We start from the raw sequence: 144,179 nt of genomic DNA, 5'->3' as shown, positions 1-144,179 counted from the left end.
TTGGCTTTGCTTTAATGTGATTCTGGGTGGGCAGACTACACTGAGATGGCTCAGTCATTTAACTCGTTAAATCTAGTTTTCTTATAATGGAGAACAACCTTAAATAAAGTGCCAGATTTAGTAGCACCAGAGATCAGCTATTGGATGTCAATCTCCTGGAATCTGAATTAAAACAAACCAAATTGAAAGCAGCCACAGTAAGACATGGAGGGAAGGCAAATTAACCCAGATAACTAAAATGACATTATGTTAATGGCTGCACTTCCGTTTTTAGTAATTCATTTGATTCTTCCAATGTCCCTTTGCATATGCACACTGTCCCTCCTTCTCTAATTTGTTTGGAAGCATCTGCTGCTGCAGTTAACAACATCACCCTTCTCCATCCTCTGGTGCAGCTGGTGGAGCTATCACACCACAGTGCCAGAGACTCAGATTCGATCCTGACCTTTGGCGCTCTCTGCATGGAGTTTGCATGTTCTTCCTGCAGCCACCCAGGCTTCCTTTGGATGCTCCAATTTACTCTATCTCAAAGATGTGCAGATTGGCAGGTTAATTGGCTCTGTAAAATTTCACTGGTGTGTCGTTGAGTGGTAGAATCTGGAGGGAAATTGTTGGGAATGCAGGGAGAATTTAAAAAGTTGTGTCAATGTAGAATTAGTGAAAATGTGTGGTTGGTGTGGCTTCGGTAGGCTTCTTCTTATCGAGTCCACATCACAAGATTAGAAATTGTTCAGCCAGAGCTGAACACACGTCTCGGCATCTGCATACAATGGCGTTTTGTGCTTCTTGTGCTTCTTGTGCTTCTTGTGCTTCTTGCGCTTCTTGCGCTTCTTGTGCGTGGTGGTGGAAAGATTGGTGGACTACAGGGCCGCGACGTGAACGCTCTTTCCTTGACCCTTTCGGTAGGCTGAAGGACCTGTTTCCATGCTGAATGACACGATGTTCTGTGAAGCTCAGTGCCTCTCTAAGGCAGTCTTTCTTTCTTTTGAAGAAACAGTGACAGTTTTCTCTGTAACTTTAACACTTCCTGTTAATGGATGAAAGATCCAATCTTAATAAATATAATTTTAAGTGGGGGAATGAAAGCATTTAAACTTTCCAGCATTTGTCTTTGGCTATTGAACCAAGCCGGTTAGATTCCAAGTGTAAACAAACAACTTATACAACTTATTGATCTGTTTTACCACAGTAAATGAGGGCAGGTTAGTTGAAAGATCAAGCACGCAAGTGGTGTTGACTTCTTGCTATCGCACAGCTGCTCCGTTTATCACAGAATGTAGCCTGCATTCAAAGTCTCAGCCTGTTTGATTCTCTCAAGGCATAATGGGAAGCTGCACTTTATGGTCAATTTCTGGACTGAGGGCACAAACTCGCTTCTACTACCAAGTGCCTGCACAGCCTTCCAGCCCAGTTAATGTACGTACAGGCAACCACTCTTCCAGCTGGGGTGGCATGGTGGCGCTGCGGTAGAGTTGCTGCCTTATGGCGCCAGAAAACTGGGTTCGATCCTGACTACCTGGTGGGCCGAAGGGCCTGTTTCCGCACTGCATCTCTAAATTAAACTAAACTATTACCACAAGTATCAAGTGCTCTCAAAGCTTTCATATTTAGCTACCTTGCTAAACACTTGTCTTTGCTCTTCAAACTAAAATACATACATTAAAAAATTTGTTCGTAGCTTGTAAGATCAAAATATAATCACTACAAAGACAATATTTCTGCAGTGAGACCCATGAATAGTTTATCTAATAAGTAAATTCAGTGGACTGGTTTCTGAGTGTTATAACTGCCAGATGATGAGTGTTAACATCTGTAATAATTACAATGGGAAAAGGGATCAATAAGGTGCCAAATTCCCCATAGAGCCCTTGGACTTCAGTGCAGGCAGTTCTGCTATAATATGATAGTTGTGTCTGTGAGAAAATCATATTGTAGAGTATCACCTTATAGAAGCAATTGTGTCAAAGGGGAAATGAGGTTTTGTGGCTAAAGAGTTTCAGACTTGCAATAACAAAGTTATTTTTCCCAAAGAGTTGTCAAAAATAATGGTATTTTTAATAAGATTGAGTTTATTTTTGTTAGGGCAAGCAAAAGATACGGAAGGCTGTCTGTGTATTGTTTCTGCAAACTAAAAATGCTAAAGACTGAATGTTACATTGTTTAATAGAGTATCATTGCACAAGTGTCAATGGAAGCAATTGCTTGTCAGTTTCAATAACCACCCACAGTGAGACTAGCTGTGTTCTTAAGGGAGAATGGTTACTGCGAGGAAGTTATGTGGAAACACCCTGGACTTGTTTTTCCAAAACAGCTGTTTTTTCTGTTTGTCAGCTTCCTAAGTGATTTTTGATTAGTTTCCTAGCTTTGATCAGTATCGCATTATAACTAATTCAACCCCCACAATGCAAATAATGTTCCCTAATCCATCATGTGCATTATATCCAATTCTGGTTGTAGAAACATGTGTTATAGCAGAATTACATGTACTTTATTCCTGCTGAAAATAAATTAAATAATTTGTGCAAAACTAGTTTTTGTGGCATTGGGTGAACTGAATGTCGAGATTTACTATCTACACTCTGGGGAATTATACAATCATGCATCCACGTAATTGCATGCATAAAAAGTACGGCAATGTAAAAGCACATAATGCACAATTGTTCTGCCTTCATACCTGTCTCTGCCCTGAATGACAGCCTGATACCCCACTTTTGCAACATCCCCTTCCCCCACTATCCATGCAGACTCACCTCCCTCATATCAGGCCCAACCCCACCATCTTCCCCAGGCGCTAATGTTCAGCAACCCTCCAGATGATGTCAGATCCATTGCTTGTTCCCCATCCACTACCACCCATGCCAGGGTCAGTGCTTGTCCTATCCCTCACCAACCTTCCTGGCAACCTCCACCCCCACCCCCAACCAGGCAACATGCCATGCCTGCTGCATGTTAATTCCAACACGTTCTCCTCATCACAGTCAGTCTCAGATCTTTCCCATCTTTCCCACTGTCACAATGGCAAAGGGTGTTTGCATTCACATGGTTAGCCCTGCTGAATTCCAGGATTTTTGCTTTGGTCTCTGAGTGTTGTTTTTATTCAAAGAAAGAAAGAGAGCCAGTGAGGATGGAGATGTTTGCAACAAAGTCGAGGCATGGTTCGGAAGGGATGGTGGATGAAAGAGGGAGAGAGTGGGTCATTTGAAGGATGATTTATGATAAGAATGGTGGGGGGAAGGTTAAGTGAGGGAGAGGGTGTAGGCACAAAATGCTGGAGTAACTCAGCGGGACTGGCAGCATCTCTGGATAGAAGGAATGGGAGATGGAACATCAGGAAGGAAGAAAGAGAAGGAGACCGGAGAACACAGCATAACAAATAGAAGGAATGGATCATTTGTCCCCACTGACCATTCAGTAAGAGTATTGCTGAACTTGCACCTCAGTGCCGTTTTCTTTTGCCTAATATCAAAATATGTATCCATACATGTCTTGAATATATTCAGTGACTGAGCGCCCACAGCCCTCTTGGGAAGCTCACTGTAGAAGTGGTTACTCCAGAGCTTAGAGAGGAAATGGGTTAAAACTACGCAGACAAAGGAAAGCAGACAGGCAACCCTGGAAGCTTCTTTGAGCATCTCATAGAAACATAGAAACATAGAAAATAGGTGCAGGAGTAGGCCATTCGGCCCTTCGAGCCTGCACCGCCATTCAATATGATCATGGCTGATCATCCAGCTCAGTAACCTGTACCTGCCTTCTCTCCATACCCCCCTGATCCCTTTAGCAAAAAGGGCCACATCTAACTCCCTCTTAAATATAGCCAATGAACTGGCCTCAACTACCTTCTGTGGCAGAGAATTCCACAGACTCACCACTCTCTGTGTGAAGAAATGTTTTCTCATCTTGGTCCTAAAAGACTTCCCCCTTATCCTTAAGCTGTGACCCCTGGTTCTGGACTCCCCCAACATCGGGAACAATCTTCCCGCATCTAGCCTCTCCAACCCCTTAAGAATTTTATATGTTTCTATAAGATCCCCCCTCAGTCTTCTAAATTCCAGCGGGTACAAGCCCAGTCTATCCAGTCTTTCCTCATATGAAAGTCCCACCATCCCAGGGATCAATCTGGTGAACCTTCTCTGTACTCCCTCTAAGGCAAGAACGTCTTTCCTCAGGTTAGGAGACCAAAACTGCACACAATACTCCAGGTGCGGTCTCACCAAGGCCCTGTACAACTGCAGCAGAACCTCCCTGCTCCTAAACTCAAATCCTCTTGCTATGAATGCCAACATACCATTCGCTTTCTTCACTGCCTGCTGCACCTGCACGCTTGCTTTCTCACGCAACAACTGTTTTCCGATGGTGCTGAATGTTCTCGTGGGGAGTGCTGCCAATGGCAAGTTCACAGCATGGCTGTGGCTCAGCTACACATGGATAGAGGAGTAAACGTCTGAAGTCAATAAGTGAGACAATACTGAGGAGAATAGACAGGAGCATCTGTGGCTGTTGATATAAATCCACAATAGTCTGAAGTCGTGGTGGTGTCAGGGTTAATCGCAGGACATTTTTTTAGACGTTTCTAAAGAGAGAAGTTAACAGTCAGAGGTCATTTTTCTCTTTGGTACCAATAACATTGGTAATGTCATCAGGGATGAGGTCCTGCAGTTTAAATTAAAGGAGCAAGGTAGCAGATTAAAAAGCAGGATGTGGAAGGTTGTTGGATTATTTCGAGTGTCACATGCTGGAAAGTATAGGAAGGGCAGGACAGGTCAGATAAAGGGGTGGCCAAAGAAATGGTTCTGGAGGGAGGGATTTCAGCTTTTTGGAGCACTGGGTGTCATGAAGTCACACAGCATAGAAAAAGACCATTTGGCCCACCTCGTCCATTCCATCCATGCTGCCCCATCTAAGACACTCCCAATTACCCACGCTTGGCCCAAATCCCTTTCAACCTTTCCTATCCATGTACCTCTTCAAATATCTTTAAAATGTTGTTATAATGCCTGCCTCAAATGCTTCACCTGGCAGCTCGTTCCATATACCCACCACCTTCTATATGGAAAAAGTTGCCCTTCAGGTTCCTATTAAATCTTTCCCTTCTTCCCCTCTCTGGTTCTTGATTCCCCTACTCTGGGTAAAAGAAAAACAGTGCATTCCCCAATCTATTCCCCTCTTGATTTTATACATCTCTATAACATCGCCTCTCATCCTCCTGCACTCCAATGAATAAAGTCCTAGTCTGCTCAATCTCTCCCTATAGCTCATGCCCTCTGGCTCAGACTCTTCTTCTTAGGCCCCCTCGGTCATGGCTGACCATGGGCGATGCATCCTAGTTGTCTGCTTCCTCCACACCTCGGCTAGAGCAGCGTCGCTTGTGGCTGAAGAGACCAATGCGGGAGTGACCGTCTCTGATGCAAAGGTCACATTTGTGTGTGGTCTCTGGTTTGTTGAAGTTGCTGCGCTCCTTTCTCCATGCCCGCTTGTCTGCCGCTGCGTTCATCATTTTCTCTTCCCCCGTTTTGAGATGTTGGTTCAGGTTACCTCTCCACCTCGTACGGTCAGCTGCAAGGCACTCCCAGGACTCCACATCGATGTTGAGCACCTTCAAACTTTTTTGCAGACATCCTTGTAACGTAGCTGGGGGCAGCCGATGGTTCTCCTCCCTTATGTCAGCTCTCCATAGAGGATGTCTTTTGGAATACGGCCATCCTCCATGCGGTGGACATGGCCCAGCCACCGCAGCCTGCACTGCCTGAGTAGAGTGTACATACTCGGAATGTCAGCGCGAGACAGAATCTCGGCGTTGGACACTCTGTCTTGCCAGGATGTACCCAGGATACGGCGGATGCTTCTAAGGTGGAAGGTGTTGAGCCTTCTCTCCAGTCTGGCATATGTAGTCCATATCTCACTGCTGAAGAAGCAGCATGCTGTTGACACAGGCATTGTAGACTGCTATCTTTGTCTTCACTGTCAGCTTTGGATTGGTCCACACTCGAGTTGTGAGGCGCGTGAGAGTTGTAGCTGCCTTCCCGATCCTCTTGTCAATCTCTGAGTCCAAGGAGAGGTTGTCGGTGATGGTGGAGCCGAGATACGTGAACTGATGGATGGCATTGAGTTCGTAATCGTTGATGGTGATGACAGGTGGTGCCTCTGTATCCTGTCCCAGGACGTTCGTCTTCTTCAGGCTGATGGTCAGCCCGAAGTCCTTGCAAGCCCGATAGAAGCGGTCCATCAATGACTGTAGTTCCTGCTGGGTGTGGGACACAACTGCTGCGTCATGGGTGAGCAACATGTCTCTGATGAGATCTTCACGTACTTTGGTCTTGGCTCTGAGGCAGGTGAGGTTGAAGAGCCTGCCGTCTGATCTAGTACACAGGTAGATCCCCTCTGTGCTGAAGGCATATTTCAGGAGCAGAGCGAAGAAAATCCCAAAGAGTGTGGGAGCGAGGACGCAACCTTGTTTGACGCCACTGCGGATGTTGAAGGGCTCCGAGAAACTGCCATTGAACTGCACTGTCCCCTTCGTGTTGATGTGGAAGGATTCTATCATGCTCTGCAGTTTTGGTGGGCAGCCGATCTTTGGGAGAGCCTTGAATAGGCCATCTCTGCTGACGAAGTCGAACGCCTTGGAGAGGTCAATGAAAGCAATTTACAGGGGCATCCGCTGTTCTCTGCACCTCTCCTGGAGCTGGCGAAGGGAGAAGACCATGTCTATTGTTGATCTTCCAGCTCAGAAACCGCACGGTGACTCTGGGTAGACACGTTCTGCCAGCTTCTGCAGGCGGATCAAGATGACCCGAGCAAAGACCTTGCATACGATGTTGAGGAGGGAGATGCCTCTGTAGTTGTTGCAGTTGCTTCTCTCGCCCTTGTTCTTGTAGAGGGTAATGATCGTGGCATCCCTCATGTCCTGCAGTACAGCTCCTTCTTGCCAACACTGGCAGACGACTTCATACAGAGGAAGCAGTAAGGTGCTTAATCAGGTCAGGGGGAATCCCGTTACTGCCTGGGGCCTTGCCTGAGGCCAGGCTGTCAATCCAGCCTGAGGTCAGGCCAGGCTGGGTCTTTGCCTGAGGCCACACTACATCATTGAAAATCTTCTCTGCACCCTTTCCAGCTAAATGGCAACTTCCCTACACCAGGCTAACTGTACATAATATTTCAAGAGCAGCCTCACTAACATCTTGTACAACTGTAACAAAACAATCCAACTTTTAAACTCAATTCCCTGACTGCTGACGGCGAGCATGCAAAAAACCTTCTTCGCCACCCTATCCACCAGTGATGTAACTTTCAGAGAACCATGTACTGGTAATCCAAGATCCTGCTTTCCTATAACACTCCAGAAGCCCCTGTCATTCACAGTGAAGCCCTGGTTCTACTTACCCAAATGCAACACCTCACACTTATCTGAATTAAATTCCATTGGCTCTGGCTGAAGAGGAAAGACCCCATTTGGTCTCCCAAATAAGCCAGCTAGGCAGATGCAGAGGGGGGTGGTTCTGGGACGCTAGAATGTACCGCTGAGCCTACTGGAGACGTCGTGGGCCCAATCAGCGAAACGTCGATGAAAGTAGGTGCCCACTTGATAACCCCAATGACGTGTCTGCCTAGCCTTTCTCAACATCGGAGGAGCATAGGTGAGTGCATACGCCTCCCATCACCACCGGGAGCAAGTTGACATTTGGCACTGTGGATTTTTAACATCACGTCCTGTGTATTTGGAAACATTTGCTATTCCTCGACCCACTTGCTCAGTTGATCTAGTTCACATTGTAATTCTTGATAATCATTTTCACTCTCTACTATACTATCTATTTTGCTGTCATATGCAAACTTATTCATCATGCTTTGGACATTCTCAATTTTATGGGAAGATGGGACAAGCTGATGGTTTGCAACTTAACTGGAGCAGGACCAACATTGTAGGAGGGGAGGTTTACAAGAGCTTTTCTGGGGAAGGGGGGCTTAATCTAATTTGCCTGGGGAATGAGACACGGAATAGTGCAATAGAGGACGATGAACAAATCTAGAAGGAAGTCTAAGTCTCCAGGCACATGGGAAAATGTAAGATTCGATGCATATATTTTAACGCAGCCTAACAAATAATGTTGTTGAACTGAGGGCAGTGATTAACACATATTATCGACAGCACAGGGGGACGATTGAAAGATAAGCATTGTTGGGAACTCAGTTTTACAGTACAGTTTTACAGATCGAAGGGAGTGGAGTGGCAATATTTAAAGAGGAAGGAGCATTGCAACATTAATCAAGTAGTCCGCTACTGCAGTAAGGATGATGGACACAACAGACCTCCAAATAATTAATGGGAGATAGAAAGAACATCTTAAATTCCCCTCATCTCAGTTTAAAAAAGCTTGGAGAATTCAACATTTTTAATGTGCTTCCCAGAGACTTTATAAGCAACTATGTAGGTAGTCCAATGAGAGAAAGGATCTAATCTTTGGAGATGTAGCACAGAGATCTTTGGATCTAATCTTTGGAGATGTAGCACGGCAACTAAATGGAATATCAGTGGATGAACATTTCAGAAATAAAGACCGTAACTCTGCAAGTGTTAATATTGTTAAAGGGAAGGACAATGGAAGATGAGAAAATAAAGCCGGCAATTGGGAAAGGTTGTTTTCAGTTTGATAATTCAGGATATGGAAAGTGGACTGAGGCAACTATTTGCAGATAATTTGAAAGGTAACCAGTGGGAGTCATTCAAAATGAAATAGTGAGAATTTAGTGCCAACATGTTCCCATAAAGGTGTAGGGTAAAGCCAACAAAGTCCAAGGAACCCTGGAAGCTAATGATTATAGAGGGATGGATAAATGAAAAAATGATAGTTTAAGGAGGTTCAGAGATCTAAAAACAGTTGAGAGATTACACGAGGATAGGAAGCACAAGAGGTTCTTAAACAAGTGTTTAGAATGTTGAAGAAGGGATATGAAATGGCACTGGTGGGCAAGATTAAGGAAAATCTCACAGAGCTGCATGCATATTAAGTATACCAAGGACAAGAGTGTACCTAGGAAAACAGTAGGACCCAATAGAGACCAATGGGGTATTCTGTGTATTGAGGTGCAGGACATGGGCAAGATCTTAAATTAATACTTCTCATCTGTATTCACTAAAGATATTGGATCTTAAAAAAAAGGATATCGTACTTCAAAATATAGGGGTCAGTGGAATGACAGAATTAATTACCATAAAAATAGTGGTATTAAATGAGATTTAAAGGGGAATAAATCCTCAGGATCCGAGGATCCTCAGGCCTGAAGATAGGAAACCCAGGCTACATTGGAAGACAAGGGAAGAGGTTGCTGGAGTCCTTAGATATATTCAACCCTTTCCTGACCACAGAAGAAGTACCAGGTGGCTGGAGGACAGAAAATATGGTACCTTTATTCAAGAAAGATGGCCAGGTAATTGCATATCAGTGAGTTTAACATTAGTGATGGGATAATTATTGGAAAAGATTCGATGCGACAGTACTCATCTGTACTTGGAGAAACAGGGAATAATCAGCAATAGACAGTTTGTCTTTGTTAAGGGAAGCTCCTGTCTATGTGAATGTTTTTTGATGAGGTGATTGTGTCAATGAGGGTGGTATAGTTGGTACAGTCTACATGGTCTTCAGTAATGCATTTGATAAGGTTCCAAATGGGAGACTGTTCTAAAAGCTAAGACCCCTTTGGATCCATGGTAATTTGTTAAAGAAGTTGGTGATAGAAAGCAGGGGGCCGGGGTGAGGGTTATTTAAGTAATGGGAAGCTTGTGACCAGTCTTCGAGAATTCCCTGGATACTTGACTAAACATTATGGCAAATAATGTCACCATTTGTTTATGGATGGATGGCGGCTCGCTAGCAGTCTGTTCGTCTTTTTTCCTTTTTGTTTGTTGTGTGTCGGTGTTGGGATGGTTTTTGTTTTTTGTTTTTTGTTTTTGTTTTTTTTGGTTGTGTTTGTGTGGGGGGTGGTGGTGTGGGTGGTGTGGGTGGTGTGGGTGGTGTGGGTGGGGGAAACCTTTCTCTTTTAGGTCTCTTCCTCATGGCGCGGGGTGCGGCTCGGCCGCGGGGCCTAACATCGCCCGGTGCGGCTCGGCCGCTGGACTTAACAGTGCCCGGTGCGGCTCGGCCGCGGGACTTTACATCGCTGGTGCGGCTCGGCCGCTGGACTTAACAGTGCCCGGTGCGGCTCGGCCGCTGGACTTAACATCGCCCGGTGCGGCTCGGCCGCGGGACTTTCCATCACTGGTGCGGCTCGGCCGCGGGGCTTAACATCGCCCGGTGCGGCTCGGCCGCTGGACTTAACAGTGCCCGGTGCGGCTCGGCCGCGGGACTTTACATAGCTGGTGCGGCTCGGCCGCTGGACTTAACAGTGCCCGGTGCGGCTCGGCCGCTGGACTTAACATCGCCCGGTGCGGCTCGGCCGCGGGACTTTCCATCACTGGTGCGGCTCGGCCGCGGGGCTTAACATCGCCCGGTGCGACTCGGCCGCGGGGCTTTACGTCGCTGGTGCGGCTCGGCCGTGGGACTTAACATCGCCCGGTGCGGCTCGGCCGCGGGGCTTTACATCGCTGGTGCGGCTCGGCCGCGGGACTTTTCATCGCTGGTGCGGCTCGGCCACGGGACTTAACATCGCCCGGTGCGGCTCGGCCGCGGGACTTAGCTGCGCAAGGCTCGGTCGCGGGGCCTTCCATCGCCCGGCTCGGCCGCGAGACGTTTCAGCGCCCGGTGCGGCTCGGCCGCGGGGACTTCCATCCCCTTGCGGGGACTGTGCGGGTCGGTCGGGGACGAGCTGTCTGTCCGTGGGCGTGGGGAAGAGAGTGGAAGTTTTGTTGCCTCCATCACAGTGAGGGGGTGTTTGGAGTCACTGTGATGGACGTTTGTGTTGGGGTCATGTGTCTTGTGTTCTTTTTTTTTTTTTTGTATGACTGCTATGTAGTTTCGTTCGGTACCTTGGTACCGAATGACAAATAAAGCTCTGTTGAACTGTTGTTGAACTGTTGGTAGAGGTGCATATTTTACCAAGGTTGAATGCGTCAAATTTTATTTCAGCAAGTATGGGAACATGGCATCAATAAACTGTAGTTAGAGTCACACAGAGAGCATGGGAATAGGCCCTTGCTGACCATCACCACCCTTTTACACTAATCCGACATAAGTCCCACATTTTATTCTCTCCACATTCTCATCAATTCATCCCTAGATTCTACCACACACTATGCACTAGGGACAATTTACACTTACTAAATAGTCTACCAACCTGTACACCTCTGGGATGTGGGAAAAAATTGGTGTGTCCAGAGGAAACTCATGCGGTGAATATACAAACTCCAAATGGACAGGCCCCGAGGTCAGGCTTGAACCGGGTACCTGGCACTATGAGGTATGTCGGTGCCAAATTTCTGGATGTATAGCTTTCAAAATAGAGTAGGCAATGACCATACCAAGCTTTGAAATTATCAAACCATTTTGAGAAACAAGAAAACTATTGAAAAGAAAACAAGAAAACTATCCAAAGATATGAATCTAAATTTATTTGTCCATAACAGTTCTTGGATGATATTGGCAAAAAAGGCAAAGATCTAGCAACAAAGAAAACATTAATTGATTCCAAAGATAGGTTGTTACAATTTTTTCACTTATTTTCCAAGGACGGAGTTTAAAATAAAAATTCTCCGAAGAGAACAACAACTTCTTACAAAACAAGGGAATTTATAATGACAAGGTTGTTACAAAGCTGCAAAATAACACTCCAGTAGGCACAATATTATTTGACTTCCTTCTGCTTCCTTCTCCTTCTGGATGAACCCGTGAGTTAATAGATGCAGACGATAAAAATAAATAGAATTTGAGTTTTCAAAACTGTGGATGGTCATAAGGGTGCTGTAAAGTTAATTCTGATTGTTCAGGGGGATGATTTTTATTTCCAAAGAGTAAATGTCTTTTTCTGAGGGACAGCATGCCGTGGCTGGGATTGATGTCAGCAACTCACTCCTTAGCTGCAGCTGCAGAAATATTTTGTGGACTACCACCGCGGAAATTACAGCAACTAGGTGCTGTGGAGTAAAGCTTGCTGGATCCTGCTCATTCGAATAATGGCTCCTCACTCTAATCCATGTCTCGCCATCACTTCTGGTCTGGAGTCATAGTCACACAGCTGAGGGTCCAGAGCAGGTTTAACAAGAATGATTTCAGGAATGAGTGGGTTAGCATATGATGAGCGTTTGACAGCACTGGGCCTCTACTCGCTGGAGTTTAGAAAGTTGAGGGGGACCTCACTGAAACTTACAGAATAATGAAAGCATAGATAGAGTGGATGTGGAAAAGATGTTTCCACTGGTGGGAGAGGCTAGGACCAGAGGTCATAGCCTCAGAATTAAAGGGCGCTTTTTTAGAACGGAGGTGAGAAGGATTAACTACCCTCTTTAGTCAGAGGGTGGTTAATCTGTGGACATTGCCACAGAGGGCTGTAGAGGCTAAGTCAGTGGATATTTGTAAGGCAGAGATAGATAAATTCTTCATTAGAATGGGTTTCAAGGGTTACGGGGAGAAGGCAGGAAAATGGGATTAGGAGGCAGCCATAATTGAATGGTGGAGTATACTCGATGGGCCAAATGGCCTAATGCTACTATAACTTATGAACTTATGTCATTCAGCTCTCTCTCTCTCTCTCTCTCCCTCTCCCTCTCCCTCTCCCTCTCCCTCTCCCTCTCCCTCACCCTCACCCTCTCCCTCTCCCTCTCCCTCTCCCTCTCCCTCTCCCTCTCCCTCTCCCTCTCCCTCTCCCTCTCCCTCTCCCTCACCATCTCCCTCTCAAATGTGGAGGTAAGCTTTGTGTGTATATTTCAACTTACAGACATTGAAACGTAGCCTGCCAATTTTTCCCAATACCTCAAGGCCTCAAGTCCTGGTAACATTCTTGTAAATATGACAGGCAGCAGGGCACCCAGCACCAATCCCACCAATGCACCACTTATTTCAAGCCCCCAATCTGAAAATCAATTTCCACCATTACCACTCTCTCATTCCTTCCACCAAGCCAATTTTGTTTCCAATTGGCCACCTCATCCTGTAACCCATGTGATCTAACCTTCCTACAAAGTGGGACAGTGTCAAAAACATGACTGAAGTCCATGTAGAAAACGTCTACTGCCCTCCCCTCCTCAATCCTCTCAGTCACCTCTTCAAAAAACTCTATCATATTTGTGAGAAATGATTTCCAATGCACAAAGCCACATCCCTCATCAGTCTTTAATGGTTGGAGTACTGAAGAACTGTGTTCCAAAATATCTGTGCATTGAGCTAAGGTGTTCCCTGGACAGTCACAACATTAGCATTTGCCTGACGATGTGGTAAATTGGCCAGATATTTTATGTTCATGAAAAAAACCCATATTCAAATCCCGATAACTGCCACCCACTCACCCACCTCTCAGAGCTCAGGAAAAAAAGGAAAGCCATTATTGAGGCTCCAATCTAGTGGCAATTACTCACCAATAATCTAATCATCAATCCACAGTCTGGGGTTCACTGGGACCACTCAGCCTTCACACCTCATCACATGAATCCTGAAGCTGACTTCCAGAGGAGAGGCTCTTGATATCAAGGCTGTATTTGGACACATGTGAAAATAAGTCATCTGGTAAAACAGAGGTCAATGCACATCAGAGTGAAAACACACTAATGAGTGCAGTCGCACCTTATATAAAGGAAAATGCTTTGGCTGTTGGAGATCTGCAGATTGTTTTAATTTTCGTCAGCAAATAGGATGATCTAAATAGAAGTTCTGGAGATATTTAAACCCAAGAGTCTTGCAAAACCTCAGTAACTGATGACCAGGCCTGATAAGATATACCCAAGGACACTGCGGAAAGCTAAAGAGGAAATAGCAGGAGCCCTCGCGGAGATTTATGATTAAATACAGGCAAGGTGCCAGAAGACTGGAGGGGGGCAAATGGTGTTCCTCTATTCAAGAAGGGCTTCAGGGAAAAGGCACTTAGATGGACAAGGACTGATTAGGGATAGTCAACATGGTTTTGTACGTGGGAGGTCGTGTCTCAGGAATCTGATTGAGTTTTTTGAGGATGTGATCAAAAAGGTCGATGAAGGCAGAGTTGTAGACATTGTGTACATGGAAATTAGTAAGGTATTTTACAAGGTTCCCCATGGTAGGCTGCTCTGGAAGGTTTGATCCCATGAAATTCAATGAAAATAGCTGAATGGATAGAAAATTGCTTTCATTGAAGGTACCGGAGGGTGATGGTGGAAGGTTGCTTTTCGGACTGGAAACCTGTGATTAGTGGTGTGCCTCAGGGTTCAGTGGTGGGTTCATTGCTGTTTGTCATCTATATCAATGATTTGGATGAGAAAGTACATGGCATGATTAGCAAGTTTGCAGATGACAAAAAAAGTGAATGGTATAGTAGATAGTGAAGATTGTCAAAAATTGCAGCAGGATCTTGATCAGTTGGGCAGGTGGGCTGAGGAGTGGTTAATGGAATTCAATACAGAGAAATGAGTGGTGTTGCATTTTGGGAGCACCAACATGAGCAGAACCCACAGAATGAACAGTAGGGCTCTGCAGAGTGTTATAGAGAAGAGGAATCCAGGAGTACAGGTAAGTAGTTCATTAGACAATAGACAATAGACAATGAGTGCAGGAGGAGGCCATTCGGCCCTTCGAGCCAGCATCGCCATTCAATGTGGTCATGGCTGATCATTCTCAATCAGTACCCCGTTCCTGCCTTCTCCCCATACCCCCTGACTCCGCTATCTTTAAGAGCTCTATCTAGCTCTCTCTTGAATGCATTCAGAGAATTGGTGTCCACTGCCTTCTGAGGCAGAGAATTCCACAGATTCACAACTCTCTGACTGAAAAAGTTTTTCCTCATCTCAGTTCTAAATGGCCTACCCCTTATTCTTAAACTGTGGCCCCTTGTTCTGGACTCCCCCAACATTGGGAACATGTTTCCTGCCTCTAACGTGTCCAACCCCTTAATAATCTTATACGTTTCGATAAGATCTCCTCTCATTCTTCTAAATTCCAGTGTATACAAGCCTAGTCGATCCAGTCTTTCAACATATGACAGTCCCGCCATTCCGGGAATTAACCTAGTAAACCTACGCTGCACGCCCTCAATAGCAAGAATATCCTTCCTCAAATTTGGAGACCAAAACTGCACATGGTACTCCAGGTGCGGTCTCGCTAGGGCCCTGTACAACTGTAGAAGGACCTCTTTGCTCCTATACTCAACTCCTCTTGTTATGAAGGCCAACATTCCATTGGCTTTCTTCACTGCCTGCTGTACCTGCATGCTTCCTTTCAGTGACTGATGCACTAGGACACCCAGATCTCGTTGTACGTCCCCTGTTCCTAACTTGACACCATTCAGATAATACTCTGTCTTCCTATTCTTACCACCAAAGTGGATAACCTCACACTTATCCACATTAAACTGCATCTGCCATGCATCCGCCCACTCACACAACCTGTCCAAGTCACCCTGCAACCTCATAGCATCTTCCTCACAGTTCACACTACCACCCAGCTTGGGCATCACAAGTAGATAGCGTTGTTAGAAAGGCTTTTGGCACATTGGCCTTCATTAGTCAGAACAGTGGATATAGAAGTTGGGAGGTCATATTGCAGTTGTATAAGATGTTGGTGAGGTCGCATTTAGAGTATTGAGGCTACAAAAGGTACAATCTAAATTCTGGTTCATTCTTTCTGAAGAATCTCAATGGTGGCTGCAGTTTTGGAACAATATGTTAGAGTTTGCCGAAACTGCATGATTTTCCAATGATCAGAAAACAATGTATCAAAAGTTTAAAATCTGATTTTAATCTATTCATCAAACACATTTTTATTTATAAATTTAAAATTATCGTAATAAACCTCCTGAGCATTGAAAAAATAAAACTAATGTAAATTAACACTTCTAAGTAAACATATCCAAACATTTAATGATGAATGCCTACACTGAGAAGACTTACAAGAAAAATAGAAGCAGAGTGAAAGTGTCTGAGGGTCAAAAGGTTGTATTATTGTACATTGGAGGACATACAGCATTTTAATTTGGATTAAATACTGTGGGAAGCATATTTATTTAGACTTATTTAGAAATCCAATATACTTTTAAAATAATTCCACACAACTGAAATGTGAAAGGTAAAGTTTAAACTTTAATGTGTGTGGAAATATTTTTCAAAGTAATCTTGCCAGTTCACTCGCACCAATCGCATTTAATACCAGGTTGGCGGACAAAGGCTGTGCTGAACACTAATGGAACAGCAGCATCTACAGGTGTTCTTTGGCATTACAAGTTCACAAGTTATAGGAGTAGAATTAGGCCATTCAGCCCATCGAATCTACTCCACCATTCAATCGGCTGATCTCTGCCTCCAAATCCCATTCTCCTACCTTCTCCTCATAACCCTTGACACCCGTTCTAATCAAGAATTTGTCTATCTCTGCCTTAAAAATATCCACTGACTTACACCCCGATCAATCAGGCTTTATAGCCAAACGATATTCATTTTTCAACTTGAGACGCTTGTTCAATATAATTTATTCAAATAGATTATTAAATGAAGATTTAGCAATCATCTCGCTAGATGCTGAAAAAGCATTTGATCAAGTAGAATGGCCCTATCTTTTTTCAGTGATGGAAAAATTTCAACTAGGTGAAAATTTTTGTTCATGGGTGAAACTTTTATATACATCCCCAACAGCTAGAATACTAACTAATCAAATGCTGTCATCTAAATTTCATTTATCTAGGGGTTGTAGACAAGGATGCCCACTATCACCGCTTCTATTTGCCCTTATTATAGAACCACTTGCTGAGAGTATTAGATCAAATTCAGATATTCATGGCTATAACACTAAACATACAACCAATAAAATTTCTTTATATGCGGATGATGTATTAATATATATCACAAAGCCAGAAATTAGCATTCCGAATTTATTAAATCTCATAACTCAATTTGGTTCATTTTCAGGATATAGAATTAACTGGTATAAAAGTGAAATTATGCCAATAATGGAGCATAATCCGGCCATACTTCAACAATTTCCTTTTAAAATTGCCTATGAAAAGTTTAAATATCTTGGAATTTACGTGACTAGAAAATATACTTCTTTATTTAAATTAAATTTTCCTCCTTTACTCACTAAATTACACAGAAATATCCAATTTTGGAAAACACTCCCTATATCATTAGTTGGTCGTAGTAGATCTTAAAGATGATCTTTCTTCCACAACTACTATACTTATTTCAAGCAATTCCGATCTATCTTCCAAAAAAGTTTTTTTTTTAAATTGATTCAATTGTTACTAATTTTATTTGGGACTACAAGACTCATAGAATAAATAAAAGACATTTATGTAAGTGTAAAATTAATGGAGGAATTGCTTTACCTAACTTTTTATTTTATTATTGGGCGGTTAATATTAAAAATATAACCTGCTGGTTGGATGATTCTGATCAACAACCGGATTGGTTAAAGATGGAGAAAGAGGATTGTTTACCATTCGATATTGGTGCGATCCTCTTAGCTCCAATAAATTTAAATAAAAAAACATATGGAGGTAATCCCATTATACACAGTGTTATCCGTACCTGGAAACAATTAAAGCTTACGTTAAAATTGAGTAAATTATCTGTTTTCCTTCCTATTGCGAATAATCCTTCTTTTAAACCGTCTGTCTTAGATAGAGGCTTTGCTCAATGGAAAAGTTATGGAATTAAAAGGGTGGGAGATCTTTATCATAAGGGAACTTTTCTTTCTTTTCAGGATTTACAGCAGAAGTACGGATTACATGTTAATAATTATTTTAGATATTTACAACTTAGAGATTATGTAAAATCACACATGCAAGAATATAAGTTTAGAGGTCCAGAAACACTTGATGTATGCCTGAATCGACATTATAATTCAAATAAATTAATATCCTTTATTTACAATACTCTCCTTGACACTGACATTCCGTCATCAGAATCTTATAGACGAGCATGGGAGGACGAATTGAATCAACTTATAATGCAAGATATATGGGATGAAAGTTTACAACATATACATCAATGTTCATTGAATACTAGACACTCCTTAATACAATTTAAAATAATACATAGATTACATTATTCGAAGACGAAATTAAATAGGATTTTTCCTAGTATCTCTCCTATTTGTGATAAATGTCAATTTCAAGAAGCTAATTTAACTCATATTTTCGTAACTTGTATAAAAATGCAAAACTTCTGGTTGGAGATTTTTAAAATAGTTTCTAAAGTTATTAATAAAAAGTTAGATATGGACCCAAAATTAATTATATTAGGATTATCAGAACATACTACAAATTTTACAGTAAGTCAGGTACATTTTCTTGATTACAGTCTAATAACTGCGAAAAAATTAATACTTAAATTTTGGAAAAAACCAATAACCCCCACAATTAAAATGTGGACTACGGAAATGACAGAGACCCTGCATTTGGAAAAAATAAGGTTTGCCTTAATCGACAAACCTGAGCTATTTTTAAAAATATGGTCTCCATTTATTGAATTTTTAGAAAAGTAAATGTGTTTGGCACAGGACTAAAATAAAAAATTAAAATTAAAAGTTGAAACTTGAGTTAGGGGTTGGATGTACAACTGTGGTTATTGTCTCCCGGATCTACTCCCTTTAATTTTTATTGTTAGATCCGTTTTTTTTAACCCTTTTACTCTCTCTCCCCAAGTTTATAGTTTTTTTTATTTTATTTTTACTTTCTCTCTCCAAAAATTTAAAAATTGAAGCTATGTAAGAACTTTGTAACAAATGTGTTTTTTTATTTCTATTTGTACATATGCTTTTCAAAAATAAAAATAAATAAAAATATCCACTGACTTGGCCTCCACATCCCTCTCTGGCAATGAGTTCCACAGATTAACTACCCTCTGAATAAAGAAGTTCCTCCTCATCTCCTTTCTAAAAGAGCTCCCTTTAATTCTGAGGTTATGACCTCTGGTCCTAGACTCTCCCACTAGTGGAAACATCCTTTCCACATTCACTCTATCTATGCCTTTCATTATTCGGGTAGTTTCAATGAGGTCCCCCCTCAACCTTCTAAACTCCAGCGAGTGCAGGCCCAGTTCGGTCAAATGTTCATGTGCTAACCCATTCATTCCCTGGAATCAGTTACAGTAAAAACAATTACAGTTAAAATAATGTCTAACCAAAGATTCAGACCTTGCTGTACCAAGTATGCAAAGAAACATGCAGCCCTATGGTAGATTTAGTGTACACCAGATAGTGCCTGTCCATTTGGTCTTAATTCCAGCTTGTTATTTTTGGGTTGAAGGCAGGAGTATGAAGTTAGGAGGGAGAGATTGATCAGCCATAATTGAATGGCGGAGTAGACTTGATGGGCCAATTGGCCTAATTCTACTCCTATCTCTTATGATCTTATGACCTTAGTTAAAGTTTATAATGTAGCCTGTTAACACTGTTATTCTCATGGCTTTGAAGACATTGAGAGAATGAACAAATTCAAAAGTGTGCTCTAAATAACTATGGAGCAATGTTTTGAACTCTTGCTGATTCAGTGGCACTCAAAGCCCAAGTTGGCAAAACAAAGTTCAGGGCAGTGTGGTGGGGGCATGTGTAGAATCAAGGGTCAAGGCAAAGATTGGACAGAGCCAAGTGACTGGAAGGGAGAAAAGGCCAAAACAATTAAGGCCAGCAACAGATGACATCAGGAAGGGTGCTGCTCACAATGGCCCATTGTTGGCTGAGGAAGGTGTGCTAACAAGAGGGATACAAGGATGTGAACAGTGGAACTAGTAGGATGGCTGGGATGGGGGAGGAGCGAGAAGGTAGAGGCGGTGGGAATACAAGAGTTACCTGAAATTATAGAAATCAGGTTGCACTGCAGGGATCAGCGATTTTCATACATGTGGTACTACCTAAGGCAATGACATGTGGCTGAATTAATAAACATTAATTTTTAATTCATTATCCATGGTTTACTATAGAAAGCTCATAACGTGTTCAAACTAATGAAGATATAAATGCCAGTAATGCTCCATGCAAGGGTAATTTCTAATCAATTTGTCTTATTTTGCTGAGCTACTTCATCCCACTGAAATAGAAAATTAGTTCAGAGTAATACTTTACAGTCCACGACATGAGTTAGAAAAATATAAGCCCAGGAGACTGGTGCGTTGATAGATCTATTCTCAGAAGAATTGCAATTGAAATTCATCCTATGCTTTAAGGGTCATCATCTCATCGTTCATTACATCCTTTGCTGCCCCCTGGCTTTGACATTATTTTGAACACATTCACACCATGGCCATGTTCAGAACAGTAAATACTGGTAAAGCAAGGTGGACACCCTGGATCTGCTGGGAATGGCAAAGGTATGGGTCAATATTTACAAGGATGGGGAGGAGGCAGATGGTCACTAACTCAAGAGTCCATATAATTGTCCTTCTGCAATAGTCCTGGGTTATGGGGGAAAAAAATCCCTGCTGCCTCCTCTCTCTCTGTTATTCTCTTGGAAACACCTTGCATTTTTCTAATTGTAAAAATGTAGCAGAGCGCATTTTTATCACTTAGCTTTTTAAAAACTGTATAAGTGTAAGAGAGCCACGGGTGGAATGAAGAGTCGCATAAGTAGTGGCCACTCCATATTAATCTCCATAAATATCATGGAATAGAGTTGACACAGCCAGAAATAAATTTCACTCATAAGTGAACTCCTTATCTAAATTTGCTTTTCTGCCTCAAATTTCAGACTTATTTATTTATGCACCGAAGTCACCCATGAAGCATTAGAAACACACAGAATTGTTAACAATTGTTTTAAAAGTATTCCTTGATATATTTGAGGGCAATAATGTGGATTTCTGAAAATAAATGAAAATGATTATCACATCAATAAACATCTTTGCTCAGTTTACCTTACGACGTCCTTTTAGGTCCCTGAAAATCACATAATTATGTATGGGCAGCATGATGGCGCAGCGTTAGAATTGCTGCCTTACAGCGAATGCAGCGTCGGAAACCCGGGTTAGATCCTGACTATGGGTGCTGTCTGTACAGAGTTTGTACGTTCTCCCCGTAACCTGCATGAGATTTCTCTGAGTTCTTCGGTTTCCTCCCACACTCCAAATACGTACAGGTTTGTAGGTTAATTGGCTTGGTAAATGTAAAAATTGTCCTTAATGTGTGTAGGTGTTGTGTTCGATAAATCACTGGATTCAGATACCAGAGTTTGATTCACTCAGCAATTTATTACACTACTAAATAAGGCACATACACGCACGTACCCTCGAATATCCCCGAACGCACTCGCAAACCCTGAGTACACAGCAGAGTACGCAGCAGGGTGTTTCTACATACACTCACGTAAACCTGTACGCACTTGCAAACTCATCAGAGCACGCCGCAGGATGTTTCGTTCTTGATCACCTGGCACCGTTCGCGAAACGGTCGAAGTCTGAGGTTCTCACCAAAAGGGCGCCCAACTCCAATCTTTATGGCATTTCTTATCAGAGCAGTTCGCGCCATTGCCCCGTCCCCGAGCCAATCATAAGCTTCCCTTGTCTGCAATGATTCTGTGCTACTAGTGGCAGGGGGCGTGGGTGGTCTACCCAACTATTGCTGTTGTGTTTTGTTCGCCAACCCAGCCTTTCCCATAGAATGCCTGGGAACGCCCCTTTTCCCATGCCAATGATCACAGGTGCGAGGAGATAACGCGTCTGGAAACTTGTTTTCGAGACGCTATGGAATGTAGGGCTGCTAACTAAACTGATCTCCATTTCACATTTTAGCTGAAATTGTCAGTTTAACCCTTACACTACAGTAGAATAGCGTTAATGTGCGGGGATTGCTGGTTGGCACGGACCCGGTGGGCCGAAGGGCCTGTTTCCACGCTGTATCTCTAAACTAAACTAAACTATGCAGAACTATAGTTCAGTTCAGTTTATACCGAGGTACAGTGAAAAGCTTTTTGTTGCATGTTAATCAGTCAGCAGAAAGACAATACATGATTACAATCAATGAATTAACAGTGTATTGATACATGATAATAGAATAACGTTTAGTGCAGAGTAAAGCCAGTAGGTCCAATCAAGGATAGTCCGAGGGCCATCAAAGAGGTAGATTGTAGCGAGTCTGATAGCGGATGGGTGTTGCAGACGAAGTTTATTGCATGATCCAGAAACTCCGTGACAATCGCAACACTCAAACTGTAGACAACTACCTAACGTCTTACCTAACTGGAGTTCAACGCTAGACTGCTTATCTCATCCCGCACTGGCACACCTGGTAACCTCGCTAGCCAATCCGAGGGTTCGCACTCTCCCAGCCAATCCCTATGTCCCTACATGACCCCCCCCCAGAACCCTCGGTACCGTACCTCACGGGTGCCTGGACCGCCCGACCTGAACGCGTACGGAGAGGGGAGGCCGCTACCGCCAGCGATGAAGGAGGCAGGGAAGGCCCCGCCGGTGGAGACGATGGGGGCGCCGCTGGAGGGGGAGGGAGGGGGGACCCTGCAGGTGTAGGCAATGGGGGCGCGGCTGGGGTGGGCAGAGTAAACACAGCCGTGGGCAGCGGAGGCCCGAGCGGTGGGAGAAGAGACGCAGCAGGGGAACCAGGTGGGCCGGCCAGAGGTCGGCCCCGGCGAGGAGGTTGACCCACCAGCACGGGACGGTCCTGGTCCAAGTGGGCCGGTTTCAGCCGGGAGACAGAGACGAGCTCCTGTCGGGTGCCCACTTGTAAAGTGAAGGTGACCGTCCCCCTTTTCAGCACCTGGAACGGGCCCTGGTAGACCGGCTGCAGAGGGGGGCGGTGGGAATCCCGCCGGAGGAAAACGAACTCGCAGCCCTGCAAGTCCGCCGGTACGTGCACTGCGGTACTCCCGTGACTGGAGGCCGGGACTGGGGCCAGGGAACCCACCCGAGCCCGGAGAGAAGCCAAAAGTGACGGGACGGACGACGGCAGGGGGGAGGATAAGGGAAGGATGTCACCCGGCACCCGCAGGGGCGAGCCGTAGACGAGATCAGACTTAGGGGCCGTGCGAATGCCGAGGAGGACCCAAGGCAGCTGGTCGGCCCAGTCAGGGCCGGTCAGGCGGGCACAGAGGGACGCCTTCAGCTGTCGGTGGAAGCGCTCTACCATCCCGTTAGCTTGGGGATGATAGGCGGTGGTCTGCTGCAAGCGGGACCCATACAGCTGCGCAAGCGTGGCCCAGAGGGACGAGGTGAACTGGGCGCCCCGGTCGGTAGTGATGATGGCCGGGACGCCAAAACGGGCAACCCAATGTAACGCCAGGGCCCGTGCACAGGAGGCCGCCGAGGTGTCCGACAACAGAAAAGCCTCCGGCCAACGAGTAAAACGGTCTACCACTGTCAGGAGATGAGTGTAGCCCCTAGAGTAAGGCAATGGACCAACCAAATCCACGTGAATGTGGAAAAAACGGACGGGCGGAACCACGAAATTCTGGTACGTGGGCTGGACATGGCGGTGGACCTTGGAGGTCTGGCACGGGATGCAGGCGCGGGCCCGGGCGGCCACCTGCTTCCGCAGGCCGTGCCAGACAAATCGGGCGGCCACAATGGCCGAGGTCGCCCGAATGGACGGGTGTGCCAGGCCATGAATGGCCTCAAAAACGTTACGCCGCAGGGCGGTCGGCACAACCGGGCGAGGGCGGGGCAGGGAAACGTTGCACCAAAGTGTGGTACCTGTGGGGCCGCACGCTACCTGGGCCAACTGCAACCCTGAGGCGGTGGAGGCGTAAGCTGAGGCAATTTCATTCCAGGCGCTGAGCCTCCGCTAGCTCCTGGAAATCCACCTCGCCACCCCACCGCAGCAACAGAGGAATTGGCCGGCCGGGACAGGGCGTCAGCAACGGCGTTGAGCCTACCCGCGATGTGGCGAACATCTGTGGTGAACTCCGAAATGAGGGTGAGGTGCCGTTGCTGGCGGGCCGACCACGGATCAGAAACCTTAGAAAAAACAAACGTGAAGGGTTTGTGATCCGTGTAGGCAACAAAAGAGCAGCCCTCCAAAAAATACCGGAAATGGCGAACAGCTAAATAGAGGGCCAGAAGCTCCCTGTCGAAGGCACTGTATTTCAGCTCAGGTCGAGTGAGCTGCCGGCTGAAAAATGCCAGAGGCTGCCAGTGACCATTGACCTGTTGCTCTAAGACCCCACCCACCGCCACGTCTGAGGCATCCACCGTCAGGGCCGTGGGGGCAGAGGAGCGGGGGTGCACGAGCATGGTGGCATTGGCGAGGACCAACTTAACCGCGTCAAAGGCCGCCTCGGCAGCTGTGGACCAGACCAACTCAACGGGGTTACCCGCGAGGCATTGAAAAAGGGGGCGCATGATCCGAGCTGCCGCAGGCATGAACCGGTGATAAAAATTCACCATGCCCACGAATTCCTGCAAGCCCTTGATGGTGGTAGGGCGGGGAAAAGAGCGGACGGCGTCCACCTTAGCGGGCAAAGGAGTGGCACCGGCCGGTGTGACCCGGTGACCCAGGAAATCCACCGCGGACAGGCCGAACTGGCATTTGGATGGGTGGAGGATCAGGTCGTGGTCTTGCAGCCTCTGGAACACAGTGCGAAGGTGGACCAGGTGCTCTGGGACCGAACGACTAGCAACCAGAATGTCATCGAGATAAATAAACACAAAAGACAATCAGCGACCCACATGATCCATGAGACGCTGGAATGCCTGAGACGCGTTTTTGAGACCGAACGGCATGCGCAACCACTCAAATAACCCGAACGGAGTAATCGTAGCCGTCTTGGGAATGTCCGGTGGGTGGACAGGGATCTGGTGATATCCTCGCACTAAATCGATCTTAGAGAAAACGGTAGCGCCCTCGAGGCTGGGTGAGAAGTCCTGTATGTGAGGGATCGGATAGCGGTCAGGCCGGGTGGCAGCGTTAAGACACCGGTAATTTAGAGACCATATGCAAGGGGGAGGCCCACGGACTGTCTGAAGGCCGAACAATGCCCAGTCGTTCCAAATTCAGGAACTCCTCCCGAGCCATGGCCAGCTTGTCGGGAGGTAGGCGCCGCGCCCGGGCGAATACAGGCGGCCCCTTGGTAGGGATGAAGTGGACGACACCGTGCTTAGCGGAACGGGCATCGAACCGCTGTACGAGGAGCTGCGGGAAGTCGTACAGCACTGCTCTCTGGTTGTGGTAGGAATGATTCAGTTGCCGGATAACAGCTGGGAAGAAACTGTCCCCAAATCTGGAGGTGTGCTTTTTCATACTTCTATCCCTTTTACCTGATGGGAGAGAGGAGAAGAGGGAGTGGCTGGGGTGCGACTTGTCCTTGATTATGCTGCTGGCCTTGCCGAGGCAGCGTGAGGTATAAATGGAGTCAATAGAAGGGAGGTTGGTTTGTGTGATGGTCTGGGCTCTGTCCACAATTCGTTGCAATTTCTTGCGTTCTTGGATGGAGCTGTTCCCAAACCAAGCTGTGATGCATCCTGATAAAATGCTTTCTATGGTGCATCTGTAAAAGTTGGTGAGAGTTGCAGTGGACATGCCAAACTTCCTAAGCCTTCTAAGGAAGTAGAAGCATTGGTGTGCTTTCTTGGTTGTTGCTTCAATATGGGTGGTCCAGGAGAAGTTGTTGGTGATATTAACTCCTATGAATTTGAAGTTGCCAACCATCTCTTCTTCAGCACCATCAATGCAAACTGGGGTATGTGTACCGCTTTGCTTCCTGAAGTCGATCATTATCTCCGTTGTCTTGCTGACATTGAGAGAAAGGTTGTTGTCTTGACACCAGGACATGATGTTCCCAATCTCCTTCCTGTACTCCGTCTCATCGTTATTTGATATCCGGCCCACAATGGTGGTGTTGTCTGCGAATTTGAACATTGAATTAGATTTGTACATTGCTGCACATTCATGGGTGCACAAGGAGTAAAGGAGGGGACTGAGAACGCATCCTTGTTGAGGATTACTGTGGGGATAATTTGTCCCCTAAACTCACTGATTGAGGGTCTATTGGTCAGGAAATCGAGGACCTATTTACATAGTGTGTTGCAATGCAGTTATTTAGAAAAAGAATAATTGCAAAGCTTTCAAAAAGAGATCGATTTTCAATGCCTTGTCAGAGATCAGCAAACAGGATCATTCAACAGTCCCATCAAAGATGAGGTCAATGTCCAGTGGGCCCTTTAAAAAAAATTAACACAAAAAATCAATACAAATCTAGTTATATGAATATAATTAGTCCGCAAACATTTGTGATGGTTTACTTGCTTAGGAATAGAGAAGTTGAAAATAGTGTTCACTGATAGGTTGCCATGTAAATGAGTTATACGTAGACACAAGGAACTGCAGATGCTAGTTTACAAATAAAAACAACACATAATGTTGGAGTAACTGAGTGCAGACCTACTGAGTGCTGACCCACTGAGTTACTCCAGCACTTTATGTCTTTAAATGAGTTACATGTTCATGGATGGCAACTTTATTGACAATTGCTGTCACTGTCCCTTACCAGGCAAGTGGTGAGCATTGCACTTCTGACTTGAACTTTGCGGATGCAATCTCATAATAACTAATTATCAGAGAAGACCAGGCGGTTCTTCTGCTGTTGCGGTCATATGATTGATAAGGTTGATTCTGTTAAGCTTACAGAGGAAAATACTTTGATTTGAGAAAATCTGCTACAATTTTCCTAAAATCAAGATACAGTAAGGATATGCATTCAAAATTGTATATTTTCTTGGCAATTCAACATAATTGAGTACTTTAAACCATTTTTAGTAAAGGTAGTAGCCAAACTTTGTGCTTGATTGACCCAGTTTAGGATAGAGGTTAATTTACTAGTATAATGAAAAACCTATTCATTTGTACTTTTCCCCTGAATTATACTTAGTTCAAGGTTCCTCAATATAGATTAAGTGAGTATGTAAAAGAAAGTAAGTGAAAATCAGCAATATCTGGGACCAGGGCACATTTCAGAAAGCTAGATCCTGTCTCATTGCCACAGAAAAGATACTTGAGGATCTAAAATGCCACTATCAATCTCTAATGTCAGTGTATTTTAAACCGCAGAATGTAATTGGTTTAGTATTAATTTTTTATTGAATTGTCAAAATACTAACTCAAGTCTTTGTTTTCATTTTTCTAAGTAAATAAATTCACAATAATAGAAAGGAAAACATGAATATCGAAGGTAGAAACAAAGATAAAAACCCAGATTGTGTTGAAATGAATAGTGTTGTTGAAAATATATATATATTGTGATTCTTTTTGTAAAGCATTGTAAATCAGGCAGCAGCTTAATATCTGTACTCCTAAAATGAGTAAATATAAATATGCAGGGTGTCAACCCAAAATTCTGACAATTTCTCCCCCCCCCCCCCCCCCCCCACAGATGGTACTTCTTATGATGAATTCCTCCAAATGTTTTTTTTTTGTTTTTGTTTCCAGCAATTGCTGTCCCGTGAGTCTCCAAGATAAGGATACAGTTCAATTCATCATTCATAAATCAAGTCAAATCGAGATTATTGTCAAATGCACAAGTATAAGAAGTTGTGCATAAAAGCCCAGTTGAAGGGTGAACATAAAGAGAAGATCAGAAAGATACTTGGACTGGGCCACGTTGTTGATTGTACAAGGAATTCTTCTTGAGGTCAGTCCTAACCAAACTGGCACATTTGCATTGAATGCAGTGAGCCCACATAAACAGCCCACAGCTTTCATGTATCAGACCTCAGCGCACAAAAGGTTCAGCACTGTTACCAAGTTGAAATGTCTTTGCCACATTTCTGAGGTAATTGTATAAATGTAACCCAAAAGCAACACAGGAGTCAATGCACAATCATAACTTCATGTCGCTTGTAATGTTTCAATAACTGTAATATTTAACATTGTCAGGAAGGTCCTTATAATGTGGAGATTGGAGGCATAGTCCATCAAAAGACAACTTCCAACGTGGTTTAGAGGCTGCAGTTGTTTTCATGTATGAGATTCTAAAGGTGCCTCACAGGAGAATTGACACAGTTCTGCACAAGATGATTTTAGGCCGAGGAACCAAATTTTAGATGTTAGGGAGTATCATAAAAGCAGAAAGGTAGACCTTATGGCTTAATGAGGTAGATGAACAGGAAGATAGAGGTGGGATCGTAGAATGAATTCCCGATCCTCTGTAAAAAGTCATATTTTTTCTCCTAATCAGATCGACTTCCCAGCTCCTCAATCTATCTAGGGTGCAGATCTTACCAGGTGCGGCTGGTTCTTGAAGTGTTGATTTTCTGAACTAAGGTTAAAAAAATGTGTCTCTCTCAAAAGTGCACTTGACAGGAATTCAGTCGCACACGTGTCAGTAACCAGAATCAGTGGCAAACACTGAGCAGTGCCTGCCGGGCTCTCCCTGCCGGGCTCTCCCTGCACACTCCCAAGAGCTGCATTTTTGCTGTTGTTCTTCGCGTCCTTGAACAGTTGACAAAGTACGTGTGAGATCCAGTCTTAAAATCTTTACAAAACAACTGAACATAACATCTTACGTCAATGCATCTGTTCAATTCCTGGATGGCAAACCCGTGCGACATGTTTAATTCCATCTACTTCCAGCCCGGATTTAGAAACCTACAACACAAGCTGGCCAGAGGACAACAACACCGGATTTAGGAAACTGACCCGGTGAAAAACATGTGGGCATCCGACTGATAAAAAGCCCAGTGCCTGTCACGCCGCACTTCAGGGTCACACTCGGTCCAGGTGTAAGGTGGCGACACAGTGCAACCATGTCCAGTGCTAGTGAGCGTTTGCTGCTGCTGGTCTTCATTGGCACCGTGGAAGGGTTCACGCTGAAATATGCAGTCGACTGTTCCTACTCTTGTGATCGGACCACCGCTTGTCCCCATACCGCGGGCTGCAAGAGGACAGTGCTGGATGACTGCGGCTGCTGCCATGTGTGTGCGGCCGGCAGGGGCGAGGTGTGTTACCGCACCGTGGCCGGGATGGACGGGGTTAAATGCGGGCCCGGACTAACGTGCGTCTTCAACAGCGAGGAGGACGACTTTGGAGACGAGTATGGCATGTGCAAAGGTAAGTACAACGAGAGAAATACGAGTTAAATTACATGAGCAAAAGCACATAGTGCTGGAGTAACTCCGCGGGCCGGGCAGCATCTGGCTGGAGAATAGAAGGGTCTCCACCCGAAACGTCGCCCATTCCTTCTCTCCAGAGATGCTGCCTGTCCCGCTGAGTTACTCCAACATTTTGTGTCTGTCAGTGGGGGAAATGGATCTGCAGAGTTCCTCCAGCACTTTGTGCATTGTTGTTAAAATAAAGGACGGGATCACGGGTATTTTTGTTACAAATCCCGCTTTAATCTGGAGCGGACCAGGTAAATGTCCAATAACGATGTATTTGTGAAACAGGTTGACTTGACTGTCCCACCTGCCAACATCAGCGCTATGTTGGACGCTCGCTCTCCCAGTCGCACATCGCTGGCGAACTCAGTTGCAGCGATCTCAGTACAGCACTCTATTGTAATCTTGAAAGAGTTTTGCAAAACAACAAGAAAACGAATCTTTATAATCTACTGCAAAGTGCAAGCATCAAGTGTATCGCTCTCGCACACTCAAACGACACGTATCCTTCACCTCGACCCCAAACATCACCTATCCATGTTCTCCAGAGATGCTCCCTGGTCCGCTGAGTTACTCCAGCACTCTGTGACCGTTCCTACAATTGTCAAGGAAAAGGCATCAGATTGGTATAGTGGTTCTGGCTTTATCATCCAACTCACCCGCTTCACATCAGAGTTTAAATTCCAAAGCAGATTCTAAACCATCGGCAGATACAGTATTTCCAAAACCGAATCGGCTCCACAGTGTGGGGACATCTTCACGCACTAATTCAAGGGAAGCAATGCTCGAAATTGTGCATGATTAAAAAATAATTTAGAAAAGTGATATAATTCAATACGAAGTTCGAATGTATACATACCATCCATCGCCCTTGATATTTAATCGCCTCCGTTAACGTTATTCTTATTGTATGATTGTCGTTGTGCCCTGTACAATGACAATAAAGATATATTGTATTGTATATGTTTCTGATTCGGATGTTGCTCTTTCAGATTGTCCCTTTGGAACCTACGGGTTGGAATGCAGGAAAGTCTGCAAGTGTCCGTCCGGTATCTGCAACAGAGTGAACGGCCAATGCACGAAGTTTCTGTTTCCTCAAGTCCCTGAGGCAAAACCAGGAATCCGGAGGAAATCTGCGTCTCCCTCAGGTAATGTGCGGCACAATGCAGCGGCGTTTAGTTTGACTTTTGGCCATTCAGAGTTGTTTCAGCATCTACTGAATGGTAAAATAGCACAAGGAAAGGCACTTTAATATAACTAATGACACTGAAACGTCGCTTTGTTCAGCTCTGCAAGAATACTTGTATTCGAGGCTGCGATTTAAAAATAACATTGAATGCATTAAGAGGCAGAGACTTCATTCGATGCAGATTTCTAGTTCATTAAAAAAATCCGAGTAAATGTACTAATCCTTTAAAACAGGAAACGAGCAAGGATCGGGCTTTAGCAGCGATGACTTGAAGTCGAATGTGCTCAGAGATAAAACGAACAGTTCGATTGGAGAGAAACGGCAGCCCCCTCGCTGATGTTCGCCTGGATCTCTCTCTGTTCGGCACGATTGTGACTCACCATTCAAACTTGTGGCGGCAACTTCCTTCGTCGAACAACCAATCTGTGTCGTATTTAAGTATGTCTTTGTGGACATTGAAAGTGTTTGTATAGAAGTCATATTTTTTTGTATAATTGACATTCTTGACTTATTACATTTTGTAAAAAAAAAAGTGCCTTATCAAAAATGTGAAAGTCTTCAAATTCAATGGTAGCTTTTGGAAACCCCAGGCGAACACGATGTTCTAACAATAGGAGAGATGTGGTGGTGAATGAACTTCAGATGCTGTTGAGGACACCATGCTACATACCAATGACATCTGAAATAGACCAATAATTATTTTGTAGATATTTGCCCATTTGCCCTATTCCAAACAAAAATATTTCCTATTTCCTTCACTTCTACTCTGGTGCCAAAAACTCTTCTCTTCAACGAACCTTAAAGAATCAATGAAGCCCAGGTCATAGAGTCATAGAGTCCTACAGCACAGAAAGAGGCCCTTCGGCCCATCGTGTCCGCGCCGCCCGTTACCAAACTTGAGTATTTACTCATATTGTTGCAGGGCTTCTCTAGCAAACTCCTAATTCTTGAAAAGATGGAGGAATAACTAAGCATTTGACAGATCTTCTATCACTTTGAACTTATCTTTCCAACTCTTATAACTTGTTATTTCATACAAATAATAATGTTCAGTACTGCTTTGAACTTTACTTTCTTAAAAAAAACCAAAAAGGAGTTTATGGGTCAAATGAACCTTGAACATCATTCAGTGAAGTCACAACTGATCTGATTTTGCTTTCAACACTGTCCTTTTTTCCCATTTTGAGTTATCTTTCATTTAGGTTTTGAATGATTTAAAGATACAGCATGAAAACAGGCCTTTAGGCCCACTGACCACGCTGTCCATTTATCATCCATTCTCACTAGTTCTATGTTATCCTACTTTCTCATCCGCTCCCTACATACAAGGGGCAATTTACAGTGGCTGTCTTTGGGATATGGGAGGAAACCGGAGCACCTGGAGGAAACATATGGTCACAGAGAGAATGTACAACACAGACAGCATCCCAGATCAGGAGCGAACCCAGGTCTCTGGCATTGTTTTAAACCCATGCCTTTTCCCTCTTTCCAATATTTCAATCAAATTGAAATAAAAATGTACTTATATGTTTCCAATCCTTTCTCTAATATGCTTTATCTTGACCTCACACAATATTTCTCTTAGTTTTTTTAATTTCCTATCCAATTAAGTTTTACATAAGAACACAAGTAATAGAGTGCAAGAAGTAACCACATATGGACCCTCAACTCCAGTCCTCCATTCAATAGGATTCTGAAATTGTAAGTTTACTTCCTACACACCACTCATTTTTCTTGAAAAAATGAGTGAGGAATCAAAGCTCCATTGTGAAAAGATGTAGTTTCTATCCCAATCAACTAGCCCTTTTGCTGTGGCAATGTCCATTATTTCAAATTCTCCCAGCCTACAGAAACAATCTTGTAGTGTTAATCCTTTTCAGAATTTCATATTTTCCATTGAGAGGACCCCACATTTGTTTGAACTTCAGCTGGCATGGGTTGCATTTCTTCAATCTCCTTTTAGTTCTCTCAACCAGAGAAGCTGTCTACAATTATTGCATAGATTCCAAGGCAAATATTTTCTTCTCTGAAAATCAAAACTGCACATTCAATTCCAGGTTCCTCTTTTTAATAATGAAATTTCAATTAAGCCTAATATAATTTTTACCACATTAATTGCTTACTGTAAAAATATTTTATCTTTTTGCACTTCAAGAACACTGAAAGTCAATGTTTACCAGTTTTTCTCCATCTAACAATAATCTATTCTTCATTCTAAAGTGTAGCAAATCACATTTTCCTATACTATAATCTTTTATTCACTGTGTTATTTTTTTAATGCATGCAACTACAACATGAAACTGATGCAAATATTTTAGTGTTGCATGACTTTTAGAACTGAAAGATGAGTATAAATTCAGATCTATTCTGTGGAGGTATGTAATTTTGAAATAAACTATTAAAATTATTTAAGATGTATTTTTCTCATGATTCTGCAATCCTTTTGGATATGATATTTGCTTCTCAGAAAATATAAGACTTTTGAAGGTTGTGTGCCAGACTAGCTTAACCATATTTTTACAAATTTTACATTAGTTCCCAATGTGTTTCAAGTAATAAAGAGAACAAAATTACCAACTAAATAGAGATAAAATGCTGGAGTAACTCAGCAGGTCAGGCAGCATCTTTGGAGAAAAGGAATGGTTGATGTTTAGGGTCGAGACCCTTCTTCAGACTGAGAGTCAGGGGAGAGGGAAACTTTCTCTGGGTGCTCCACTTTCCTCCCACATTCCAAAACCCTGCAGGTATGTAGGTTAATTGGCTTCGGTAAATTATCCCGAATGTGTAGAGTAGAACTCTAGTGCACGATCGATGGTCAGCATGGGTATGATGGGCCGAGGGGGCTGTTTCCATGCTGTGTTTCTAAACTAAAACTCTAGGATAACCTAACTCTAACCCTATAGCACAGCATTATCCTTTTTACAGTCTCTCATAAAATAATTAAGCTGATATGCGTTTATGTGAATTTAATCTTTTACTAAGTAATTTCACTCTGAAACTATTACTCTTAATTACATTAAGTTAAAGTAAAATGCAATAGTATATTAAGCTACATTTAGTACTTGCAAACTATTTTTCCTCAAAATCAAACTTTTCTTGGTACAATTGTCTTATGAAATCATGGATTTTAAGTATTTTTATTTTTTATCGTAGCTTCTATTTTAATCTTGTATGTATTCCATAAACAGAACAAACCAGCCTCTAATTAAAAGATATATTAAAAGATACAAATAAATTGCTGAGAAATTAATGCAGCAATTTAGTTAGTCACAGAAAGGTTGTCTCGAGCTGTGTAAATCACACTGGGAATTAAAGCAAAGGTTTAAAAACTGCTGATCAATCCCAGTGTGGCCCGGGTCCACCTGCTAGGATGCTGCCAGGTTTGCCAGTGGTCTGGGACAATCAACTAGGGCAATGAACTTGAGGAAATGCTCAGCGTTGCTGTGGAGATCCTCGCTGGATTGAGGGGAAGCTAATCTGAAGCTGCAGTTAAGAAAAGCCTGTACGTGTCAACAATACCAGTTGTGCCAGCATAATTCTGGAAGGTCTTGCCCGTGTGTGATCTTGAGTTAAGACCTGCCCCAGGGCAGACCATCCCGATAGATTCATTGATTGATTGTAAGATGGAGCATGGAAACAGAACCTACGTCCCACTAATTCCATGCTGCACATTCACACTAATTTTGTTATTATAATTTCATATTCACTCCCTCCACACTAGAGGCAATTTACAGAGGCCAATTAACCTACAAACCTGCATGTCTTCTGAATGTGGGAAGAAACCGGATCATCCGAAGGAAACCCACACGGTCACAGAACAAACATGCAAATTCCACGCAGACAGCACCTGAGGTCAGGATAGGAGATCAAAGTCTGGGCCTCTAGTGCTGTGAGGCAGCAGCTTTACCAGATAGGACATGAGATGAAATCTCTTCACACTAATTCTTTAAACAATTCAATAATCTTGATTCCTAAAATATTGTTAATTCAATTTTTAAAGTGTGTTTGAAATTGCAGAACCAAGCACAAGAAAAGCCTTACTTTCAAATCAAAACCTGAAGATACAAGCAAATGCAATGGAGAAAAATGGGGTGTATATGATGGTTCTGGCTAACTCCAAAGAAAGTACCTGACATGCATGGTACTTTGTGATCAGTTATTTCACTAAGTCACAGGGCCAAAAGACATAGTGACATCTAGATGTACACTATTTATACACTATTACAGTGTTTCTTCAGCTTCACAGCTTTGTTGGAACTTCCTGGGCTCTGCAATAATTATTAATTGCTGAAATTACTAGGAACCCAGCAATATCCAAAGGTAATTTAGCTTTTAATAATTATTACAGAGCCCTCAAACTCTACAATCCACCCTAGAATACTGAACAGCATTACGATTTGTCAGAATTAGTGATGTTTTAATAATATGGAGAGTTAGAGTTGTACGGTACAGAAATGGGCCCTTCGGCCAGTCCATCATATCCATGCTGACTATTTTCACATCTACACTAATCCTATGTACCTGCATTAAGACCATATCTTTCTATGCCTTGCTTATTTAAGTGTCTTTCTAAATGCCTCTGAAACGCAGTAATTATATGAGATTCCGTCACTCCTAAGGCAGCCCATTCCAGTTATGGCTATACACTCTGTGTAAAAAAATTATTCCTCGGATTCCCTTTAAAACTTCTTTCTCTTACCTTAAACCTATGTTCTCTTGTATTTCGTACACCTCCCAATGGATTTTGATTATCTACCCATTCTATGTCTCTCATAATATGTATATCTATAAGGTCTTCCCTCAGCCTCCTTTGTTCCAGGGAAAGCAAGCCCTCCCTATCCAATCTCTCCCCATAACAAAAGTCCTCCAATCCAGGAAACATCCTGGTGTATTTCCTCTGCACTCTGTCCAAAGTAATCACATCCTTCCTATAGTGTGGCAACTGGAACTGCACACAATACCTCAAGTGCACATAAGCCACGCTTGAGAAAAATTGCAACATAATATCTCAACTCATATATTCTATGGGCTGAGTTATGAAGACGGGAATGCCATATGCCTTTTCCACCACACCAAATGCCTTTTTCACCATACCATATGCCTTTTCCACGCCAAATCTAGAGATTCTCTAAACTGTCTGTGTACTACAGTGCAGTACTACTATACACTGACAACATCTACCTACTCTCCAAGACTGACAACATCTACCTACTCTCTGGCATTGCACCTCCTGGAATCAGAAGAGCTGTAGCCAGTCAAAAAGAACGCCTCAGCCAATGAGGATGAAAGACATGATCACCCTTTGCTACCTCAGCGTTTGAAATCACGCAGAAGTTTCCTTTCTTCTGTCCATCCCCTGGACTGCAGTGCATTGTCCAGAATGCTCAAACTCTGGGAAGAGAGACTAGAGAAATCTCCGGAAGACACTCACATGACAATTGATCCCTCTGAGAAACTCCCACCAGGTTCCGACCAACCGTGGATAACCTGGTGCAGTCTCAACAGACTGCGGACAGGCATGGCGAGGAGGAAATCGAACATGCTGAAGTGGGGATATACTGAAGATGTGGCAGACTGCGAGTGCGGACGTGACCCCCAGACTATGGAACATCTCCTGAGCTGTGACATGCTGCAAGACACATGCACTGTAAAGGATCTTGCAGAGGCCAACGACGTGGCACTAAAATTTGCTCGCTATTGGCAAACAGCTGTGTGATGACACGAATAAATAAATAAACTATACACTCGTACTGTATCTGACATGCTTATCTAAGTGCTTGTATGTGGGGATAATTTTACTGAAATGCATACAAAAATTAATTTCCCTGCACCTGTGACAATACATGTACATGTGACAATATCGTACCATTGATTGAACCATTGTTTTGACACTTTCTGGGAACTGTCGACATGGACTCCAGGGTCATTAATACTGCTTACTGTCTTTCGATTTACTGTAAATATATTCTACCCCTATTTGACTTCCAAAATGCATAATCTTGCACATGTCTGGATTAACTTCTGTCTGCCAATGCCCCATCTGATATACTGTATATCCTTTTGAAGCCATAGACAAGTGTAAGATATTACGGCTTCAGCATGTAGATAGAACCAAGCACAGGTTTTCAGTACACGCTGTTGCCAGTGTGGGTCTTCTTTATTTCACAAAGGTACATTGTGCATACTCGCACATATTCACGAGACTGATAAAATATTGAATATATCACATGACACAGAACATACCATTCTTGTACTCAGTTCTTAAAGTCACAGTTACCATTATATACACTACACTAAACTTCCTTACAATCTCCATACCACTGTTTTAGATGTCATCCACCTACTTATATATCATACCTTTTACATTAACATGTTATCACAGACATTAAAGGCCTCAGCATCGATTCCAGTCACGACTTCCAATCAAATAAAAATCCTTTCTTCACCACCTTTTACCTCCTATCATCAAGCCAAGTTTGAATCCAATTAAGCTGCTCACCTTGCATCCCATATACCTTATCTCAAGTGCCAACCTACCATACAAGACCTTGTCAAATGTCTTACTAAAGTTCATGTAGACACCAGAAGACTGGACAGTGGCTAATTTTGTGCTCTAAGAACAGCTGCAAAGAAAAACTAGTGGTAGGCAAGTTACTGGAGGGGATTCTGAGGAATAAAATATATATGCATTGGATGGACAATGGTTGATTAGGGATAGCCAGCATAGTTCTGTATGTGGGAGAACATGTTTCACAAATTTGATTAAGTATTTTGAAAAGGTAACCAAGAAGGTTCTCCAGGGCAGGGACATAGATATAGTCCATATGGGCTTCACCAAGACCTTTGATAAAGTTCCATCTGGTATTCTACTCGAAAAGGTTGTCTATGACTCTACACATATTCTATTAGAAATTATAGGTAATTCAGAATTAAATGTTTGGTCATGAATTACATAAGCACGGAAACGAGTTTGACACCAACAAGGATTTAAGTTCACAGCCAGTTGATGAGATTGTAACTAGTTGTCAGTTACAGTGAGTGTGGATTCATTGAAGTCATTAGCATCAGTTAGCTCTGTTTCTGCAGTGTGACAAACGTTCAGATAAAATGTAAACATTGGGGGATGTACATTCTATTAACCATGCTCTCTTGGAATTATTTGATTGACTTCAGGTATCAGAGAGGAATTTTACATTACCCTATAATATTTTGGTTCTCTATCAGTCATATGCATTAGTGATTGTCTGGGATAGAAAAACATGGTATACAAAAATAAGGGAGACTTAATACTTTCCAATGGCATAAATGTCTTTGGAATATGCTAAATAGAGGATACATTTTAAATTGAGCAGTTAATAAAATTGTTCTAAATGCAAATTCACATATTGTCTTATAAAAAAGATAATCCTATTTTAGAATGACTTTTCATCCTTGCAATTACAAATTCATAAGTATTAGGAGCAGAATTAGGCCATTCGGCCCATCAAGTCTACACGGGATGGCGCCAGCAATGGCTGCCTCGCCAACAGTCTGTCTGTCCTTTTGTGTTTAAATAGTATGCGTTAAAGTGTGCAGTTTTGGTCTCCTAATTTGAGGAAGGACATCCTTGCTATTGAGGCAGTGCAGCGTAGGTTCACGAGGTTAATCCCCGGGATGGAGGGACAGTCATATGAGGAAGGAAAGACTGGACTTGTATTCACTGGAATTTAGAAGGATGCGAGGGGATCTTATAGAAAAGTATAGAAATTATAAAAGGACTGGACAAGCTAGATGCAGGAAAAATATTCCCAATGTTGGGGGAAGTCCAGAACCAGGGGCCACAGTCAAAGAATAAAGGGGAGGCCATTTAAAACGTGTTGACTCAGAAAGTTGTGAATTTGTGGAATTCTCTGCCACAGAAGGCAGTAGAGGCCAATTCACTGGATGAATTTAAAAGAGAGTTAGATAGAGCTCTAGGGGCTAGCGGAATCAAGGGAATGGGGAGAAGGCAGGCACAGGTTACTGATTGTGGATGATCCGCGCCTGCTTGAAGGGCCAAATGGTCTCTTCCTGCATCTATTTTCCATGTTTCTATGTTTCTAAATGTATCTTTTTAGTGTTCTTTAGCTTGTTTTTTTGTGGGGGGTGGGGTGGGGGGGGGGGGGGAGTTGGGGGAAACTTTTTCTAATCTCTTACCTCGACGGAGATGCCATTTTTTTCTGTGTCGTATCTCTGTCCGCACTGCGCCTAACATCAAGGAGTTGGCGGCCTTTGCAGGAGATTGACCGGGAGCTCCATCGCGGGAGCCTGTGGAATTACCATCACAGAGCACGTGATCTCTTTGCCAGGGATCGACCTCGGAGCTCCAACTGTGGGGTGCCTGTGAACTTTAACATCGCGGAGCTCTGGTTAGAGACCGATTTCGGGGAACTCCAAGCCGCAGGAGCTTCGACCACCCCGATGCGGGGGCTTTGATCGCCCTGACGCAGGGGCTGCGACCGCCGGCTGTAGGAGCTTCGATCACCCCGAAGGATGGTTCAACTGCCCCGACCACGGGAGAATAAAGAGGAAGCAGATGGGACTTTTTTGCCTTCCATCACAGTGAGGAATGTGGGGAATCCGCTGTGGTGGATGTTTATGTCAATTTTTATGCCGTTGTGTGTCCTGTTGCTTTTTCTTTGGTATGGCTGTATAGTAATTTGCATATCACTGTACCTTAATTGGTACACGTGACAATAAAAGACAATAAAAGACAATAAAAGGTATGTAGGTTAATTGACTGGGTAAATGTAAAAAATTGTCCCTAGTGTGTGTAGGATAGTGTTAATGTGCGGGGATCGCTGGGCGGCGCGGACTTGGTGGGCCGAAAAAGGCCTGTTTCCGTGCTGTATCTGAAATATGAAAAAATAATATGAAAAATTGAAACCTTTGAAACCTTTGAAACCTTTGAAACCTTTGAAAAAGATATTCCTATTTTAGCATGACTTTTCATTCTTGCAATTATAAATTCATGTCATTGGAGCAGAATTAGGCCATTCGGCCCACCAAGGCTACTTCGCCATTCAATCATGCCTGATCTATTTTTCCCTCTCAACACTGTTCTTCTCCCCATAACCCCTGACAGCTAATTATGTAATAAACTAGTAAAAAAGCTGAGTAACATAACTGGAAAATCTATTTTTCATTTTAGAAACATTTTCTCATTGGGAACTGTTAATTATTAATAAATAATTATTAATTCTGCAACAATAATATCAACAAAGTAATCCAATTAATTGCTTATAAAATAAAATATCGGATATTTAAATTCACTAATGGGCCTTTGGTTGAAGTTTTTTGTCCTAAGCACATGTAGATCTTCGCTGATACAGCAGAGATAGGAAATCTCAAGTAATTTCACAGAAGGCAGGAAGGAAGAGAAATTAGGCAGCAGGGAAAAAATAGTTACTCATACAGTTTGCAGGTGCATGTATACATTTTGAATAAATATTGTTTCAAATTCCAGTCCTAACATTAGTAATTTAAATGCACAATTTCTCATTTAAACATTGTCCACTGCTGTTATTCAGGAAATGTATGTTGCTCACTGTTCTCTTCAAAGTGAAATGGTAGCTTAGTTTCTACTTTGTTTGTCATTGTCGATTGGCCTTATCAGTGACAACATTCTCACCTCAAGAAGCTTAAGGGCCTGTCCCACTTAGGCGAATTTAAGGCGACTGCCGGCGACTAGGCTGTCGCCGACAATTCGCCGGGGTGTAGCGGGCATGATCGTGAGGAGTCTTCAAAGAATCGTAGTGGATCTCAGTGCGTCGCTAACAAATCATCCGGTATGAAATTTCTCGGCGACAGCTGGCTCGTCGGCAGGGATCATTGCTTATTGCGGGCGCTGTCGAGTGCTGTCCCCAGGTTTGCAAGGTTGTCGCCTGTATCATGACATCTCATTCAAAGAGTTTTTGAATAAAGTTGATTTTGGTGATTTAAAAAAAAATAGTTGTCGGAATTTATTGAATTTCTAAGAACTTTACCATGACATCTCATTCAAAGATTCTAGTCGCATTTATTTTTACCATTAAAATCAAATGCTGACATAAGTGCTGCGCTATGAGAACATTCATTTATTTAGATCAATGAGGCAAGCACATACACAGGCATTTCACTACATTCATTAAAGGCCAAAGCTCACACATAGACAGACACTACTAACACAAAGATAAACTGAGTTTTACTGCTATGCTGTTTGTAGGGGGTATGCACACCTGACCATAAAGGACAGTGACGTGTGAAATGGTCTGGCCGGAACTTGCTGTCCTTATGGACAGGTGTGCATACCCCCTACAAACAGCATAGCAGTAAAACTCAGTTTATCTTTGTGTTAGTAGTAATAATAATAATAATAATCCATTTATTTTATATAGCGCCTTATCACATGCTCAAAGCGCTTTACAAAAACAATTAACATAGAAACAAACAGACAAACTATCCTGACGGTAAAGCGGCGAATACTCAACGCCAGCGTCCTCTCACGTCAGGGTCCGGCAGTAGACATTAAAAAGCACAAGACACACAGATATAATTTTTTACACAAAACAGCCATCACAGTGATTGCTCTAGGCATACCCTCACTGTGATGGAAGGCAAAGTCTTATCTCCTCCTCATTCTTCTCCCGTGGTGCCACGAGGTGATCGAGGCTCCCAACTTTTTGAAGCCCCCACCGGGCGATGGAAAGTCCCAGGGCCGAGCCGAGCAGGCCGATGAAAGTCCTGAGCCCCCACTGGGCGATGGAAAGTCCCAGGGCCGAGCCGAGCAGGCCGATGAAGGTCCTGAGCCCCCACCGGGCGATGGAAAGTGCTGCGGCCGAGCCACGCAGGGCGATGAAGGGCCTGCGGGCGGGTTGAGCGTACCTCGCGCTCCTGGGCGGTCGAAGCTGCTACGGCTGGAGCTCCCGAAAGCCGGTCGCCAGCCAGGGACCTGCGAACTCCCGATGTTGCGGTCTACAGGGCCCATGGCCGAAGCCTCCGAGATGGTAAGTCCAGGCCCTGTGACCGGAGTCTTCAAGGTCGATCCCAGCTGGAGGCCGCCGACTCCACGATGTTAGGCCGTAGCGCGAACGGAGATACGACACGGTAAAGGTCGCATCTCCGTTGAGGAGGAGATTTGAAAAAAAGGTTTCCCCCAACCCCCCCACCACCCCCCTACATACACAGAATTAAAAATAAAACAAAACGTACATTTAACAACGACAATGACAAAAAAACAACAACAAAAAACGGAGAGACTGCCGGTGAGCCGCAGCTGCAGAACACAGCCACGCACAAACAAGTAGTGTCTGTCTATATGTGAGCTTTGGCCTTTAATAAACATAGTGAAATGCCTGTGGATGTGCTTGCCTCATTGATCTAAAGGTGTTCTCATAGTGCAGCGCGTGTGTCAGCGTTTGATTTTAATGGTCAGAATTAATACGACTAGAATCTTTGAATGAGATGTCATGATAAAGTACTTTATTCAAAAACAATATATTCCTATGAAAGATGGATAACTGCATGCCAACTTTTTTTTTTTTAAACAGACACTTCACACGCATGCAAAATATGTCTAGAAATTTCACTGGACGGACCTTGCTGTCGGTTTGTTCATGTGTGAGTTGTGCTTGTGACACCTCCACATAAGTGCAGGTTTTCGTTGGTTGTCTTGCTTGCCATGGTCCCTGTCGTAGTGGACGTCCTAGGTAGCGAAGATTGAATCGTCGGTTGTCGTCAGCTTACCGTCGCCCTTGTGGTAGGTTGTCTTAGCTTGTCGCGGGCATTGTCGTGGACATTGTCGTGGTCATTGTCATGGACATTGTCGTAGGGGTTTTTTTTTTGCCGATCTGCTACGACTTTGACAGTCGCCGGCAGTCGCTTAAAAAAAACGCCTAAGTGGGACAGGCCCTTTAGTTAGAGACAGAGCAAGTGTAAGACCAGTGAAGACAGTGGCAACACGAGAGGAGGAAGGTTGAATACTGGGATTCAAGCTTCTTTCTGAGGAACTGTGTCCAGGAATTACTCTGTGTCCAGCACAATGGCAACATTAAATCTACATTGCAGTATTTCTTCAAAGAAATTAATCTGCAGGTGAATTCTTTATTTAGTTTCAAAATATAATCTTACTTCACGTTAATCTCCTCAATCACTTGGGCTATTTCTATATAATTAGAGGCAAAAAATCCAGGTGGCTTATTAATGGCCAAAATGTTATATACGAATAAACAGTAACCCTGAAGAGTCATGACCCAATGTCATGTGATCAAGGGTAGAAGGTTCAAGACAAGCCAGAGGTCAGATGTAGTGGTGCCGCTGCTCTGTCCCAGTAGTTGAGCAGTGACATGCTCAGAGAGGCTTTGAACTCACTTCACGATTATCCTGCAACTTCATCCTGACTTTCAATCAGCAACCCTGTTTCTTTGAATGGTGTTTCTGACCTTCTGAAAAATGTAAGTCCTGGTAAATGCTTGACTTATTTTAATTAGTTTTAATGTTTCTAATTAATTATTTGTAATTTAAGGTGTTTTAATTAAATTTCTCTTTTGTATTTTTTTATTTAAAGCTTTTTTTGTTCAAAGCTATTTGGATAATTTTAAAATATAAATGCCCAGCACATGATAATTATGAATTAGACATTGCCTCTACCTTCTTGGAAGCTTAAAAAGATTTGGCATCTGAGTGCATACTCAGTGAGTAGATTAGATGGAAATGAATGGGGGAAGCAGAATGATGGAAATCCTCAGAGAATCAGCATAGACTCATTTGGCCTTCTCCTGTGTCATGGGCAAGGTATGAAAATATGCTTAAAAACTTCTTCACTGTCTTAAATATATTTAATGTCTAATAGCTCATCCCTGAATTTTTTTAAATGTGACCCAAGTTCTCAAATGTTCAAATTTCAACTTTTCCTAGTCTGACAAAAAATTGTTCACCTGTCACAATAGTTCCTTTTTCTTTAGTTTTTTAGTTATTAGTTTTAGTTTTAGAGATACAGTGTGGAAACAAGCCATTTGGCCCACCGAATCTGCAATCCCCACACGGTCCCCACACGGTCAGCAATCCCCACACATCCTTGTAATTGAGGCAGTGCAGCGTAGGTTCACAAGATTGATCCCTGGGATGGCGGGACTGTCATATGAGGATAGTTTGAAAAGACTAGGCTTGTATTCACTGGAGTTTAGAAGGATGAGAGGGGATCTTATAGAGACATATAAAATTATAAAAGGACTGGACAAGCTAGATGCAGGAAAAATGTTCCCAATGTCGGGGGAGTCCAGAACCAGGGGCCACAGTCTTAGAATAAATGGGGGGCCATTTAAAACTGAGGTGAGAAGGCACTTTTTCACCCAGAGAGTTGTGAATTTGTGGAATTCTCTGCCACAGAGGGCTGAGGAGGCCAAATCACTGGATGAATTTAAGAGAGTTAGATAGAGCTCTGGGGGCTAGTGGAATCAAGGGATATGGGGAGAAGTTGGGCACAGGTTACTGATTGTGGATGATCAGCCACGATCACAATGAATGGCGGTGCTGGCTCGAAGGGCCGAATGGCCTCCTCCTGCACCCATTTTCTATGTTTCTATGTTTCTATTAACACTACCCTACACACACTATGGACAATTTCACATTCATACCAAGCCAATTAACCTACAAACCTATACATCTTTGGAGGGTGGGAGGAAACCGAAGATCGCAGAGAAAACCTGTGCAGTTCACGGGGAGAACGTACAAACTCCGTACAGACAAGATCTCAGGATCAAACCAGGTCTCTGGTGCTGTAAGGCAGTAGCTCTACTGCTATGCCACTGTGCCGCCCTCTATTTCTATTTCTATTTTTATTTCTATAGATGCTGCCTGACTTGCTGTTTATTTTGAGCATTTTCAGTTTTTTATTCCACCAAAAGAATTGTTTACACATGAAGTAAAACTTTGATTTATTTCTGCAAATGCCATGAAATTTGGGAATGTTTGCTTAACCTCCATCACAGTCTGCATTTCTTCAGGTGAAATGTCACCAGACCTTAAAGTTATATTTGATAAGATTGTCATTGCCTGAAAAATTACAAGAAAAAGAACGAAAAAAGAATGAACAATATCGACAGTCTGAATTAGTTATTTGACTTAAGATAATGTATTTCATATTTTTTATCATATTTTCATACCTTGCCCATGACATAGGTGGAGACTATTCAGCCCATTGCTTCTATGTTGATTCTCAAAGCAAGAAGACCACTATCATCCTGGTGCCAAAGAAATGCAAGATCTCATGCCTTAATGACTACTGTCTCGTGACCTTGACATCCACCCTCATGAAGTGCTTCGAGAGGCTGGTTGTGGCACACATTAAATCCAGCCTACCACGCAATCTTGATCCATTGCAGTTTGCCTACCACCATAACAAGTCCATGGCTGGTGCTATCTCCCTGGCCCTACACTCATCCCTAGGACACCTGGATAAAAAGGACACGTACATCAGCTTTCTATTCACAGACTCCAGCTCTGCTTTCATTACCATTATCCCAACCAAGCTCATCTCCAAAACTCATAGAACTTGGGAGTCAGCACTCTTGCAACTGGATCCTCAACTCCCTGACCAACAGACCCAAATAAGTGAGATAAGGTGACAAATCATCCTCTTCGATAATCCTCAACACGTGCCCTGCAAGGATATGTTTTAATCCCCCTACTATACTCCTTATGTTCTCAACCCCCTACTATACTCTTTATACAGTCATAATTGTGCAGCCAAATATCAATCCAGTTAAATTTAAAGGGAAGATAGATACAAAAAGCTGGAGTAACTCAGCGGGTCAGGCAGCATCTCTGGAGAAAAGGAATGGGTGACATTTCGGATCGAGCCCCTTTTTCAGACCCCTACTCAATTTAAAAGTTCACAGATGACACAACCGTGCTGGGCCGGATCTCAAATAATGACAAGACAGAGTACAGGAAGGAGATCAAGAACCTTGTAGCTTGTTGCCAAGATAGCAATGTCTCCCTCAATGTCAACAAGACAAAGAAGATTGTCATTGACCTTAGGAAGCGATGCAGTATACATACCTTTGTATACTTCGATGATGATGCTGAAATAGAGATGGTCAAACACTTCACGTTGTTGGGAATAAATATCACCACCAATTTGTCCAAAACCAACCACATCGAAGCAATAGCCAAGAAAGCACAGCAACACCTCTACTTCGTTAAAAGGCTTAGGACGTTTGACATGTCTTCAACAACCCTCACCAACTTCTACAGATGCACTGTAGAAATCTTTTTATCGGGATGTGCACAGTATGGTTTTGGAACAGCTCTATCAAAGACCGCAAAATATTGCAGAAAGTTGGGGACATAGTCCCAACCATCACGCAAACCAACTTCCCTTCCATGGACCCCATCTACACTTCATGCTGCCTCGAGAAGGCCACCAGCATAATTAAGGACCAGCCTCATCCCAGTCACTCCTTCTTCTGCCCTCTCCCATCAGGCAAGAAATACAGAAATGCATACCTCCAGATTCAGGGACAGTTTCTTCCCAACTATTATCAGGCAACTGAATCATCCTCTCTCCAACTAGAGTATGGTCCTGATCTCCAATCTACCTCATTTGAACTTTCTTTAATCAGACTTTATCTTGCACTAAATGTTATACTTTTCATCCTGTATCTGTACACTTTGGACGGCTTGATTGTAATCATGACACTCAGCTTTACCTCCCCCTGAAACCCAACAACCAGTCAAATTTAAACAGCCTCTTACACTGCCTTGAGGACATAAAATGTTGGATGGCACAGAACTTCCTCCAATTAAATGAGAGCAAGTCTGAGGTCATCCTATTCGGCCCCCCCGACTCCATCAAATTGATAACAGGCAGTCTTGGAAGCCTATCCTGCCTAGTCAAACCGCATGTCAAAAACCTCGGCATGATATTTGACTCTGCATTAAAATTTGATAAGCAAGTCAACGCTGTGGTAAAAGCCAGCTTCTTCCAACTTCGAACCATAGCTAAAATCAAACCTTTCCTCAAATTCGACGACACAGAAAAAAATCATTCACGCTTTCATTTCCTCCCGCCTAGACTACTGCAACTCCCTATACACTGGGATCAGCCAATCTTCCCTGTCCCGCCTGCAACTGGTCCAAAACGCCGCAGCGAGACTCCTGACGGGTACCCGTAAAAGGGACCACATCACCCCGATTCTGGCCTCTCTCCACTGGCTCCCTGTACGGTACAGAATCAACTTCAAGCTCCTCCTATTCACGTATAAAGCCCTAAATGGACACTCCCCCCCCTACATCAAAAATCTTCTAACCCCCCTCTCTAACTCCAGGTCCCTCAGATCGGCCGACTTGGGGCTATTCACTATCCCGCGGTCTAGGCTTAAACTCAGGGGTGACCCCGCTTTTGCGGTTGCAGCTCCTAGACTGTGGAACAGCATCCCTCTCCCGATCAGAACTGCCCCCTCCATCGACTCCTTTAAGTCCAGGCTCAAAACATATTTCTACTCCCTAGCGTTTGAGGCTCATTGAGGAGGCGCTGTGAACTGTTTGCGTGCTACTGTATGTTTTCATTTTTTTTCTATTGGAACCTAATCAAATGTACAGCACTTTGGTCAACGTGGGTTGTTTTTAAATGTGCTATACAAATAAAATTGACTTGACTTGACTTGACATGTATAGTATTTTTGTTGATTTGATAGCATGCAACAAAAAGCTTTTCATTGTAGCTCTGTAAATGTGATAATAATAAATAATAAATTGATAAAATAAACATTTATATCAGCCCTTACAGCTTTTCAAGGCAAAAAAGTAAAGCTCTTGTTGCAATGAATGAAAGGAAAGCCAAATTCAACTAAGTGTTCAAACATTTTAACTTAGCCTTTTTTTTAAAATGAGAGATGATTCAATGGGATCAACCATTTCAAAAGTAAATTCTTGCTTATTAGCTCTAACAAAAGAACAGGACTAAACTTAGCTGCTCCATCTGTACCCGATTTTCTTTCCTGTTTCGTATTTTTAACTTCCTATTCTGAGCTTCCTATTTTGGAATTTGCTGGGCTTCCTTTTAGTTTCCCTGTCAGCTTTTCACCTCCGTGTAAAATATTTATTATCTCCAAAGTGATAAATGTCCGTCAGAAGTAGAAAAATGCTGGATTCCATTCAGTAAGCTCACGCAAGCAATCAACTCTGGTAAAACAGTTTTCAAATCTGAATTGTAAATATCCTCTTCACAGTTAAATAATCAGAAGTACAATCGATGCTTTTCAGTAATAATCTCAACACATTTACAAAAAAAATCCATTAGCCTCCTTTTAGATTCCTTTTATTTCAGCTATGACAGAAAACAAAAAAAATTACCAAAAATTCCAAATAGAGTAATTGGGTTGGATAGAAAAATATTTGCCTACACATAATGAAATTGTTTCTTTATCTAATAAAAACAGACATTGACGGAAAAGGTATTTGGCCTGACATTTCAAAATCCCAACCCCATTCATGAAGTGCCGGAGATTTCTGTTCATTATTGTGCATTGGAATTGAGCACATCCTGACATGTAAAGGTGGGTTAATTTAAAATGTTAGGGTAGTTATACACGTAGAGGGGCAATAAATCAATGCTCCCTCAAGAAGGGCTGCAAAACTAGACAAACATCATGACTTTCAATAAAAGCAGGCAAAGTAACATGATGGCCATTAAGAGAACTAAAAATAATTGTTTCTTCCGCTAAGGGGAATAAAACATTGTTATTTTTAACCAATAGATTCCATTTATTATCTTTCCTCTTTAAGGTATTCAGGATCTACATAAATTCTGTCAGGAATGTAATGTGAGGAAATTCTGGGCCGGACCCAACCACTCCCTCCAGTAATTCTGCCATAACTTTAAATTACTTTTGGACAAGTACATGCATAGGAAAGATTTAGAGGGATACGGGCTAAACACGGGCAGGTGGAACTAGTGTAAATGGGGCAACATGGTTGGATTGCGCTTTGGGCTGAAGGGCCCTATTCTGTGCAGTATGACTCTATAACGAACTGATTGGAGGCACAATGGTTTGAGGCAGAACACTGTCAGTCTCGCTTAGCTGAGAATTCTACAGTCCTGGAGTTAGAGTCATACAACACAGAAACTGGCCTTACAACCCAACACGTGCATGCCAACCAAGATGCCCCGTGTAAGCTAGTCCTATTTACCCACAAATGGTCTATATTCTTTGAAACCTTTCCTATCCATATACCTGCCCAGGTGTCTTTTAAATGTTATTATATTACCTGCCTCAACTACCTCTTTTGGCAGCTTGTTCCATATATCCACTACCCTAATTCTATGTGCAGACACCCAATGATTGTGATTCCATCCCAACTATTTGCCCTTGGGTTGTCAGGACAGAAGGTGGGTGCAATGGCTAATGATCAGCTTAAATTTCACCAACTGCTGCTCCAGGCATTTTGGTTCCAATTGGTTCCTTTAATGGAAAAAGCAGCATGTTATTCCAGGAGCTATCTCCATTATTGCATCTTCGGTGTCTTAAGAAAGTTGCTGATCACCTTTTAATGAATCATAGTTTCATTAGTTATGAACATAATACAAATGGTCACTATTTTGTATATTCTCCATAATTTTCATAAAGCACCAAAAGTATTTTTTAATAAAAATGAACTGCAGATGCTGATTTATACCAAACGATAGACACAAAGTGCTGGGGTAACTCAGCGGGTCAGGGAGCATCTTTGAAGAAAATGGATAGGTGATATTTTGGGTCAGGACCCATATTTTGTTTAGTTTCTTTTTACTTAAAACCATTTTAAGGATCGTCATAAGGGGTAGGAGTAGAATTGGGCCATTCGGCCCATCAAGTCTACTCCGCCATCCAATCATGGCTGATCTGTCTCCCTCCTAACCCCATTTTCCTGCCTCTGACACCTGTGCTAATCAAGAATTTATCTATCTCTGCCTTAAAAATATCCATTGACTTGGCCTCCACAGCCTTCTGTGGCAAAGAATTCCACAGATACACTATCCTCTGACTAAAGAAATTTCTCCTCATCTCTTTCCTAAAAGAACGCACTTTAATTCTGAGCAATCCCATTAGTGGAAACATCCTCTCCACATCCACTCTATCCAAGCCTTTCACTATTCTGTATGTTTCAATGTGGTCCCCCCTGATCGTGAGAATCAAAATGGGATAAACCAAGTTTGTTAATGGCAAATATTTATGATACCGTGTTGTAATTTTGCTATAATTCTATGCATTAAGTGTAGCACAAGAGTCAACGTGATAAGACTTTCTCATAATACGGTACTATAACACTGAGATGTGTTTGGTAATCTGGCACTAGATTGGTGCCATTATTCACATGCAATTGAAATCTGCTCTGCCTGAAAAATATAAAAAGATTGAAACATAAAAAAATGAAAACATTTATTTTCACAATCTATACTGCCAAGTCTTGGGACCCTTTACTTTCTTTGTGAACTCTTTGACAGAATAGAGAGGAAAGAAGTATTTTATTTCTAATAAGTTGATAAATCGAGAGAATATGAAATTAATTCTCTCCCTGGTGTCAAATCTAACCATAACATTGATATGTTTAAGATATCAGGAATATCTTTATCAAGGATGGTCTTATTTGTTAAAAAGGTTTTTAAACTGTTTCTCTTTCCATAAATGCTGCTTGACCTCTTGTGTTTTTGAGCATTTTCTGTTTTCATTTCAGATTCCCTGCATCTGCACTCTTTTATTTTCATCATTTAATAAAATTAAAATTCTGCTTGCCTATGACTTCCTCTGGGCTTACTCTCAATTTTCTTCTTGAAGAAGTGTCCCAACCTGAAATGTCATCTTTCCATTCCTTCCACTGATGCTCCCTGACCCAATGAGTTCCGACAGCACTTTTGTCCAAAATAAGTTTACTTCTAAATTATTGATTTCACTCAAACATCTCTTTCCCTTTCAGTAGTTGGTACCCCCAGGTCTTGGAGGCTTTACTTCCTTTGCAAATTCTTAGGCAGGATAGAGGGGAAAGAAGTATTTTATTCCCTTGCCATCTCTCATATATATTCTTGTCTTTCTCCTAAATCACCTGCTAAAATTGAAAGGAGGTATCTTACATATTCGAGTTATATGGACATACACCTTGAAAACAGGACCTTTGGCCCATTATCTTCCTGCAAACCATCATCACCATTGTCCTCGGAGACTGAGATGTGGGAACACCAGGGTAATTAATTGGGATTTCATAGGAGAACGTGCAATCTTGTTTAGAAATGTCTCTCAACCCTTCCTAGCCATAGACCCGCCTCATGTGTTTTAAACATTGCCCATGTATTTCCTCCTCTGGCAGATTGTTCTATATATGCACCATCCTCCATGCAGGTGTCTTTAGAATATTTTCCTTCGTGGTTTAAACCTATGTCCTCTGGTTCTGGACTGCTCTATCCTGGAAGAAAAATTGTGACCATTCACCTTGACTATGCCTCTCATGATTTTATACATCTCTGTAAGGTCGCCCCTCAGCCTCCTGTGCTCCTGGGGGGAAAAGTCCCAGCCTATCCAGCTCTCCTTGTACCTCAAGACCTCAAAGCTTGGTAACATCCTGGTGAACCTTTTCTGCACCCTTTTTAGCTTAACGACATCCTTCCTATAGCAGGGTGACCAGAACTGCACGCAATACTCCAAAGATTGTCTCACGTACATCTTGTACAGCTGTAGCATGATGTCCCAACTTCTGAATGCAATTCCCTTACTGATGAAGGTAAGCATACCAAATGCCTTTTTCACCACTCTAATTACCTGTGTTGCCATTTTTAAGGAACAGTGCACTTCTAACCCCAGTTCCCTCTGCACCATGTAATTTTTAAAAAGATCTTCTTACTTATAGTACTACTTTTGAAGTCTCTGGAACATGAAAGCAGAAATATTAACTTCAAACATAAGGCTGAAAATGCAGACAGAGATGATACTACCAGGGAGCATCTGACTTTCATGATCCAATTTTGGTAGTTTGGAATGAAGGTTATTTAAGATGCTTTCCATGGATTGGTGCAGTTTTTAAGTAGCAAGATGCAATAAGAACTACTTCCAATTTATACCAAAGTTAGATCACTGGAGTAGGCAATTCCGAAGAAGGTTTTCTTTCCAAATCATACATTATTGTTTCAGATTTATAGATTGACTAAATAAATATTAATTTATTTCACCAGAAGAATGGTCTCAACCTGAAACGTCACCTATTCCTTTTCTCCAGAGATGCTGCCTGACCCGCTGAGTCACTCCAGCTTTTTGTGTCTATCTTCTGTTTAAACCAGCATCTGCAGTTCTTTCCTACACAATTTATTCTACCAAATGTGTAACTATATTTGCTGGAATTTAGATTAAAAGTTTAACATTTTGAAATGGAATTTTGTATTGGAGAAATAAGTCACTTCTCCCTCATTATATGAAATAAAAAGGTTTAATAAACCAAGTTTCACAACCCAAATATTACAAAAATGCAGTCTTTCAAATGGAATTAAGACTAACATCACAGATTTCAATGTTGTTAGGATTTGAGAAATTGTTCTTAAGTAAATTATGGAAGTTTATGCTCATTCAGAAGTTTACGTTGTAGGCTTAATTGGCTAGATTATGTAAAAGATATCCTACATGTGTGAGCTATATTACTTTGTTGTTGACATTTCTCTGGAGAACCTAGATGTCAGGAGTTTATATCTAAACAATAGCAAATCAAAAACAGGAAAGAGTTGGTGAGAAATGCCCTTTATCTTCCTGCAAACCCGCGTCATCATTGTCCTCGGAGACTGAGATGTGGGAACACCAGGGTAAATAATCAGCATTTCATAGGAGAACGTGCAATATTGTTTACAGCAACACAAGAAAACAGAATTGTTCACTTCACACATCCACATAACAGGAAATTAGATTATGTCTGGCTCTTTCGCAGAAAACAAGTGTTTAGCTCTAAACAAAGTCATTCTTGTAAGCAACTATTTACAGTTCACAAAGGGATGTCATGGAAAAAAGAGCAATTGTTTTGTCAACTTCTGAAGAATAAACCAGTTTTGAGTTAAATGCCTTTACGCATACAAAATAAAAATCTAAAAATAATTAATTGCATTTCACAACATTCTCGTCAGATCAAACCTATGGTATCCTAATGTGTTGGCCTGGCTGGGTACATCAGTGTGGCACCATTGACTATTACATTGGTGTCGATATTGATTCATTACTGTCACATCTACCAAGATGCCTGTTTCTATGCTATTCAGTCAAATCATACTACACACAAATACAATTAAGCCATGCACAAGTCCAACAGATAGTGCAAAGTGAAAAATTACCAGAGTGCAGAATATAATGTTACAGCATTATAGCATTACTATTAGAGAGAAAATGCAAAGAATAGAAAAGTATAAGGTCTACAATGAGGTAGATTGGAAGATCTGGACTACAACCTAGCTTATGGGAGAAGCGATCTGTGGTATGATAACAGTGAGGAAGAAGCTGTTCCTCAGTCTGGTGGTGTCTGCTTTTAGGTTTTTGTCTATTCTGCCTGACGGAAATGTCCAGGATGAAAATGGACCTTGATTATGTTGTCTGCTTTCTTCAAACAGCATGATGTGTTAAAAGGAGGGCCGGGGGGGGGGGGGGGATTGGCTGGATTGTGAGATGGGCTGGGTGACATCCAAAACTCTGTAATTTATTGCAGTGCTGGCCAGAGCAGTTGCAAAAACAACCTGTAATTTTTAGTCAGAGGATGGGGAATCTGTGGAATTCATTGCCACAGACGGCTGTGGAGGCCGTCAATTGTTGATATTTTTAAGGCGGAGATTGACAGATTCTTGATTAGTACGGGTGTCAGGGGTTATGGGGTGAAAGCAGGAGAATGGGGTTGAGAGGGAAAGATAGATCAACCATGAATGAATGTTGGGTTTGATGGGCCAAATGGCCTAATTCTGATCCTAGATCTTCTGAATTTATGAATGCAACCCAATAAGATGCTTTCTATGGTGCATCTTCGGTATGTGATGAGAATAAAGAAATATGGGATTAAAGTGGGATTAGTTTAAATAAGTGGTTGATGGTTGGTGCGGAGTCAGTGATTCCATACTATATCTTTCCATGACTATGACCACTTGTATCATTCAGTTCTTATTAGTCCCTACACTTTTGCTGATATCCCCTTTATTGTTTCTACTCACCCGATTTCTCTGCAACTTAAAACATTTAAGTGTTAATTGCACAATGACACAGCAGTAGAGTTGCTGCCTTACAGTGCCAGAGACCAGGTTCGATCCTGATTACAGGTTCTGTCTGTATGGACTCTGTACGTTCTCGCTGTGACCACATGGGTTTTCTCCGGGTGTTCTGGTTTCCTCCCACACTCCAAAGATGTAGAGGTTTTAAGTTAAGTGGTTTAGGTAAAATTGTAAATTGTCCCTCGTGTGTAGGACAGTGCTAGTGTATGGGGTGATTGCTGGTCAATATTCAAGAGTCAAAGAGTCAAAGGTGTTTTATTGTCATATGACTCAGATACAATAATTAGATTCTTACTTGCAGGAGCACTACAGAATATGTAAACATAGTACATGAAAAGCAATATGGTAAACGAGAACCACCATCGTCCCATCGGTATAGACAGAGGTATGTGGGTTCTCGTTCCTCATTTTTCAAAGTCCACAATCACTTCCTTGGTCTTACTGACATTGAAATCCAGGTTGTTGTGCTGGCATCACTTTGTCAGTCGATCGATCTCACTTCTGTACTCTGACTCGTCACCATCTGTAATTCACCCAACAAAGGTGATGTCGTCGAACTTGAGGATAGAGTTCGCACTTAGTCCAGCTACACAGTCATGAGTATAGAATGAGTAGAGCAGGTGGCTGAGCACACAGCCTTGAGATGCTCTCGGACTGATTGTTATTGAGGAAGAGTGCTTTTGCTAATTCGGACAGACTGTGGTCTGTTGATGAGGAAGTCGAGGATCCAGTTGCAGATTCGTGCAGAAACTCAATTCCGTGAGCTTGGTAACCAGCTTGATGGGGATGATGGTATTGAACGCCGAGATGTAGTCTATAAACAACAGCCTGACACATGCGTTTATATTGTCCAAGTGGTTCAGTGCAGAGTGGAGAGCCAGTGAGCTCGCATCCTCCGTTGACCTGTTGTGGCGGTAGGCAAACTGTAATGGGTCGAGGTTCTTGTTGAGGTAGGAGTTGATATGCGCCATAACTAGCCTCTCAAAGCACTTCATCACCATGGACTTTAGTGCCACCAGTTGATAGTCGTTGAGGCACGTCACTTTAATCTTCTTGGGCACTGGTATTATTGATGCCCTCTTAAAGCAGGTGGGAACCTCAGACCTTGGTAATGAGAGGTTAAAAATGTCCGCAAAAATGTCAGTGCAGACTGAGTGGGCCGAAGGGCCTGTTTTTGCTCTGTATCTCTAAAGTCTAAAGTATAAGTTTGCTCAGTTCCTCTGAAAGATTCTCAGGCTGAAACATTAACTCAGTCCCTCTGTCAAGGTCAATTGCCTAATTATTGCCTGAATATTCCCAGGATTTTCAGTTTTATTACACAGTACACATGGTGAGATGTCAACAATATGCTATAATGTTACATTTAATCTCTTATTTCAAAACTTATTTATAAAAAAAAGACTTGCCATACAATTTTGTCATGTGGTTGCTTGGTATGCTTTCTTGTGAACAATTTGTGTGTACAAAGATACTAAGTGAATTTCTGAATAATAACGTTTTCCAGGGTCATAGCCACTAAACAATTTTCTATTTTCTCCACAAGATGCAAATAGACACAATTCTCTACATTATGTTCCATTTGTCATATTTTTGTCCATTCACTTAATTAAATCAGATTACAGCCTCTGCCTGGTTTACTTTCCAACATAGGCTTGTATCATTATCAAATATGGACACATGACACTTAGTCCTTTAATCGTTTTCACCCAGATGAACTAGAAATGGAAAGAAATAGCATGGAAATAGGCCCTTTGGTCCACTGGGTCTACGCTGCCCATCCACCATACATTCACACCAACTTTACATTAATCCCCATATACTCATCAATTCCCCCAGATTCTACTACACACCTACTCACCAGGAGCAATTTACAATGGGCAATTGACTTACTATTCCACACGCCGTTGGGATGTGGGATAAAAGTGGAGCATCTGAGCGAAACCCATGTAGTCGCAGGAAGAACTTGCAAACTCCACATAAGGGCGGCACGGTAGCGCAGCGGTAGAGTTGCTGCTTTACAGCGAATGCAGCGCCGGAGACTCAGGTTCGATCCTGACTATGGGGGCTGTACTGTAAGGAGTTTGTACATTCTCCCCGTGACCTGCGTGGGTTTTCTCCGAGATCTTCGGTTTCCTCCCACACTCCAAAGACGTACAGGTATGTAGGTTAATTGACTGGGTAAATGTAAAAATTGTCCCTAGTGTGTGTAGGATAGTGTTAATAGTGTTAGTGTGCGGGGATCGCTGGGCGGCGCGGACTTGGTGGGCCGAAAAGGCCTGTTTCCGCGCTGTATATATATGATATGATATGATATAGACAACACACGAGATCAGAATCAAACCCGAATCTCTGGAACTGTGAGGCAGTGGCTTTACTAGCAATCTGTCTCTTACATAGCTGAGGGGCCAGCACTATTTTTCATGGGACCCTATGAACAACAGATAGCAACCTGAAAATTCTGCCCAGAAAGAGTTTCAAATGGATGCCAGTATATTAAACCATGAGCTCTAATTTTGTAAAATGTCATTTTGTATGGCATATACTATAATCACTGGTTTCTAGCTACAATCGTGCTAGTTACAAGCTACAAAGAAAAATAACTCTTTCAGAAATGTCAACACACAATCTCTCTTTCAGAGTTCCATGCTGACTCTATTCACTATATTATTCCATTCAATCTTTTTAGTGAAAACCATCTTTATTTCAGAAATCAGCTCAGCGAACCATGCTTAATTCCATGTTACTGCATTTTAATAGTAACACTCACATTTCTTCTAGCACAGTTGTTTTTAATTGACCTAAGGCTTTGTGCTTTCTGTCCCTCTCCTCTCTTCATCAGCATTTTCATGTGAATGGCTTCTAACCATCTATTCAAGACTTTATTTTTGGTACAAAGAATTGAGAATTTATTTTCTTGCTGTCAACCAACTGTTGTTTTGAAGAGTTTATAGGATGTCACAGTTATTGAACAAACTACTATCTTTTCACGTTAATACATGCACTAAAATGTTTTAAATCGCCATACATTCCATCTGTTCAGATGAAAATGGGAAAAGATAATTCCTCCTGAAAGAAGTGTTTGAGTTGATTGCACATATTATGTTTCCCTCTACTGGTGAGTATTCAGTACAATGCTGTTGCTTCAATACTTTCTACAAAGAGGACAGAGCATATAAAGCTACAACCAGTTCACTAAAAGCTTTGTGGCACTATCAGAAGAATGAAATTTTTCAAATGCAGAAATGAGGCACACTTATGCATCAAAAATGGGATGGGTAATATTATTTACAAGTGCTGAATGAGTTTATCATTGTGGATAAGACACATCATTTACAGATACAAATCAAATACATTAAAAATATATGTAAAAGGGGAAATTATAAACATTTAAAGAAAGAAAGTTCTGACATTACTAAATAGACCTTATATTTTTTTTATAATTGAAAAATTACAAGATATCAATGATGATATTTGTGTGTCCTGTGTATCTTGCTCGAGATTTACTTTTTTTAATGGATTCTCTCGATCTCAATCTCTGAAATATCCCTATCTATAAAACGCTATACTGCAAGTTGTTCTTAATATCTCCAATGTCTCTGTGCTCCTATAATGGATACAGATTATTTTAATCTGCGACTTCATGAAGTTTTCACCACTTTGTTTATGACTCTGAATATTCTTTGTCTGGTCTGAAGAGTTATCATGTCATTGTATTTAATTGTCTCCAGTAGAGGGAAGCATAATATAATCCAACTCTGTTCAGAAAATCTTCACAAGATTCATGAGGTTGTTGGAGCTGCATTCATCCAGACGAATAAAATGTAAGCCATCACTTCAGTGGTTGGTAAGATTTTAGAGTCCATTATAAAGGATGAGGTTACGGAGTACTTAGAAGTTCATGATAAAAGAGGCCAAGGTTAGTATGGTTTTGTGATGGGGAGATCTTGCATGACAAATCTGCTGGAATTCTTTGAAGAAGTAAATAGTAGGACAGACTATTGTCAGTGGACGTTGTTTACCTAGATCTTCAGAAAGCCTTTGATAAGGTGCTTTGATAAGGCTGCTAAGGAAGATGAGAGCCCATGTTATCAAAGGGCAGATACTAGCATGAACAGCTGGTTAGCGGGATGGCAGAAGGCAAAGAATGGCAATAAAAAGGGGGCTTTTTCATGCCACTACACCACGTTGTATATTAATGATTTGGATGAGGGAATTGAAGGCTTTGTGGCTTTGAGTTTGCGGATGATACAAAAATAGGTGGAGGGGCAGGTAGTGCTGAGAAAGCAGGGACTTTGCAGAAGGACTTGGACAGCTTGGGAGAGTGGGCAGAGAAGTGGCAGATGGAATATGGTGTAGCAAAGTATGGAGTAGAAATAAAGGCTTTTGGTAGTAGAAATAAAGGCGTAGACTATTTTCCAAATGAGGAATGAATCCAGAAATCGGAGGTGCAAAGGAACTTGGGAGTGCTGGTGCAAGATTCCCAAAAAGTAAATTTGCAAGTGGAATCGGTAATAAAGAAAGCAAACGCAATGCTAGCATTTATTTCAAGAGGGCTAGAATACAAAAAGAGGGATGTAATGCTGAGGCTCTATGAGGCACATTTGGAGTGCTATGAGCAATTTTAGGCACCATATCTGAGAAAGGATAGAAACATAGAAACATAGAAAATAGGTGCAGGAGTAGGCAATTCGGCCCTTCGAGCCTGCACCGCCATTCAATATGATCATGGCTGATCATCCAACTCAGTATCCCGTACCTGCCTTCTTTCCATACCCCCTGATCCCTTTAGCCACAAGGGCCACATCTAACTCCCTCTTAAATATAGCCAATGAACTGGCCTCAACTACCTTCTGTGGCAGAGAATTCCACAGATTCACCACTCTGTGTGAAAAAAAACTTTCTCATCTCGGTCCTAAAAGACTTCCCCCTTATCCTTAAACTGTGACCCCTTGTTCTGGTCTTCCCCAACATCGGGAACAATCTTCCTGCATCTAGCCTGTCCAACCCCTTAAGAATTTTGTAAGTTTCTATAAGATCCCCCCTCAATCTTCTAAATTCCAGCGAGTACAAGCCGAGTCTATCCAGTCTTTCTTCATATGAAAGTCCTGCCATCCCAGGAATCAATCTGGTGAACCTTCTCTGTACTCCCTCTATGGTATGTTAGCATTCATAGCAAGAGTGGTATGTTAGCATTCATAGCATTCATAGCAAGAGGATTTGAGTATAGGAGCAGGGAGGTTCTGCTGCAGTTGTACAGGGCCTTGGTGAGACCGCACCTGGAGTATTGTGTACAGTTTTGGTCTCCTAATCTGAGGAAAGACATTCTAGCCTTAGAGGGAGTACAGAGAAGGTTCACCAGATTGATCCCTGGAATGGCAGGTCTTTCATATGAAGAAAGACTGGATAGACTAGGCTTATACTCGCTGGAATTTAGAAGACTGAGGGGGGATCTTATTGAAACATATAAAATTCTTAAGGGGTTGGAGAGGCTAGATGCGGGAAGATTGTTCCTGATGTTGGGGAAGTCCAGAACCAGGGGTCACAGCTTAAGGATAAGGGGGAAGTCTTTTAGGACCGAGATGAGAAAACATTTCTTCACACAGAGAGTGGTGAGTCTGTGGAATTCTCTGCCACAGAAGGTAGTCGAGGCCAGTTCATTGGCTATATTTAAGAGGGAGTTAGATGTGGCCCTTGTGGTTAAAGGGATCAGGGGGCATGGAGAGAAGGCAGGTACAGGTTACTGAGCTGGATGATCAGCCATGATCATATTGAATGGCGGTGCAGGCTCGAAGGGCCGAATGGCCTACTCCTGCACCTATTTTCTATGTTTCTATGTTTCTATGGCAAGAATGTCTTTCCTCAGATTAGGAGACTAAAACTGTACGCAATACTCCAGGAATGGTCTCACCAATGCCCTGTACAACTGCAGCAGAACCTCCCTGCTCCTATACTCAAATCCCCTCGCTATGAATGCCAACATACCATTCGCTTTCTTCACTGCCTGCTGCACCTGCATGTCTACTTTCAATGACTGGTGTACCACGACACCCAGGTCTCGTTGCATCTCCCCTTCTCCTAATTGGCCACCATTCAGATGTGCTGGCCCTGGAGAGGGTCTAGAGGAGGTTTACAAGAATGATCCCAGGAATGAGTGGGTTAACTTATGATGAGCGTTTGATGGCACTGGGCCTGTACTTGCTGGAGTTTAGAAGAATGAGGGGGGACCTCATTGAAACATACCGAATAGTGAAAGGCTTGGATAGAGTGGATGTGGAGAGGATGTTTCCACTAGAGGGAGAGTTTAGGACTAGAGGTCATATCCTCAGAATTAAAGGACATTCCTTTAGGAAGATGAGAAGAAAATTATTTGGTCAGAGGGTGGTGAATCTGTGGAATTCTTTCCCACAGAAGGGCGGGGAAGGCGAAGTCAATGGATATTTCTAAAGCAGAGATAGATAGATTCTAGATTAGTACGGGTTTCAGGGGTTATGGGGAGAAGGCAGGAGAATGGGGTTAGGAGGGAGAGATAGATTAGCCATAATTGAATGGCGGAGTAGACTTGATGGGCCAAATGGCCTAATACAGCTCGATCACTTATGACCTTATGACCTTAATTTGTTTTCTGCAGCCAGTAGCATCAAAGACTCACACCAACTGGCCATGCTCTCATTTCACCCCTACCATCCATATAGGAGTCTGAAAACCATGACCACCAGATTCAAGTATAGCTTCTTCCCAACAACCATCAGGTTCTTGAACACTAACACTAACTTCAGCTATGAACTATGCACTGTCTTTGCTTACACTAAGGACTTCTGGTTTCTTTTTGCTCTAGTACTGGTGCTATTATCATATCATATCATCATATCATATATATACAGCCGGAAACAGGCCTTTTCGGCCCTCCAAGTCCGTGCTAATTTATTGTTTTTAAAAATGTATTATATGTTATCTCTTGTGTATTATGTTTACAGGCCTGATAAACTGCTGCAACTAAGACTTTCATTGTGCTGTTGCCGGTACTTATGACTGTTAAACACTCTTTACTCACTTCGTTCAGTTTGCCATGAGAAATCTAATTAAATCAAAGTTAATGGGCAGATTGTAATTATGAGCTGCGAGAATGTTGAGAATTCCTGCAGCATCTGCACAGTTCTAATACTAGAAATCTAATACTACAAGGTACAGCTTTAAGATCAGAGAGGCAAAGTTCAAAGAAGATGTGCGGGGCAAGTTTTGGTTTACAAAGAGGATGGCGAGTGTCTGGTGGGGTGCTGCTGGGGATGGTGGGCAGATACAATATTGCCATTTGAGAGACTCATGGATGGAAACATAGAAACATAGAAAATAGGTGCAGGAGGAGGCCATTCAGCCCTTCGAGCCAGCACCGCCATTCATGGCTGATCGTCCCCAATCAATAACCCATGCCTGCCTTCTCCCCATATCCCTTGATTCCACTAGCCCTTAGAGCTCTATCTAACTCTCTCTTAAATCCATCCAGTGATTTGGCTTCCACTGCCCTCTGTGGCAGAGAATTCCACAAATTCACAACTCTCTGGGGAAAAAGTTTTTTCTCACCTCAGTTTTAAATGGCCTCCCCTTTATTCTAAGACTGTGGCTCATTCTCACTTTGACCTATACTCTGCTCCAATAAGCATTATCCAGAGCTTCTCATTCTTTAGCCAGGCATTTTATACATTTTGATTACAGTGTAAATTCAACAAATAGCAGTCCTGTCTTCATTGTCGAGAGAACAGTTGATAATGATTCTGTTTTCATTTAATTCTTGCTAGATTCTTACTTGTGCTATTCCTGCCTGCATTGCACCATCATCCCTTTTCTCTTTTCATATCCTTTCTTTTTTCCTTATTAAACTCCTTTTTATTCTTTAATCACCTTTCCCATTTCCTTACCTCTGAACAATTTAAAGCCTGTTACATTTTTTTGTTACTACAGTTTTGATGAAAGGTCATCATCCTGAAATGTTAACTGTTTCTTTCTTACTAGTTACTATCTCTGCTGCTGAGTACTTCCAGAGCTTTCTGTTTTAATTTCAGACTTCCTTTATGCAAAGTATTTGGTGCTTTGGTGCTCTAAAGATTTGTGTATTATTTTATGGTTAAATCTTAGTGTTTAGTTAATATTGATGAACAGCTATTCACCTTTGCATAATGTATAACTGCATACTTTGTCTGAGTGTTCAATCCTTTACTAGATTACATGCACTTCCTCTGACAATAGTTCTTGGATTTTGTTCTGTTCTAAGAATGAAAATATTATCAATACCTTGAATACTATGGATATCAATATGTGACAAGAGTGTTCCATAAGTACACATAGTCATTGTTTACTCAGTTTATTTAAAGATATTTTCTCAAGCCATTCTAACTGTTTGATTTGCATAATACAAGAATATCTTTAATGTAGCCCTCGTCATCTCTGGGACTATTACTATTAAAAGCATTTTCATATTTCACACAGAAAAGTTAAGGATGAGCACTTTACTTATTAAACATTTCCTTTACTTACAATATTTCTTTAGTATAGGTATTAACATATGCATTACATAGCTTACAGGGATCAAAGTACTTTTGGCAGATGGACAGCTGGAGTTTTAAATTTTGGATATGTATCAAATACGCTGCAGCTGGATGGAGCAAAAAATATCAAAGGGAATAATAACATGTTTCTCTTTACATAATTGCTGTGGAGTGAAATGATTCCTCACACAAGTCTGCTCTCAGATAAAATAGAAGTGTATTTATTACTTAAGGGCGGCAGGTGGTGCAGCGGTAGAGTTGCTGCCTGACAGTGCCAGAGACCAGGGTTCGATCCTGACTTTGGGTGTTGTCTATACGGAGATTGTACGTTCTCCCCGTGACCACTTGGGTTTTCCTCAGGTGCTCTTGTTTCCTCCCGCATTCCAAAGACGTACAGATTTGCCGGTTATAAAGATTGTAAAGATTGTAGATTTGGTAAAGATTGTAAATTGTCCCTCGTGTGTAGGATAATGCTAGTGCACGGGGATCGCTGGTCAGCACAGAATTGGTTAGCCGAAGGGCCTGTTTCTGCATTGTATCTCTAAACCAAACTGAACTACTAATGTCTTTTTTTGGGGGAAGAAATGGATAATGAATCAATTGATAGGTATGTTCCACATTCTCTGTCCAATGTATTCCAATGGTATTCTTATCACATAGTGGAGATAAGTACAAAATGGAACTATTGGATGTAAAATCGTACATCATCTGTTAGCCAACCTAAAACAAGAAGGGCATGATCAGCAGCTTTTGTCATCATTTTTCATGCATGACCATCATGTTCCTTGGAGTTCTCTGCTTCTGGTCATTATCCAAATAATCTTACAACAAGACATTCCTTTACAAAAGTGCTGGGCAATAACCACCGCCAATATGAGAGGGAGAGTTTAACAGTTTACACCTGAGATTCAATTGTGCTACTGTCAAATAGTCCCTTATGACAAACATCCTAGGATTCAGTAATGACTTAAATACTATGGCTACAAGAGCAAATCAGAGGTTTGGCATCTTATGCCATGTGACTCACCAACTGGATATCTGACACTGCGAGCAACATGTGCAAGGCACAAGTCGGGAGTGAATAGAATACTGTCCATGTGCTCAGATGATCACAGAGGAGGTAATGGCAGTTTTAAAGTGAATTAAAGTGGTTAAATCCCCAGGGCCTGACTAACTAGATCCCCAGATCTTGTGGGAAGGTAGGGAGTGGATCATGGAGGCCCTTGGCGAGATATTTGTACAAGCATTAGCCTCAGGTGAAGTTTCAGAAGACTAGTGTTCCAGAAGGCTAATATTGTACCATTATTTTGGAAGGGCTGTAATAAAAAGCCAGAGAAGTACAGGCTGATGAGCCTGACAGTGGTGGGTAAATTGATGGAGGGGTTCTTCTTGACAAAATCTACTGGCTAGGGATAGTCAGCAAGGCTTGTACTCATGATTGTACTCATGTCTGGTATGATGGAATGGATAGCACACAAACAAAGTTTTTCACAGTATTTTGCAACACATGACTGTAAGAAACCAATACAAGTGGGGAAAACAAATATGCAAAGGGCACAAAGAATCAGACCATTTGATGGATTACAATATGAGAGAGGTCATTAATGTAGTGAGAGCTGAGGTAATTAGAAGTTTGAAACATAGAATATTTTTCGAAGGGTGGTGTAAGAGCTATTGTAAGTGAGGCCTGAGGGTAGGGATGGAATAATAGAAGTGTGGATTAATAGAAGTTTATAGAGAGTGCATTAAAAGAGGCAGGCCAAGAAAGCAGTGCTGTAGTTGGATTGGGAAGTGATTAAAACATGGATCAGAATTTCAGTGGCAAAGTCACAGGGCAAATGAGGGCAGTCTCTATGAAAAGGAGATTTGGGAATCAGAAGCTTAAAATGTACTTGCATGCAACAACAATACAAAGATTTATTCACAAAATGCTGGAGTAACTCAGCAGGTCAGGCAGCATCTCGGGAGAGAAGGAATGGGTGACGTTTCGGGTCGAGACCCTTCTTCAGACTTGTACCAGCATCTGCAGTTATTTTCTTATACTAACAATACAAAGAGATTGGTTAGCCTGAGATAACAGCCAGGAATGTAGGGTGATTAAGTTTTGATCCATAAGTGGGGTAAATTGCTTTATAGGCCTAATTTCACTCAGTTTAGTTTAATTTAGTTTAGTTTAGTTTAGAGATACAGTGCAGCAAAAGGCCCTTCGGACCAGCAATCCAGACCCATTAACACTACCCTACACACACTAGGGACAATTTACATTTATACAAACTACAATCCTGTACGTCTTTAAGGTGACGGAGGAAACTGAAGATCTCGGAGAAAACCCACGCAGGTCACGGGGAGAACGTACAAACTCCATACAGACAAGCACCAATAGTCAGTGTAGGAGCCATTTGTGTTTATTAGCTGTCTTAGCATATTATATCATTTTGTATCTTGCTTTATTATTTTGGACACTTGGGAGATGAAAACATACACCGATCAGCCAAAATGTTATGACCACTGACAGGTGAAGTGAATAACATTGGTTATCTTGTTACAACGGCACCTGTCAAGGGTGGGATATATTAGGCAGCAAGTGAACAGTCAGTTCTTGAAGTTCATGTGTTGGATGCAGGAGAAATGGGCAGGAGTCAAGACCTGAGCGACTTTGACAAGGGCCAAATTGTTATGGCCAGATGACTGGGTCAGGACATCTCTGAAACGGCAAGGCTCGTGGGGTGCTCCCAGTCAGCAGTGGTGAGTACCTACCGACAGTGGTCCGAGGAGGGACAAACTACAAACCGGCGACAGGGTGTTGGGTGCCCAAGGCTCATCGATGCACGAGGGCAACAAAGGCTATCCTGTCTGGTCCGAACCGACTGTGGGAAGACGACAAGCCAGTGGAGGGAGTGTGATGCTCTGGTCAATGTTCTGCTGGGAAACCCTGGGTCCAGCCATTCATGTGGACGTCAATTTGACACGTGTCACCTACCTAAACATCGTAGCAGACCAGGTACACCCCTTCATGGTAATGGTATTCCCTGATGGCAGTGACCTCTTTCAGCAGGATAATGCGCCCTGCCACACTGCACACATTGTTCGGGAATGGTTTGAGGAACATGATGAAGTGTTCACGGTGTTGCCCTGGCCTCCAAAAAGAGAGTGACAACTCTAAAAAGTGTAATAATTCTACCAGCCTGTATGGATTGTCAGCTGAAGACAGCTCAAAATGGCGCCTCTTGCATATAGAATCAGTTGGCTGTTCTGTACATTCTGTATTAACTGGGAGATTCTGCTTATGTATGGTATTAGTCTTGCAGATCTGTATGCAAAAAAAGTATTTCACTGAACCTTGGCATGCGTGATAAGAAATAAACCATTGAACCATTGAAAATTAAGAAGATAGTGAATGGTGAAGCATTGAGAACCTCGTTCATCAGCAGCACCCAGAAGCAAAACTACTTTCTATGTAAAATTACCCTTCCCGTTCTCCCAAACTATCCATCCACCTCGCCTATTCAGCATCTCCTGCCCCACCTATGGCGAAGTCGACATCTCATCAGCCACCTCAGAAACACCAAACTGGTGTTGGAAGTCATCTTAAACCCTAAGGGACCACCTAAGTAGAAATATGTTTCATATTCTTCAAGACTCTTGAGTACCACCCTCTTGTTTTATGGATTTTCAGGTAAGAGTTCCAAGCTGTTTCCTGTGCTATTTTAGCATCAGATCTGCTAAGTACACAGGGAAGTTGATACCAACCCACTCATTTGCCACCTTGATTTATGTACAGTGTTTGCTAAAGACTCCTCGTCCTCACTCCTCCCAAGTGTCTTTGGTAGATTAAAGAGACTACGTTTTAAAAGACACTAAAACAGACAGCAGACAATTTAAGTCATGACATTCCCCGCCCCCTCAGTTTTGGCTGGGCTCCACGGTGGTGCCAGCTGACCAGAGGCACAGATTATAGACACAAAATGCTGAGTAACTCAGCGAGACAGACAGCATCTCTGGGAGAAGGAATGGGTGACGTTTCGGATCGAGACCCTTATTCAGGGGAGAGGGAGACATAGAGATAAGGTGTGAAAACTATCAAACAGCATAGAAAATGCAACAACACGGGTTCTGAAACTGGCAAATACATTCTGTTACATCGCAAATGGGCAATAATTGAAGAGAGTAATTGGGCAATAATTGAATGGCCAATAATTGAAGTGGTCTCTCAGTCTGAAGAAGGGTCTCGACCCAAAAAGTCACCCATTCCTTCTATCCAGAGATGCTGCCTATCCCGCTGTTACTCCAGCATTTTGTGAGGGGGTGCATTTATAGAGGGGGTGGTCAAACAGATCAACGAGTCAAGGGTGTTTTATTGTCATATGTCCCACCTCCTACTTGCATGATCTTTCTTACATGATCAAGGAAAATGTTGAATGGTTCATTGTTAGCTGAGGGGAAAGTGACAGCGAGGCTTACAATCAGCAAAATGAAGCAGGAGGACAGGGAAACGAGTCGGAGAACTAGGATGGGGGAGGGAGAGGGAGAGGGGAAAGAAAGCAAGCAAGGGTTGCTTGCAGTTGGAGACTGACGGGCGCAGATGAGGCGGGTGGGAGCTGCGGTAACAGATGCGTGAGACGTGGTTTGACGCCGCCGCGCCGCCGCCTGTGCGTTGGCGGTGCAGGTACGGCGCGAACACAGTGCCTGGGGTTTGATTTACCACCGACTGCCACCCAACATGTAACAAAGCAAGTGTGGAGGTAGTTTGCAACCAAGTATGGACTTTTCGGGAAAGTTAAGAAACTCCCTCTTCCTCTTGGGGACGTTTCTATCTACGGCTCTCGGGGGTAAGTTTTGTAACTCTAAAAGTTGTAGAACTACTTTCCCCGGGGGAATAATGCAGGCTTGTTCCCATCAACCTTTGGCCGACCAACCCCTCTCTCTCCCCTTAATCTTTTCTCATTTGCGATGTGTTTTTGTTTCCCTCATAGAATGTGTTTGGCAGTTTTAGAACCCGCGTTGTTGCATTTTCTATAACTGTTTGCAAATTCCTTACAATAAGAGTTAAAAGTGGGCTTACTGTCAATTGTTTAAGTTGTCCATAGATTCAAAAGGGCATGAACGACACGGGGTTAAAACGTCGAGGTTTTTAACCGTTTAAAAACGTCAGAAATCATTGAAATACTTATTACCATACCTTGTCATTTGCACTATTTTATGCAAATATGAATACAGTAAGAGCATGTACAGTATAATATAAATACAGTAAAAAAAGAGATATTGTTTTTGTATTGTTTAATGAAGCATGTACAAATGTGCATTCAAACGGGTAAGTGATTGGGAATGCTTGTGTCTTCCACTCCAATAAATTAGCCACACAAATCCCCTTCAAGACAGCACCTGCCCTGCAGTTAACTGTAATGTCATTAGTTTTAAGTTCTATGTATGCAGGAATTTGGTTGTTACTAGAGTTACTTTTTTTTTGTTTTTTTCATCATATTTGAAATTTTGTGTAGTGGTGAAGGAAAACCATTTCAAATTAATTTCTTCTGAATGTTTTAGTTTATTTATTGGGCATGCCCTGTACGTCTACCAGTAGGACCTGGATTATTCGTGTGGAGGTTGATATTTGGAGCAATTTGCTTGCCATTTCAATTTTTTCACAGCAAACTGGAGGTCAATTTCTGAAAGGTACATTTTATAATGGAGCATGCCTTCACAGATGATGAGTAAAATCAGGATTCTTGACAAGTGGAGATAAGCATTTGGAGTAATTTGCTGTCACTCCAGTGTTTCACAGCTGACTGCGGGATTGGATTGCCACTGATTCTGCCAATCTTTTGGTTCAATGGTTCACTGGTGTGAGGTGCAAATACACAGGGAAATTCTTCTCTTACAAACAGTCCATAGAGTATAGCCATACCTAAGTACATGTCCGATTAACAAATTGTACATAAATAGTCTACTGATCCCGCATGCAAGAGGCGCCATGTTTTTGAGCCATTGTCAAAGTCCAGTCAACGCTCTAGGTATTATGAGGTGCCCGTTCCAGGCAAGCCCCAGGCTGGTGCGGACCTCCAGCACTGGCTTCCTTGGACGTACGGGTCGAACTGCAAACCGATATCTCTCTCCTCGCCTGTCCAACTTTTTATCACATGTCATACACTGGCATTTAGAAGGATGAGAGGAGATCTTATCGAAACGTATAAGATTATTAAGGGGTTGGACACGTTAGAGGCAGGAAACATGTTCCCAATGTTGGGGGAGTCCAGAACAAGGGGCCACAGTTTAAGAATAAGGGGTAGGCCATTTAGAACGGAGATGAGGAAAAACTTTTTCAGTCAGGGAGTTGTGAATCTGTGGAATTCTCTGCCAGAAGGCAGTGGAGGCCAATTCTCTGAATGCATTCAAGAGAAAGCTAGATAGAGCTCTTAAGGATAGCGGAGTCAGGGGATATGGGGAGAAGGCAGGAACGGGGTACTGATTGAGAATGATCAGCCATGATCACATTGAATGGTGATGCTGGCTCAAAGGGCCGAATGGCCTCCTCCTGCATCTATTGTCTATTGTCTATTGACTATAACCTTTTTGCAAGATGCTGTTTTAAAAAAAATCATTTTACTTGGGTCATTGACCAGGACAGATTTTGAAGAATCACCAAGCAATTTTGCAAATAGTTTAGTTTAGAGACACAGCACCCGGGCTGACCAACGCTCCCTGCATATTAACACTATCCTACACGTACTAGGGCCAATTGTTACATTTACCAAACCAATTTACCTACATACCTGTACGTCGTTCGAGTGTGGGAAGAAACCGAAGATCTCAGAAAACCCAAGCAGATTACGTGGAGAACATACAAACTCCAATGTCATATCTTAATTTTAATTTACATATTCTATTCAATACCGTCCTCTCACCACAAATTTATACTGATGTAGAAATTGGTCATTTAACAATTGTATATTAACTTCCTGCTGTCTTTCAAGATACCAGACACACTTTAAAAACAGAAGGAACTAGAAAGGCTCAGCAGATTAGGCATCATGTGTGGAAAGTGAAATTCACCTTTCTAGTTGGAGACCCACTGTCAGAACCGTGAGAGAGGGGAAAAAGGTAATTTTAAATTGTTGAAAAGGTGGCGGGAGGGGTAGATAGGTCAAAGGAAATATCCATAATTGGATGAGACCAGGCCATATGGGTTAATATGGTGATTATTCATTCATTGTTATGTGTTGTGTGTTATCAGGATTGTGGATCAGGCTGCACTAGGGAAGAAAGAAAAACTGAGCCAAATCATAGACAAATGTCTTGTAGCAATAACGGCCAAGTCTGATACAGGCAGAAAAGGGAGTTATCTAAAGTTATTCAATATTGTGTCCCACGGGCTCCAATCTCCCCAGAGGGAAGGTGAGGTGCTGTTCCTTGAACTGTTCCTCAAACTGTTTAGGAGGCCACAGGGAAAGAGGACGGTGGGAATTGGATGGAGAGATTTACATTGGCAGATGGAGTACAATGCTTCGTAAAGTGATTCCCATGCAATTTCCTTCAACAACAAGATTCCATGTTAATGGCCTAGTATGGCATTTTCAACTTGCAGGAACAGGAGGCTGCAGAGAGTGGTGGGCCAGCCCAATCCATCATGGGCACAGCCTTCTGCTCCATCAAAAGCGTCTACATACGGTGCTATGGAAATAAATATGCTGATCTACTGTTTAAATCACTGCATTAATGTGAAGGGTCCATAAGTTCTCGGAGCAGAATTAGGCACCTTGGCCCATCAATTCTACTCTGCCATGCAATCTTGGCTGATTTTTATTTCCCACTCAACATCATTCTCCTGGAAAAGTTGGGTAGTAAGTTTTAACTTTTTTTGTGAAATATGTTTTTGGAAATGGATTTCTCAGTTAAGGACTTCTGATATTTTCACATGATTCAGGGGACAAATAGAGATTAAAAAACACAATATTGGCACATTTAGGAACAAAAGGCAATGGGAAAGAAACTGATTAATGCACTGTTGAGTGAGGCTTTAAAATTGATTGCATGGAGTCTAATCAATAATCAGTCCTACAGCCTTTCCAACTAATTAAATACACATTATATAGAAAGGTCTCCAGTCTGGGCACTTACCAGGGGTCATTTAGTAGGAGGCAACATCTCAGAAAATTTAAGAAAAACATTGGCACAAATCAGTCAGATAGGCTTAAACACTAAAAGCTGAAAGTAAGTTAGGGGAACGACCTTGGACACAATGCTACTAGAGATGCAGTGCGAGAATAGGCCCTTTCGGCCCACCGGGTCCGTGCCGACTAGCGATCCCCGCACATTAACACTATCCTATACCCACTAGGGACAATTTATTTTTACATTTACCATGCCAATTAACCTACATTCCTGTACGTCTTTGGCGTGTGGGAAGAAACCGAAGAATTTGGTGTCATCCAGCTTTTGTCTGATACTATCTTGCCAAATGCTTTCTCAGTCTTCCTATGAAAAGGCAGTGATTACACAAGTATGCAAAATATACAAAGTATTTAGTGTACATGATTGTTACGGACTTGTTTTATGCCAGTATGAACTTAGATGATTGGGTATGAGTAATATCACTGCACATGTGTGTCTGACTGGCAAAACCCAAGACTGCACCAATAGGCAGTAATCAGTCACAAAAGTAGATGCAATTCCACTTGCCCAGTTTCACTTAAGAAATCCAATTCTTTCGTTCTCTTTCATTCTTTCATAATTAAAAAAAATCTAATAGTAAATTTATACAGTCAATTGTTTACATTTCTATTAGTCCGATGATAATCAGCATGTTATCGAGAACAGTGAAGAATGTTGGGATTAAGAGTAAAATAGAAATGTGAGATGATTTTTTTAAAGGATTTTTTTTGTTGTTAAATCCAGCAATAAATAAAATATGAATCACATGTGTGAATATGGAAAAATCACACATCCAGCGAGAGCTAGATGACTTCATGGAATTGGCTTAATAGAAGGAGGCAGAGGGCGATAGTGGAAGGTTGTTTATCGGACCGGAGGCCTGACTTGTGGTGTGTCTCAGAGATTAGTGCTGAGGTCATTGTTGTTTGTGGTTTATAGCAATGTTTAGTTTAGAGATACAGCACGGAAACAGGACCCTCAGCCCACAGATTCCACACCGACCAGTGATCCCCGCACACTAACACAATCTTACACTCGGGACAATTTACAATGATACCAAGCCAATTAACCTACAAACCTGTATGCATTTGGAGTGTGGGAGGAAACCAGAGATCCCGGAGAATACCCACGCAGGTCACGAAGAGAACTTTGTACAGAGAGCACCCATAGTCAGGATCGAACCTGGGTCTCTGGCGCTGTAAGGCAGCAACTCTACCGCTACGCCACCACGATTTGGATGAAAATGTAGAAGGCATGTTTAATGAGTTTGCAGATGACACAAAAGTGGGTGGCATTGTAGAAAGCGAAGATGGATATCAAAAATTGCAGCAGTATCTGGATCAGTTGGAAAGTTGGTTGAGGAATAGTTAATTGAGTTTAATACACAAGTGTGAGGTGTTGCATTTTGAGAAGTTAAACCAGGGCAGGACCTTAAGAGTCTGGGGAGTGTTGTAGAACAGAGGGATTTAGGAGTGCAAGTACAGAGTTCCTTGAAAGTGGGGTCATGGGTAGAGAGGGTGGTCAAGATAGCCACAAAAAGTTGGAGTAACTCAGCGGGTCAGACAGCATCTCTGGAGAAAAGGAGTAGGTAATGTTTTGGGTTGAGAGTCGGGGGGGAAAGGGAAATTAGCTATTATGTTCAGTTTTGGTCATCCTGTAAGAGGAAAGATGTTATTAAACTCGAAAGGGTGTAGAGAAGATTTACAAATATATTTGCAGGACTCAAGGGCCTGAGCTATAGGGAGAGGTTGAGCAGGCTAGGACTTTCTTCCTTGGAACGCAGAAGAATGAGGGGTGATCTTATAGAGGTGTATAATATTGCGGGGAGAATAGATAGGGGAAATGCACAAGAGTTTAACCCAGAGCAGAGGAATCAAGAATCAGAGGATATAGGTATAAGGTGAGAGGGAAAAGATTTTATAAGAACCTGAAGGACAACTTTTTCACACAAATAGTGGTGGGTATTTGGAATGAGCTACCAGCAGAGGTAGTTAAGGCAGGTACTAAAAAACATTAAAAAGATATTTGGACAGGTACATGGATAGGTAAGGTTTAGAAGGGTATGCGTCAAACACAGGCAGGTGTAAATGAGGCACATCTTGATCAATGTGGGCTGAAGGATCTGTTTCCATGCTCTATGATGCTATATAGAAGTACAGTGCCCTCCATAATGTTTGGGACAAAGACCCGTCATTTATTTATTTGCTTCTGTACGCCACAATTTGAGATTTGTAATAGAAAAATCACATTGACAGATTTTATTAAAGGCCATTTTTATACATTTTGGTTTCACCATGTAGAAAAATACAGCTGTGGTTCTACTTAGTCCTCCCATTTCAGGGCACCATAATGTTTGGGACACATGGCTTCACAGGCATTTATAATTACTCAGGTGTGTTTAATTGCCTCCTTAATGAAGGTATAAGAGAGCTCTCAGCACCTAGTCTTTCCTCCAATCTTTCCATCATCTTTGAAAACTTTTATTGCTGTTTATCAACATGAGGACCAAAGTTGTGCCAATGAAAATCAAATAGACAATAGACTATAGGTGCAGGAGTAGGCCATTCGGCCCTTCGAGCCAGCACCACCATTCAATGTGATCATGGCTGATCATTCTCAATCAGTACCCCGTTCCTGCTTTCTCCCCATTGCCCCCTGACTCCGCTATCCTTAAGAGCTCTATCTAGCTCTCTCTTGAATGCATTCAGAGAATTGGCCTCCACTGCCTTCTGAGGCAGAGAATTCCACAGATTTACAACTCCCTGACTGATAAAGTTTTTCCTCATCTCCGTTCTAAATGGCCTACCCCTTATTCTTAAACTGTGGCCCCTGGTTCTGGACTCCCCCAACATTGGGAACATGTTTCCTGCCTCTAACGTGTCCAACCCCTTAATAATCTTATATGTTTCGATAAGATCCCTCTCATCCTTCTAAATTCCAGTGTATACAAGCCTAGTCGCTCCAGTCTTTCAACATATGATAGTCCCGCCATTCCGGGAATTAACCTAGTAAACCTACGCAGCACGCCCTCAATAGCAAGAATATCCTTCCTCAAATTTGGAGACCAAAACTGCACACAGTCAAATAAGTCATTATGAGACTGAGAAACAAGAATAAAACTGTTAGAGGCCTCAGCCAAACCTCAGGCTTACCAAAATCAACTGTTTGGAACATCATTAAGAAGAAAGAGAGCACTGGTGAGCTTACTAATCGCATAGGGACTGGCCAAGGAAGACCTCCATAGCTAATGACAGAAGAATTCTCTCTATAATAAATAAAGAAAAATCCCTAAACAACTTTCCGACAGATCAGAGACACTCTTCAGGAGTCAGGTGTTCATTTGTCAATGACCCCTGTCTGCAGAAGACTTCATGAACAGAAATACAAAGGCTACACTGCAAGATACAAACCACTGTTTAGCCGCAAAAATAGGATGGCCAGGTTACAGTTTGCCAAGAAGTACTGAAAAAAAGCAACCACAGTTCTGGAAAAAGGTCTTGTGGACAGATGAGATGAAGATTAACATATCAGAGTGATGGCAAGAGCAAAGTATGGAGGAGAGAAGGAACTGCCCAAGATCCAAAGCATACAACCTCATCTGGGAAACACGGTGGTGGTGGTGTTATGGCCTGGGCATGTATGGCTGCTGAAGGTACTGGCTCACTTCATTGATGATACAACTGCTGATGGTAGTAGCATAATGAATTCTGAAGTGTATAGACACATCCTATCTGCTCAAGTTCAAACAAATGCCTCAAAACTCAATGGCTGGCGGTTCATTCTACAGCAAGACAACGATCCCAAACATACTGCTAAAGCAACAAAGGAGTTTTTCAAAGCTAAACAATAGTCAATTCTTGAGTGGCCAAGTCAATCACCCGATCTGAACCTAATTGAGCATGCCTTTTATATGCTGAAGAGAAAACTGAAGGGGACTAGCCCCCAAAACAAGCATAAGCTAAAGATGGCTGCAATGCAGGCCTGGCAGAGCACCACCAGAGAAGACGCCCAGCAACTGGTGATGTCCATGAATCACAGACTTCAAGCAGTCATTGCATGCAAAGGGTATGCAATATAATACTAAACATGACTACTGTACTTTCATTTACGTGACATTGCTGTGTCCCAAACATTATGGTGCCTGAAATGGGGGGGACTATGTATAAACACTGCTGTAATTTCTATGTGGTGAAACCAAAATGTATCAAAATGGCCTTTATTAAAATCTTACAATGTGCACTTTAGCCACATATGATTTTTTTTTTCTATTACAAATCTCAAATTGTGGAGTACAGAGGCAAATAAATAAATGACGGGTCTTTGTCCCAAATATAATGGAGGGCAGTGTAGATTTTGTGTGCCATAGGTTGCCTGGCAGTAAGATTGATCACATTGCATTCAGGTGTAAGTTAATTATTAACATGCACCGATCTTATTTTATCATCTGTTAAATGTGCTTCTTCAAGCCTTTCATCTTTTTTAAATTATTAATTTTGAAACTCTGTTTAGACTGCAAACTTGTGGCTAGTTCCCCAGTTAGGCTTCTGATGGAGCAGAGGAACTTGGACAGCAGCCTCGTGATCTATGCAATTGTTCGTGTGCAGACACTAGAACTTATTAATCAGTTTTAAAAACCTATAGCCTCTTAATTATTCCTGCCACGATATGAACCATTATATTGCCATCACTTTATAATATTCATTCTCTGTTTTAATGAAATTGCTTGTGTATATTTATTAATCATATTGCCAGGCTTTAGTGGAAAGAAAATCTGGGTTCATTTTACACTTTTATTTAGACCAGTTTTATACTGATTCAGTCTGAAGAAGGGTCTCGACCCGAAACGTCACCCATTCCTTCCCTCCTGAGATGCTGCCTGACCTGCTGAGTTACTCCAGCATTTTGTGAATAAATACCTTCGATTTGTACCAGCATCTGCAGTTATTTTCTTACATTATTTTAGAGGGTGCTCATTTACCAGATTACTGTGCAGTTAGCTTGTAATTTTTAGGGATTTGGGGATACAAATAGCTACACTGGTTCTTTTTGGCAATGTGTTAAAGGAAAAGTCTTTATCTCCTAAAGAATTCAAATATTGATAACATATTTTCCATGGAGCCAGTCTGGAGTGGGTTCAAACTTCAGACAAACATAGAACAAAAGTACATACAGACTTTGTGTAAGAACACTTCAGCACTGAGGAGCAGCAGCATTCTTGTAGTGCCATTCCTTGAGTGAGCTATGAAACGAAGGGTCTCATAAGTTTGTAACCATATAAGATTATTTGAAAAGCACAGTAAGAATCCTGGTTATCTAGGGCAATCTCCTTTGCTCTTAAAATATCACTACAGAGTAGTTGGTTATTCATTTCATTGATTGTCAATGGGACCCTATTTGCAAATTGCTTTTTTATATTTGCTGACATAAATGTTGCACTTTATTAGTTATGAGATTGATGAAACTGTTCAAATAAGATTTTTGGCACGCAACTTAGAATTCATATAGTAGAAATGTAAATATAGTGCCAGCAGCTGCGGCTTATATTGTGTGCAAAGTGAACTTTATAGTTGTCATTCTATAGTCCTTGCACATGGAGGATAACAATTGTATTTGTGTCTTTCTAATAAAGCGCAAGATTTCAAAGACAATCGATAGGCTATGAGGTACTGACAGAAAAGCCACATTTCTCTGTTGCTGCCGTGAGATGAATGAGAGAAGAATGCACTTTTAATGTTATCATCCTCAGCTGTCAGTGCTAACATTTATGTTAATAAGAAGCAACATTTCAATGAACATTATTCACCCCAGTCAAATGCATTCCACAGAATTTATGGTCAGTATCCCAACATCCAAACATGTGTTGTTCTATTGAGTATTTCATTATTCATGGTATAATATTTGGTAACATCATCTGCAGTTTTCAGTGCACCTTGGTTAAAGGAAGTAGTACGATAGTTATGGATGAAGAGTGTTGTGGCGGCTATGGACAGTGTGTAAAAAATGGCTCACCAGGATATTGCCTGGATTAGAGAATATTAGCTATGAAGAGAGTGTGGACAAATTTAGATTGTTTTCTTTGGAAGGAGAGGGGCGACCAGATAGAAGCATATAAAATTATGAGAGGCATAGATAGGTGATCTTTTTCCCAAGGTGGAGTTGTCAAATACTAGTAGACATAGATTTAAGGTGAGATTCAGAAAGTTTACAAGAGATTTGCAGGGCATGTTTCTTTTGCATCGAGAGTGGTAGGTGCTTGGAATGCCATGTTGCGAAAGATGGCGGAAGCAGATATGATAGTAACATTTAAGAGGCATTTAGACAGATACCTGAACACGTAGGGGATGAGCTGGATATAGCCAATGCGCAGGCCGATGGAATTCGTTTATAGAAAAAAGTTCTGATCGTAGAAAACAATGGATTGTGAATGAAGTGGAAATGCTTATCAATTTGTATTTATGCATGTTATTTTACTTTGGTTTGATTGAGTCATTGTATAGAAAATTTGCATTTAACAGAAATATGGGCATTTAAAGAACTGCCGTTGCTGCAATTTAATTTTAAGGCTGAAATAAAAATTGTTTTACAGCGTATTACTTCATGGTAAGTATACTCTTTGCCTGAACATGTTGTGAATTCTTTACATTCCAAGAGGAAAATATATATTTTAGTCTGTAGATTTATCTTTAACTTTTAGAGTCAAGTACATCATTTCATTGTAATTTAGAATATTATGTCTAGAGCTTGTACAGACCTGTTGAGAAAAAATGGCCATATATGGGCATTGTCTACACAGTAGAAATAGTTTGCTTTAATTATATGGATGCCTGATGAGATTGCATCTAGAATATTGTGAACAGGCTGGCATCTAAACCAAAGGAAGAATATACTTGTGCAAGAGAGAGAGAGTGCAGTGGTCTACCTAAAATGGCAAGTCTCTCATGTAAAAGAGGTTGTCGCAGGTTTAACAGTCTCAAGTGGACTGGAGTCCAAGTTACTGAGTATATTCAAGACAGATTAATAGGTTTTTAGATTGAACAAAAAACAAGGGATATCAGATTAGTACTGGAAAATTATGTAAAAAATAACATTACCTCATTGAAAGGCAGAACAAGCATGGGGATTAAAGTACACAAGTTCGAGGAGCAGAATTAGACCATTCGGCCCATCAAGTCTACTCCACCATTCAATCATGGCTGATCTATCTTTCCCTCTCAACCCCATTCTCCTGCCTTCTCCCCATAACCCCTAACACCTGCAGGGCCAACTCTTGCTTATATTTCTAATGATCAAGAGTCAATAGTGTTTTATTATCATATGTCCCGAAACAGAAGGATGAGGAGGGACCTAATTGAAACTTATTGAACAGTGAAAGGCCTGTATAGAGTGGATGCAGACAGGATGTTTCCACTAGTGGGAGAGTCTAGGACCAGAGGTCATAGCTCAGAATAAAATGCTATGACCCTTTAGGAAGGTGATGAGGAGAATTTCTATATTTAGATAGTGGTGAATCTGTGGAATTAGTTACCATTGAAGGCTGTGGAGGCTGTCAATTGATTTTTTAAAGGCAGAGATAGATCGACTCCTGTAGTACGGGTGTCAGGGGTTATGGGGAGATGGCAGGAGGATGAGATTGAGGGGGAGAGTTAGGTCAGCCATAATTAAATGGCAGAGTAGACTTGATGGGCCAAATGGCCTAATTTGCTGCTATCACTTATGAACTTCACTAGGTCTTTGATTTCCCCATTCCTTTTAGACTCGCTGGGGTCCTACTTTAGTTTTGAGATACAAAGTCAGGATCGAACCTGTGTCTCTGGTGCTGCGAGACAGCAATCTTTTTATTTCGTTTTTTGCTCTAAATGACAACATCTGCAGTCTCTTGTATTTCAAGTTATTAATTGATCCCCTTTATTCATGAGCCTTTATTCACCAGTCTGAAGAAGGGTCTCGACCCGAAACGTCACCCATTCCTTCTCTCCCGAGATGCTGCCTGACCTGCTGAGTTACTCCAGCATTTTGTGAATAAACCCCTTTATTCATGTTCAGGTTGTTCATTTATATATATATATAAAACAAACATCAGAGATTTCACCAGATGGCGCCAGCAATGGCTGCCTCGCCAACAGTTTGTCTGCCCCTTCCTTCTTTGTTGTTTGATAGCATGTGTTATATGTATGTTTTAGTGTTCTTTAGCTTTGTTTTATGTAGGGGGGAGGGGTTGGACAATTTTTAAAAAGTCCCTTACCTCGACGGAGACGTGATTTTTTTTCCGTATCGTATCTCCGTCCGCACTGCGGCCTAACATCGAAGAGCTGGCGGCTTCTGCTGGAGACCGACTTCGGGAGCTCCAACTGCGGGAGCCTGAGGACTTACCATCGTGGAGCTCGCGGTCTCTGGTTAGAGACCGACTTCGGGAGCTCCAAGCCTGAAGGGCTTCGATCGCCCCGACGTGGGGAGCTTCGATCGCTGGCTGCGGGAGGTTTGATTGCTCCGACTGCGGATGGTTTGACTGCCCCAATCGCGGGAGAATAAAGAGGAAGTAGATTGGACTTTATTGCCCCACATCACAGTGAGGAATGTGGGGAATCTGCTGTGGTGCATGTTTATGTTAAATTTTATGTAGTTGTGTGTCTTGTTGCTTTTTTAGTTAGTAAATTTCACCGTACCTTAATTGGTACATGTGACAATAAACTGACCTTGAAACCTTGAGATCCCCGCACTGATCCCTGCAGTAAATAGCCCCCAAATCTCAGTACTTGACTATTTCTAATTATCTTTTAAGTTGATAATTGCTACATGGGATACACAATTATTTTGTGTTTGTGTGATGATTCAGGTTCTTGCAGCTTTTTCCGGAAGAAATTAAGACTGAAATCGTACCCTTCTAATTATTCAAAGACATTCCTAGAGTGGATTCCCAGTAGAAATAATAATTAGAGATGTTGACTGATTTTGTGTTGGTGCTCAGGATTTTGAAGACTCTTCACACAGTTGGACATAATACTAACTTCACTGATGGAGTTGGAGACCAAAGGAATTAGATGGAATTGCATTTAATTTTCAAAATAGTTTAGTTGTTTATTACCGTCATGTGTACTGAGGTACAGTGACAGATAAAAGGATTGATAATACTGGGTGAGAATGCTTGGTTAAGATTAGTAAATAACAGAGTCAATCCGCAGTAAGTGCAAATGAGAGCAGTGTAGAATTATTTCATGCTTGAATAGTCGCCTAAACTATCAGAAGAAAGCAGGTGGGTTTCTCACGTTTTACCTCAAAATACCTCCATGTGTAACATTAAAACATAGGCATACCTGTCTTTTTTGATCTGTGTCTCTGATCATTCTTGATGTTGACAAAAATACAAAATCCTGTTGTTGCAGTCTCCAGTCAGTTATCAGAGCTTTTAATTTGCCATACATTTTTTTCTTGCATCAAACAAAATTATTTAAACATTTCAGTTCCCTTACTCTTTCATTGAGTAAAAACACTATAATGATAACTTACCTTGCAATGTTTTTAGTTGTTAATTTGCTATTCTTAGAAGTCCTTAGATGTGGCCATTTTTCAAACTTGGGCTGATAAATGAGAAGCAATTTGTGTCACACAATGTAATCTCCAACATGAGAGCCTATCGACCATTCCTGACCAACTAATGACATTATCATTGAACCTCCCAGCGTCAATATGGTGAGAGATGCCTTGAGGGGAAACCCAATTGAGCTAGGATATAAATAGAGCAGGTCATATTTGTGCATTTTGCAGTAAGTGTCACTTCTCCTGGCTCCCAAAGTCTCTCTTAAATCTCTTGCCTGGATGTACAACTGCAATAAAAAAACAATGAATTCACCAGCATACTAAACACCTGCGATGTTGATGAGACCACACTCTGAATATTATGTACATTTCTGGTCTCTCAGCTGCAAGAAATATGTCTTAAATTGGAAAGGGTGCAGAGAAGATTCATGAGGATGTTACCGGACCTTTGGGGACTTTAGTTATAAGGATGGGCTGGGACCTTTTTCCCCGGAGCATAGGGGGCGGAGAGGTGACCATAGAACAGGTCCTTTGGCCCACAAATCTTGTGCCAAACTTGATGCCTAATTGAACTAACTGCTTCTACCTGCATGTGATCCATATCCCATCATTCCCTATACAGTATATTCAAATACCTATCTAAAACACCACTATCATCTCTCTTAAACACCACTATCATATTTGCTTCCATCACCACCTCTGTCAATACATTCCAGGCACCTGTCACTCTCTGTGTTTATATATATTTTTTAAACCTGTCCCTCTCATCTCCTTTAAACTTTCCCCCTCCGACCTTAAAACTATGCCTTTTGGTATTTGACATTTTCACCCTGGAGGAAAAGGGTTCTGACTTTCCTCCACCTTACAGAGGTTTATAATATTGCGAGGGTGGCAGAAAAAGTGTACAGTTAGTCTTTTTTCATCAGGTGGAGTGGCCTCTGCTACCCTAAATCATATGTTTATGTGTGGCTCTCAGACAGACCTGTCACTGGATTTGCCTGATTTCCCTTGGCCTTCAATATGCATGGCCTGTTCAGTATTTTACAACCCCTAGGGCATCATGCATGAATAAATTTACTAACAGCAGACCCACTAACAACTTTTACTGGGCCACCATGAGCTGTTTGCTAGCTCCAAATTACAAAATGAGTAATCTGATATTCTATATCTAGTGACCATTTGTCATTGTTCTTTTCAATTTCTTATTTATTTAAGTATAAGTGCATACCTTGATTGTTGCTCTGCTTGTAATGTGGATCAAATCTGCCTCGGTAGATCTCAGCTCTATAATTGGCAAGTGGAAAAATATTGGCTATTAATGCTGAAAATGTGGAAGTACAATTCTCTAATATATCATGTGGTAAGGTTAATGATGACTTTATGAACTAATTTACTGTAATGTTAGCCACCATTAACACATGCAAAATAGATTTTGTTAGCGTAATTACTCCAGTTTTCTTTAACATTGTCAGTTTAAATCAATTCCATATACTTTGTCAATTTCAGTAGAGCTTGCAAGGTCAGCATTTATAGACAATAGACAATAGATGCAGGAGTAGGCCGTTTGGCCCTTCGAGCCAGCACCGCCATTCAATGTGATCATGGCTGATCATTCGCAATCAGTACCCCATTCCTGCCTTCTCCCCATACCCCCTGACTCCGCTATCATTAAGAGCTCTATCTAACTCTCTCTTGAAAGCATCCAGAGAATTGGCCTCCACTGCCTTCTGAGGCAGAGAATTCCAGAGATTTACAACTCTCTGAGTCAAAAAGTTTTTCCTCATTTCCATTCTAAATGGCCTACCCCTTACTCTTAAACAGTGGCCCCTGGTTCTGGACTCCCCCACATTGGGAACATGTTTCCAATGTTTGTGTGTGGGGAAGTATTTATTGCCTTTAAGGAGATGCTGGTGAGCAGCCAGTTGTCTGATTGAAAGCTATCAACATTTTGAGACGATAATAGTGAATGTGATGTTTGACTGTATTAAATCCACAGGACTTGTATCACAGGTTGGCTTTTCAGCTATGAAGTGGCAAAGGCCATTAATGGCCTGAATGTATGATGCTGAGCATTGAAACAGTAAGTCGTGTTCGTCTTCAACGCACTGCTGCCAACGTTGGGACTGGTCCTGCCTAACGCTGCACTGTTAATGGCCGCCTTTCTATATTTTCAATTTGATGACTTTTATTATAATTTGTTGCACTGCAGGTGGTTGAAGTGTTACCTTAAGTAAAGACTTTTGCATTTAATGGTTCACAAGATGTTTTTAATTTTTCAGCATCTTTTTTTGGAGAGAGCTATGTGCATCTTAAAATGGCAGAGGCTTCCAGCAAGTCAACATTAAGTTTACAATTTCAAACCTCAAAATCAAGTGGATTACTTTTCCTTGCGGCAGGGGAAACCGATTACTGGTTGGTGGAGCTTTGGTCTGGGCATGTACAGGTAAGCTGATTGTGGGAAAAATGGAGCAGTGTTTTAAATTGATGTTCGTCCCTCCTGCTTTAATTGTGTGTTTTGCTCTTCTTAGGTAAAATTGGAGCATGGTTCTGGTGAAAAGATTCTCCGCTCTGAAAGAGGAGTGGAGCTAAATGATTTGGCATTGCACATGTTGAAAGTACACCATGAAGGTGATGATGTGACCCTGATAATCGACAAGCACAACACTAGTGTGAAGATTCCAGAACTCCATGAACTTAACATTCAACATGGCATTTATGTAGGAGGTACTGGTGAGTTTGATAGACCTTACCTGGAAGGAGCTGCAAATACATTCCGCGGTTGCATTGATGAGGTGGTTTTCAACCAGTACGACATCTTGTCTTCTTTGAGAACATATTCTGGCTTTAAAATTGTTCATGAGGTTTCAGCGGGCTGCAGTGATGATTTTTTTGCTGAAGACAGTGATCCTATCAGTCTATTTAGTTCCAAATCTTATCTTGCATTTACTACATGGAATGCACATGAGGAAGCAGTGTTTGAATGTGCTGTAAGCACTGCTGAGCCATTGGGTCTGTTGCTATATAATGCTGGCCAACAAGGTGATTTTATCACGATGGAGATTGCAGAGGGATTGATTCGAGTTGTTGTTGGGAAATCTGGAAAGACGACACCCCTCACTTCTCCAAGTCAAGTTAACGACAACATTTGGCATTACATTAAGCTACAAGTGACATCTAAGCGTATTTACCTCACTGTGGATGAGGAAACTGTAAAGGCTACTCTAAGTCCTCGTGGCAAACATCTTAAGTTGTGGGGTCCACTGTTTATTGGCGGCATTGATGAAAGCAACCGTGTTGAGGTCTTGAAGATTGGTCTTCAGTCCCTTGCAGGAAGAAAAGCAAGAGGGGGATCCTTCAGGGGTTGCCTAAAGGATGTCAAAGCAAACTCGGAGAACAAAAGCTTGAAAAATGTGCTTGCTACAAAAGATATTTCAGCTGGGTGTACAGCAGTGAAAGAACTTTCTTCAACCGTTAAAACAACCGCTGCGCAAATTCAAGTTGTTTCAACAACTTCCACTCTGCAGAAGGCACTTAAACCCACAGAAAAGCCGCAGACTAAGAAATTCCTGACTCTCAACAATCTAGTAGTTGCAGAGGGAGGGCAGGCAGCGCTAAAGACTAAACACATAAAATTGAACCTGGAGTTCAATAAGTTAGGTTTACAACAGTCACAAATAGTATTTAAGATAGCAAAGCAGCCAAAGCATGGAAATCTGAACTTGGACACTGATTCAGAGCATGAGCAGAATTCATTCACATTGTCAGACCTCTGGCATGAAAAAGTATTTTACGTTCATGATGGATCTGAGCATTTCCATGATCAGTTCTCGTTTTCTGTCATTGCAAATAATGTGGCCCCAAAACACCTGAAAGGAGCCAAGCTGTATCTTTTTAACATTACTATAACTCCAACCAATGATGCTCCAGAGCTTGTCCTTCCAGAAGGGAACTTATTTATTTTGCTGGAGAACTCCAAGAAATGTCTTGCCAGCAATGTGATTAAGGCCATTGATGTTGACACAAATTCAACAGAACTTCATTTCACCATTCTAGGTAACCTTAATGCAAATGCAGGATTTTTGGAAAATGCCATTAATCCAGGTACACCTATCAGCACATTCTCCAACACTGATCTGGAAGAAGGAAACATATACTACGTTCACAGGGGTGTTCGCACCTCAAGGATTGTGTTGCGTGTCAGTGATGGTGATAGAGTGAGCAACACTGTCGTTCTGCGTGTAATGGCTGTATCCGTGGATTATAACGTAGTCAATAATACAGGTATGGTAGTGAGACAGAGTGATGCAGCCTTTATCACCAGCTACAATTTGTCAGTTGAGACTAATGCAGTTAATCAGGAAGTGGAAATACGTTATAATATTGCTAAACCTCCAACATACGGAGAAGTTCAACGCCTGCATTCTGGTGGAGAATGGAAGCAAACCAATTCTTTTTCTCAGCGATCAGTAGATCGGGGCCGAATCCGATACTTTGGCATTTATCATAAACTTCAGACTAGAAATGTTACTGATATGTTCAAATTTAAAGTTATTATAGGGAGCAAAACGAGTGAGGAGCTGTTTTTCCCCATAACAGTGAAGTGGTTTAATTTCAAGCTCCTAAAAAATCTTTGGTTAAAGATTGATAAAGGGAAGAAACAAGCTCTCACCTCTGGGAATCTCCATGCTGTCGTGGAAGGTGTAAGCATCCCTGAGAGTGAGCTACACTACAGGTTGGTGACTGTACCCAAGAGCGGACAACTTCTGATAGATAGCAAGATATTAACACAGAATTCTTCTTTCAGTCAGAAAGATATATCTGCTCAGAGGGTGGAATATGAACCAACAGGAAAGCTTCATGAAGACAAAGAAGACTTTTTCAGCTTTCAGCTTTACTTCAAGCAAGTAGTATCAGTAAAGCATAACTTCCATATATTTATTAAAGCTGATGTTAATTCTATTAATTTAACAAATAATGGTCTCAATTTAGCGGAGGGAGAAGGAGAGCTAATAACAAGGGCAGAATTATATGCAGAAACCTTGAACACTAAAAAGTTCTTGTACTCTATTGTACAGAGTCCCAGACATGGCAAATTGAAGCGAATCAATCGCTCTGATTCAACTGATAGTAACGATAATATAACATCCTTTACTAATGAAGATATTGTTGGACATCGTCTCATGTATGTGCATGACAATTCTGAGTCGACACATGATGATTTTATATTTGAGGCCGCAGGTAATTCAGAAGCCGGCCCTCACTCTTTATCTGTTGTAGGGACGTTCACCATAACTATTCAACTAAAAAATGATGAGAAGCCCATCCGTGTTGTAGACAAAGTGTTCCATGTGGTAAGGAATGGTCAACGGCTGTTAACCTCTGCAGATCTCCGCTACCACGATCCCGATTCGGACTTTAATGATGCGCAGTTGTTGTACACCCGCCGTGGTATCTCAAATGGTGACCTAGTTTCAGCAAATGACCACTCCAAAAAACTCTTCCAGTTCTCTCAAGAAGACCTTGAGAAGAAACGTGTTCTTTTTGTGCATCATGGCGTAGACAACAGCAGATTTGTCTTGTTCGTTACTGATGGCAAACACTACGCATCGTCTTTACTGGAAGTGAGAGCCTCTGATCCTTACATTCAAATAGCCAACAACACAGGTCTTCTGGTACAGAAGGGACAAGGAGAGTCAATAACAGCAGCTAATTTCAGTGTCAATACGAATCTTTACATCGCAGATGAAAGTGAAATTAATTATAGAGTGTTCCTGCTACCCAAACATGGGGCACTCTATTTAAATGATATACGCACAGAGTCTTTCACACAGAATGATCTGAGGAAGGGAAGCATCATGTACCGACATGACAACAGTAAAAACCTTGTGGACATTTTCAATTTCACAATAAAGGTCAAGAATGTGCTGCTGGATGGAGGTGTTAATGTTCGTATATACCTGGAAAGCCATCAGCGTGCTCCAAAAATTGTGCACAACAGCAATTTGTTGGTTGAGGAGGGAAAACCTGTGAAGATCAGCAAAGCAAATCTGCAGGTGAGATGGCAGCAGAATGGATAATTATTTTTGTTTTTTATATTCCAAGTTAACATTCATTATCTTTGTCAAATTTGTTTCTCAAAACAATTCTTGAGAAAGAACTATTTTTGGCAACTGTGACGGACTCTGACTTTGCTGTAGTGCCTCAAAGTCTTGTCTGCCCACACATGTTACTGTTGAATAAACAGGATGTTATTTTATAACCTACTGAAATGGGTCTTTCAAGATTGACATGCAGTGGTCATGTTGTAGAAATCCTGGGTCCTTATGAAGCCTGTAAACTTCCGTGGTTCTTCACATCATAGAAACATAGAAAATAGGTGCAGGAGGAGGCCATTCGGCCCTTCGAGCCAGCACCGCCATTCATTGTAATCATGGCTGATCATTCTCAATCAGTAACCTGTGCCCAACTTCTCCCCATATCCCTTGATCCCACTAGCCCCCAGAGCTCTATCTAACTCTCTTAAATTCATCCTGTGATTTGGCCTCCACTGCCCTCTGTGGCAGAGAATTCCACAAATTCACAACTCTCTGGGTGAGGTTCTCACATCATATTAAGTTGTAAGTTGCAATCTTTCAGTATTCATCTGACTTTATTTCCATGTTATTATTAAATGGTGTTGTACATTGTATAGCATAAACTAGGCAGAAACTTTGTGAATCGTGGATCACCAACTTCCTGACAGACAGAAAGCAGCATTTGAGGCTGGGAAAGCACATCTCGGACATGCAGACCGTCAGCATAGGAGCACCGCGAGGCTGCGTACTCTCCCCTCTCCTTTACTCTCACTACACCAATGACTGCACCTCCACAGACTCCTCTGTCAAGCCTCTCAAGTTTGCAGGACGACACAACCCTGATTGGACTGATCCAGGATGGGGAGGAATCTGCCAACAGACAGGAAGTGACACGGCTGGCGTCCTGGTGCCATCGCAACAATCTGGAGCTCAATGCTCTTAAGACGGTGGAATTGATTGTAGACTTTAGGAGAGCTGAACTTTAGAACAGAGGGAAAGCAAGGGCTATTTGAAGTCAGAGCTAAAATAGCTCTCCATCCCCTCCCCCTTTCCAGTTCTCCCAACAGTCTTACTGTCTCCGACTACATTCTCTCTCTGTCCCGCCCAATTCCCTGACGGGTGGGGGGAAAGGGGGTGGGGGGAAATGGGGGGTGGGGATGGGGGAGGAGAGAATCGGGGGGTGGGGAGGAGAGAGTTGGGTGGGGAGGAGGGGGGGTGGGGGAGGAGAGAGTGGGGTGGGGGGAGAGTAGGGCTGGGGAGGAGGGAAGAGTGGGGGTGGAGGAGAGGGGGTAGGGAGGAGGGAAGATTGGGGTGGGGGAGAGTGGGGTGCATGCAAGGAGAGTGGGGGTGAGGAGAGGGGAGGGAGGTGGGGGTGAGGAGAGGAGAGGGAGGTGAGGGTGAGGGGAGGGGAAGGGGGGAATATGGGTTGGGAGGGGGGAAGGGGGGTGGAGGCGGGGGTGGGGGCAGAGGAGGTGCAAGTGGGGGTGGGGTAGGGGGGTTGGAGTGGGTCAGTCGGGGGAGGGGGGGTAAGGGCGATTGAGTGGGGGGTTGAGGGTGCTACACCAATACAGGAGAGGCTTTGGTTCCAGGGCTCACTCACTGACACCCTCTTCCCTTCCCTCTGCCCCCTCTACGAGGAATGGGCCCAACGGGTCCACTTGATCTAGTAGTATATAAATTTAATACCCGTCATAATACCCGTCAGATATCTGATTTTGTATAAGGAATCTGCAGCTTCTACAAGTGTAGTGCAAAATAGCACATGCATTCTTAACAGCTGTTTGAAGGCAGTTAATTTGAGCGAGTTAGTGGTCAATTTGATCAGTTGCTTGTATAATTAAAATAACATCGTCAGTTTGTTGTGAATGCTATTACACTGCGGTTAGGTTCCGAGAGTAATTTCTGGAGTATTGTAATGTGGAGAGAATTGCTTTACCTTTTACCATTTACATGCTTTAATCCCCTGTCTATATGCATTGTATTGTATGGTATTGCACTGTCCTCGACTCAGTACAGGCGGTGGGAGAGAGGAGGATGATGGCAAAGTTAACATCGTTGCTGGACAACGACTCCCACCCCATGCAGGACACTGTCACTGGACTGTAGCTCCTTCAGTGACAGACTCCTTCACCCCAAGTGCGTGAAGGAGAGATGTAGGACGTCCTTCCTTCCTGCTGCTGTGAGGCTGCACAACCAGCACTGCTCCCAGCAGACGAGTCAACAGTAACAGTTAAGGAATACACAGTAAACCGATGACAATTTATCCTTGTCTTTACTTTTATTTATAATGAATGATCTCTTGCTATCCACTTTGCTGCTGTAACACTGTAAATTTCCTCGGTGTGGGACAAATAAAGGAATATATATATATATATATTTATTGTAAGAAAATAACTGCAGGTGCTGGTACAAATCGAAGGTATTTGAATGGTGTCAGATTATTATCTGAATGGTGTCAGATTATTATCTGAATGGTGTCAGATTATTATCTGAATGGTGTCAGATTATTATCTGAATGGTGTCAAGTTAGGAGGAGGGGGAGTTCAACGAGATCTGGGTGTCCTAGTGCATCAGTCAATGAAAGGAAGCATGCAGGTACAGCAGGCAGTGAAGAAAGCCAATGGAATGTTGGCCTTCGTAACAAGAGGAGTTGAGTATAGGAGCAAAGAGGTCCTTCTACAGTTGTACCGGGCCCTGGTGAGACCGCATCTGGAGTACTGTGTGCAGTTTTGGTCTCCAAATTTGAGGAAGGATATTCTTGCTATGGAGGGCGTGCAGCATAGGTTCACTAGGTTAATTCCCGGAATGGCGGGACTGTCGTATGTTGAAAGGCTGGAGCGATTGGGCTTGTATACACTGGAATTTAGAAGGATGAGGGGGGATCTTATTGAAACATATAAGATAATTAGGGGATTGGACACATTAGAGGCAGGAAACATGTTCCCAATGTTGGGGGAGTCCAGAACAAGGGGCCACAGTTTAAGAATAAGGGGTAGGCCATTTAGAACGGAGATGAGGAAGAATTTTTTCAGTCAGAGAGGTGAAGGTGTGGAATTCTCTGCCTCAGAAGGCAGTGGAGGCCAGTTCGTTGGATGCTTTCAAGAGAGAGCTGGATAGAGCTCTTAAGGATAGCGGAGTGAGGGGGTATGGGGAGAAGGCAGGAACGGGGTACTGATTGAGAGTGATCAGCCATGATCGCATTGAATGGCGGTGCTGGCTCGAAGGGCTGAATGGCCTACTCCTGCACCTATTGTCTATTGTCTATTTATTTCACAAAATGCTGGAGTAACTCAGCAGATCAGGCAGCATCTCAGGAGAGAAGGAATGGGTGACGTTTCGGGTTGAGACCCTTCAGACATATATATATATATATATTGTACTGTATCGTATTGTACTGCACTGTCATCCCCTGTCTACATGTTTTGCATCTGTATTGCATTATGGCCCCCCGAGGCACTCTGTTTCGTCTCATTCGTTGCATGATCTGCAAGGAGTGGAATGACAAATAAATTAACTATTACTATTACTATTATTACTATTACTATATGTGCTCGTTCAGTGTTTATGTTGAAGTTACAGTTGAGCATGTTGGAAAATTTCATGTCTGAGAGTTTATCCATATTAGCTGCATGTAAATTAGTTGTTGATCAAGTAATTTCACATCCATTACTTTTTCTTTCAGGTGATTCATGAGGATAATCTGCCATCTGAAATAATTTACAAAGTGAACATTGCACCAGCTCATGGGTACATACGAAGCTTTACAGAAACAGAAGGATTCTACATCGGTACAGAACATAATCCTATCCAGTACTTTACCCAACAAGACGTAAATGATGGCAGTATCCAATATGTGCAAGTGAGAGAAAATCAGACAAAGGATATTTTTACCGTGGACATCTCTAATGGAATAGTAGAACTGTTTGAAATTCCTATCCTGATCGATATTATTCCAACCCTGATTCCTGTCAAAATACATAACTTTACAATAGAGGAAGGGGCATCTAAGGCGTTGACTGAAGACTTTATAAAAATTGCAAGTCCATATTTTGCAGAGCTTAATTTTGAATATTTACTAATAAAAGTGCCAAACCACGGGCACATAGAGAACTCCCATTTTCCTGGACAGGCTCTCTTCTCATTTACTAGACATCAGGTAATGCAATAAATCATTACAATTTGTTTTGCGAATAATTGTCAATGAGGAGTTTTCTATAATAATAATTTAGTGTTATCCTCCTCATAAGATGTATTGTTTGTGAGCCAAGTGCAGAATAAGATTTTGGTTTAAAATCCAGTGAAAGATGTAATAAAAAAGGTATAATTACTACTGATTGTTCAAATTCATAATTTAAATGTTTTAAGCCAACTGACGGTAATACTGATTTCTATACCTTCTTTTAGGTTGAGGAAGATTTTATTTACTACGTTCATGATGACAGCGAGAGTCTTCGGGATAACTTCTCCATAATGGTGAATGATACCCAGTTAAGAAAACAGAGTTTGCTTTGGACAGTTTTCATTAACATTATACCTGTGAATGATGAACCCCCCATCATCGTTACTAAAAAAGAATTTAAAGTAAGTTAACGATATTTTAATTTGTTAATCGGAGGTGAACATGTACACAAAAAACGTTGAGATCTTTCATGATGTTGTTGAAAAGGACAGATTTGCCTGATTGTCACGCTTTCGGCACTAACAATCAAAGAGTGCTCAGGTGCTTCTTCGGTTCATAAGGCATCATACCAATCTCAATCCCACCACTCTTGTCCTTTGAGCATCCCCTTCCCCTGGTGGCCGACCCTTCCTATCCCCGAACTACCCTCGTGTCCTAAGGCTTGGTTCTATTGATTGCCCAGATCATGGCCACACCTAACACTCCTCTCACCCCCTTGTCCAGAGCTGGATGTTGATGATCTGCAGACAGCCCTTACCTTGTGGGCCATGGTTAGGTCTTCAATTTAAAAAATGCAGAAGCAGGACCTAAGTAGTTTTTTTGAAAAGGAATGGAAAGTAGGTAAACACTTATTCATTAATTGTGAGTGCTAGTAAGTCATTTTTACACTTTACATTCTGGACAAATATCATAAACTTCAGACTACCTTTCTAAAAATGCTGCTCTCCTTCATTACTTTATGTAACTTCAGTTGTAAATTGATGCATTGAATTGGGTTAGAATTCATAACTTTCTCCATGTTAAGCCGAAATTTTAGTTTGCGTTTTGTTCTTTACTTTGTGTAAATGCTCTGCTGCTAATTATAACCTTAGATTTTGTTCAGATCCATGTCTTTAGTTTGTACCTTAATAATATTTTACAGACATACATGATTTTGTAAACAAACTGAGGAAAGTCCAGAAGAAATTTAACAAAATAATAAAGCAGTGTGTATTTCAGTTGGATTTATGAAGGATAGTCTATATCCACAACCATTGATGTAAGAACATTTTTCTGGGTTGCATACTTGAAACTTTTAGATAAAATGCCATTTATTTCCTGACCATCTTGGGAGCAAGAATTCCCTGTGAATAGAAATCATTTTGTGACCACAATGACAATTTAAAGGCCCTGTGCTGCTTTTGTTCGAATCTCCTTTTATATTCATTGTGAAAGATATTTTGGTATCCTGCCATGGGAAATTACAGTTCACGGTGAAGTTACAACAAAGTTGCTCAACAAAAATTGTCAATGGCAATTGACCAAGGTATATTACAAATGTGAGCAGCAATATATAAACAAATATGATTTAATGTACAGGATAGAAAGCATAAAGTATTACTTATGGACATGACTGATATTTATTAACATCTGCATTTCTCAGTATAAATATGAAAGAATTTTAAGATTATTTTTCTGGGGCAGCAAGTAATTGAAAATAGATGCAAATTGACTATTTTACTATGTTTTTTCTTTAGGTATGGGTTGGCTCAATCACAGAGATAACAAAAAATGTTCTGAATATAGAAGATAAAGACTCAACCCCCAAAGAATTGGTTTACTCTGTCACTCCTCCTAGCAATGGCCACCTTGCTCTAAAGATGTCACCAAATAAGCATATCCTCAACTTTACCCAGTTTCATATAAATAATGGTCAACTTGTCTTTGTTCATAATGGTATGTTTTGCTGTTATTTAACTTACAAGTTTGTTTGGTTAATTGCAATCCACCGTGTTTACAGCCAGAACACGATATTATACTGGATGTAAATTGGGTACTATTTTGGCAGTTTTCTAAATATAAAAATTGAATGCTGACCCACAGAGGAATGGTGGATGTCGAGGCAATTTTGGTTAAATAATTTGTGTGACTGTAGGGTTGTATAATGTGAGATAACATCCACAAAAAAAAAAATTACATTAGTGTAAAACTACATTAGCAGAAGGTCTGATAGTTCAGAATTAGTTTACGTTTTTGGAGTTAATTTACATTTTAGATCATTTTACATTTAATGTTCAAAATATAAAGTTCAAAATATAAAATATAAAGTGGAACTTGGCCTGGACCTAGTCCAAATGCTGTCTGTCTGTGTCCTCCACAGATGTTGCTTGAGCCACTGAGTTCTTCTAGCATTTTGTGTTTTGCTCAGGATTCCAATATTTGCAGTTTCTTGTGTCTTCAGTTTATATGTAATGTTCTTGGGATTAGTTTATGAACTTGTAGTACAGTAGTTAGGGAAGAATGTTGAAGTTAAGAACTTCTGCATAATTGGTGATCGAGGGGAAATTGCAGTAGCTTTCTGAGTTTTTTGGTCAATTTTCCAATTAAATCCAATGCATAATGCCTTGCATGGATTTGGTTAGTGAGACTGCACTTTTGAACAAACTTTTTGGTTGTAATGGTATTCTGGTCCACTCTTAATAATATAAATGAAAATGGGTTCAGGAGGAATAAAATTTAGGAAATGTATATAACCATATATTAAACATTTGAAAATGACTTTATTAAAACAAAACTAGTTAAGAATACAGTCTGGCCACTGGTGTCATTGAACCTAACAATAAGCTTTTTTTATGAGCTTGTATGAATGGGCACAATTAGTGGAACACTGATTTGAAGGAGGATCAAAACAAATCATTAGGGTGTGGTCTCCAGTTAGATTACCTTGAAGTTTATCTAGGCAGTTAAAAGTGTGTTAAGGAGATGTTACAATGACAATTAGATTGTGGGCATTCCTGCAGTTAACTTCAGTCATTGGAAGATACAACACATTGGTACTGAGAGAGGCCTAATGGCAGAAGGCCACATGAGGCTGTGAGCTTAAAGAGGGTTGGGTAGCCTTTCAGACACCCACCATTGACTTCATCTATACTTCAAAATGCCTCTGAAAAGCAGCAGCTTAATCAAAGATGTCCCACCTCAGTCATTCCTCCTTCTCCCTGCTCCCATTGAGCAGAGTGCCCCACCAGACTCCGGAACAGCTGCTGTTATCAGGATTCTGTACGATCCTACCATAAGTTTGGACAAGTTTTATCTACCTCATTGCAGACATTGGACTTTTCCTGTGAAACAGGTACAGTACAATGCTGAGAACTATATTCTGTACTCTTATCTTCCCCTATGGTCTACCTGTTGTACTTGAGTTTGATTTGATTGTATTTATGTATAGTATCTGAATGGATATTATACAAAATAAAGTGTTTCACTGTACCTCGGTACACTCCCCACACATTAGTGACAATTAACAGGCCAATTAACCTCCAAACAAGCATATCTTTGGGATGTGGGAGGGAACTGGAGCACCTGGAGAAATGTCACGTAGTGATTGGGAGAATGTGCAAAGTCCAAACAGACAATACCCATGGTCAGGATCAAATCTGGATCTCGGACACCAAGAGGCAGCAGCTATGTCACTGAGTCCCCACATTCCTCCTGTCGCCTGCCATCTGATTTACTTTCACATGTCTATCAACTCCCCATTGGTTATTTTTATTGCTTACCCACATTTTAATTACCCACATTTTCTATGTCTCTAATAGGCAAGTTAACTAACCAATTAGTGTAGTGACGTATTTATGATGAGGAAGGAAACTAAAGAATTTTGTACGAACCTACATAGCCAAGGGGAGAACATGCAAACTTCACACCGACAGTGCCCAAGGTCATGATAAAACCCAGGTTTGTGGAGCCATGGGACAGCAGAACTAACTGCTGCAACATTGTTGTCTGGAAATGGCTGACTGAATTTCTGGAGAAACTGGAGATGGAAATGTTTGCAATTGCATTCCATTCCAGAAATAAATAGCTTTCTAGATGAGTGAAAGATCAGGCAACCCAAATTTGTGCTGGACAGAATTTCCACGTGCAATTCCTCAGTGCTTTCATGGTTTGGAAAAATTTAGACAAAATTGCAATTGAAATGCTGCACTTAGGTTACATATGCAACCTGTTGCATAGTTTGGTCCACACAGATATTCATCCTCCAAATTTGGAATATGGACACACCCTCTTAAATAGGGGATTACCTTAATTATAATGTAAAAATAATTCAGTGAATTAATGTAGTGATGATTTGATGTTGGCTCATTTTTAATAACATCTCATAAGAGGGCAACAGAATCTTCGCAGATGAGAAATTTCCATCCTCTAGCAACTCTCACAGACTTTATCTTCTTGTTTTGTGTCCATCATCTGTTTCAAATGTTACATCACTGTCATCGTCTGCCCTAAAAAGGATGCAAGCTTCCGGCGACAATCAGTGGGAGCCATCACTTGTACAATAGATGATGGTCGTAGCAGAATTAGACAATAGGTGCAGGAGTAGGCCATTCAGCCCTTCGAGCCAGCACCGCCATTCAATGTGACCATGGCTGATCATTCACAATCAGTACCCCATTCCTGCCTTCTCCCCATACCCCCTGACTTCGCTATCATTAAGAACTCTATCTAGCTCTCTCCTGAAAGCATCCAGAGAATTGGCCTCCACTGCCTTCTGAGGCAGAGAATTCCACAGATTTACAACTCTCTAACTGAAAAAGTTTTTCCACATCTCTGTTCTAAATGGCCTACTCCTTATTCTTAAACTGTGGCCCCTGGTTCTGGACTCCCCCAATATTGGGTACATGTTTCCTGCCTCTAACGTGTCCAATCCCTTAATAATCTTATGTTTCAATAAGATAATTAACTCGGGACACTTCCAGTTTCCAGCCCCGTGACATGGATGCTTCTGCTATGGGGGTCACAAACTATGAAAACATGATGATCTTAATAAGTTACTATATTTAGAAGTAGAAACGAGGAACTGCAGATGCTGGTTTATACCATACAACTGTATCTACTTTGTTTGTACCACCAGATGGCAGCAGTTTTGCATTGATTGACTGATGTAGTTAAAAGAAAAAGTTAACGTTAACAGTATAGTATCAAGTTCAGGATTAGGAAAAGACTAGTTGTTCCATGCTGGTTCCTGGGCCTTCATTGTTGGAGAAACAAGTAAAATTTAACAGATACAGTGAGAAGAATGTTGTTGCCATTGACTACAATACAATACAATACAATATATCTTTATTGTCATTGTACAGGGGTACAACGAGATTGGGAATGCGCCTCCCATACGATGCAATAAATCCGATTAATCGAATCTATTGCTGATATGGGCTGGGTTTAAGGAGAGGGGGAATTGGCTCACATCACAAATGAAACACTTAATGCCAAACCTGCTGTTGAGCGTTAATTAGAGCCTTTACTTCATTTAAGGGACCACCTACACTATGGATCATGTTTTTTTTCTGGAAGTTCTGATTGTTATAAGTGTCCTCAGTCATGGAGATAAGCTGTGTATATTTGTGGCATTACCTAGTTGTCATAAAACATTGTAACAGCTAATTAACCATTTAGCAGCTCCACCGAACAAGACGCACAAACTCACCGGCCATCCTGCGTTTAGAGAGGAGATTCTTTACTGAGTGACCAGTAATTTGCTATGAAGAAAGGCAGAATATTTACTCAAATTGATGAATCAGTTATCCTATTCAAAGACTTAAAATACGGAAAAATGTGCAAATAGTTAAGAGAAAATTCAGGAAATTGTGAGGATTGTACATTAAGGTGACAGAAAGGGTGGCGCAGTGGTAGAGTTGCTGCCATACAGCACCAGAGACACTGGTTCGTTCCAGACGAATCCAGTGGTATCCGTACGGAGTTTGTACGTTCTCTCCTTGACTGCGTGGGTTTTCCCCAGGTGTTCCGGTGTTCTGCCACGCTACAAAGATGTACAAGTTTGTACGGACTCGACCAGAAACGTCACCCATTCCTTCTCTCCAGAGATGCTGCCTGTCCCGCTGAGTTACTCCAGCTTTTTGTGTCTATCTTGGATCATAAAAGTCTGTTTCTCTACTGTACATTTTGCTAGTTTTAACACTGGTCAATCATATCCTTGTCCCCAATGATCCTACTTCTCAACCTTGAACACCCTTGTCAAAGTTTTGCAAAGCACAGCTCCTTCCCTGCTATATGGCAGCAATCTCAACTGGTTCCATCTGCCCACCATCCCTCCCTTACCTGGTTCCACTTCATTTCTTACTCTCTTGTCAGCATCCATTGCCTCTTATGTACCCACTTATCACCTTCTAGATTCCATCTCTTCCTCCACTCTTCCCTCCCCCCCCCCATTTAATTCCGTATGACCCTTTTTGCTCTACCTATCACCCCACCTATCATTGCCAATTCCACCACTCTCCTTCCTCCATCTGCTCATCATCTCCCTCCTCACCGAGTTCATCCTTTGCCCTGCCTCACCCTGCCATCACGCCTCCTCGTACTGGCAATCTCACCTCCACTTTCTCAGTTCTGAGGCATGGTCTAGATCTGAGACATCACCTATCCCTTTGCCCCCACAGATGCTGCTGGACACACCAAATTCCTCTAGCAGTTTGTTCTTTGCTCCTATTTGACAAATTTGATTATAGTTTTCAAAGCAATAAAGTGTATTGATGAGAGCAGTCCAATTGATGTAGTCTACATGGATTTCCTGTGACAAAGCCCCATATAGGAGACACTGGTTAGAAGCCCATGTGATCCAAGGAAAGTTTGCAAATTGGTTCCAAAACTGGTTTGGTAATAAGCAGAAGGTTTTGGCAGAGGGTTGTTTTTGTGATTGGAAGCCTGTGTCCACTGATAAATCACAGGGATCGTCAATGGGATATTAACAATTTTATGTGATTGTTGGGCATATGCTCACTAAGTATGCAGAGGATGCGATAATTAGCCGTGTTATTGATGAGATGGTGAAAAAAGCCTTGGGCTATAGGGCAAAATTGATCACTGGGTAGGATGGTCAAATAATGACAAATGGATTCAAATCCTGATAATGTGAGGTGGTGTATTTTAGGAGGACTAAAAAGGATAGAACATATACAAAGAATGCTATGACTGAGTTTTGAGGAACAGAAGGAACTTGCTGTATAAGTATCACTGAAGGTGGCAACAAAGGCAGATAAGGCAGTCAAGAAGATATACTGAATCTATGCACTCGTTAGCCAATGCATAGGATATAAGAGAAGTGAGATGTTGGACAACATCTTGTGTATCAGTTTGGCCATAGCTGGATTACCAAGTGCAGCAATGGATGCCACACTATAAGAAGGATGTGATGGCACAGGAGAGAATGCAGAGGAGTTGTCTGGCATAGGGCATTTCAGTTATGAGGTGAGATTGAATAAGATGGGTTTGGGTAGTGGAGACAGAGATTCTCACAATATTGAACTAGTCTCTTGATTCACCAAGACAGACAAGGATATGACTTGTTCCTGTGCTGCACTGCTCTAACACTAATGTTCAAATACGAGTTAATGTAATGAGTAGAATAGGAAAGGTGTTGCTTAGTGTATCCAAGTGTTTGTCATCACTCTTTAAAATGTTCAGTAAAAGACACCAGTCTTGAAGTGCTTAGGCGAATGTTATACTTGGCGGATTGGCATTCAGGATGTGATCTGCAGGCACTGGTCCCATTACTTTCTCACCTTTAAACAGTAATCTAGACATGAGGGCAATGGGATTCTTGCTTGTGCTTCCTCTGCCTTGTCTCGATGGATGATTTGGTCAAGCAGGCTATTGTTATCCTCCCAGAACTACCATCAGTTTTGCCTTTCGTTGTGCTGACATAACTATAAAAAGACATCTTAATGTCAGTTCCTAAAGGCAATGAGAATATTTCTGGGCTTTGTTTTAAAGAAATGACACCCATTGGCTGATGTATTTTAATGGTGCCCTCGAGTTCTGCGCCATATGCAGAAAATCATCCAAGGAACACCATAAATGGAGAAGGCAGACTTTCATTCCCCTTATCTACATGAAGTTATCCCAAAATTTTGGAGCATATCCTTGCTGGGTAAACATGTTCTGCCTCCATTTCTTTTGCTGTGGGGAACTGGGCTGTTGGATTTTGGAAGACAGACATAAAGTACTGAAGTAACTCAATGGGTCAGGCCACATCTCGGGAGAAAAATTATGGGTGACAGTTTGGGTCGCGACGCTTCTGATTGATCCTTTTCCCCTCGAGATGCTTCAGCACTTTGTGTCTATTTTATGTATAAACCGGCATCTGCAGTTCTTTGTTTCAACATGTTGGATTTTGGAGTTTCTTTGACTTAAAGTTAAGTTGTGCGGCTAACATAAATCCAGATGGTTCCAAGTATAATTAATTTGTCCACTCTCTATTTTCAGGAGCCATGTCAGGTGGATTTAATTTTCAGGTTACGGATGGATTAAACTTTACTCCTCGACAAATCTTCACCATTACAGCAGCAGCATTAGTGATAAACATGGAAACAAATAATGGTTTACATGTCTTCCCAGGTAAGCTGTCAGTTCCTCGGTTCTGGTCTCATCACTCTAAGTATTCTGCTGCTTCAAATAATGAAATTGTCTTTCACCAAACACAGATTTATTTAAGTATTTTCAAATGAAAAGCTTGAAGAGCATCCTCTCATTTTTATTAGCCCAGAGTACATTAATTTGGTACATGTGTGGCACCTCTCTTCGAAGAACTTGAGAATAGCCATAAAATATACCTGCTTCATGTAAAATTGAGAATACGTGATACATATACAGGAAGAAAAGAAAAGTATGTCTTATCGGAAAGAAGAGTATTATTTACGCTGTTTTCATGCACATGCTAGTTCATGAATATTGGAGAGTGAGTGAGCTGGGAAGTTGCTCCACATGAGAAGATAAGAGGCACTTAAGGTAGATCAATACCTCAGATTTTTTGGCAGCAGCTCTATTTTAGATCAGGTTCTCCAATTGCCACAGTAACTCTCAACAGTTAGTCATTTTTGAGGCCTACACCGTTTTTGAACTAGAACTGCGCAGTTAAAAGTTCTGTATCTATCATCATCCGCCAGTCTACGTCGATTGCCAACATTTTACAGTGTAAGAAAATAACTGCAGATGCTGGTACAAATCAAAGGTATTTATTCACAAAATGCTGGAGTAACTCAGCGGGTCATGCAGCATCTCGGGAGAGAAGGAATGGGTGACGTTTCGGGTCGAGACTAAGAAGGTTCTCGACCCGAAACGTCACCCATTCCTTCTCTCCTGAGATGTTGCCTGACCTGCTGAGTTACTCCAGCATTTTGCCAACATTTTATATGTCCAGTGACCTCCCTGTGTATGGGAATTGGGTTTAAGATATTTAAAAATCACCCGTGCAGTATATTAACACGTTTTCTCTATGCAAGAGAATCCACAAGCCTATCTCAAATTTCAATACCGAATTGCCTGAAATTGTCCTCCCTCAATCAAGACTTGGATTATAAAGTTCAGCATTTTTTAGCATTGCAAAGTCAATGACTGGTCTTACCCATGATCTGCTTTTCAAGTACAAATCCCTTGGCAATTTAATTTGATAACAAATAAGATGTATTCAAACCAGTGATGTTGTTGATGGTGGATCAAAGTTTAAAGGCAGCATTTAATGATATTTTCATCCAGAAAGGGCTTACATAACCATCAGTAAATGCAAAGAATTGTTATAAATCTTGCATCACCCTTTGGTTCATGTCTTGTTGATATAACACTCTCTATTGCTTGTTCTCCTACCCATTCAGATTTATAACTCTTTGTATCCTTGATACCGATAGCATTTGTTTCCTAAATGAAGAACGTAAGAAGCAGAATGAGGAATGCGCCATGTGATTGCCTTACAATGCAATCAAGTCATGGCTGATCTTTACCTCTGCTTGACTTTCCTGCATAATCCTCATCCGTTAATTCACTTAATATTTTAAACCAATCTTAATCTTGAATATGCTCACTGCGTTAAATCCCCACTGCTCTCCTAGGTTGAGAATGTCACCACCCTCCTCGTGAAGAAATTGCTTCTTGACCCCTCTCCTCCATGGCCAGTCCTCATTCTGAGATTGTAATCTCTTATTCAAGACACCCCAGCCAAAAAACATGTTATTACTGCACTCAGAGTCACATAGCAAGAAAACGGGCCCTTCGGCCCAACCTGATGACCACTGTGCCCCATCTATTCTAGTCCCCACCTCCATCGTGTTTAGCCCAAAGCCCTCTAAACCTTTCCTGTCAAGCCTCTTGAAGATTCTTCATGATTCAATGAGATGACCTCATTCATCTGTCCTCTAGAGAATATAGACCCAGTCTGTCATATCACACATCATAAGTTACACGTGCCATTCCATAAATCAATCTTGTGAACATTTTGTGAAACTCCTACCATAAGTGCATCTTTGAGGTAGGGAGAACTATGTGCTTTGTTCTGGCTGTGGTCTCACCAGGGTAATTTATTGTCTCTAAGGCAAATTGTCTCTACTGTTATACTCAAATCTTACAATAAAGTCCAACTTTGTGGTCATTTATCATTTATCATCAGGAAAAATAAACATGGCGTATACTGTTTAATGTATTTTCTTATCCTGGTTGTTTTAAAAAAATATTCTGTAACTGATAAACACAGCAAAACCTATCTACAGGCTTTCTTCTGGTATTTTTAGCTCTTGAGTTTTATAGGAATCCGTTGTAAGTACCTGTGCTATGATGACCGGGATCATGGTTTGAGACAATCTCCCTGAGATTTGAGTTGCAAAGAATTACGTTGCACTCAGTGAATGCAGGAGAATTGTGTCTGGCCCTTTTGTCAGCATTTCATGGAGTCATACAGTGTGGAAACAGGCCCCTCGGCCCAACATGCCCGCGCCGACCAACATGCCCTATCTACACTAGTCCCACCTGCCAGTGTTTGGCCCACGTTCCAATAAACCTATCCTATGCATGTAGTTGTTCAAATGTTTCTTAAAAGTTGTGATTGTATCTGCTTCAATTACCTTCTCCGACAGCTTATTCCATATACCTACCACCATTTGAGTTTTTTAAAAAGTTGCCCCTCAGGTTCCAATTAAATCTTTCCCCCACACAATACCATGTCCTCTGATTCTTGATTCTTCTACTCTGGGTAAAAGACTGTGGATTTACCTATCTATTCTTCTCATGAGAATACACCGCTATACGATCACCCCTCATCCTCCTGCACTCCAAGGAATAAAGTCCTAACCTGCTCAACCTCTCCCTATAGCTCAGACCCTCAAATCCTGGCAATATCCTCGTAAATCTTCTCGGCACCATTTCCAGCTTAACATCATCTTTCCTATAACAGGAAAACTAAATACAATATTCAAAATGTGGCCCTACCAATGTCTTGTACAACTATAACGTTGGCTCCTAACTTCTATTTTCAATACTCTGACTGATGAAGGCCATTGTGCCAAAAGCCTTCTTGACCACCCTATCTACTCGTGATGCCACTTTCAAAGAAATATGTATCTACATTCTTTCTCTACAACACTCCCCAGTGCCCTGCCATTCACTGTGCAAGTCTTGCCTTGGTTAGACTTCCCAAAATGCAACACTTCTCATATTAAACTCCATCAACTATCCCTCAGCCCAACCGATCAAAATCCTGCTGCAATTTTTAAAAACCATCTTCCCTATTTACTAAACCTTCCACTTTAGTGTAATCAGCAATTTTTTAAAAGCTGGTTCTGTCAGCAAACAATATCAGTAGTTATTTAACTCAGTACCTACTGTGGATGTAATTTGTGTAAGGTTGACTAGAGGGAAACACCAGGGCAAACAAAAATTTTGCATTAAAATAAACCATGTACCACGTGTAACTCTCTTGGAAATGTGTGACATTGATTCATTTGTATTGTGGTGGTAATGGAATACTTTATTGTCTCATGTGACAAGTCACAGTGAAATTCTTTGCTTGCGTACGTTAGACCATAGTTACTACTTACAAAGTTACAAATTCACCTGCCCCCTCCCTCACGACAGACCCCCCCCACGCTGGGTCCTCCTTTGATTCTTCCCTCGGCAGTGATGTCGTCGCTTCCACATTTCTGTCCTCGTCTGTCGGTCGGCGCCATCATCGACCACCACACTGACCGCTCCACTAACGCTGCCGGGTCTTCTCCAGATGCCTTCATGGCGCCGACCCAGTCCCCAGCCGTGGGCTCCGCAGACCCAGGCACCGATGGCCACGGGCTTCGTCGACCCACGAGGCTCCACCTCCGACCCGCGAGGTTCCGGCCTGCAAGGCTCTACCTCCGGCCCACGAGGCCCAGGCCGTGAGGCATCCGAAATCCGGCCCCTGCGGAATCCTGCAATATAATTTTAACATCTGCCGATCAAACCTATCACTTGCCAGGCTTTGTCCTGCCCCCATATCTTTCCAACTTTCTATTCTCTACTACAATCAGTATGAAGAACTGTCACAATGCAAAACGTTACCTATCCTTTCCCTGCAGAGATAGACAATAGACAATAGACAATAGGTGCAGGAGTAGGCCATTCAGCCCTTCGAGCCAGCACCGCCATTCAATGCGATCATGGCTGATCACTCTCAATCAGTACCCCGTTCCTGCCTTCTCCCCATACCCCCTCACTCTGCTATCCTTAAGAGCTCTATCCAGCTCTCTCTTGAAAGCATCCAATGAACTGGCCTCCACTGCCTTCTGAGGCAGAGAATTCCACATCTTCACCACTCTCTGACTGAAATACTCCTTATTCTTAAACTGTGGCCCCTTGTTCTGGACTCCCCCAACATTGGGAACATGTTTCCTGCCTCTAATGTGTCCAATCCCCTAATTATCTTACATGTTTCAATAAGATCCCCCCTCATCCTTCTAAATTCCAGTGTATACAAGCCCCATCACTCCAGCCTTTCAACATACGACAGTCCCGCCATTCCGGGAATTAACCTAGTGAACCTACGCTGCACGCCCTCCATAGCAAGAATATCCTTCCTCAAATTTGGAGACCAAAACTGCACACAGTACTCCAGGTGCGGTCTCACCAGGGTCCGGTACAACTGTAGAAGGACCTCTTTGCTCCTACACTCAACTCCTCTTGTTATGAAGGCCAACATTCCATTGGCTTTCTTCACTGCCTGCTGTACCTGCATGCTTCCTTTCATTGACTGATGCACTAGGACACCCAGATCTCGTTGAACTCCCCCTCCTCCTAACTTGACACCATTCAGATAATAATCTGCCTTTCTATTCTTACTTCCAAAGTGAATAACCTCACACTTATCTACATTAAACTGCATCTGCCATGTATCCGCCCACTCACACAACCTGTCCAAGTCACCCTGCAGCCTTATTGCATCTTCCTCACAATTCACACTACCCCCCAACTTAGTATCATCTGCAAATTTGCTAATGGTACTTTTAATCCCTTCGTCTAAGTCATTAATGTATATCGTAAATAGCTGGGGTCCCAGCACCGAACCTTGCGGTACCCCACTGGTCACTGCCTGCCATTCCGAAAGGGACCCATTTATCCCCACTCTTTGCTTTCTGTCTGTCAACCAATTTTCTATCCATGTCAGTACCCTACCCCCAATACCATGTGCCCTAATTTTGCCCACTAATCTCCTATGTGGGACCTTGTCGAAGGCTTTCTGAAAGTCGAGGTACACCACATCCACTGACTCTCCCCTGTCAATTTTCCTAGTTACATCCTCAAAAAATTCCAGTAGATTTGTCAAGCATGATTTCCCCTTCGTAAATCCATGCTGACTCGGAGTGATCCTGTTACCGCTATCCAAATGCTCAGCAATTTCGTCTTTTATAATTTACTCCAGCATCTTCCCCACCACTGATGTCAGACTAACTGGTCTATAATTACCCGTTTTCTCTCTCCCTCCTTTCTTAAAAAGTGGGATAACATTTGCTATCCTCCAATCCACAGGAACTGATCCTGAATCTATAGAACATTAAAAAATGATCTCCAATGCTTCCACTATTTCTAGAGCCACCTCCTTAAGTACCCTGGGATGCAGACCATCAGGCCCTGGGGATTCATCAGCCTTCAGTCCCATCAGTCTACCCAAAACCATTTCCTGCCTAATGTGGATTTCCTTCAGTTCCTCCATCACCCTAGGTTCTCCAACCCCTAGAACATTTGGGAGATTGTGTGTATCTTCCTCAGTGAAGACAGATCCAAAGTAACGGTTTAACTCGTCTGCCATTTCTTTGTTCCCCATAATAAATCCCCCTGCTTCTGTCTTCAAGGGACCCACATTTGCCTTGACTATTTTTTTCCTCTTCACGTACCTAAAAAAACTTTTGCTATCCTCCTTTATATTATTGGCTAGTTTACCCTCGTACCTCATCTTTTCTCCCCGTATTGCCTTTTTAGTTAACTTTTGTTGCTCTTTAAAAGAGTCCCAATCCTCTGTCTTCCCACTCTTCTTTGCTATGTTATACTTCCTCTCCTTAATTTTTATGCTGTCCCTGACTTCCCTCGTCAGCCACAGGTGTCTCTTACTCCCCTTAGAGTCTTTCCACCTCTTTGGAATAAATTGATCCTGCAACCTCTGCATTATTCCCAGGAATACCTGCCATTGCTGTTCTACCGTCTTCCCTGCTAGGGCCTCCTTCCAGTCAATTTTGGCCAGCTCCTGCCTCATGCCTCTGTAATCCCCTTTGCTATCTGTAATACCGACACTTCCGATTTTCCCTTCTGCCTTTCCATTTGCAGAGTAAAACTTATCATGTTGTGATCACTGCCTCCTAATGGCTCTTTTACCTCTAGTCCCCTTATCAGATCAGGATCATTACACAACACTAAATCCAGAATTGCCTTCTCCCTGGTAGGCTCCAGTACAAGCTGTTCTAAGAATCCATCTCGAAGGCATTCTACAAACTCTCTTTCCTGGGGTCCATTTCCAACCTGATTTTCCCAGTCTACCTGCATGTTGAAATCTCCCATAACCACCGTAGCATTACATTTTTGACACGCCAATTTTATCTCCTGATTCAACTTGCACCCTATGTCAAGGCTACTGTTTGGGGGCCTATAGATAACACCCATTAGGGTATTTTTACCCTTACAATTTCTCATTTCTATCCATACTGATTCAACATCTCCTGATTCTATGTCACCCCTTGCAAGGGAATGTTGCCTGACCTGCTGAATTACTCCAGTACTTTGTGTTTTGCTCAATATTCAACATCTACAGTTCATTGTGTATCTAAATCTTTGTATTTCTTTTCAGTTGCTTTTGATTCCTAATTGATATTTACAGGTGCACCCTCACCACCCCCCCCCCCCCCCCCCTTGAAGGAGATTGGTCCACAATTATGTCTTTGTCTTAACATCATAGTTACATGGTCTAAAATGGTAGATTATCAGTTTTACTATATTTGCAGGGTTTTACCTAAATTGGTGCAAGGCTGGTTTTGCTGGCATTACATTGCAACAGTTGATTGGGAGAGGCTGTAAGTAGGTGAAGGATGTCAAATGACAAATGGAAGGTTTTTGAATGGGATAAAGGGAGAGATCATGGCCAACATGTTCCTGTTAGAGTGAAGGGCAAGGCTGGCAGGATTAGGGAATCCTTGCTGATGAAGGATGGTGAAGCTCTGGGCAGGAAAAAAGAGGCATGCATAGGCAGCTGTGATCAAACAAATTCCTTGATGTGTATATGGAATATATGAGTACATTTAAGAAGTGAATCAATAAAGTGACAGTCGCACAGCATGGAAACAGGCCCTTTGGCCCAACTAGTCCACGCTGACCAAAATGCCACATCTAAATAAACTAGTCCCATTTTCCCACTTTTGGCCCTTATTCCTGTAAACCTTTCCATTCCATTTACCTGCCATTTGGCACACAGAGGGCATGAGGGATTACCAGGATCCTGTGAATAGCTACAAGGAAACTGGCCAGTTAACCTTCCTGTTTAATGATGATGGTGGAGGAATGTGGAAATCCTCTTTTTGGTGCATGCTGGGAGAATATATGGACTGCTTGATCGGAGTCCTGATTGACGAATGCCACCTCAAGCTAGCTGAAAAGCTGAAGCACTGTTACACCAAGGACCCCATCCCTGCCCCGCAGAGCCTGATTCTTCAAGCCTCAATCCTCCAAACCCCCCTAAACTGACCTCCACAGGTCCTGGTTCCTCGTGTTATTTCTCTTTTTTAACATCACAGAAGAAGGTAATTCAGCCTACTGAGTCTATTGCCGGTTCTCAGAGCTTTCCCATAAATCCCATTTCACTCCACATATTCCTTACTAACCTATTTTCTGTAATATGCCCAGCGATTCTTCTACCAGTCAAAGGTAGACACAAAATGCTGGAGTAACTCCGGGTCAGGCAGCATCTCAGGAGAGAAGGAATGGGTGATGTTTTGGGTCAAGACCCTTCTTCAGACTGATGGAGGGGAAGGGTCAAAGTCTTCTACCAGTCATCTGTACGAAGGTATGTAGGAGGAAACTGGCACATTGGAGCAGCAGTAGAATTACTGCCTTACAGCGCCAGAGACCCAGATTTGATCCTGACTACAGGTGGTGTCTGTACGGAGTTTGTACATTCTCCCTGTTTTCTCCGGGTGCAACGGTTTCCTCCCACTCTTGTTTCGGTAAATGAGTTTGTATGTTCTCCCCGTGACCTGCGTGGGGTGTCCCCAGGGAGCTCCGGTTTCCTCCCGCACTCCAAAGAGACTCCAAAGATGTTCAGATTTGTAGGTTAATTGACTTGGTAAAATTGTAAAGTGTACCTAGTGTGTGTAGGATAGTGTTAATGTGCAGCGATCGCTGGTCGGCGTGTTCACGGTGTGCCGAAGGGTCTGTTTCCACACTGTAACTCTACTAAAACTAAAATTGTAAAACAGTACCTAATGTGTAGGATAGTGTTAGATACCGGGATCGCTGACCGGCGTGGATTCGATGAGCCACAGGGTCTGTTTCTGCGCTATATCTCTAAAGTCTAAAGGTTACCTAAGCAGTTGAAAGTGGAACATGCAAACTCCATACAGACAGAACCCTAAATCGGAATGAAACCTGGGTCACTGTGTGTAGCAGTGACACTAATTACTGCACCATTGTGCTATTCCTTACATCACTCTAAATCATCCAATGCCTCTCTGATCCTCCCAAGACCTCCAGCGAATCAAAACCCTGAACTTCTATCTCGTTCAATGTTACTTTAAAACAAAATCCCAAAGAATGCCCCAATTTAAAACTGCTGCAGATCGGCCACTTACTTGAACTACTGACACATACTGTACCTTATTCAACTTCCTCCAATCTTCATCCATTTGGGAACACAGTAATTTCTAGGCCTTTGTATTTTATGTCTTTTTAATTTTACAAATCACAAACAGAAATGGACAGTTTTAAAAAGGACATTAAACTTGTCATGGAAAGACTGTCACTTTTAATGTATTTACTAATCGATAATTGGAAGATATTTTAACATATTAAGTGCTCAACAGTACCCTCTCATAATTCGTATACTCACAAGTTATCAAAGTATTGGCCCAAATTAAGAAAGTTAAATAGCACACTATTTTGAATTGAAGTAGAATCTTTATTAGCTGTTAACTTTTTGCTGTGAAGATTTTAACACAGTCACATAAATATACTTGGAGATTTTTGAATAGGTTATGTTACACTGCAGTGTTCTGCAGTTTTATGTGATGTTAAATGAGATAGAAGCACTGTTTCTTTGGCACAAGTTCTGGGGCAATTTGTGTTTCAAGTTTTCCAGTTTTATGAATTGTGTTTTTTTGTATGGTACAACTATCCTAGATCCCAAGCAAAAAAACTAATTACATCCTGGCTATAATATGCATTTGCTATGCTGTGGATCAATACTTAAGGTGGAAGGCTTTTTATAAGCTGAGTAAAACTTTTTATAAGCTTCCTCATATTTCACTTGAGGAACAGCACCTCATATTTTGCTTGGGCAGCTTGCAGTCCAGTGGTATGAACATTGACTTCTCCAACTTTAGATAGTTCCTCTGTCCCTCCCTTCCCCCCCCCCCCCCCCCCCCCCCCCCTTCCCAGTTCTCCCTCTATCTTCCTGTCTCCACCTATATCCTTCCTTTGTCCCGCCCCTTGACATCAGTCTGAAGAAGGGTCTTGACCCGAAACGTCACCCATTCCTTCTCTCCTGAGATGTTGCCTGACCTGTTGAGTTACTCCAGCATTTTGTGATACCTTCAAAACTTTTTATAAGATGTTCTGTAGGGGAAACAAATTGCTTATTTAAACATCTTCCGTTAAATGCTGGAGTTATGCCTCATCTGAAAGGTTCTGGAAAAAAACACATTGATACACCAGAGATAATTGTAATGAAGATGTTCACTGTTATCATTTGCATGTGTTGCATGAACCTGCAACATATGTCAAAGTCTTGAGATGGTCTGCCAAAAGCACAATAGTACATTCACTATTGTTGTGAATCAGATTGTGACGAGCAGTAAAAATGTAAGTATAAAAAAAAGGAGCACGCCAACACACTAGCTTTCAACTTCAGCAGCCTGGATATTATAAAACATGGTCCTAATCAGGACTGTACTTCTACACAACTGCACTGCCAGTTTAGCACTTGTAAAATCTGTGCTGTGGGCTGGTGTTACTGGAAGATTTGAAAATTAATCCAATGCAGGCATACTTGTGGCCTGATATGGCCCACGGTTGTTGGAAAAATGGAAGGAAATATGTCATCCAAGGCAGTCTCTTGGGATCAAGAATGCCTTGCATCTACTTTGTGGGTTCTGAGTTGGCTAATGAAGCCAATATGGAACTATGGTTTCCTCCACAGATGGACAGGAACTCCCAATCCCATTGATTGGATGTATAGATGGATAGTTTAAGGTGTGCGCTGCTTCTGTAGACCTTCTAGCTACCCTCCGTCTACTTACATAGACTCAATACCATCCCAATGGTCAACCATTTGGAGAGGCCATGGGCCAGATTTTCCCAGGAATCATTGAGAATATTGCACATCTTCAAAAAAGCTTTGTAGACATTCTTGGTTCTTCACTGTCTGCCTGGTAATCGCTTGCCACACCAAAGCTCAATAAAATGTATGTCTTGGGAGTGTGGCGTTCGGTAATCAGGGCTTTAGTACTGAGGAAGTTGGCCTGGAAGGGGATGCTGATGGAGGTTTACTTATCCTCTGCCACCACCTTCAGTTCGCCAGCACTGCATTTTCCAATTGAGGAAAAGGGTATTTGAAGAATCAGACCTCAATCCTGGTACAAAACTCTCTGTCTGCAAGGCAGCAGTAATCTCTGCCCTCCTATATCCCTTCAAGACATGAATTACCTATAGAAGGCGTCTCTAGGCACTGGAAAAAAAGGCCAATAGTCGCAAACATGTTTCTCTTTGACATCTATCCATTACCTTTACTAGGTTCCCAGAATCAGTTAAATTTTAGCAATTGTAGATTTGGTAGTTCACAACAATAATGGCACACATTAGCTTTGCAGGTCCCAACAAGTATGCTTTACAAACATAACTTGCCTTTATAGAGTTCTTTTCATCTTTATTGGCAATAACTTTGGTTAGAAAGCACACTGTGCAAGCTCTGATATCTTATTTCCTGAAGTAGTGATTGGAGTTCTCTGTGAGTCATCTGTTGCCTGATCCAGCAATGTATTTCAGATGTTCACCAGTAGGGTATCTGCAGGGGGGGGAAATACCACCATTTTGGGTACATATCCCAATATTTGAGATTAAAATCTGTACCCACGTTCCCTGCCCTTCCCCATTACAAAGCCATCAATCAATTAGAAAAGGTGAAATAAGTTTACATTTCATCCTTTTTGTTATAATGTCAGATTTGGGTAGTAAAAAATGAGATGTAATTTCATTTTAGGCTTCGTAGGGATGTTTTTAGTCCATCTGGACAGTAGTGTATTGTAATTGTGTATTCCTGATCAATAAGCTTCCAAATTTGCTTATTTTAAATTTGGAGTTGATTTTTAATTGTTTTGAAATTTTCCAGAAGATGCTGAAATATATACCTACTCCAATCTTCTCCTCTTCTGTCCCAAAAGGTACTAATCTGGCAGTTCAGCAGACTACCAACAAGTTACTCCAGTTCATCGTGTGCAAGTCCAGAAAATGAGTGCTCAAAGCTATTCCACTGTGGAGGCTACATCATGTGAGCCCAATCTTATTTCTAGCTGTTTGCACTTTCTATTAGGTTGACTGAAAAACAAACATTTTTCAGGACAATCACTGATTTAAATTTTCTCCCTAGTCTGACCTATAGACCATGAAAGAAGCTATGTCAGATTTTTATATAAATTGAGACATTCCAGTACTATCTAGAATCAAGGAATGTTGTCTGTTCCTTTGTGATTTTCTCAGAAGCAATGTTATATCCACATTAACTGACTGAATTCCACAGAGGCTCAAGAAGAGGTTACTGACGTCTTCATCAAATTATTTTGAACAGCTGTAGTTTGTTTCTGTTTTGTAAATTGAGGGATTTGGGGCATTCTAATGTTTTTATTTTGTACATCAGAAAAACAGTAAAATTAGACAGTAGTTGAACAAAAATAATAAAGATTGTGGCCTGCTCTGCATTTAATGGTGACTCAGTGGCTAGTTTTACATCTCTTCTATTAGTTATTTCAATGGACTTCATTGGTATTAAAGCAAAAATAAATGTCAATTTATTATTGTCCACTTTAGATAATCACAGAAAGTTTTAATTATCTATCTTTGTATGTTAATCCAAAAAAATGTTTTAGTTTTATGTTGATGCTCAAATCTTAACCCTTCATATCTGCCCGTGAGCTTTTCTGCATCATTTTGAATTATATTCCCTCTCCAAAAACCATGTTTTATCCTCCCCAGAACTTTTAGTTTGATTCTCTCCAAATTAGGTTACCACCTTCTCATTGCCCTGAAATAATCCCATCAAAGTGGCAAATTAAATTCAATGTGACTGCTACCATGTGAACCATCCCTTCTCAATCTGTCTTGATTACATATCCTCTGCACAAACGGTTTGCACTCTTTCCATCAACTAAGCAATCTTTTCAAAGTGTACAGGCAAAATAGAGTGATCTTGTGTTTAGTGTCATGCCAAACATCAGGACTGTTTACCGTCTGTTTTATGTTAGTACAGTGCCTCTCATTCCATCCTTCCTTTCTCCTTCCATATATATTTTGATTCATTTGAAGTTCTAATGAACATAGTCTATACCACATTAAACCCTATTCACTCACTGCCCCAGTTTCCATTCACTTAAATTCCTAATCCCTCAATTGGGTGAATTTAAGATTTGTGTAATACGTTAAAATTCCTGTTAGGCCTTGCTCCTCCCTATTTATAATGCTTACCACCGGCTTGACAATCCCCAAATTCCCTATTCCTCCAACTCCAGCAGCTTGTGAATTCGCATCCTATGAATGGTGAACATAAAATCTTTCTCTTCAGCTTCCCAGCAACAGCTTATTTGGGTCTCTTGCCATAATTTTCCCACTTTTTTTAAAGATATAGCCCGGAAACAGGCCCTTCGGCGCACCGAGTCTGCGCCGACCAGCGATCCCCACACATTAATAGACAATAGACAATAGGTGCAGGAGTAGGCCATTTGGCCCTTCGAGCCAGCACCGCCATTCAATGTGATCATGGCTGATCATTCTCAATCAGTACCCCATTCCTGCCTTCTCCCCATACCCCCTGACTCCGCTATCCTTAAGAGCTCTATCTAGCTCTCTCTACTATCCTGCACACACTAGGAACAATTTACTCATCCACCAAGACAATTAACCTACAAACCTGTACGTCTTTGGAGTGGCACTGAAGCAATTTTGTATTATTTAAAGATGTAAATACAAGTTGGTTTTTTGAGGTTATTTTTGGTGTAGTGGGCTAAGGGATGGAAAAGTTGGAATTGGTGAGGGTGAGGTTGGTACATGGGTTTTGGGAGGGGTGGTGGTGCATAAGGGTGCAGCAAGGAAGGATAGGTATAGAATATTGGGAACCACATAACCACAAAAGTCATTGCATAGAGTCATACAGGAATGCACACCTGCATCTGGGAGTTTGGGACAAAGTTCCCATATCCTGTGAACAAGGTTCCCTTCCTGGCACTCACTGGGTTCCAGAATCAAAAAAAGTTGAAAGGTCATATTTTTAATCTTCTGTGGGACTCTCCTGTTAATACTTTGTTCAAAATAAAGTTGTGTTAAATGTTTAAATATAAATTGCCTTTTGTTTTCCTTTACTCCAAATAATGATGCAAGCTGGTAGAGCTGTAGAAACAAGGAACTGCAAATGCTGGTTTACAAAAGAAGTGCTGGCGTAGCTCAGCGGGTCAGGCAGCATCTCTGGAGAACATAGACAGGTGACATTTTGGGTTGTGACCCTTCTTCAGACTGAATGGAGAGGGGAGGGTAAAAAGCTGAAAGAAAGGAGGGGTGGGATAAAGTCTGGCAGGTAACACAAGTGGGTAGGGTATTTGGTAGGCAGATGGTTGGACAAAGACCACAGATGAAAAAACGGAAGGTGAGAGACAAAAGGATTGGAGAGTTGTGAATAATGAGGCTAGTGTAAGGAATGTAGGTGGAAGAGTAGGGGAGAAATGGGTGCTAGACCTGGTGGGACAAAGGGGAGGGGGGTTGTTGTGGGGAGGTTGATAGAGCTGCTGACTCACAGTGCCAGTGTCACGGGTTCGATATGTCGGTATGGTTTGCATGTTCTTCATGTGACCACGTAGGTTTCCTTTGGATGCTCCTGTTTCCTTCCATGTTCCATAGATGTGCGTATTTTAGGTTAATTGGGCTGTGTAAATTAAATTGCCCCAAATGGCTGGGGAGCGGATGAGAAAGTGAGACAACAGAACAAGCGTGAATGGTTGATTGAAGGTCGGCAAGAACTTGTTGGCCCAAAGGGCCTGTTTCCATGCTCTGTAAAGAAAAATTATTAATGAGAATTGTATTTTTCATCACCTCATTTACCTGAAAGCATTTGAGAACTAATAAGTACATTTGAATTATAATCGTTGATGTATTATAAAAATGCAGCAGAAATGTTCTCTCAGGAGAAAACTAAGAGCAACAATGTAATTAGATTATCGTTATCATCATCATCATCATATCATATATATACAGCCGGAAACAGGCCTTTTTTTTCGGCCCACCAAGTCCGTGCCGCCCAGCGATCCCCGCACATTAACACTATCCTACACCCACTAGGGACAATTTTTACATTTACCCAGCCAATTAACCTACATACCTATACGTCTTTGGAGTGTGGGAGGAAACCGAAGATCTCGGAGAAAACCCACGCAGGTCACGGGGAGAACGTACAAACTCCTTACAGTGCAGCACCCGTAGTCAGGATCGAACCTGAGTCTTTATAAATGACGTAACGAAAGGGTTAGATGTTAGCTGATGTTGGAACTCACTACTACTTTTGTATGAGGCTTGAATCTTTGGCCACATGATTCTGAGGCATGAGAGAACCAAGGTTGAAATCAATATACATTAAATAGAATGCAGGCTTAAATATAATAAGTTAAATATAATAAGCTAGTATATAATATACTATAATAAGCTTAAATATAATAAGCTATAATATAATAAGGCTTAACTGTCAAATTTGATGGATTTTGCATCCCTTTTAGGACATCCCAAAGTAATTTGAAGCCAATTAAGTGTAGTCATGACAGTGACTGGAATTGTGAAATAAATGGTCTTGTGGTTGAAAATCTTATTCTACCACACACAATGCCTTGGTATAATGCTGCTGGAGCCTCACAACCATTTTAAGATTTGTAGGGGGAAGGATTTCCTAAAGGCATGTGGGTTGGCAGGTTTATTGATCACTTTGATTACCCCTAGAGTGTAGGTGAGAGGTAGATTCTGGAGAGGGTTGATGGGAATGTGGGGAGAATCACAAAATTGGATTAGTGTACGATGAATGTAAATAGGTGGTTGATTGCAGATGCAGACGGTGGGCTGAAGGTCTATGTTCATGCTATCGCTCTGACTTCCTAATTATCTTCATAGTGAATAGTATTGTGTGCTTTTTACTTAAGGTATCTTGTCTATTTCTGATGAAAATGTCTTATCACTGAAACATCAAATGAGTGTTTTCCACAGGATTTCCACAGGTTCTGAGCTGTTTGGATTTTGTGTTGATTTCAAATGTCAGATACTGCTGAATCATTCTAGGAAGAACTCTAAATAATTTTGTGCCAAATGAAAATGTATTATGTTGCATGTAGCCCATTGCTTTCATGGGCTGTGTGGTGTGAGACACTTATGTTCATTTGAAAGTTGTGGGCAATGCTGGCAAAGGCAACATTTATTGTGCTCTAATTGTTGGAACAAGGAGGTAGTGTGTCTTTGTAATTCAAGGCAATCTGGAAACAGGCTGTTTGTGCAGGAAAATGGCAGAATAAATGTTAAACCAAGTCTAAAAAAATCAACTACACTCTTAATGAAGAAAATCAACTTCAGTCTTGCACAAGCAGCATGTTTGAATAAACACAAATGGCATCTGAAGAAATGGGTCAGAAGAAGGGTCCTGACCCAGCTTGTCATCTGTCCATTTACTGCCTGACCCACTGAGTTCTTCCAGCAATTTGCATTTTTTGCACAGATGACATACTTGTGCTTCTATTTCTCATGTTATCAGAAGAAAATGCTCCCATAGTTTTGGTATGTGGAGGAATAAGGTCATAAGGGATTGGAATAGAATTAGGCTATTCAGCCCATCAAGTCTAATCTGCCATTCAATCATTGCTGATCTATCTCTCCCTCCTAACCCCACTCTCCTGCCTTCTCCCCATAATCTCTGACACCTGTACTAATCAAGAATCTATCCATCTCCGCCTTAAATATATCGACTGACTTGGACTCCACGGCCTTCTGTGCCAAAGAATTCCACAGATTTACCATACTCTTGACTGAATAAAATTTTCGTCATCTCCTTCCTAAAAGAACATCCTTTAATTCTGAGGCTATGACCTCTAGTCCTAGACTCTCCCACTAGTGGAAACATCCTCTCCACATCCACTGTATCCAAGCCTTTCATTATTATGTATGTTTCAGTGAGGTCCCCCTCATTCTTCTAAACTCCAGCGAGTACAGGCCCAGTGTCATCAAACGTTCACCATAGGTTAACCTAGTCATTCCTCTGATCATTCTTGTAAACCTCCTCTGGACTCTTTCCAGAGCCAGCACATTCTTCCTCAGATATGGTGCCCAAAATTGCTCACAATATTCCAAACATGAACTAACCAGCGCCTTATAGAGCCTCAACATTACATTCCTGTTTTTGTATACAAGCCCTCTTGAAATAAATACTAGCATTGAGTTTGCTTTCTTTACTACTGATTCGACTTGCAGATTAACTTTTTGGGAATCCTGCATCAGCACTCCCAAGTCTCTTTGCACCTCCGATTTCTGGATTCTCACCCCATTTAAAAAATTGTCTACGCCTTTATTCCTATTACCAAAATGCATGACTCCACAATTTGCTACACTATATTCCATCTGCCGCTTCTCTGCCTACTCTCCCAACCTATCCAAGTCCTTCTGTAGAGTCCCTGCTTTCTCTACACGACCTGTCCCTCCACTTACTTTCGTATCATCCGCAAACTTTGCCACAAATCCTTCAATTACCTCATCCAAATCATTAATATACAACATGAAGAGTAGTGGCTCCAGCACCGACCCTTGTGGAATGCCACTAGTCACTGTTCAATTACTGTACTTAAACAAAGCATGATCAAGCAAAGGTGATACATTTCAAAGAAGATGGTGCAATGTGTGACCTACCGAGAACCTTGCAAGTGTGGCATGAGGTAAATCTTTTAAGCACAGACTTGAACTGGAATTAATCATCTGAAAGGATATTGGAAGTAGATTCAGTCAAGAGTGTTTTATCGTCATATGTCTGGAAACGGAACAATGAAATTCTTGCTTGCTGAAGCACAAGAGATATGTAACCAATTTACTCTAAATAGGCAATAGTAGTGCAAAGTCAAAAATAATGTCCGCAAGTCTATATAGTTTGGAGCCTGTTTGGAGGTTGTACTGTGTAATAGGCAGATGGTTATAGGGAAGAAGCGGCTCCTGAACCTGGACATAAGTTTTCAGGCTCCTATATCTTCTTCCTGATGGCATCACTTTTAAAGAGGAATTGGGTAAGTTTACAAGGGCTTGAAATTTCAGTGTTTCTCTTTCAATGATTTTTCTCCTGTAGGCACACCAAATTTGGATTGCAATGTGCCAGAGTGCGATCCATTCTGAAATAACCAATTGGCTTCTGCCCAAAATCTATCCTAGCACCAATGAAGCATTTATGTAAATGACTGCATAAAAGAGATCAAGCAGGAATAGTCGAGTTCACTGGCTATGAATGTCAAACAGAGCCATCTGAAACAGGTTATCTGAAACATACCTCTTTATGTCAATGCATCTGGTGCAGAGTTTAGATGGGATGATCCGAGGGGCCAGGTGCACTCCACATCCAACATTCAAACTGACTATGTGAAGGAAGGAACTACAGATGCTGGTTTAAACTGAAGACAGACACAAAAGCTGGAGTAACTCAGCAGTCAGGCAGCACTCAAACTTTACTAAATGAGTAGGGTGGCTGATCTAATTAGAAAAGGAAAGTTCAGGTTTGTTATTTTTTAAATATTTTTTGTTAATCTGGATACATCTAATTTGTGTCTCAAAAAACCTTTTAATTGTTTTTTTAATTATTTAAATCATCAAAATGGGTTAATATCTCTGATTATCAGACGTTTAACAACCTTTAAAAATATCTGCCTGAAGTGCCTGGACAGAGCAGTGCAGAGGTTTAAGATCCATCACCTGAGGCTAAGTTACCACTCACATAATGGTCCACCTCATGGAATGACCCTGGCAACAAGGCTGAGGCCTTCATGGAGCCTCAGAGTAGGGGCAGGTGCAGGAATGCTCCTTCAGCGAGCTCAATATGTGACCACATAAAACACAATGCAATCCAATGTACTAGTGCATTTTTGATTTTAGTGCAAATGAAATGGAATTCATCTTTTTCCTTAATGAGAGTAAAATACTCTTGTGCCATTTTACTGAGTGATCTTCTGTGGTTTCTCTGCTTGGTCCAAATTCAGCCAATTATAGAAACAATCTTTAACTGTGTTCCTCCAGGAATGTTACAATTTATTAATTCCCAACATTTAAAAGCCGTAACCAATGATGCCAACATTGAAAACCGACTCATAATATACACTGTGGTGGACTTTCCAAAGCTTGGCAGAGTGGTAAAGGTTGAGAAGGACAATGTGACACTTGAAGTGGCTAACTTCACCCAAAGCATGGTAAGTATCACGTTCGTTGAGCTGTTTGGTCTGCATCTTATATTTAATAATGAATACATAATAAGTCAATATCTGACTGATCTAAGATTGAATAATTTAAAAGGACAAAGTGGGCTGAAAGTCTTGTTTCCATCCTATAGAAGTCTGAGTCTCAGGATATCATATTTACCTTGGCCTGTTATTGAGACTGCGTGAATGCCTGCTTGTACCTCAGCGGGACAGGCAGCATCTCTGGAGGGAAGGAATGGGTAATGTTTCTGTGCTCTGACTCTAAAACACTTGACTGGAGCTTTGGGAAGGCAGTTTGCGTTATTCCGGGCTGCTTTTCAGCCCCCTAGACCATGTCCCAGGCTCGGGTAGGTCTCCTTTCATATAGCTAATCAACTGAGCTTTAGACCCCTCTGACCACGGACTCGCCTTTGTCCCCACTGCCAATCATCAACTGTGGGCTGTAAATAATTTATAGTCTATTACATTGTATAATCATTCCTCAGATGATATTTGTTACTTAAACTTGGTATCTGTGGTATTTTGATGGTGTTTGATAATCTATAATAGTATTTAACTAAGGATCAATGATACGGTATTCAGATAAGTATATATCCCAAAATATTTTCATGTATGGTTTGTTTTGTTTGTTAAAACAAAGGAACTGTTATTAGTGGAATAAAACAGTCGGACAGGGAGAATAATTGAATAAAGAACTACTGAATTGAATTGTGTAGGAAAGAACTGCAGATGCTGGTTTAAATCGAAGGTAGACACAAAATACTGGAGTAACTCAGCGGGACAGGCAGCATCTCTGGAGAGAAGGAATGGGTGATGTTTCGGGTCGAGACCCTTCAGACTAATGTCGGGAGTGAGCGGGACAGGGATAGAATGTTGTCGGAGACAGTAAGAGAGAACTGGTGGGAGAACTGGAAAGGGGCAGGGGATGGAGAGCGAGGGAAAGGAAGGGCTATTTGAGGTTAGAGAAGTCAATGTTCATATCGCTGGGGTGTAAGCTACCCAAGTAAAATATGAGGTGCTGTTCCTCCAATTTCCGCTAGGCCTCACTCTGGCAATGGAGGAGGCCCAGGACAGAAAGGTCAGATTGGGAACGGGAGGGGGAGTTAAGGTGCTGAGCCACCGGGAGATCAGGTAGGTTAAGGCGGACTGAGCGGAGATGTTCAGCGAAATAATCGCCGAGCCTGCGCTTGGTCTCGCCGATGTACAGAAGTTGACACCTGAAACCGGATAAAGTAGATGAGGTTGGAGGAGGTGCAAGTGAACCTCTGCCTCACCTGAAAAGACTGTCGGGGACCTTGGACGGAGTCGAAGGGGGATGTAAACGGACAGATGTTGCATTCCCTGCAGGTTGCAGGGGAAAGTACCAGGGGAGGGGGTTGTTTGGGTGGGAAGGGACGAGTTGACTAGGGAGTTGCGGAGGGAATGGGCTCTGCGGAATGCAGAAATGGGTGGACATGGGAAGATGTGGCCAGTAGTGGGATCCCGTTGGAGATTATAATTGGAGGTTAACAGCATATAATCTTCCAACACTTTCACCACAGCATATAATCCTCCAACATTTTCGCCACCTCCAATGGGAGGTGCTTTCCTCAGAAACCATTCCCTCCGCAACTCCCTGGTCAACTTGGCCCTTCCCACCCAAACCACCTCCTCCCCAGATATTTCTCCCTGCAACCGCAGGAGATACAACACCTGTCCCTATACCTCCCCCCTTGATTCCGTCCAAGGACCCCAACGGTCTTTTCAGGTGAGGCCGAGGTTCACTTGCACCTCCTCCAACCTCATCTACTGTATCCACTGTTCCAGGTGTTAACTTCTGTACATCGGCGAGACCAAGCTCAGGCTCGGCGATCGTTTCACTGAACATCTCCGCTCAGTCCGCCTTAACCTACCCGATCTCCTGGTTGCTCAGCACTTTAACTCCCCCTCCCATTCCCAATCTGACCTTTCTGTCCTGGGCCTTCTCCTATGTCAGAGTGTGGCCCACCACAAATTGGAGGAACAAAACCTTATATTTCGCTTGGATAGCTTAAAATCCAGTAGTATGGGCATTGACTTCTCTAACTTCAAATAACCCTTGCTTTCCCTCTCTCTCCATCCCCTCCCCTTCCCAGTTCTCCTACCAGTGTTACCTCCTCCGACTACATTCTATCTTTGTCCTGCCAACTCCCTTGACATCAGTCTGAAGAAGGGTCTCGACCCAAAGCGTCACCCATTCCTTCTCTCCAGAGATGCTGCCTGTCCCGCTGATTTACTCCAGCATTTTGTGTCTACCTACTGTATTGAATTTAAGTCCTGTAAAAGCACCTTATATAGTTCACACAGTATCGTGAGCCACATGAAATATTCAGTCATTCGCTCTAGCCATGATGAAGAGGATGTCTATATATCCAGCACATATAATGAGAGATCAGACCCAATATTGGATAGTTGCACAATTTGGTCCGATTCATTAACTTTTATTTGTTCAGTTCTTTGTAATAAATGAAAACCACTTGCTTACTTCAAAGAACTCAAGTTAGAGTTTCCATGCAGTTATTTTTCTTGTTTCTGTTTCCAAGATGTATGTTTGATCTTGGGATCTGGAATCTTTGAAAATGCTCAACATTCTTCCAACAGACTTCCTCTTGCTCAGCTGAGGAGGTGTGTGGGATCAAGTTACATGTAACTGTTGTTCCAGTATCCTTGTACAAAAATGTATAAACGTTTTACAAAGTAGTAAAACACAGCTTTTTGAACTACTACTAATGGAATTCTGAGTACCTGGAAGCATAGGCATGATGTCTGAGGTGGCCTTGTGAGAAGATATTAGTTTAATTTAGAGATGCATCGTGAAAACGGGTCCTTCGGCCCACCGAGACCGTGCTGACCAACAATCCCCGTACACTAGCACTATCCCACACACAAGGGATAATTTACAATCTTTACCAATGCCATTTAACCTACAAACCTGCTCATCTTTGGAGTGTGGGATGAAACCGGGAGAAAATCCATGCGGTCATGGGGAGAACGTACAAACTCCGTATTGATTGAACTTGGGTCTCTGGCACTGTAAAGCAGCAACTCTACTGTTGTGCCACCATGCTGCCCCTCGGATATACTTTGGGAAATTTGTTTGACCACTTGCATCTCAAAAGTACTGTTACCCTTTATTTCCAGTATGAAACAACAGATGTTTCTACAAGCTGCTGCAACAAACATAGTTAACCTTTACTCTACCTTGTTAACTTTATTTGTACTTTATTAATCGGGTAATAAATAAACCCCTATCCTGAGCAAAACACAGAGTGCTGGAGGTTCTCAGAGGGTCAGGCAACATCTGTGAAGGGATGGATACCCACATTTTGGGCAGGGACCCTTCTTCAGACTGCCCGTCTCACTGGATATGCAAAGTTGGTTAGGATTAGCTATTATGGGTTCATTTATTACCATAATTGTGAAGATAGTAATGAACTAGAATTTTCTTCCAGCCGCCACTTATAGAGTTAAACTAGGCATTTTGCTCAGTTTTTTAAAATTATTGTCCCAAACCAACTTCAACATAAATCACTTTGCAGTTATGGCATGGCATTCATCCCTCAAATAACATGGATATTTACACAATAATTCTGAACCAGTAATATGAGATTTACATAAGAGTTTGTCCCCTCATCCCAATCCTGCAACCCCAATTTAATGCCAGACCCGTGTCCTGAGCTTGTGGTCAGGTGCTGAGCCCACAGATGTTAATTGATACAAGTTACACACCACCAATTTGCTGAAAAAGAATGCAACGTGCTGGAATAACTCAGTGGGTTATAAAGATAGCTCTTCATTAAAATGAGGACAAGTAATCTCATTCCTATATTATATATGGTCCATTTTCCTCAAGCGGATCGTCTGGCAATGCTTGTCCCTTCTCCAGTAAAGATTTATTTTCAATTTCATTTTTGACACGACCCCAGTCCATCCTTTGTTGGGAATTGAGTTTAAATTTACAATGTGGTCTTCAGTACCAGTTATGCCTTTAGATGGTGCTATGTTAGAAATGTTATGGTGCACACGTTCATTCATTGTTCCATGAACTAAACACACAATACAGTGATTTATCTGCATTGTGCATCACTTCCAGAATTTGGAAGCATAATTCCACAGTAGGTTATGCAGCCACTTCAATAATCACGTGTTTATCACATGCATTTGGATGCATCACATGATCCCACACATTTACTGTGTGCAGTTCACGCTGCCCTGTTCCAAGCAGGAAAGACTGCAGAAAAGATTGACCAGGATGTTACCAGGATAGGCATGAATTATAAGGAGAGGCTGGGGCTTTTTCTCTCTTAAGCACCACAGGCTGAGAGATTACCTTTATGGTTGTGTAAAAAATCATGAGAGGCATAGATACGGTGAATGTTCATGGCCTTTGTCCACAGGGTAGAGGAGTCTAGAACCAGGGGGAATAGAGGGTGGTGGATATATGGAACAAGCTGCCAGAAGTTGAGGCAGCAACTGTTCTGTTATAACAGCATTTAAAATATACTTGGATGTGGATAAGAAGTTTAGAGAGAAATGGGCCAAATGCAAGGAAATGGGACTAGCTTAGATGGGGCATCTTGGTCAGCCTGGATGAGGTGGGCCAAATGGTCTGTTTCCATGCTGCGTGACTCAATGACATAGGTTTATGGTAAGAGGGGAAAGATTTAAAGGTGTTCAGGGCATTTCCTTCACACAGAGTGCATGGAATGAGCTGTCAAAGAAAGCTGTTGAGGTGGATACAAGAACTTTAGGCAAGTACCTGGATTTGAACTTTTGAGGGATATGGGCCAAATGTAGGCAAATGGGAATAGGTCAGTTATAAAGCTTGGTCAGCCTGGTTGTTTGGGCTGAAGAGCCTGTTTCCATGCTATATGAATCTATGATTCCATGACAAATGTCGAGTCATATCTAGCATGTGAGAATTTTCTTCTCACGCTCTCGTACTCAAAGAGTAACATTGATTACTCCTTCTCCAAAAATCCGAATAACAATGCATTAAGCTTTCCAAAGGATTAATAAGATTATATATCCTCAAAAGCACCAGATAATAAAATGTACCTATTATGCCTTGCCGCCTCCTCATGAATTTTTAATTTGATCTACTGAGCAGGTACAAGTATAATTGTTATGTAGATGAGAGAAAGGCCGGTGGTTAGAAGGTGTCCATAGTTAAGCACAAAATGTTTTAATTCATAATGTTAGATTTTAATATTAACAATTTACTAATTTCTGGGGTAAACTTGTGCTTTTGAACTCTATTGTTTCCAATAGGTTGATGAGAATATGATTGCATATGAGCATACCCGCACTGAGGCTGGAGATTGGAGTGCTGAAGACTCATTTCAATTTTTAGTGTATTCCTCGCCGGCCTCATTGGAACCCCAGGAGTTTCACATCACCATCTCATATGATATTGTTGGACGATCCAGTCGTCTTCTTGCAAATGCAGGTGAAGTATTGATAGTAAAGCTTCTAAGTCTCTTGGTTAGATTGTACCGCACAATACAACTACCGACAGTGAAAACCTCGGATGTAATAGCAGATTTTAACTGATGGGTTGAAGCTTGCTTTCCTATCATTCAAAGTACACAATCATCTCCCTGATAACTACTCCCTCAACATTTTTCCTTCTTGCCCTTCCCCATCTCGCAACCAAGCCTCCTCTCCAGATATCTTCGTTATCAACTGCCCCCCTCTGATCAACTCTACAGATAGATCCTTCCGCTTCCCCCTTCTAGAAAACATAGAAACATAGAAACATAGAAAATAGGTGCAGGAGTAGGCCATTCGGCCCTTCGAGCCTGCACCGCCATTCAATATGATCATGGCTGATCATCCAGCTCAGTAGCCTGTACCTGCCTTCTCTCCATACCCCCTGATCCCTTTAGCAAAAAGGGCCACATCTAACTCCCTCTTAAATATAGCCAATGAACTGGCCTCAACTACCTTCTGTGGCAGAGAATTCCACAGACTCACCACTCTCTGTTATAGTCTACCTTCTTCCCCAAACACCTCCTAAAGTCTCCTGTCAGTTCAGTTATTACTCCACCCTGAAATTAATCCTCAGTGTCATAATGATAGGAAGAAATGGCCTTGTGTCTCATGAAGATCCAAATTTTCAGTGTCTCAGGATATGGAAGGTCCTTTGCAATTATAAAATAGTGTAAACTTTGCATAGAGTGTTGGAGTAACTCAGTGGATCAGGCAGCATCTCTGGAGGATATGGACAGCTGTTTGGTTTGGTTGTGACCTGAAACATTGCCTATCCATGTTCTCCAGAGATTCTGCTCGACCTGAGTTACTCCAACATTTCGTGTTTTGTTTTTTGGAAAGCAGCATCCGCAGTTCTTTGTGTCTCCATCCTTGTACAGTTTGTTTTACTAAGGGCAGTCTTTATTTTCCTCTCCAGGCACTACTGTTACAGAAGGTGAAAAAGTAATAATTGACAAATTCAAGTTGGATGCTTCAAACCTAATGTTCAGACTGCCAGAATCTGAGCGCTTACCGTATGAAGTATGGTATCAAGTGACGTCCTTGCCAGTGTATGGTGTGATTATTGTTGGTGAGCGTAACATTACCAAGCAGAAACCCTACTTTTCTCAGTTTATTGTTAACAAGTATGGGATAGCCTATCTGCATGATGATTCAGAAAGCCTTAAGGATAACTTTACCTTTGCTGCATGGGTAAACCTAAAGAGCAAAGTTGCAACAAGGCCCTTGAACGACAGTGAAGTGGTGGAAGAGATGTTCAATATTACCATTACTCCAGTTAATGATCAACCACCAGAACTGAAAACCAAAGCCCCCAGTTTGAAGGTTCTGCAGGGTCACAATGCAGCAATTAATTCAAACCATTTAAATGTTGTAGATTTAGATAACCCTCCAGAAGAAATCAAATACAGCATTATCAGTGGACCCAATAATGGCTATGTGGTAGCAGCAAAAAACTTGAGTATGTCGATCAAGCACTTCACTCAAGCTGATATAAACAGTGGTGAAATCTGGTTTGTTCAGGATGGTAGCTCATCATCTGGGGTGTTTTACTTCAGTGTCACTGATGGTAAACACCGACCATTGTACAAATTATTTAATTTTGAGGTTATACCTTTAGTCATCACGCTTATAAACAACACTCAATTGGAAATTCAACAGGGGCAAAGTATTTGTACTATCACCAATGAACACTTGGCTGCACAAACTAATGGGAAAGGTACAATGATACTTTATGAAATAACTAGGGCCCCACAGGTTGGACATATTTTACTTGGAAACAAAAGGGTGACCTTGTTTGAACAGGACGACCTTGTAAAAGGACATTTGGTTTATCATATGACCAACCTCTCTGCATCACAGGATAGTTTTGAGTTCATGGTAAAGACTTCTGAAGGCAATGTGACTGAGCAATTAGTTAATATTATTGTACGGCCTCTACTGAAAATGGCAGAAGACTTTAAGATACCATCTGGAACTGCTTGTCAATTTGGAACAGATGTGCTTGATGCAAGTAGATTGGCCAACCAGACTGGAAGTGTTCCCAGGTTTGAAGTAAAACATTTACCTGTCTATGGTCGATTTGTAAGACCAAACGACATGGTCAGAGGTCGCAGAGAAGCTACAAACATTTTTACTCAGAAAGACATTGAACTAGGTCTTGTTCTGCTTGAGGTTGAAGCCAATATGACAGGAATAGACTCGTTGAATGATTCGTTTGCATTTATTTTGACTGCAAACAATGTCCAACCAGCAGAGGGTATCTTTCTCTACAGCATTATTCCGTTTAATGGTTCCACAACACTAAACAACACATTCAGTGAAAATCCACCACCTCTCGATTCATTTACATCAGTTGCAGCAACTTCAGGAAGTTTACTACATGAAGCACAAACAGAGGTTCCCACTCTCAAGCCTACTACAATTATGCTACAGTGGCGAAACAAATCACGCTGGGAAAATCGTAAGAGTAATGCCTCTGTCCCAGATGTGACATTGAGAAGTTATGTGCCACAGGTTACATTAGGGCCAGTTGGTGCAAAACCTGTTGCAAATCCCATTCGGAGTTTCAGGCCTCTATATATAATTCTGGCGCTCTCTTTTCTAGCACTTTTGATCATTGGTATCTTTATTGTGATTTTGATAAAACAAAAGAAGAAACCAAACCGCAAACCTTTAACACCTAATTGTCCTAATAACGGTGGCATAAATACTACAAGCGTTCTCCCAGTAGAGAGGAGCCCAACAGTGCCGGCTGTTACCGTCACACGCCTTAATACAGGTAATACTAGCAGTCCCTCGTTGGCAGACAGACAGAACCAAACTTCCTCAACAGCCTCCAAGTCAAACGAAACCTCAACTCTACTTTATAACTGTAAACAAATTGATGCAGAAATGGTACAGCATTGTCGTACGACCAATCCAACCTTGAGGCACAATCAGTATTGGGTTTGACAAGGAACAAACCTATTTCCAATAGTAAACATCGCAAAGCATAATTTATTCAGTTGGAATCTCAATTCTGTGTTCATTTTTACAAAAAATTCAGAACGTAAAAGTGACAACACGGCATCTTGCAAATTATGTTTTAAACTGAAGTTTCCAAAATATTTTTTTTTTAAACCAGATGTAATTGTCCAGATATTGAGCCAATTTGCATGATTTGTGCATGAAAAATCTACAAAAAAAACACATTGTATGAATGATTAGAATTGTTTGTGCCTATTTCCTGTTGCATTTCTACCCGTCAAAAAATTGGACAGGACACGTGCTGTTATGATCCACGATATACAAGTATTACTTCACTGTCATATTTTGCTGACATGATATCTCATCATTATACACCCGCATTAGTTACAGTAGAAATCAGATCAAAAGATCTTGACCCATCTCTTTAGTTATTTGGTCTGAATAAAGGAGGAGCAGAAAGTATTGAATCATGCAAAAGGTAAAGTCTTCAGGTTAAATCTTCAGGTTATATCTGCCTCAACCTGCAGTACTAAACTGGTGATGTGGCTTAGGATGCGATTGGTCTACTGCACATTAGTGGGAGGAAGACTCGCATATGGACACAATGTGCCATTACACCCATGCTCCCCTTTTCTCAACACCTCTCTGGTTTGTGACAATCCTCCATCTCTATGACAGCCTGTGCCAAAAGTCTGCTTCATCGAGCAGGTCAAGTTCTAATGCTTCTTAAAATGAGGAGTCATAGAATTATAGTTATATAGCACAGAAAAGTGTCCTTCGACCCAAATGGTCTGTGCCAACCAATTAGGTCTGGACAACTGGAGCTAGTTCTATTTGGTTTTGTATGCCTCAACTTTTCCTATCCACGTACCTTCCAAATGTTTATAAATGTCTTGTACGGGTACCGGTCTCACCACCCTCCTCTCATTTCACTGAACACCTTCGCTCAGTCCGCCTTGGCTTATTTCATCTCCCGGTTGCCAAACACATTAATTCCCTTTCCCATTCCCATTCTGACCTTTCTGTCCTCCATTGTCAGAGTGAGGCCAAACATAAATTGGAGGAACAGCATGTCATATTTCGCTGGAGCAGCTTACAGCCGAGCTGCATGAATATAGATTTCTTTAACTTCAAATAACCCTTGCGTCCTCTCTCCGTCCCTCCCACACCCTCGTTATCGTACTAGTTTTACTGTCATCCTGTTGATGTTCTGTCTGTATACTCGTTGTCACCTATCCCACAGTTAACAATGGCTTATTGTGTGCCTCACATTTCCTTGATATTCGTTGCTTTTTGCATATCTTCCATTCATTTCTCTTAAGTACTGCCTATATCTCTTGTTCCTCTTTCCCCTGACTCGCAGTCTGAAGAAGGGTCTCGACCTGAGCATCACCTATTTTTCTCCAGAGATGCTACCTGACTCGCTGAGTTATTCCAGCTTTTTGTGTCTATCTCCTCTGGCTGCTCATTCCATATATTCCCACCCTCTGTACGGAAAAACCTCCTCCTCAGGTCCCCTTTAAATCCTTCCATTCTCACCTTAAACCTGTGCAATCAAGTTTTAGACATCCCTACCCTGGGATATCCCAGACACCTTTTCCATGCCCCCAAAGAGGCCATTGTAATTTTCTTTTAGAGCAAAATTGCTGAAGTTTAGCAATATTTTGGTGTCCTTGGATTTCTAAAGTTTTTCAGTAAATATTGATTTCACGATTTTTAATGAAGGTCTAAAATCATATACCTTTCCTAAAGATTGTCTTTCTTAGTAACTTTTTTTCCAAGCAAATGACAACTTGGTGCCATTTCATTGTTTAGATTTGCTTAATTGAACTACAATGTGATTCTGTGTGATCCATATGGATAAGTAGCAGAAACTTTTAAAATAAGTTTTGACTTTGAAGACTTTAAAGAAAAGAAATACTTAAAATTAGTTGTTTTGAATATATTTAATGTTACAGGTTATAATTTCTTCACCTAAAATATTCAATACTTTATATTTTGTGTGGAGGGTTATTAATAAAGTAAATAAAAGATGAGAGATAGACATGAACACACATAGAACCTCTCCTAAACATTTTGTCACTTCTTCAGTACAGAGTACCAGAGTAATCGGGAAGAGTTCAGGTCAAACGCATAGCAAAAGACCCTCTGGCCTAATTCAGTAAAATGGAATAACTTCACCAGTATTAAAAAAATCACTTTTCACTTTCAAGTAACAGTGTACTTGAAGCAACTAAACTCGATTGTTTTCCATTAAACATGGTAGAGTATTTTGGGAAGAAACAGTTTACGTTCAGTTACACTATAAGAATAAGTTTGTGCTTTCAGTTATAGATATGGAATTCCTGTTTTGAGTAACTTTAATTGTAAGTTAAACACCTGCATGACATAACAAAGAAGCATTTTTTTGTACTCAAATTTTTACTAGAATTAGTATAGGCAGGAGTTTTTCCTACAAATGAGTAATGGGTTTTCTTATTTTAACACAACCACCTTTGCATTTTTCAATGCACATTTGTTTTAAAGTGCTTTAAGTACTGGTAAGAGATGAATTTTCTTCCTGTAGCTAAACTTCCAGTTTTCTCACTGTAATTTTTTTGTAAACTTTGCCAGTAGCCATATTTGTTAAACCAAGTGCAAGTCTATACACCAGGTTTCCTCACTGGACATGAGGAATAGATTTTTACATTTTTCCTGGAAAATATAATTCACTCTGTGCCCTGCAGTAAGTGTTGCCCATTTTACCAGCATCTGGAATCAATTAGTCTGCATTTTGCACTTGGTATAATTATGACTCAATGGAAAGAAAGGTAAAATATGCTCATATACCACTTAAAACCCCTGGTGACCATCTGACCTTTTGGAGATTGTTTCTCCAATCAAGCTACAGAAAGGGTTTGCCCTTTGGGACCATCTCAACCATTCACCAAGCAAAGGCACACAAATTACACAAAATGATGTAATGAATGTCAAGTAACCTCTACTTCACATTGGCAAAGAAAATTGATTTTCTTTTCATTTCTTTTCCAATTTAATGGATTAGTTTCTTGTATTGTCAGGAGGGGTTTATGTGCTTTGTCCGAAGAAGTGTATAGCACAGACAAAACGTTTTCTATTGTCCATTACTGTGAGAAGGTGCCAGTGACATTTCCTCTTGAACTGCTGGAGTCTTTCAAATGAGAATCCATCTATGGTGATCTTAGATATGAAATGAAAGGATCATGAAACAATAGCATTGAAAAATAATGACATACCTGTGGCGGCTCCCAAGGGTCGGGTCATTCCATTATCGAACCCCTCGGCACGGGAATGGACTAGTCCGAGGGCAGCCCCTAGCTACAGGGATAAATGGCAGGGGTTTAGGCGCGTTCACTCTTTTGCAGACTCATCTGGTCAAGAGAACCACAGCAATAAAAACTCTTCCTGAAACACCTGGCTCCTCGCCTTCATTTTGGGCCTAATCGCTGCACCACATTGGTGACCCTGACGTTCCATTAGTGTCGTGATGGAGCCAAAAGCAGAACCGCCAGACCGATCACCTCACAGCCCGCCAACCAGGCCCTGTCTCTCGACGCGGTCCCCGTGAAGTTACTGACTTTCTGGACCGCCCGGCCTCGCGTCTGGTTTCAGCAGGCGAGGCCCCATTTCAGCTGCGGGGCATTACAGTGGACGACAACCGCTACTTCTACCTAGTAGGGGCCCTCGACCAGGACACGGCCGGAGAAGTCACCCAGTTCCTCCGCGAACCCCCGGCCGACGATAAATACCTCGGCCTTAAGGGGCTTCTGCTCCAGACCTACAGGCTCAGCCGGATGGAACGGGCGGCCAGACTCCTTCATATGGATGGCCTCGGCGGCCATCAAGCCTCCTAAATGAGATGGTTGCGCTGCTGGATGGGCACATGCCGTGCCTCATGTTTGAATATGTTTACCTGCATCTGCTGCTGGCCGACATCCGCCTGTAGCTTTCCGAGGCCGCGCTGTGGATGGCGCGCCACAATGACGTAAGTGCGCTGGCCGTCACTTTGATTTCTTCCGGTTGGGCGGGGGAGCTGTGGAGGGAGTGACAGCTGCGCCCCGGAGGCCTGTGTGACCGCCCCACCCCCGCTGCCGTTGCGGGTTCCGCACCTGCAGTCCTGCACCAGCAAGCTCCAAACGCCACTGGCAGGAGGCACTGGTGCTATTATCACCAGTGCTGGGGTGCTGCAGCCCGACAATGCCGCCAGCCGTGCACATTCCCGGGAAACGCTGGGGCCGGCTGCTAATAGTCCCCGCGGCGGCTGGCCTGGTGGACGTCAAGCAGCAGCGCATGTTCCACGCCGCCACGATGAAGCCAATCGCGCTGCACCTGGATGAGCCGATTGCACGCCCCTTGTCGTCCGTGGATTCCTGTTTCGCTCGGGTCCTGGCCGAGTTCCCGGACATCCTGACCCCACAGTTCCGATCATCGACCCCCATGCATGGGGTGGTACATCACATACCAACTACCGGCCCGCCCCTCCACGCATGAGCACGCCGACTGCCGCCCGATAAGCTACGTTTTGCCCGGCAGGAGTTCCGCACGATGGAGTCTTTGGAGATCGTCCGCCCGTCCAACAGCCCATGGGCGTCCCCACTCCACATGGTCCCCAAGGCAAGAGGGCGCTGGTGACCTTGTGGGGATTATCGGCGACTGAATGCCGCTACCACCGCAGACCGATACACCGTGCCCCATATCCAGGACTTCAACGCCCATTTGGCCGGGGCTACTGTCTTCTCCAAAGTGGTTTTGGTGCGGGGATACAACCAGATCCGGAGGATGTGCCCAAGACGGCAATTATTACGCCGTTTGGGTTGTTCCGAGTTCCTGCGGATGCCGTTTGGCCTTAAGAACGCCGCACAGGCTTTTCAACGGCTAATGGACGGGGCGTGTCGCGTTCTCGAGTCCGTCTTTGTCTACTTCGACGACATCTTGGTGGCCAGCCGCTGGCGGCAGCATCACTGTGCCCACCTCCGGCAGTTCTATCAGCGGCTCAGCGAGCATGGTTTGCCTGTCAACATCGCCAAGTGCTGGTTTGGGGTGACTACTATCGACTTTCTCGGCCACCGCGTGACTGCACAAGGCGCGGTTCCCCAGCCGGACAAGTTCGACGCCATCCACCGATTTCCCCGTCCATCCTCTGTGCGCGGCCTGCAGGTGTTCATCGGCATGCTTGCCTTCTATCATTGTTTTGTGCCATCCGCGGCCCAGATCATGCGGCCGCTGTATCATCTTCTGGCGGGCAAGTGTAAGGACGTCGAGTGGACCGACAAGGCGGTGGTGGCGTTTGATGGCGCGAGGAGGCCCTTGCTCGGGCTGTGATGCTGATCCACCCGCGGGAGGATGCCCCGACCGCCCTTATGGTGGACCCCTCTGAGGCAGCGGTCAGTGCCATGTTGGAACAGCTGATGGATGAGGGTTGGCGGCCCCTGGCCTTCACCACCTACATCCACTTCAGGCTCACGGACGGTGAGATGCCCGCCTACCGAACTGCCATCTCCGGCCTCCGTCTTGAGGATGTCCCTCTCAGCCCTGGAGGAGCAACGCTACTCTGTAATGTGTCGTCCAGTCAGTCGCGCCCCATCGTGCCTGGCGCCAGAGTGTGTTTGACGTTATCCACGGGCTGGCTCACCGATCCATCTGGGCGACGACGGCACTTGTGGCTGCATGTTTCATGTGGCACGGTCTGCGCAAGCAGGTTGGCCAATGGGCCCGCACCTGCATTCCGTGCCAGACGGCCAAAATCCAGTGCCACGTCCGAGCGCCCCTCCAGGAGTTCGGTCTACCACGCTGGCGGTTCGACTACGTTCACGTGGACATCGTGGGGCTTCTCCAACCGTCCCGTGTCAATACCCACCTCCTCACGGTAGTGGACCGCTTCACGCGGTGGCCGGAGGCCATTCCGCTGGTCAATACTTCAACCGCTATATGCGCTCGTGCGTTGTCCGCGCACTGGATTGCCCCCTATGGGGTGCCTGTGGTCTGTGGACATCTCGGACCGAGGGCCACAGTTCACCTGGCTGTGGTTGGCCATGGCTCACCTGTTGGTGGTGCGGCTGCACAACACCACGGCCTATCACCCGCAGGCAAACGGCCTGGTGGAGAGGTTCCACCGGCAACTCAAGGCAGCACTGAAGGCACGACTCACCGGCCCGGACTGGATGGACGCACTGCCGTGGGTCTTGCTGGGTATCCGAACGGCCCCTAAGGAGGACTTGGCCTCGTCTTTGATGGAGCTCATTTACGGGTCGCCGCTCACGGTGCCCGGGGAGTTCATGCCATCGGCGCCGGAGCAACAGGGACCGCCCTCGTCCACCCTGCAGCGCCTTCGCGAGCGAGTTGGCAGGCTCGTGCCCGTGCCGATGTCCCGCCATGGGACATTCCGCGCGCACGTGCCAACGGCCCTCCGGGACTGCCCCTACGTTTTCCTGCGCCATGCCGCCCACCGGCATATATTGAGACTATGCAATACATCTCCATCTAATCATTCATTCATCTGAAAAGACGAAACCTCTTAAAACTGCAGTCATCTTTCTTGATGCAAGATACAACGCCAACCACTGGAATGTTTTCCCTTTGATGTCCTTTGAATTCTGTTTTACCTCAATACCAGAGTAAATCAAATGCTGCCTTGATGTCAAGAGAAATGTGTTATAACTCAGAACAAGAATACTACCACTGAGGAAAACACTCACCCCATGATGTAAATTGATTGTGTGAATGAATGCTCACTGATCTTGTTGCCCAGCTACATACGATGACAGCTTTAGATCTTGGTTCACTCATCCACTGATATCTGCTTCAAATTTGAGAACACCTGCAGCTCAAATAAGGGATATGGTGAGTGAAACCCTCAAAACTGCCTGATTTCTGCCTGCTTCTTTTTGTTCCCTTTCCTTTCAGTTCCTGAGCCACATCCTGAGCACGACCAGACTCAGGAACTGCTTCTTCCCTTCTTCTATAAGGCTTCTGAACAGTCCTTCCATAAACTAGAGAATTGTTCGATTCGCCTCTAGTCCATTAAAGACATTAGACTTTTCATATGGAACTGATGCGCTACGATGCTGAGAACTATATTCTACATTGTATTTTCCCCTTTGGTCTATCTATTGTACTTGAGTATGAAATGATTGGATCTAGGTAAACATAGAAAATAGGTACAGGAGTAGGCCATTTGGCCCTTTGAGCTAGCTCCTCCATTCAATATGATCATGACTGATCATCCAAAATCAGTACCCCTTTCCTGCGTTCTCCCCATATCCCTTGATTCCGTTAGGTCTATCTGTTCTGTTTGGATTGCATGCAAAATAAAGCTTTTCACTGTACCTTGGTACATATGACAACAATAAAACTATACCTAAACTCTTTAGTCGTGGCAAAGGCTTTATGCAAGTTGAATTATCTTTCAATGTTTTTGTAGTCAAGGATTTCTTAAATTAATTCTGCCTTTTCATTTAATTCTTCAAAAACATTTAAATTTTACCTATTTGCAATTTTGTTCCCTGCAATGTAAATTCCTGCGCAATTTACTAATATTGGACCAAGAACTGCTAAGGTGTAATAAAGCACACGTCACTCGTGATTTTTTTTTTGTTCTAACCTTCCAAGAGTAAAATGTGCCTGAAACTGCATTGGAAAATTCATTTTTTTGTAGTAAAGTCCAGAGGCTGGTGCCTGAACCAACACCCACACACTATTTCTGATTGTTGTAAATTTACTCCAGAAAATTGAGTTGTCTTTATTTTGTTGGGGAGAGTTTTGGTTCTGCTGCACACCAGTCCAAAGGTGGTACATTTAAAAGTACTTTGTTATTACTATGCATTCACCAATTCATTGATTAAAATGCTACAAAATGTATAATCATAAAAGACAAAAATGCGATCTGCAGTGGTTTGGGGATCAGGCTTTATTAGCAGTTGGATGCAGCATTTGAAAGAAATGAAAACTAGATTTGTTTATCTTCTGATAGAAGCATTAAATCTACTGTGATTCCTAACTGTAAATAATACAAAATATAGTATATTTTTAAATGTTCCTAACATTTTTATTTATCTCTGAAATTCTACTTGACTATATGTATCCTTACACTGACGAGTGATATTTTATCTGTTCATTTCATGTTTTTAACAATATGCGTCAAATTAGCTATTTGAATTGATATTTGAGTGTATTTGATTTTGTAGAAAATGACGAGTATATTTTAAGCAATATAAACATATTGGCTGGTAATTAATTATAAGAATGATAATTTTATAAATTTTTATGCACAATAAAATATCTGGTCTTGCCATTTTTTTTTCAGAATGTAAACTGAGTGTTTGTTTTCAAATAAAGGAATTGCTTACATCTGTTCAGTGACGTACTATTAAAGTAATTTGACATCGTATACTGTATATAAATGATTCATTTTTCCCGTGCCAGCTGTAAGAGAGATCTTTGTTCCATTCTCACTATTGCTGCTTTAGGTTTGCTGCTTGAATTGGCACAGATTAGAATGCAGTTTGCTGTCAGAGTAGATCTCTGTCAGCTGTGCAGGAAATGATGTTTGTGCTGAGAGACCAGTTCTTGCAGTTTCTTTGTTCATTTTGTGCTTGGCCTCTGTGCTGTATCATTGCACTCAGCCCAGCCAAGGTACATCAAAGCAAACTGAACAGCATAAGAGACGTACAAACAAGAAATAGAGGATAGAAGAGCGATAAGATTCCAGTCAAATTGATCATTTAACTCTCCTATCCCTGGTCATAAGAAAGCTAATCCACATCAACAATATAAACACAGCACCACAATACTTTCGTCAACCACTCCTTCACATTTATAACAATTTCCAGATTTGTCTTTTCCCCTCTGATTAAAACTGAAGCTCTTTCGACATTCCTAAACAAAGACGATGGAAGGGCCAGTAGATTTTATGCAGTTTATCATTCAAATATATTATTATTCACTGACAATAGACAATAGTTGCAGGAGTAGGCCATTCGGCCCCTCCAGCCAGCACCGCCATTCAATGTGATCATGACTGATCATTCTCAATCAGTACCCCGTTCCTGCCTTCTCCCCATACCCCCTGCTGAACTATCTTTAAGAAAAAATATTTTTTTAATGTGATAATAGTTTGCTGTACAGATTAAATAAATGCAAGAAAGTTAAAACAGATAAAAGCTAGAACCAATCAGCAGTCAGGCTGCATTAGAGTTTATTTTAGATTCTGGTATCCAGTTTCTCCTGTTACAATCTCGGGCTTATAACACCAATCATTGTTCCTCAGCTATTGCCGCAGTTAATTCAGATCACCCTCATGACTCAATCCTTGTAGAACCTTGTTACATTAACCCATAAGACAATATATTTGATCAGGCATAGACACTAAAAGCAGGAATAACTCAGCAGGACAGGCAGCATCGCTGAAGAGAACGAATGGGTCGAGATCCTTCTTCAGACTAGTTAAGGAAAAGGGAAACGAGAGATATAGATGATGATGTAGAGAGATAAAGAACAATGAATGAAAGATATGCAAAAAGATAGCAATGATAAGGGAAACAGGTTGTTTGTTGGGTGAAAACGACAAGCTGGTGTGTCTTGGGTGGAGGAGGGATAGAGAGGTAACTTCATTCATTGTTCTTTATCTCTCTATATCATCGTCTACAGTATATCTCTCATTTCCCTTTTCCCTAACTAGTCTGAAGAAGGATCTCAACCCAAAATGTGTTTTTACTCCAGCTTTTTGTGTATATCTTTGGTCTGAACAAGCATCTGCAGTTCCTACATATTTTATCAGGCAATTCTCTTGCGGAGTATACTTAAGGAAATCTGGAGGACAAAATGGGACATGATTTTTTTTTGACAGATAAGGTAAAGAAGAATCATGAGAGATTCTATAAATATACTGAGTTAAAAGGATAACTAGAGAGAAAATAGGTCCCTTAATGTGGCTGTCTGTGATGGAAGGCACAAAAAAGTGATGTAAGGCAAAAAAAGTTCATTCTTCGTCCATTCTTTGTTCTCTTGTGGTCGGGGCCAAGGGAGGTGAGTGAGGACTGAAATGAATCCTTTCGTCTGTACTTACTGAGAAGGTCACGGAAGCTGGCAAAGAGAACAGTGGTGCCCTGAAGCATGTCAACATTATGAGAAGTAGTTATGGGCAGCTCAGAGAAACATAAAAGTGGATAAATCCCGAGGGTCGGACGACATGTATCCAAGGGAAGAAATTGCTGCAGCGCTGGCAGATATTTTGTGCTTTCTAAGTCACAGGCAAGATACTGGAAGACTGGAGGGTGGCGATTACTGTGCCTTTATTTAGAGGAACTGAAAGGACAAGCCAGAGAACTACAGGTTGGAACCATCGCCTCACCTACAGTCTGTCTTTTTGTCTTTATGTTATTTTTAGTGTTTTTAAAAAAGTATGTGTTATTGTTCTCTGTTTTGTTTTATGTGAGGGGGGGGGCGTCGGGGGAAACTTTTTTTCAATCTCTTACCTTGCCGGAGATGCGATTATTTTCTGGATCGTACCTCCGGTCGCTCTGCGGCCTAACAACATGGAGCTGGCGGCCTTGCTCACGACTTACTGAGCCCCACTGCGGGGCCGTGGACTTATCATCGGAGCCTGCGATCCCTTCCCTGGGATCGACGCTCCAATCGTGGCCTGCAGTTGCAACATACTTGGCTAATAAATTGCTATTATGATTATAATAATAATAATAATAATAATAATAATGCATTTTATTTATATAGCGCTTTTCATATACTCAAAGACGCTTTACAGAGATTTAGAGAACATAGGGAAATTAATAAATAGATAAATAAGTAAATAAGTAAATGAACAGAGAAAGGAGACAGAAGGTGAGGTGACCTTCAGTGGTTGAAGGCAGTACTGAACAGGTGAGACTTCAGCGATGTTTTGAATGTGGTGAGTGTGGAGGAGTCTCTAACGGTTTGGGGTAGTGAGTTCCATAGGGTGGGAGCAGCGATGGAGAAAGCCCTGTCCCCCCAGGATCTGAGTTTGGTCCGGATGTGGGGGGATAGGAGATTGGCAGCAGCAGAGCGGAGGGTGCAGGTGGGAGTGTGCCTGTGGAGGAGGTTGGTCAGGTACGATGGGGCCAGGTTATGGAGGGCTTTGTAGGTTATGAGGAGGATTTTGTACTGGATTCTCTGGGGGATGGGGAGCCAGTGGAGTTTATAAAGGACGGGGGTGATATGGTCACGGATCGGGGTGTGGGTGAGTAGACGGGCAGCGGAGTTTTGAATGTATTGAAGTTTACTGATGATTTTTGAGGGTGTGCCATAGAGGAGGCTGTTGCAGTAGTCCAGACGGGAGGTGATAAAGGCGTGGATGAGGGTTTCTGCAGCTGTGGAGGAGAAGGATGGACGGAGACGGGCAATGTTTTTGAGGTGGAAGAAGGCTGTCTTTGTGATGTGTTTGATGTGTTTGTCGAAGGAGAGGGTTTGATCAAAGATGATTCCGGATGTGAGGGGAGGTGGATACTGGGAGACCATCAATGTTGAGGATGAAGTTTTGGGTGGATTTGGTGAGATTTGGTGAAATTTGGTGGATTTGATCTGCATTTGGCAAGGACTGATTAGGGATAGTCAGCATAGCTTTGTGCATGGGAAATCATGTCTCCCAATTTTTAATTGAATCTTTGAAGAGATGATCAAGTGAATTGATGAGGGCAGGGCAGTAAAAATTGATTACATGAACTTCAATTGCCCTGACTGCGGATGGTTCAACTGCCCCGACCGTGGGAGAATAAGGAGTGAAGAAGATTAGACTTTATTGTCCTCCATCACAGTGAGAAATGTGGGGAATCCACTGTGGTGGATGTTTATGTTAACTTTTATGTATGTCTTTTGGCTTTTTTTAGTATGGCTGTATGATAAATCGAATATCACTGTAGCTTAATTGGTACACATGACAATAAAAGACCTTTGAAACCGTTGAAAATTATGAGAGGCATAGATAGGGGAGACAGTCAGAACCTTTTTCCCAGGATGGAAACATTGACCACTGGAGGACATAGGTTTAAGGTGAGAGGGGGCAAGTTTAAAGGTGATGTGCGGGGCACTTTCTTTGCACATTAGGTGGTGAGTGCTTGTAATGTGCTGCCAGGAGTAGTTGTGGCAGATACAATAGAGGTATTTAAAGACTTTTAAAGAGGCACAAGGATATGCAGGCCATGGAGTGATATGGATTATGTGCAGGCAGGTAAGAGTTGGTCTTGGCGGCATATTCGGCACAAACATGGGTTGAAGGACCTGTTCCTGTGTTGTACTATTTTATGTTCTATGACTGTAATCATATATGGATCATTGACATGGATAACGAGCAAAACAACATTTTTCACTGTATCTCGGTACTTGTGACAATAGTAAACCAATACCAATACTAATGACTCGATTGTGGAAGAGAAGGGAGTTGTAGGAAAATAAACAAGACAACGTCAATCAGGACTAAACTTGCCTCAATGGATCCATCCCCCGATCCCCTCAAAGTAGGTTTTTTGAGACGTTAGATTGGAATTCTCCACTCAGAGCAGATTAAAGTTGCAGTCAAATCCAAAAGTATCATCAGATCTCAGCCTGCACGTTTGAAGAACGACCTTCAGCATCTGTTATGTGTTTGTTTCTGCTCAAATATGTGGGTTAAAGGAAAGATCATGTAATGGAAGTTGAGAGGGAAGGAAGAGGGTGGGTGGGTGGTGGAATATCAGTTTATAAAGCATAAGGTGAATTTTATTTCAATCTACATGCACCAATTGACTTTTTTAATTAAAATCTCAAGTTAAATTTAGCATGGCTAGCAAGGCAACCATTTATTTCCCATCAAAGACACAGAATAACACAGTAGGTCAGGCAGTAACTCTGGAGAATGTGGATAGGTGACGTTTTGGGTTAGGACCCTTCTTCAGACCCACCACAAAATGTCGCATATTAATGTTCTCAGAGATGCTGTCTGGCCCATAAAGTTATTCCAGCACTTTGGGCCTTTTTTGGGGAAACGAGCATCTGCAGTTTTCCAATCTTTGGCATAGCTTTCCTTCTCATTGGTGAGCCAGTATGTTTGTATAGTCATCCAACAATTTCATGCTCAGTTTTAATTATACTAGCTTTATATTGATATTGGGTGAATTTATATTCTATTAATTTATTAATCCAGGTCTCTGGATTACCCAATACTCCTATTAAAATTGCAGTTCATATGTTAATTATACATTCACTTCGGTAAGTGAGAACATTTTAGAAGTAAAGTACACAACCTGAAAGCAATCCAAGAAACAGGCAACTCCTATCTGATTGCATTTTAAACCCATTTTTAGACTTGCATTTATAGTCTTATTAAAATTTAATTAATACAATACAGAGCTCTCCAAATTGTGATTAGTGTATTTCCAGAAAATCTTCAGATGTAGTTATAATATTTTCTTATTATATGAGATTTAGATTGTCAGGGGATAGGATCCAATCCAATACTGAGGCAGGTGGGAGGCTGGGAGTTAGTACAGAAGTCAATGGCAGCAGGTTCAGTAGGCAGGATAGGCAGGAACATGGTGAGGAAAGAGGGTTGGATTAGATTAATATTCATCTCCTTGCAAGAGGCCTGACAGCTAAGGAAGATGAACTCCTTAGTTCATGCAACTGGGATGTTCTTGCCATTATAAAAATCTGTCTAAGGGAGGCACAGGACTGACAGCTCAATGGTCCAGGATACAGGTTCTAAAAGCAAGGTGGAGGTGGGGGGTAAAAGAGTTTGGGGATTTCTTTATTGATGAACATCACGGCAGAAGTCTGAGATGACATTGCTGAAGGATTGTACAATGAGGCTGTATGGGTGGAGCTAAGAGATAAAAAGAGTATGATCACCAACATGTTAATTGGAATGTACTCTTTTTGGATGTGTGGTAGAAATATTGCAGGAGTCCTGACAGATATATGAATGATTGTTAGATACGGATGAGGTACTGGGACTGTGTCTAATGTTGTGCTCTATTAAAAAAAAGGCTGCAATGAAAAGTTTGGGAACTGTAGACCAGTAAGCGTTACATCTGTGGTAGGAAGTTACTGGAGAACATTCTGAGGGATAAGATATGTGTGCATTTGAAAGACAGAGGTTGATTAGCGATAGTTGACATGGTTTTGTGCATGGGAGATTGTGTCTTACAATTTGATTGAGTTTTTTGAAGAAGTTTGAAGAACCAAGGTGGTTGATGAGAACAGGGCCGAGGACATAAGTCTATATGGACTTCAGCAAAGCCTCTGTTAAAGTTCCACATGGTAGGCTGCTCTGGAAGGTTAGATTGTATGGGATCCAGGAAGAGCTAGCTACGTGGATTGGAGTTGGATTTGTGGTAAGAAACCATGGGAGGCGGCAGAAGGTTGTTTTTGGGACTGGAGGCCTGTGTCTATTGGTATCCTGAGGGATTAGTGCTGGGCCCACTGCTGTTATCAATATCAATGAATTGGATGAGAATGTATAAGGCACGATTAATAAGTTTGCAGATGAAACTAAAAATACGTGGTATTTTTGAGAGGGAATTAAATGCAGACAGGGAAAATGAAAAATTACAGTGGGATTTTGGTCAGCTGGACTGAGATATGCATAATGGAGTTAAATTCAGCCACGTATGAGGTATTGCATTTTGGGAATTCAAGCCAGGGCAGGACCTTCACAGTGAACAGTCGTGCCCTGTGGGGTATTGTGGAGCAGAGGGATCAAGGAGAATACATGCATCATTATCTGAAAGTGGCATTGCGGGTAGCTCAGGTGGTGAAGAAGGCTTTTGGCACACTGGCCTTCATCAGACAAAGAACTGAGTATAGAAGTATGGAACCGTATGTTACAATTAAACAACTCATTGATTAAGTGCACTTGGAGTATTGTGTTCAGATGCGGTTACCCTACTATAGGAAGAATGTCATTAAGCTGGAAAGAGTGCAGAGAAGACTTACGAGGAGGCACAACTGCAGACAGGATGTGCGGAGGATGTTGCCAAGACTTGATAGCCTGATCTACAGCGAGTGATAGAGCAGGCTAGGACTTTATTCCTTGTAGCACAGGAGGATTTACAAAAAGCTTTTCACTGTACTTTGGTACACGTGACAATAAACTAAACTGAACTGACTGAACTGAGGATGAGGGGTGATCTCATAGTAGAGGTATAAAATCATAAGAGGAATCGATAGGGCGAATGCACAGTCTTTTTCTCAGGGTAGGGGAATCAGTGGTCATAGGTTTAAGGTGAAAGGGGAAAGATTTAATATCAACCTGAGGGGAACTTTTTACACAGCGGTGGTGGGTATATGAAACAAGCTGCCAGAGGATGTAGAAAAAATGTTTTAAAACATTTGGACAGGTACATTAGTAGGAAATATTTAGAGTGGTCTGGGCCAAGCATGGACAGATAGGACTAGTTTTAATGGGACATCTTGGTCAGCATGGACAAATTGAGCCAGAGGGTCTGTTTCTATTTTGTATGGCTCTATCATTCTGGATTATTGATATTTTTGTTGTAGATTAGTCAAATAAACTAAAATTCCAGTTGAGGATTAAATTTCCTGGGATCTGCAGCCACCAGTGGATGTTATTTGTTCTCAGTTTTCAGGTTTTGCTTTACTTTTTCCTGGAAAGTTTATTTGGAGTACTATCTCGAGGCAACATTCATTATGAATGCTTCAAGTGAGGAGCCAATTTCAACAAACCTGTGGTGCTGCATGTGATTCACCAATGTGAGTCATCCATATGGTTAACTCTGAACTGCTCTCTAAAATGATCTTGCCAGTCGCTCTAGAAGTGGAACAATTAGGAATGAACAATAAACTCTGATTGCAAAACACAAAGTGCTGGAGTAACTCGTGGGTTAGGCAGCATTTGTGGAGGGAATGGATAGAGGTGACCTCAGAAATCTGAAGAAAGGTCCCGACACAAAAAGTCATCTGACCATTCCCTCCACAAATGCTGCCTGAACCGCTGAGTTCCTCCAGCACTTCGTGTTTTGCTCAAGATTCAAGATGTGCAGTTCCTTGTGTTTCCAGGAAACACCGACGGTAGTGATTACTGAACTGAATTACTCAGACATTGAAGTTGTTGACATAAAAGTCTTCATTCATCAGGAGAAACAGATATTCTCTTGGAGACCACCTGATTCTCCCAGACCCAAAGTACATCCTGTTTTAAGGTTCGTAAGATCAAAAATAAAAGCAGGTGATTAAATATGATTTTAATAGCTCCAATGATATTGTTTACTTTGACATTTTGAGCCTGACAAATAGTTTCATTGGATAACACATATACACTGTGGACGCACTATAATGGATGAGACATTTCTGAATGTCCAAACACCTTTGCTAGGACACAGTAATTCAAATAGATAGTCTAAAAGCTTCTGAAGACAGGAAATCCATTACCCAAAATTAGTATTGTGAGGCTTGACTCTCTGAGTACACAAATAACCCAATTATTGATGGAACAAAGATGGACACAAAGTGCTGGAGTAACTCAATGGGTCAGGCAGCATCTCTGGAGAAAAAGGATGGGTAATGATTTGTTTTGGGACCCTTCTTCAGTCCCGACCTGAAACGTCACCCGTCCTTTTTCTCTAGAGATGCTGCTTGAACCGTTGAGTTACTCTAGCACTTTGTGTCTACCTTTAGTATAAACCAGCATCTGCAGTTCTTTGTTTCTACTATTGAAGGACCATGTCCGAAGTACTAAGTGACAAACTAATTCTAGTTTGGAAGCTGCCTTGATCTACATCACAATGGTGCTAAATAACTTCAGCTGAAGATGATTGATGTGGGCCAATTAACATACACCCCAAGAGGCAGTATCCAACATCAAGGATCCCAACCATCTGGCACATGCTCTCTACTTGCTGCTACATTGGGCAGGAGATACAGGAGCGCGGAAACAGCGCGGAAACAGGCCTTTTGCCCCATCGGGTCCACGCCTACCAGCGATCCTGCATATTAACACGATCCTACTCCCATTAGTAGGGTTGCCAACTTTCTCACACCCAATTAAGGGACAAAAGGTGATGTCACCACCCCGCGCCCCACGTAACCTCACCCAGCCAGCGGCCACGTGCTCCCACCCGATGGCGGCCGCCCGAGCCGGGAGCGGGTTGCTACGCAACTTCCATTATGCGGCGCCCGGGCCTCCGGGCCTACACTGTCCGGGCCTACAGCAGTCCCCGGGCCTAATTCGGGACAAGGGCGTTCCGGACGGGACAAACCAATTTAGCCCAATATACGGGATGTCCCGGCTAATACGGGACAGTTGGCAACCCTACCCACAAGGGACAATTCTTTTTACATTTACCAAGCCAATTGACGTACAAACCTGTACGTCTTTGGAGTGTGGGAGGAAACCGAAGATCTCAGAGAAAACCCACGCAGTTCACGGGGAGAACATATAAACTCTGTACAGACAGCACCTATAATCAGGATCGAACCTGGATATCCGGCGCTGGTTTGTCTGCACAAAAATCCTTTAAACAAACATTATTATTAGCTCAAGCAAGGCTCACGCCAAATTTGTTAATATCAACTTCAATATGAAGAATGGCAAAATGAGACTTAAAATGCTTGCCCAGACTATCCAATCCTATCCCCCCTCTGCAGACATCTGCCATGTGAAAACTCAGTTCATAGCCGCATTATTTGACTTGTGAACTGTTCACGTTATGCACAGTTCCAGGAACAACATCTAGCTGCAACTTGAGGTGTGCCTGTAATCTGGAAATGATAATGGAGGGTGCCAGGAATTCAAGGACTTTTCTCAGGTGGTGACTGCAAATCATTGCGTGTGGTGTGAATACCCTCAAAATGCCTAATGGTCGTTCAAAGAGTCAAAGGCCTGTTCAGAGCACACAAAGGTCCAGCATTGTAGATTAATGTGCACTCAACAATCCATTACCTTGGATACATGCACAGACGTCAGGAAGCGAAGCGGTACACATACCCCAGTTTGCATTAACGGTGCACAAGTAGAGATGGTTGAAAACTTCCAATTCCTAGGGGTCAATATCACCAACAACTTCTCCCGGACCACCCATATCGAAGCAACGGCCAAGAAAGCACAACAATGCCTCTAATTCCTTAGAAGGCTTAGGAACTTTAGCATGTCCCCTACAACTCTCACCGACTTCTACAGAAGCACCATAGAAAGCATTTTACCAGGATGCATCACAATTTGGTTTGG

The 144,179-nt window shown here is 42.2% G+C and overlaps 2 protein-coding genes across 2 annotated transcripts; both read left to right on the top strand.

The window, feature by feature from the left end:
- The first annotated feature begins 28,770 nt into the window (after positions 1-28,770).
- On the top strand, positions 28,771-32,698 carry esm1 (endothelial cell-specific molecule 1). The gene is made up of 3 exons (XM_078410114.1): positions 28,771-29,093; positions 30,133-30,288; positions 30,563-32,698. The coding sequence occupies exons 1-3, from the start codon at positions 28,790-28,792 to the stop codon at positions 30,664-30,666; spliced, it is 564 nt and encodes a 187-aa protein (XP_078266240.1). The 5' UTR covers positions 28,771-28,789; the 3' UTR covers positions 30,667-32,698.
- Positions 32,699-66,880: 34,182 nt separating this feature from the next.
- Positions 66,881-125,956, top strand: LOC144599309 (chondroitin sulfate proteoglycan 4-like). The gene is made up of 10 exons (XM_078410101.1): positions 66,881-66,952; positions 82,085-82,248; positions 82,334-85,858; positions 89,562-90,035; positions 90,284-90,460; positions 91,796-91,994; positions 98,541-98,672; positions 117,315-117,484; positions 122,783-122,960; positions 123,921-125,956. Exons 1-10 carry the CDS (start codon positions 66,883-66,885, stop codon positions 125,954-125,956), a joined length of 7,125 nt encoding a protein of 2,374 aa, XP_078266227.1. The 5' UTR covers positions 66,881-66,882.
- Positions 125,957-144,179: the final 18,223 nt, after the last annotated feature.

Source organism: Rhinoraja longicauda, chromosome 1 (genome assembly GCF_053455715.1).
Source record: "Rhinoraja longicauda isolate Sanriku21f chromosome 1, sRhiLon1.1, whole genome shotgun sequence".
Taxonomy (NCBI): domain Eukaryota; kingdom Metazoa; phylum Chordata; class Chondrichthyes; order Rajiformes; family Arhynchobatidae; genus Rhinoraja; species Rhinoraja longicauda.
Note: the sequence above shows the minus strand (reverse complement) of the source record. Positions and strands in the feature narration are given on the sequence as shown.

Bases quoted from the DNA above. Each gene is read 5' to 3' on its own strand.
- esm1 (XM_078410114.1), top strand. From the start codon at position 28,790: ATGTCCAGTGCTAGTGAGCGTTTGCTGCTGCTGGTCTTCATTGGCACC. The intron at 29,094-30,132 runs GTAAGTACAACG...TTGCTCTTTCAG, and splicing joins CGAGTATGGCATGTGCAAAG to ATTGTCCCTTTGGAACCTAC. The intron at 30,289-30,562 runs GTAATGTGCGGC...CCTTTAAAACAG, and splicing joins GAAATCTGCGTCTCCCTCAG to GAAACGAGCAAGGATCGGGC.
- LOC144599309 (XM_078410101.1), top strand. From the start codon at position 66,883: ATGGACTTTTCGGGAAAGTTAAGAAACTCCCTCTTCCTCTTGGGGACG. The intron at 90,461-91,795 runs GTAAGTTAACGA...TTTTTTCTTTAG, and splicing joins TTACTAAAAAAGAATTTAAA to GTATGGGTTGGCTCAATCAC. The intron at 117,485-122,782 runs GTAAGTATCACG...TGTTTCCAATAG, and splicing joins CTAACTTCACCCAAAGCATG to GTTGATGAGAATATGATTGC.